The sequence below is a fragment of the Crocodylus siamensis genome, chromosome 6 (genome assembly GCF_052110815.1).
Source record: "Crocodylus siamensis isolate JL-2025a chromosome 6, ASM5211081v1, whole genome shotgun sequence".
In the NCBI taxonomy this organism is placed as follows: Eukaryota; Metazoa; Chordata; order Crocodylia; family Crocodylidae; genus Crocodylus; species Crocodylus siamensis.
The window spans coordinates 78,122,902-78,267,080 of record NC_143400.1 but is presented as its reverse complement, the minus strand read 5'-3'; the positions used below and the strand labels follow the sequence as shown (position 1 = coordinate 78,267,080).

General features: G+C 42.2%; 1 long non-coding RNA gene across 1 annotated transcript; it reads right to left on the bottom strand.

The window, feature by feature from the left end:
* Positions 1-59,848: 59,848 nt before the first annotated feature.
* Positions 59,849-109,080, bottom strand: LOC149863052 (uncharacterized). The gene is made up of 3 exons (XR_016443298.1): positions 109,037-109,080; positions 64,588-64,665; positions 59,849-59,876 (listed from the first exon to the last, which is right to left on the bottom strand). It is a non-coding gene; the product is annotated as an uncharacterized LOC149863052 (long non-coding RNA).
* Positions 109,081-144,179: the final 35,099 nt, after the last annotated feature.

The window sequence follows — 144,179 nt, the reverse complement described above, 5'->3', positions numbered from 1 at the left end:
GCCGAGTCCCCCAGGGCTCGGTCTTTGGGCCCGCGCTGTTCAATCTCTTTATCAGCGATTTGGACGATGGGATGAAAAGCAACCTATTTAAATTCGCTGATGATACCAAAATTTGGGGTGAGGTGAGCATGCTAGTAGGGAGGGAAAGACTGCAGCAAGATCTGGATAGGTTGCAGGGGTGGGCTAACAAAAACAGGATACATTTCAGTACTGACAAGTGCAGGGTGCTGCACTTGGGCAGTAGTAACTAGCAGCACAGTTATAAGATGGGAAACTCCCTTCTTGAGAGCACACAGGCAGAAAGGGATCTTGGAGTCATTACTGACTCCAGGATGAACATGGGCCAACAATGCGAGGTCACGGTTGGCAGGGCTAACCAGACCTTGTCGTGCATCCACAGGTGCATCTCAAGTAGGGCCAAGGAGGTGATCCTGCCCCTCTATGCGACGCTGGTCAGGCCACAGCTGGAGTACTGTGTCCAGTTCTGTGCGCCCCACTTCAGGAGGGATGTGGACAACATGGAGAGGGTCCAGAGGAGGGCCACCCGCATGATCCAGGGACTACAGGACAGACCCTACAATGAGAGACTGCAGGAGCTGAACCTGTTCAGCCTTCACAAGAGAAGGCTGAGGGGGGACCTGGTGACCATCTATAAACCCACTAGGGGGGACCAGAAGGGTTTGGGAGAGACCTTGTTTCCCCTAGGGCCCCCTGGCATAACAAGGAATAGCAGCCATAAGTTGTTGGAGAGTAGGTTTAGATTAGACATCTGTAAGAACTACTTCACAGTCAGGGCAGCTAGGATCTGGAACCAACTTCCAAGGGAAGTGGTGATGGCTCCTACCCTGGGGGTCTTTAAGAAAAGGCTTGATGCCTACCTGGCTGGAGTCATTTGAGCCCAGTTTTTTTCTCCTGCCCAGGCAGGGGGTCAGACTTGAAGATCTACAAGGTCCCTTCTGACCCTACTTCTATGATTCTATGAAACAACATAGAGTTGAGAACAGCATTTTTCACCAGTAGTGGTGAATTCAGATTTGCTTTCAACCTTGTATCCTTTGTCACAAGAATGGGGATTGACCAAAAGCTGTATCTGAACTAAACAGACATTACAGCAACCAATTTTCCTAGGAGATAAAGGACAGTGCAGGATGATTAATATGATACCATGGAGGTCAGATTCTCTCCTAGTTGCACCAGTATAAGTTAGGGATGTTTCCATTGAGATAAATGGAGTTATACCTCTGAAGTCTTCTTCCCATTAAGTTTTAGATCAGGCTTACTCTTAAAAGGTATGGGCAAAAAACTGTGATACTTCCTTTGCTATTCTCCTCCCTTCCATTTTCTTGGCTTTTAAGACGTTACTGACAGTTACTTCACTCTAATAACAAAGGGTCCAAATTCCCCATCTGTTATCTTGAATAATTTTTACTTATGTAAGTAATCACATTTGAGAACAGGTTGCAGAATAGGCTGAAAATAATATGGTTTGCAACTGGTGGTGGTGATGATAGTGCATAATAATGCCTTTTGTTACTGAAGCAGTAATCCAAAGTCCATGCTGCATTTTGAGTTCTATTATTTCATTTCGATCTTCAAATGTCTGAACACCAGAATTATTCTGCTGAAGCTTTCATACTTTATAATAGTTCGTCATTATTTAAAACAGAGACTACATAATTAGTCATTATTCAGAATATTTAATGTTAAATATTCACATAAAAGCAGAATATTATATTGAGTGGTTAGTTTTGATGCCAGGCTTCTTTAAATACAGTTTTTAGCAATGCTGTACTTAAGATATTTTGTATTATGTGTCAACTTATTATGCAAGGCCTATTTTTCAAGGAACCTCCAAAAAAAGCTCATAATATTGCAAAAGCAAACAACCCAATTTCATCAACACAAACTCAATAGTTGTGCAGTCACATATAAAAAGAGATGTGTACTGACATGGGGTTTCTGTGCAAACACCATTAGTTATGATAGAAAAATTAATGGTGTCCTAAAACTTTCCCTGTAATTTCCTTTAGATAAGGGCACTGGCAGCTCATTGGCTGCTTCACTGGCCAGAGCATGAAATAAACTCCCAACCGAAGAAATCTATTCTCTTTCTAAAAAGCAGTAAAACATATATTATATCAGATGCATCTGATCCTGCTGTCTATCCCATTTGCAATTGATTTGCCTGAAGATCGGCCTAAAATCTCTAATTTTACTTCATGAAATAAACTGTTTGTTGGCCTTTTATCTGAAAACCAGTTGACCTTCTGTCAATTGCCTGATGACTGTCCATTCACCCAGGATATAGTTCCCAAAACATAGTTGACTGGTCATGTTTCATGGGTGGGGGCTGAGCCACCTCCTTTAGAAAACCCTTTAACCCCATGCTGCCATTCGTGCAAGTATAGTACTGCTAGTATCCTGTGTGGACTCCATAGCTATGTCTATATTTCTGCAGTGTTCTTGAAAACATCACCATGAAGCTTTCCATTCTTCCCGAGCCCTTGACTCCCTACCCAATGGCCCACACATTCCTGCTCTGAGTGTATCAAAAACAGAAATAAGGCAGTGAAGCCACCATGCCCCCAAGCTTGAGGGGAGACCAGCATCTCAAAAGTAGCATCAAGAGACAATCTAAGGACGGCTTTACCATCTCATTTCTGGAATGTGCAGAACAGGAATGGCTAGGCTGGATGTGCTTCCCAATTGCTTTCTCAAGCACACTGGAGTAGCAGTATAGACACATCCAAAGTAAGATGGCTGTCTCAGGAAGTCTGAGGTTTCAGACACGTACTCAGGACAGTTTGCTTATGTCTATGTTCAGTATCTCCTGCCTGACTGTATGGACCTTACTCATAACTTCTGTGCACTTGGAATGGTCTTACAACTTCAAATAAAAGAAAGTGTATTTGCATCTAGGAAACAACTCAGATTAATCTGATCAGTCTTCCCACTTGGGACAGGGCCTCAACTGGTATAATCAATATAGCTTTCCACAGTCCTCTGGGCCAATGCTGATTCATACCATTTGAGGAGTTAGCCCCCCAAAAGACCTTTTGGCTAGACCAGGAAACAGATATCCAGGTTTCAATATTTTAGAATATTTTAATGTTTCACCCTAAATTGAGATGATAAAAAAAATTAATTGAAATATAGACCTGAAACTATGCAATATTTTGTTTAAGGAGCATCAACAGGGTTCTGACACAGCAATATTTTGATGTTTGAGATTAAATAAATTGTTCAGAGTGCCTAGAAGACCTGAGTCCAGGGGTTCCCACCTCATTGGCTTAGGTGGCAGGCAGATGTGGACGGAGGAAGCTTAGCAGTTGCACAGCCTAGAAGTCCAGGACACCCTATCTTCCTGGCAACATGCCAGATGTAATTAAAGCTTTCAGTGGATTTGGCGATTCTTCAATTACTTTGTTTTCTGTATTTTTAGTATGTTAGCTAATTAAGATCTAATAAGTTTGGTGAAATTAGATATTTCAAAGCCGTATTTTAATTAAGCTGACTCATGAAAGAAGCCTTTTACTTGCATGTTTCACTCCATTTTTTTGCTGAGGGGCACCCTTCTCTCTGAATAACCTCATTACCTGCTTCTGTCATTAATCAGAAATTTGTCAAAAACACCAGTCTGGTTAGTTTCAGATCTTGGTGTTCAGTGGAGGGAAAAAGTGAAACTAACAGGAACCATTTCAGTTTCAAGCATCATCCTGGGTTCCCAGCTATCCTGTGCAATGGCCTGCTAAAGAGTCTAGATTTCTCAGTCAGCTGGAATGCCTGGGGACCCAAACTGCCAAGGAACTGGGGAAAACTTGCATATCTCAGTAAATTACCAGGTAAGCTGCTAACAAGCCAGTCATCTTAGAAACCCAAGGTCCCCGGGAGACTGCCAAGAGGTCTGTGAAAATGTTAGGAAGCCCAAGGCTCATTGCTATCCTACCAGATGGGCTGCCAAGGAGTCTATGTTCTGCAGTTGCCCAGGAAACAGACCACCGAGACATGGAGACAGGCAGGTAAACTGGCAGAAAACCAGACACATTTTCAAAGAAAATTTTCCCATCAAAATATTCATGAAGATCTCCATGTTCCTGCAGACAGTTTCAGCTTAAACAAATAAGTGTTTTCCAATAGAAAAAAATGTCCTGTCAAAACATCTCCCACTAGTACTGCTTTTAACGTGCTTAATGAAAGGGTCAAGATACAAGAGGTGCTCAGCCACATTTTCCCCACAGACTGAACAACAAAACTGCTTTCTAGTGTGTGACAGGAATGAGCTTTTCACATATAGGATTTTTTGTGCATCGCCGCAGCATAAAGGTTTGGAAGTTCAATATTCATTGACAAGAGAGTAAATTTTGTTTTTATGTATGCAACTTCATTATATCAGCCAAGATTCAAGTTTAAGCAGACAAGGTTCTTTGAGTAAAAGATTTAAGTTTAGGCACTTATGCAGGATATCAAGCCGTCTCAGCCTCAGAGTACTTGATTAATTGACACCATTTCCTTTGCTGAATTTTTTTTCCTTTTAGTAAAGGCCCTCAATTCTGTGGGGGTTTTTCTGTCTCTGCATAAACTATAAAGTTTCAGTTTGGATCTGGGAAAAACTGGGACAATTAACTTGCAGCATCACAAGCTTGTAAAATATTATTTTGTTAAGTGTCCATTTGAATAACATTTCACACATACATTAGCAAGAAGGTATTCTCTATCAGATAGTACAAAAGGAGCTAAACCTTTGCCCATATGTTTAGTCCTTGATTTTGCAAATTTTCTTTAAACAAGTTTGGGATCCAGAAGTCAACAGCTGTTTCAGCTAGAAAGGTATTTCACATATTGAGAATCTGCTTACACAAAGCTATTATTGTGTTTGTATAGACAAAAATCTGCTTGCTTAATTAGCACTGGGAGGCATGTACAGAAGGCTAGATGTTTCCTGGCTAGTTTTCAGAAGACTGCAGGTTTATAATGTTTAATTCCTAAGGAAAAGCTCTTTAAGAAAATGAATCCACATATATTAGAATAACTACTTTACATGTGGCTCATCAAAGCACCTCAACAGCGAAAAACTCCTTTTACCGTTCTGCTTAATTAAAATCCAGCTTTGAAATATCTAATTCAACAAAACTTACATTAGGTGTTAATTAGCTAACAGGAAAAAAAATAACCTACCTAGGAACTAAAGCAGGAAGGATCACTAATCTCCTGGGTTTTAGTAAACAGACCCACTGAAAACCTTAATTACATATTATTAGCAATCAGTATGGCTATGTTTTTTTTCCTATCAATATTAATTCCATTGCGAATACTTTATAAAAATAAAAATTTGATGGTGGCAATCAAAATGGATCATCATTCTTTCAGAAAAAGCTGGGAACTCCAATCATCTGAAAGTAAGGCATGGAAATAAACTGAAACACATAATCCCCAAAGGGCCAAATTTTGTGGGGCCATCAAATACCAGCAGCTACTACAGAGCCCCGTGATTTGCCATAGCAGATTAAAGCATTACTCCTCAGTATGAGTATTCTTTGTTCCTCTGTGATCAGCAGAGAAAGTTAAACCCCTGGAATTCAGTTGTGAATGGCTGTCAGGAAAATTCCTCCTTGACCCAGAACTCAGCTCAAAGACTGTGGGTTGGTTGATAAGTACCTGAACTAAGCTTAAATGAGTGTCTTGAGCTTCATTAAGTATCTCTCACACTGGCATTCAGCACTATTGCTGTTGCATAAAGGAAGGGGAAAGAAACACATGTGAAAGAGAGAGGAGTTCAATGGAGGGCAGTAATAGAAAAATCTCACACTTAATGGTGCTATAAGGCGATATAGCAAGCGATAATGGCAGTGTTCTTTCTTTATGAGATAATTCACCCAGTCATCTATACTGCCTTTAACTAGAGGAAATAAAGGCCATGGTAATTTTTGTGTTATTGAAATATGCAAGAATGTCAATTAATGGTCAGATTTAAGCAGCATACAAAGTTCACTATTGTCTCTAACAAGTGCTACTAGTCTTCACCGCACAACTTAAATGAAGTAAGTTACTGCACAATGCAAGTCTCTAAGGAGGCTTTTTGGCTGTAGCTGTGTTGGTCTAAGGACATAGACAGGCAAGGTTCTTAACACGCTTTAGGGCTCAATCCCCCTTCTTCGGGCATAGGAAGTCTCTGCTGTTCTGAGACTCCTTGGTCTCTTCCTATGCCTAAAGAGGGGCGATTGCACCCGAAAGCTTGCAAAGAACTTTTTTCCAACTGCTCAGTTGATCTAATAAAAGATCACATCTACTCAAAGTGTCTAAGCAGGGAGTTCATGCAGCAAATTCACGCAATCTCCAACTACCCCCTAACTTTCCTCAGTGAGTTCCCCCCAGTTTTGTTCCCAGTGGTTCAGATGGGAAGAGGAGATTCTATGTGGGTCTGTAAGCAAGCTGGTATGCCTGCTCCTATGCAGACAGGCTTGGTCCCCTTAGAAACCCCTTAGCAAGTCCATACAATAGTCCATAATACAAACAATAACCCTTGACCCAGACAAACAAACAAATGAGCAAAACAAAACCTTTAGCCTTTCCCCAGGTGGTTGGAGAGGGCCCTTCAGCTCTAGTCCTTCCTAGAAGAAAGCTTCTCAGGCCACAAATGGCTCCTTCCCCAGCTCAAGCCACTTGCTCTCTCTCTCTCCCATTGGGCTTTTAACTGCCAGCTAATTACTCCCAGACTGGGCTTATACCCCGGGGTATCTGCCCCACTTAAAAGGGCAGACTGCCTTGTGAGAGTGTTAGAAATGGAGTGTTGTTAGAAATGCACAGTTTGCATCTCGTACCTGATAAGGAAAACCCTGCCAAGGACTTTTTTCCTTGGCCAGCTTTGCTACAGTTTTTCTTAAATCACTCCCTCCCCCACACTCCCCCTGGTTTTCTCATGCAGATTACAGAAGCTGGAATTCAACTGACTGTGTCCTTGAAAGGGGGGGGGATTTCAACTCTTGGTGACCTAGAGAACTTTCTGAGCATGCGCAATTAGCTGATGCATATTTACTTATCCACCCTGCATACTTAAGTAGTTAATTATAATATACATGCGATGGATGAAGTGACATAGCCACATACATGTTTGTATGAAACGGAAATGAGCTGTAAGAGTTCCTGTTTCTGCACACGTGCCCAGGAGGGGAAGGATAAAAACCAGCTGAAAAAGTTCCTCAGGGGTTCGGAGTAATCTGAGTTTTTTAACTCTGCTCTGACCCTATTTGCAAATACACCTTTTGTGCTGCTAATAAGTGTGTGTCTGAGAATTTTTTGCGAGCCTCCAAAGAAACGAACCGCTTTTTGCATCAAGAGGATCCCAGAGCAGGCCCCTCTACAGCCTTGCACTGGGAAACCAACACATTTTCCACACACAACCAGTGCAGAAATTCATAGTTAAATATGTCCTTATTCCTCAAGATCTTCCTTCTTGAAACATGAAGTCTAACAGGCAAACAGACACATTTAGATATGTGGCACAGGAGCATACACCTCAAGTCTTCTGCCATATGAAACTAGCCTTTGTTTTCTGGAAATTTGCTTTCTGTTTCTATAAGATCATGGCAAACAACTGAAGGTACAGAGGTTCATTTTGCACAGTTGTAAGAATCAAGCATTGGATCATGTGCTTTAGACCAGTGGTGCACAAGTGGGGAAGAAAATATTAGGACTTCTATTTATAGTTATTTTTTATCTAAAAAAATAAGAAAGAAATTAAGCTTTACTAATATTTAATATACGGATTGACACTGGCGCCCTCACTCGGTCCATATGTCAGACAGTCACATCTCATGTGGTACACGAGGTATCCTGGGGGAGGAGTGGGAGTTTCACAACGCGGAGGGGTTGACAGTGGCACCCTCACTCATATATTGGGGATGCATGCTCAAAAAATTTTTACTGATAGAGGTGTGCTATCAAAAAAGTTTGGAGACCACTGCTTTAGACAACCCCTACGCAAAAGAGCACATAAGCAGAGGCTTAAGCCCTAATGGCTTCAATTAATTAAAATACACAGCCTAAGTAATATTTGTAACCCATTTATATTTGGGTAATGAGCACCAAAAATATGCCCAATGACTTGTTCCAGGGTTATCTCTAATACCTTTAAGAGGCATTCAGAAATAATGGTCTGGCCACAATAAATTTATCCAAATATAACACAAGAAAAAATTAGATGCTGATAATGACGGACAACCTACACTGTGCTTTAAGAAGAGCTCTAAAGACATTTTGCTTAATACTGAAAACACAAGACCTCACTTCAGGAAAACATTTAAAAGCTCTTTGCTCACTTGGAGCCTCACTCCCTAGGGATAATCTCTTAAATTGAAACCTGGAACAGATGGACCAGTAGTCTGAAGGAGAACCAAGACACACTTACTATGGCTTCATGTTAAATCTACATCTGTAGATTGTTCATAAACACACAGGGAGCACATTATAAGCATGGTTCTGTAATTCAAAATATAAGAACAGCTAGTGGACGGTCTCATACTATGGTGACTATATATGACTAACAACTTAAACTTGCCTTACAAACAAGATAATATATAATATATAAATAGATAATATATAAGTAGATATGCCAAAATTACTACGAACATAACCCAAATCCTGGTCATTCTTAGCCACATTGTATAAATAGTTTATATTGGGTTAATAACTTACTAATTTATGTACAAATTCTAACTGCATATTTAAACATCCTCTAATAACTTACTAACCCTTTTAAAACTATTTATAAATGTGGCTTTAATATAAGAGGTAGCCAAACACAGCATTAAAAAAATTATGGACATTTTTACACATTAGCAATTCATGCAAATTAAAAGCGCCCACACGTCACATGTATCAGCATCACGCGCATCCTTGTGCTGAAAAAAGTGGAGGTGGAGTGGTTTGAATTAAAGCTCACTGGACGTGTTTTGTTTTAAAATCACACCACCACCATTTTGTTAGCATGGAGATGCATGGCGATGCTGATACATTAACATTACTCAAGTCTGCTCCAACACGCTGGATTTCCAGTACGTTGGAGTCAGCTCCCCACATGTGTGTAGAAGCCCTGTGTTTCTACATAATCCATTTTTAGAGGTGCCCTACAAGACTTGACACATCTCTCACAAAGATTATTTTAGAATTAATTTTATTTGAATATTATCCTACCACATATAGTTATCTGCATTAGAAGTTTGAGTCATCTTTATTAATAAATTAGTCACCACTTTGCATATGAACTGATTCTACCGTATGAACACTTTCCTGCAAGCATCTTGGGTTTCAAATTGTAACCAAACTTCTGAGATCCCCAAACTGTAAGAGACTAAAAATCCTTTATCCCTGATTTTTTTTCAGTTTAATTAAGAGTTTAAAATTTTAAACAAAATATTAAAAATTAAATAACATTTTTTTTAAAAAATCACTGTTTATACAAAAATTGAATGAACATAAGAAAAATATTAATGACATAATGTTATCAAAGCTTGAAGTTAGAAATTAATATAAATGTGCTAACTGTCCTTCAAGTATTTAGGATGTGTTGATGTTAAGCATATGAGTAATCGATAAACTCCACAGAGTTTTAAAATAAAATCACCAGGAAGGACTTCTAAATTGTCTTCAGTCGATCAATCAATCAAAATAGCATCAGTCAATCAGGACTGAATCTCTTCATACTTTCACTCACCTGAACCAATATTTCCAACATTTTTTTAATCCTATTCTAGGTCATATCCAACACCATCTTCTTTCTCTCCTGCTCAGTGCTGTGTGGGTCTGTGACATAGTACTTGCTCCCTTACAAATGCAGTCTCTCCTCATTCAGTTCTGCTCTCCTCCTAGCTAAGCAACTTTATTTCTCAAGCTTAATTGAATCCCACACCTATATTCTGTGACACCTTTTCACTATCTTTGACTCACTCCTCAAATACTTCCCTCTAGTTCTCTTTCCTCACAAGTTGATTTCTGCATTCTTTCAAAATAAAATGATAAAATATCCCTCTCCCTTTGATTTGCCTTCTCTTCCCTCCTGTGTTGTTACAGCTCCAGAGGGTACAGACAAAAGTGACAATTTTCACCCAATCTGGCCACAGATAGCAGTCTACAGCTATGACCAAACACAAGTGCATAACTGAGTACTGCTTCAAAAATGGCTGATTAGATGACAATCTGAACTCTCATTGCATGAGGGGTTAATTGACATTTCAAAATACAGCACCTTCTGTAGCTTCTGCCTGCCTCCCACTGTGTGGTTGTTTTGAGAATGGGAGGGGGGAAAGGGAGTAAAGGGAGCTCAGTCTGGGGGGATTTCAGCCCCTGCCAGAAGGTAGGACAGGTGTATTGGAGCCCCCCCACCCAAGGTTGCGGGGGCTCCAACTCACCCACCCCACCCTTCAGCACTGCCTGGGGAAACCCTGGAATGAGCTCCCTCTGCTCCTTTTCCCCCCTCCCATTCTGAAAACAGCTCAAGGCTGGAAGAGAGGAGAGGCCATTGCTAGGGAAAACCGGATGCTGGCTGGCATCCAGCAACTAGATTCCCCTCCACCATGGAATCACCAATGAACTTCTGTTTGGTCCAGGGGATCAATGTAATTCTGAACACTTCCTGCAAAGCAGTCTCACTTACACTTCTGTCTGCACCCTTGTCTCCCATCGCAGATGTATAAGTTTCTTATCTGCTCTCCACCTCTAAACCCACCGATTTGCCCATTGTATCCAAGCCCATTCCAACTCCTGTCACTCTTCTCCTTAACTACTCACTCTTCTCTTTCACAAATATGCCTCTAGCACAAGTATGCTTTCACCTTCCATCTTAAGAAGGAAACCTACCACTGATCCCACAATCACACAGGCAGTGAAGCTGCAACTTGCCAGTGCCCCCATGCATCCTGTGTTCCCAGGTGCCTAGAAGCCTTGCTATGCCTCTGCTAATATTCATCTATAAAAACAAAAGGTTTAACAAACTTACATAGCAGTGAAGGTTCAAGAGTCACTAGGTGACATTAGTTCCTGCAGCATGAAGTGGGTTTCTCTTAGGGGCCTATTTATATCTAAAATTTGCTCCGAGGAAAAAGGACTTTGATGTGAAATAAAGAAATGAAAGATGACTTCATCATCTCTGATGGATTAGGTAAAAGGAGAAGTTTATCAGCAGTTCAGGAATACAAATGGCCATAGTTGAGGCTATAAAATAGGTTATAGTGGACACTGCTTAATGCTGACATTCAACACAGTGTGTGCTGAGCTAAGATGTCACCATACTCTGAGTGAATTATTAGGCACAAAGGCAAAGGCTGAATGCCACAGCTACACAGGAAATTGAGATATGTCCTAATCCAACTCACTCCACATCTTGTAGGTGTGGAATTCACCCCTAGGCAGAGACCATGAGACCTGTGCACCATTTCAATCTCATGTTGACTCTCCAAACAGGTCTGAAGTGTGATCTGAGTTATAGGTATTGGCCTCCTGTTGGCCCTCTCCACGGGAGTGAAGCTTACCATTTTGGAAAATATATTCCCAAAAACTATTATATTAAACTATATTAAATAATTTACATTAAAAATGTGACAAACACAGTCCTGTTGCCAAAGAGACTCAGCAACAATGACAGGTATAAAATGATAAACTAAAAGTAGTGAGCAGAACCTCTGCAAGGACTCACCCTCGGTGAAATCTGCCCCCTCAGGTTTCTTCAAGAGAGAAGAATGAAAAGGACCTCCTGCATCACTGTGTCTTTGTCCCTTCCTCTTACCAGCAACCACATCATCTAATCCCATTCACAAACTTGTCAAACTCCTTTTTAAAATGAGATAAGTACTTTCCTTCCTGGAATTAGTGGATTAAGAAAAAGATCCAGATTTACTCCAGCTTCAGTCCTGTTCCTGCACCACAAACATCTAAAATGCTCCATCCTCAGGCAGTGAGAGGAGAGCTGTTTATGACTCAATAAAGTAAACAGGTGAAAAACACCTTCACAGAATCCCCCATTCCTGAAGGAGGGCTTTCCATGCCATGAATATTGAGCACTCATTTGTCCATCTGTTCACACTGCACAGAGTTCATTGCAAACACAATAATGTGAAGTCAAATTTATGGGCAGAAATTATAGCCTGCTCTTATCTTGCTCCTGCTTTTGTTTAGACAGGTGCAAATTGTAAGGGGGAAAAGAAGCCAGGGTACATAAAACATGGAGAAGCAAAGTAGTATGGTGCTGTATGAAGGTTTTACTAACATGAATGCTACAGGCAAAAGTCTTGATGCACAAAGAACATGAAGGCACCACATAACAGAATCTTATAGGCACCTAAGTTCAAAATGTAAGTCTTCAGTCACCCATTTACATGACAACTAGTCTTGAAAGTGCCAATCAATAAAGTTGCCTATATGCCTGCTTTTGGGCAATCCTAGAACCTGCCTGCCCCTGACAATGCTGAGCCCCAAATGCCTCTCTCTAAATATAATTGAAACCGAGGCCTACTAGGCCCATTCCCTCTCTTACCTACAGGGCATGGTCTGGGAAGCATCTACCAAAACACACCCCAACCAAAACATAGGCCCCTTCTACCTAATAAACAACCATGTGGGAGGCTAAGGTTCAATGCTGTTCTCTACCTGAAAGGATCTGAAGCCACATTCCAGATGAATACCTCATCCAGAATAGGATACAAGATAAGATTTTCAAGTCTGGCTGCTCTTAATTCTGTCCCATTTTGCAAGGAATTATCAAATATCTATCAAAGAGAGTGAGTGTGAATGAGTGAGAATGCGAGTAGGGCACTTGGTAGGGAGACTTGCAGTCCAATAAATATTGAAGCATTCAGTATTGAGTATTCATTGGAACATACTCGGACCCAGAACGTCTCCATTCCCAGATGAGTGTTCTACTAATATAAAAGATTACTAAACATAAGTACCTGGATTTTCTTTCTTTGATTATGTAGTGGTCCAGCATATATACCCAACTTACTAAACATTAGAATATTGGGTTTTCTAATGTCAGTTTCTATCATGAAACACTACCAGATTATGCCTTTATGTGTTTGCTCGACCAACTGTCCAAAACATTTATATGTTTTGTAGGCTTACCAAATAGACTATGGGCTTTTTAAAACTAACAGAATTATAGAATATAAATGAAAGATGTGGTAAAGACTTGAGAAGTGAATGGCAGAATCAGCTACATAAGAAAAAAAACAATATATCAATTATAAAATAAAAGAAGGCATTGTGTGTGTGTGTGAACGCAGCGCGCGCACGTGGCGCGCGCCTTCTATTTGAAACAAATCTAGACAGATATGAAGTAAGGTAATGCAGTTAGTGTAGCAGTGTATAGCAGCTAGTGGCAAAGATCGGGACTTTCTAAAACAGAAAGGCAGGGCCCCATCTTTGTAACAAAACACGTATCCTTTAGCTCTAATAGTTGAGTCTTATTGGATTTCTCTAAATGCAAAACTTTATTTTACAGATATAATACTAAATCAATGAAAATATTCTGTCCATCACTTTGCTGTCCATCATTTGAATATATCTTGTACAAGAGAGAGCAGTTTAGTCATTGCATTTAATAATTGTTCCTTTCCAAAAGAGTCCACCAGTCTCAAAACTATTCATTATACTTGAAACAGGGAATACAGCTGGAATGGGTACTATCATGTATATGTAGTGTTGATTTATGACTACCAGTTTATTACATGATCTTCATCCACAAAAAATACCTATCGATTATACAAATGTATCCACACTAAATATGAGCATCAGCAATGGGTGCAGTGCAGAACATAGTTTAACTGCAAGCATAACCAAGAACAAATTGGCTAGGTACCAACATTCAAAAATCCCAAGGTAGATTCAAGCTACAATATTTAATCAAATAGAAGACAACCCTGATAAGACAACCCTCCAATAACTATATTCTATATATGGATGATTTATAAATTTGTTACAATTTTTCAGGTATAGGATCTAATTATTGAAAAATTGCTTTGAATTTGTCATCCTCCCACAGCTATATCAGGGAAAATAAATCTGGGGGATCAGGTAGCCCTTTGCTCCCCATTTTCCCCCAACTTTTCCCCTGGCAGCTGCTTCCCCTTCCCCTTACTATCAGACCCTGCTCATCCTAAGCATGTGGAAATGAAGAGCAAATCTGAAAACAGTAACCTTTAAATTAAACATGGCTGTAGCAATTTAGATATAATACCCATAGACTTAGTTTATCCAGAATTGATGCATGTTATTTTTTTTTTTTAACTGCTGCAAGTTAACCCAGGTACTCCATAAACACCCTTTTGAGCAGTACTTTGGTACTAGTAAAAAATCAAAAGACTCATGATTTACTATGTAGTTCACTGGGGTGGGCCCCCAGTATTACATACAGTTCACCCAGAATCCCTCTGTTGCACCCTATCTCAGCCTGCTGCATACGATTAGTATGGCCTGCCACCCACAGAGACATCACAGCTCAGTACAGCTCGGTGTGCATGTATACTCCAGATACCTCCCACAAAGGATCCATGTGCTAACTCCCACTCAAAACCAGGGATCTGGGGGAAACAGATCTGGGGGGAAACAGATTCAACCATGGATTTTACCTTTTACTGGTGGCAGAAACAGATTTCTCATTTTACCAGAGAAACCTGCAGATTTTGCAGTTTTGCAACAAGCCCATTGCAGACTGGCAGAGTTCCAGCCTGCAAGGTGCTGGGAGGGAATGGGAGGAGGGCAGTCAGGTAGGGGGCACCATGTACATGCACATGGGCACCAGGAGGAGCCTCCTGGAGAGCAGCTCCCTCAGGTAAGTGTAAGGTGGGGGGATGAGGCCCCCATAGGGAAGGAGTTGGGCAGGGCAGGGGCTGGGCCTGGAGCTGCTGCCCAGCTGGGGAGTGCCTGGTGCCACAATGCATGGCCACAGGTCCCCGGCAGGGAGCAGAACAGGGCCATGGGTAGCGTGTCTGGGGGCGGAGGTGCGTGGGTGGCTCCCTGTGGCCAGGTGGGGGTGAATAACGAAATCTCTCTCCCTGGGACTCACCTGCCATGCTTTGGAATGATGGAAGAATAAGTTAATTCCCCAAAGAGAGAGAGTGCAGTAAAGTCACCCCAGAAGCAGGATAAAAGAACACTGGTTTATTAGTAACCTCCCACAGGTCGTGGTCTCCCCTTTCTCCACCACTGTGCAGCCCACTCCCACAAGGCAGTCAGCTCCACTCCAGTCCCACTCTCTTTTCTCTTTCCTGCGGTACCGGCAGATCCTTTCTCCCCGGGACCTTCTCTCAACCAGTAAGTTTCTCCTCTCTTCTTCACCTCCTACTTCACCGGTCACTGTGGTTACCTACACCCAGTCAGCTAGTCTTATCCGCAAGCTGCTCCAGCGCTGGGTCTATCTCTCCTGGCACCCCTGCTGAATCTCTCCACTGCGCCCCAGGGGACAAAGGAAAACCCCTTGCTGTGGACTTAAGTAGCTGCTGGTTCCTAATCAGTTAATATTCATGCCAGGTTCAATCCCCTTCCCAGCTGTATTTATTAAGCAATTAAATTTGCCCTGTCCCTGACCTGACCACTTGCAATTTAGTAACATCAAAGGAACAGGGCTGTCTTTGCCCTGTTACACTCCCCACTTCTGCATGCACTCCCAGGGGCAGGAGGACCCGTACAGCTCCAGAGCTGTGCGTGGGGTGGGCACGGGCTGCCTCTTGTGAGCTCAGATGGGGGGAGGGGCTGCTCCCTGCTCCTGTGTGCATTCCTGGGGGACCCCCAGATCTGTGTGTGGGGTGCAGGTGCATTCTGCCCACTTCAGGCTCATTGTCCTGCCCTGCTGCCCTCCCCCAGGGCCTCTCTCTTGATGAGAAAAATAGAGGCCATAGAGGCATCGGGTCCCATATCAATAGAGAACAAAGGACAGAGAAGCAAAAAACGAATGTCCTCTATGATGGCCACCCTACCTACCCACCTTGTTTCCCTGGGATAGTGAGATAAGTAGTGGGGGAATCACCTGGGCAGGGGGGGAGCAGGGAGCAAGAAGCTTGCCCCCCTTACCCATACATATATACCCAAGAGCTTTCCATTGCCAGCCCTTTCCCCAGGAGACCCTGACTGGGCACAGCCCATGATGCCAGCAGCCAGGGAGGGAACCCAGCATCTCACTCTCCCTGCAGAGCAGCACTCGTGGCAACCATCACTCTTTGCTGGGGAACCCTGCTCTGCACCCCCCCACACACACACACACCCCTACCCCATTAAGCCCTGTGGTCTACCGAGAACCAGCAGCAGTGACAGTGGCACAGAGAGCTGGAGGCTGCAGCTCCACTCCCCGCCCTGCCACAACATAGTCTCACTGGGTCCCGTGCACAGATGGCACAGGTGCCCACAGTCACTGCTCACTTGCTCTCCCTGCCCTACCCTGCTGCTAACAGCTCAGAGCAACCAAACCAAGTCCCAGCATGCCTCCTTGTTGCGAGGGGAGGAGGGCAGGGGAAGCCACAAACACACCTGGGATGCCAGCAGACTGCAACCTAACTTGATTTGGGAGGGGATCCCATACTGAAGTTTTACAGGCTAACTAATTGATCTAATGAAACCTGATTAAGTCTGATATACTACATCCATCCAGGTCTACCTTAGACCAGGTTCTGCCATTTTTAAACCAGTCTATTTGCACTGAACTTCTGTTCTGTTACAGGTTTAGACCAGTTTCAGATCACTTCTACCAGTTTATGTGCAATGTCTCATTGTGTTAACTTCCATTTCAGTAACCATAGCAGTAGATGAAGCTTCTAACGCAGCAGGATTCCAAGGTCTGTAACAACTTCCATGAACTGAGAGCTAGTAATCAATTTGCTCTTTCTACCAGTAAAACCTTTCTAAGTGACACAACAAGAAGCTATCCACTAGGTTTGAAACTCACCATTTTAGCAAAACCAGGCATTTTAAAACAGCCCAGAGTTTGAAGCTGGGAGGAGGGTCTGTTTCTTCCCTCAAGTTCAGAACTTTACTTTGAAAGAGTAAAAGCTGCTTTATTTTGAATAATGGCTTGATAAAAGCTCATTTCTGTCTAAGTCCCGTCAGTTTCATATGCAGCAGGATGAGCTTCCCAGCATGTCAGTTACAAAGACTCTGCAGGCAGAGTAAAAAACTCCTTCAGCACAAACTGACACTTCTCCATAAAAGCAGCTACAGAAAATGCTCAGTCACATGGCATGATGCTGAAGCAGGGGACAAGCATGCAACATCAGATGGGCAAGAGAAAGAATAAAGAACTATGCTACAGTCTGGCATTGCTCTCACAAGTGCTGTTCCCTTACATTCAATTTTCTTTTTGCGGCTTTATAACTTGACATTTTAAATTACATCGAGCTCAAAGTTAACATATGGCTTTTCATATGGGCTGTACTTTGTTTTTCCTTTAAAAAATGACTTAACTCTGTAATTAAAGTACAGATTAAAAATTTAAATACTGAACAATAACTGTACCTTAGGAAACTTTATGGGTTTTGTTATCATTTGCATTTTCGCAGGTAGATGTTAGGAGGGAAGAAAAAGGAGAGCTGGTTGGATTTATTTTAAAAGGATGAGCTTTAACTGAAAAAAGGCTATTGCACATGAATATTAGGTATTTCTTAAGGTTTCAGTGAATGGCAAGTGTATGATTAGTGTCCCAATGTATGAGTAGGCTCACAGAATAAGTAGACCGCAGAAGGTATCAGTGGAAGTATGAGCAGTACTATCATTTTTGTATCCTGTTCTCAGAACCCAGAGAAGACTGGGAGTGTATTTCACTCTGTGCATTAATATGTAAATCTTTAACAGTTCTGTTGTGTCCAAAGTAGTTGTGCATCTATGCTGTTGTGAGTGGAAGAGCTTTATTTCACATGAGGAATAACATCTGTTCTCAACATTACAATGGCAATAACAACCAGGAATGTCAATCACAGGTTCTTTTACCAAATCTCCTTTTTTGATTTTTCCCTAGATCTCCTTTGCCCTTGTAGTAAATGGAAGCTAAATTTACTCCTCTTTCATTGATGTTAAGTCATCATTACTTAGATTCCATTTACTACTGGATAAGAGGATGTCTATTGGTAGTTGCATAGAGTGGGTGATATGTGAAATGCCTGAGCCCTTTTGACCTTGTTAGTATATGGCCAGCCCATGTCACTGGAGTGCTTCTGTTAATTTCTACTAAAATTAAAGTAAGAAATATTAAACTAAAAATGTGACTAACTTAAAGTTCTGCAGAAGAAGGCTGATATGAATTGTATAAGGCTTAGAAGCTTAAAAAGTTCACCTATCTAGAAGATTAAATTACATTCAATGATACTGAATTCCTATATTAAATTAGAGAGGGTGCTTCCTGTACAAACAGTGCAATTTTAGAGCTCCAGAATAATCTCTTTCCATGGTGTGCCTCTGAAGTCAGACATACTTGATAATGCTAAGAACCTCAAGAATACTTCTATGTGGATAAACTCTTATGGGTATTAACTAACTAATTGTCAGGACACTACTTCAGCAGAAATGGTCTATCACTGAAAGAAAAGAAAGTCATGAAACACAGGCATCTTGGAAGCTTCATCCGAGGCCAATATAGAGGTCCAGGTCAACGTTAGCTAATTAGATCACATTTTAGAATGTTATTTAACTCCTAGAATAATGAGAGGAGATGATGGAACAAGAATGATATCATAGCAGCGATGAATTAAGAAGAAACAACTTACCTGACTCTCGCTGAAGTCAGTGCGAGTTGCCCTGGGTCCTTGCAAAAGAGCAAGAGAACGATGGGCCAGATTTCACCTCTATTTCATCTGTTTGATGCATAAGCAGATTTAAATATCAACTTGCAATTCTACTGTGGGCGGGTTCACCTTCTCCTCATTGTCTTTTTATGATATAACCTCAAAGGTCAGATGATAATGTATTACAAAAGTAGATGCATTAATAGATTTTTAAGGGACTTGAACAAATAGAAACACATTTAGTGGTATAAATCCTCTTCGATGCCCAGTAAGTAGAATAGAACATAGCTGTGGAACAGGATGCAAAATGCAGGATTTCTTGTGTAATGTAACACGGGTACACCCATGGGTATGCCCTATTCTCAACTGGATGGGATGTGCTGTCAACAGCCCAAGCAGTCTCACACCACTCTCAAGGCTGCTCCTCCAGTGGTGGCTTCAGGAGCCTTGGGCCAGTGCCCACTGGGGGACAGCTCCCCAGCTTTTTGTGGCTCTACTCTTCTCAAGTCCCTCACCACATCTGCCCAGCGTGCTGAGCACACTGGGCTTTTATTCGCAGGCCCTGCAGGCCAAGTCTGCCAGACCTGCAAAGTGCAGTCTTCAATCCGGTCCACGGGGTCCCCGCATCCCCCCCACTCCAAGCAGGGATGGGGCAAGCCCCTCCCAGCTGTTGCCTGATTGGTGGAAACGTTCCACCAATCCAAAGCGTCCTTCTCCAAGCCAGGCTTGCCAGGCAAAAGCAGTGAGCCCACCACAGTAAGGGTTGTTTCCTCTCCACAGAGGTCCCTGCATCAAGTCTTTCAATAACCATATATGGGCCCCATGCTCCTACTGATTAGTACTTGCTATATATTAAAAAATAAGGCGGAGCAGTACAATGCACTGTATGGCTTTAAATTTAAATGACAAAATTCATACACTCTTTACTCAATGGTATCCAAATCTTTCACAGAAGTTATCCTGAAGGCCATTTCAGCCAGTTTTTCAACAATTCATCTGTGGCATTAAATCTTTCTTAAGATTAATTTTGCAGTGCATTCCGTTAAGATTTTGAGTGAACAATTAATCATAAGACTAAGAGACTCTTAACCAATTGATGGTTTTATGGTTATAGTTATTATTAATCACCAAGTTTTATTTTGCTTTATTCTTCATAATACTGCACTCTATTTTTTCTGCAAATGCTTCATACCTAGTTCATCATATTCCAAATTCGATTGCTCCTGTATTTAATACAAAACATAAAAAAAGAGATTCATATGTAGGTAATTGACAACTTTGAGGTTGATTTCTGATTTTAAACAGGAAAAATTTTGAACATAGGCAATAGATGGTTATTTGACAGCAGTAAGCTGATGTTCAAAATAAACCTAAGATCAAAAGGGAGCCCCTTCTCTGGAGAGTCATCACTTACTTAGTAAAAATATCCATGGGTGCTCTGATTGTGCTAAATCCTCATGCAATTCAAACACAAAACAATCAAGGAGATGTTATATCTCTTGTTTAATCTGTATTTTATCCTTTTGTGCTAGATTGTGCCTTTAGGCTCATCCCTAAGTGAACTTCACTACCTCAGGAGGTGCCTGTGTTTCAGGAGTGTACAAAATGTACTACCCTAAATAATTTGAAGTAGGCAGTGCCACAGCAAAGCTAGCCGAGTTCACAAGGGGCAATATTCTACATGCCAAAATGAAAATTCCTCCTTAACCTCCTCTTTGGCTGGTGTATCTCTGTGCCCTCTCCAATAAAAGAGCAAGCTGAAAATGACTACCAAGGTCAAGAGACAAAGAACAGAAGTCAGGGATCCTAAATTCCAACTCCAAGTCCTCTAACCTGACTACCAGAGATCCAAGCGTGTTACTATCTTCTAAGATATTAATACATTTCCAAGATATTCTTACATTCCCATATTGTTTTAACCATCTAACAGATAGGCTCCTGCACTCCTGCCTAGATGGTCCCATTGAATTTTTTCAATATCAATATACTTTTGATAGCAATTTTGCCAGCAAACAAAAGAAATCCATGCTATGATTACAGAAGGATATCTTATAATTCTGAGGATATGTATATAATTCATGCATATTAAACCCCCTTTTAAATGCATGAGAAACCATATAATTCTCTGAAAACATATGTTCCTTCTCCTTATTTGCAGTACGAGGCATTAGATTTGCTCCAAACAAAGTACATGTTCTGTACTTTAAGGAGACAGCAAATACATACCTATTAAGATCCTTAACTCTATGATCGTTAGTAATACTAAATAATTTAAGAATCTTATAGAAGTTATGGAAATGGCCTATTTATACGTGAGCTGACTCAGATTGGCAAGCTTTAGAGAGAAATTTTCCATTACATTTTCTGTTTAAAAATGTTCTTGTCTCATCGTCGCTTGCTTTTCTCCTTCCCTCAAAATTTAGTTAAGCAAATCTGTGAAGTGGGCCACATTGATCCCAAAGAGGAGTTATTTTTCTATTCCCATGCAGCAGGAGAAGTGTAGACAATGGCAATGTATGCCTTCCCATTTCCCACTACAGCTGAGGAGGCCACCTTTATGAGCATGAGGGGACAAGAGTCTTCATTTCTTGGTTTTCATATTGAACTTAAAGCCAAGATACCAGCTGATCACTGACAATGGATTAATGCTTATGACTTGGCCACCTGTCCACTAGAAATTAGGACTTGTTTTAAGCAAGTTAAACTAAATTGAAAAGCCATTCATTTCTCTGTATCCACAAAATCAAACACTTCAGCCTGAAAACAGCTGACTTTTCTCCAATAAAATTATCGGGGGGAAAACTGAAGTTATCTTCTCCAGGCAAAGATCACCAGAATTGAAATCAATCACTGTGCATGGGACTGACCTCTCTGGGTGCGTCTACATGGGCATTTAATTTGAAGCAATAAAGTCTGGAGCAATTTGAGCTGGAGTAAACTATTCCCGGGTACAGTTCCCAACAGTACTATCTTTCGGCAGTATTAATTAATTTACTGTGGCTTAATCCCATTGCACATGTAGACGGTGACATTTTACTCTTCATCTAATTTGTCTACTCCATAGTGAAGTGCACATGTAGACATGGCCTCTTACTAGTTTTCACAGGTGTAGTGCTACAGCGGTTGGAGGCCAGCAGTAGGCCACGATAGCCAGCAGAGCAGGACTCGCACACTGAAGTATAAGTTAGCCAGGTAAAGTGTCAAAAACCTGGTTCTGTAAAGCAGTGCATATACCTAAATTGCTGATGTTGCTCAGAAGGAAAAGTAGATTGCCTCTTGGGACAAAAGCTTGCTACAGCACTAGCAGCTACAGATCAGTTAAGGTTTGAAGAGGAGGCAGACCCCAGACAAGTCTTTAAAATTGTGATCTTTTTAGCGACCCCAGTGAAAGAAAACTGAGATGTTACATTCTTTCCCTCTTCTTTCTCACCTCCCATGAATTGATATTTCTGCTCTCCTGACTCACTTTTTGGGGGTTTTTTGTTTTGTTTTACTCTTATTTTGGAGGTGGGGAGGGCAGAAAAGTTCAATAAACTATAAATTAAAGAGTACACTTGGATATAAACTCTCCCTGTACTCTGGGAAGCCCTCAAAGCAGCTGTGTGCCTACAAGGCACAATCCAACCCTGTCTGATTATGACATTTTCAATAAATCACTGGAGATTTTTTTTAATACTTTGTTTGACAAGTTGCAGTTTGTACCTAGTTAATTCACTTCCTAAAGCATTTTTTAATATATCACATTTCAAAAATTGCAGAAGTTCAGAAGCTCCTTGCAGGGTATGGCTAGAGTTTTTATTCCTTTTATAAACAGTTACACTGCAATCACCATCTAAACTGATTATGAATGCAAATCTAGATATGCAGCAAATGTTTGAAGTTTATGCTAAAATTAATCCTGGTCAGTTCTGCCCTTTGCATCTTGGAACATATACTTGTAGAGTGTCTAGACTAGTGTTTAGGCATGGTGGCTATCAATTAGCTTAGGAAGCAAGTGCTCTAGTCTAGATGTACCTGTAGTTATACCCTGATTCACTGTAGAACTGCATTTTGTGCAGTCATTAATACCTGTATAGAGCAAATGTAAAATGCTACCAAGTCAGAATCATATAAATAACTGCAGGAGGCCCACAGCAGTGATCCTAAGGAGATCAAATTATTCTCTCCTTTAATTCAAGGTAAACACGTCTGATTTCAGCAGTGTTATTCTGGATCTACCTTTGCACAGGTCACATTAGAACTGACCACTACTATTTCTCTAGCCCACTGTGCTTATGTGATTGGAATATTGCTCCAGTGAATTCAAACCATTCATTGTGCTGAAACATCAGTTGCTTTTGTGCAGATGACTTTAAAATGTTACTCACAAAGGTTTTATTGTCAGGATGAAGTACTCTGCTGCAGTGCTGGAACCACGACATGTACTTAATACCTGTGTTCACAATTGGTTCATGTCGTGTGTCTGCAACTGCGTATGATCTGTGCCTATGTACAGTCCCATAACACTGCACCAGCCCTCTGCAGCACTATTCTCTATGCTACCTCCATACTTTTCAGACTAGGTTTGCATACCAAAAAAACTGACAAGGCAATTTTTTTTTCCCAGCTGCAATCTATGAGAATTAGGACATATATGTTCTCCTGCTGTTTTACAAAAAGTGGCTTAGCTTCCAGATCAGTACTTTTAATATAGCTCAAATTAGTTTAGCCATAGCTCAAAAAACACTTCATTGTTTCAGGTTGTTAACCACAGTGTCTTATAAAATGAAGCATGTTTACTGTCATTTTGAAAAAGTCATTCTTCCTTTATGAATTTGGCAATGAAGAATTTAAAAGATACCAGTGTGGGATTGTTATCATGCACAAGCCAAAGCTGTCAGGCCTCATTACTTCCAAGACAAAAATTACAGAATAATGTATTAAATGCTTGAATAGAACCACGCAGTGCACCATCTCTATAACGTGGTAATGGGATGACACCATCAGCCTGTGCTATGTACTGCATTGCTTTCCCCTCCCCCTTCTACTGCAGTAAACAGAAGTCTGCAGATGATAAACATTTAAGTCAAAATCGAACGGCTGTATTTATTACACACAGCAACACCCAGCAGTGCTCCTATTGTTATGATCTTATTATAGCCATTATAATAACCCTTCTTTGCGAAGAGGGAAGGAGGAGGTTATAACTTGGCAGTTTTACTTCTTATCTGCTTGACAATTAGCAGGCGGATTTGGAGGCCAATATAATTTCTTTCTGATTTTTTTAAAATAAATAAATATATAAATGCCTTCTTTTGTCCTTTGGTGTAAAAAAAATCTGCTTTCAAGAGGTTTATTGTGACACTGAAGCTTAAAAAATGACTTGATTTTTCAAAACACTATTTGGCAGCGACTTCATCCTTGTTAGAGTTTGGTGCCTGCCTCTTTATTTGAAGTTTGTTTGGGGTTTTTTCCTCTCTCCTAAATGGGTGAGTTATTGGACTTTGATGAGCAGCTGGTGCATCTGTGGAGCAGCTGCACTCCATAAAGTGATTCATCTCGGGACGTCCCCACTCCTGTTCATTGCAGCTACTGTCAGGAAGTAAAATGGCTGCAGCCCAGACCTGCCCCCACAGACACAGTAAAACTTCAGAGGACAGTGTATATGTCACATGCATAAAAACTGCATAGCATACCAAAATTACAAGATCCAAAAAACTGCTAGCCTCCCTTCCCAATTCCATTGATTTTCCCATTCCAGTTCTCCTCTGTGCTCACCCATCCTATGGCCATTAATTCCCCTTTCCTACACTCAGTTATTCCCCTCCAAGGTTAATAGCATCACACCTCTAAGATTGTCAGATTGTTTCCCTTCTCAACTGCTACTGCTGCTGCTTCTTCCCTTTCTCACACCAGCTGCACGGTGCTCCCTGGGCTCTCTCACTGGAAGAGGATGACAGGGGATAGCTGACCAGATATCGATTGACCATCAGAGTCAGACAGGAAGTCTTAACCACCGGCCCAACTGACTCTGACAGCTGCCAAAATCCTGCTGAGAGGCTGTAAAGATGGATTTGGGTCCTGAATTAAATGCCATTACAACATACACCTATTTTTATTGGTGGGGAGGGGCTCTCAAGTTTTATGTTAAAAATTATCATGTTGCTTGCTAAGTGTTTTTTTCCCCCCAAAATAATCATCTAGAGTGAAATTTATCCATTCGCAGAAAACCCACACAAAGCTTCTCCACCAACTTCAGTGTAAGCCAAACTTTCATGGTTTAAGTTTATATGGTAACCGGGAATTTATATGGTGCACAGAATTTGTGTGGGCTTCCTGCCCAGAGATGAATTTCACTCTCTTTGCACTTCAAAGTCTTTAGTTTCCCATAAAGATTTTCTTAGTGTGCCTATCTTTGTTTTCTTAACACATTTCATTTTTTTTTGCATTATATCCTGGTACCTAGCAGAACAGACCAGCCAACATCAGTCAAGTGGGAAACTGAGCATGTACATGAACAGACCTCTTCCACTTGGCTATAAGGTACGATACCACATGAACAACAGAATCCAGGCAACAGTACCATTGTGGAAGAGTATCTTAAATCATAAAATAGTCATGAAGAATCTTACACTCACTTTGGGGTAGTTCATTTTAAATTATTCAAAAACTGCCATACACTGAGGAGCAGGTTTTCAGAAATGGCCAGGACTACTGTTGCACCAAATTAATGGCCAGTTTTTCAAGATAACATTGCAAAACTATGCTTTATTAGAAAAGTGATCTCTTACTTGGAGACTGGATCCACAAAAAAGGCTTGGATGTTGAAACGTTCAAAGTCCCTAGCTTTTAGTTGCCAGCTGCCTCATGGAATTCTAGACTCCCTGTATAATGAGAGAGCTGCCCAAGAAGAGCGTCCACAAAAGCCAGCACTCTAAGGAAGGAACCAAAATTTCATAGATTTTATAGACATTAGGGCTGAAAGGGACCTTGCAAGATCATTGGGTTCAGCCCCCTGCCCAAAGGGCAGGCAGTCAGCAAAAGTCAAATGATCCCAGCAAGATAGGCATCCAAGTGTTTCTTAAAAGGAAACCAGAGTAGGTACATGCACCACCTCTTGGGGGGAGCCTGTTCCAGGCCCTGGGGCCTCAGAGAGTAAAGAAGTTTTTCCTTATGTCCAGTTTACAACAGTCTTCTAAGAGGTTGTGACCATTGGACCTAGTCTTCACGTGGGGTGCTCTGGTAAACAGATGTTCTCCCAGTTCCTGGTACACAACCCTTATATACATATAGGCTGCCACCAAGTCATCCCTGAGCCTATGCTATTCCAAGCTGAAGAGTCCCACGTCTCTCAGCCTCTCCTCATAAGGCCTGCTCTCTTGTCCTCTAATCATTCTCATAGCTCTCCCCTGGACTCTCTTGAGCTTCTCTACATCCTTTCTGAATTGTGGGGCCCAGAACTGGACACAGTATTCCAGCTGTGATCTCACCAAGGCTGAGTAAAGTGGGAGGATGACTTCCTGGGTCTTATTTGAGATGCATCAGAAGATGCAGGCCAGAGTCTTGTTTGCTTTGCCAGCTGTGGTGTCACACTGGTGACTCATGTTCATTTTGTGGTCAATCATGACCCCCAAGTGTCTTTCAGACATGGTGCTAGCTAGCATAGCACTGCCAAGCCTATAAATGTGGTGTGGGTTCTTTCTCCCAAGGTGGAACACCTTGCATTTCTCAGCATTGAATGCCATCAGGTTTTGATCTGCCCGCCTTGTAAGCCTGTCAAGGTCAGCCTGGATTACCGACCTATTCTCTATGGTTGACTGCTGTGCCCGCCTTGCTTCAAGTACCCATTCATGTGCTGCCTTGGTGCGGGCACCTGGTGATGGGCACAAGGAGGCTTCATACAACCTCTGACAGGGACCCCGATCATCCCACAGAGGACCCCAGAACCTTCCTGCCATGACTTTGAGCATTTCTTCAGTGGTGGGGTCCCCCGTTGGTGGCCTTTTGAGGTTGGTTGTTCCTCCCAGTGGATATTTGTGGGACTCTACCTCCTTTACACCCCTTCCATATGCCAGCCTCTGGTGGGCCACCTAATCTTGTTCAACGTGTTGTTCAACATATTGACCCATATTGTTCAATAGCTTCATTAATGATGTGGACATGGGAGTAAGAAGTGGATTGGCCAAGTTTGCTGATGACACCAAACTTTGGGCCAAAGCATCCACATCTGAAGACAGGAGGGCTATCCAGGCTGACCTGTACAGGCTCAGCAAATGGGCGGACAAGAATCTGATGGTGTTTAACACTGAAAAATACAAGGTTCTCCACCATGGGAGGAAAAACCTGCAGCATTCTTATAGGCTCAGCAGTGCTATGCTGGCAGTGCTACGCTGGCTAGCACTATGGAAGAAAGAGACTTGAGGGTCATCATTGACCACAAGATGAACATGAGCCTTCAGTGCGAAGCTGCAGCTACTAAAGCAACCAAAACGCTGGTTTGCATCCATAGATGCTTCTCATGCAAATCCCAGGACGTCATTCTCCCCTTGTACTTGGCCTTGGTGAGGCCGCAGCTGGAGTACTGCATCCAGTTTTGGGCTCCACAATTCAAAAAGGATGTGGAGAAGCTTGAGAGAGTCCGGAGAAGAGCCACATGCATGATCAGAGGTCAGGAAAACAGACCTTACAATGACAGGCTGAGAGCCATGGGGCTCTTTAGCCTGGAAAAGCGCAGGCTCAGGGGTGATCTGATGGCCACCTACAAGTTTATCAGGGGTGATCAACAGGATCTGGGGGAACATTTGTTCACCAGAGCACCCCAAAGGATGATGATGTTGAATGGTTATACAGTATTGCAAGACCATTTCAGGCTGGACATAAGGAAGAATTTCTTTACTGTCCGAGTCCCCAAGGTCTGGAATAGCCTGCCACTGGAGGTGGTTCAAGCACCTACATTGAACACCTTCAAGATAAAATTGGATGCTTATCTTGCTGGGATCCTATGACCACAACTATGACCCTTTGGGCAGGGGGCTGGACTCAATGATCTTCCGAGGTCCCTTCCAGCCCTAATGTCTATGAAATCTTGAGGTGGCCGGCCCTCCAGTCTTGATGGCTGTCATCTGTCTCACGTCCCAAGTATTGGTTCTTCTTCTTCTTTCCCTGATGGACTATGAGTCCATTGGATATTTTCCTCTCCTGCGGGTCACTCTTGTGTTCTGCCAGGTGACTGCCGTTTCTCATGGTCAGTCCTTGGTACCCAGCTGCCACCCAGGCCCCTCACTAAAGAGTTGTCAACCAAATAAAAAGTATGAAGAAGACAAAGACAACTGAGGAGTAGGCACAGGTTAGTAGGAAACAAAAAGGGAAAACCACCCAGGAAAGAAAACAAGGCAGGTGCAAAAAAAGACAACTTAAGGTCAGGCTGGAAAGCCTTCCTAAACACGGTCTGCCCTAAAGCCTGTGTCTAGCACTGTTCTTTGATGCTGTTCTGCTCTGTGCCCTAACTGAGAGCTTCCTGTGCTTTTACAGATATTAGGGCTGGAGGGGACCTTGGAAGATCTTCAAATCCATAGAATCATCGAATCAATGAGTCGGAATGGTCCTAGATAGATCATCGAGTCTGACCCCCTGCCATGGGCAGAAATGGGCATGGGGGGGTGGAAGGGGTCATAAGACCCCAGCCAGGTGCCTATCCAGTCTCCAAGGGGCAGGAAGGTGCCTATCCAGTCTCCCAGGGGAGGGAAGTCAGCAGGGATCACAGAAACCCAAGTGTCCTACCCCACATCTCAGATGAGTGTTCTAGCTACTAAATAAAAGAGGACTGTCACCACCATCTCCTCCTACTTTTGTCATGTTTTCAGAGGTACTAGGTGCACTGTGAAAACAGTCACAGAATCAAGCATGTCAGGCAAGACAGCTGGAGAAATGCCAAGTTAATTAAGAGATAAACCACTGGGCACTGCCAAGACTGACATGCTTCTGGACATATCATCTGTGTCTACATGAGCAGCAGACTGCACAGTAACTGGATTACTGTGCCATGCTGTTGCCGCATAGTGTTTTTCTAGCACTGCTGCACAGTAGCAACGACCTACTCAGCAGTAGCTTATTACTACTGAACAGTACCATCACCACACAATTAGTACCTGCCAATGCTACTGTACTGCAGAATCTTGTGTAGATGCACCCATCCAGAAGGAAACATATAGGTGCCCTGAGAGCTTTAATACTAGGAACTTAAGCACATATGTACTTGGGAACTGAACTGGCATCACCAAACACATTTCACCCAGGCCATAAGAGTCAGAGGATGGTTACAACTTCCAGTCACTAGCGACCCAGGCTAGGGAGTTTGCATGTAAGCAGAACTACTGAAAGAAAATAATTCAAAAGGTTGCAACTGACAAACATTACACAAAGAGTAATATTTTCCAAACACCATTAGGTACATTACTACAAAACTGGAGCAGGCCAGTATAAATGTGCGTGTGGCCTTAAGTACTTGCAAGATTTCATTCTTATCAATTCAAAGTATATATTGTTCAAGGATCATTCTGCTTAATGTTTGTTAATTGAAAGCTTTCTTGCTAGTTGTAGTCTTGCACTGATTGCATCCACTAAATGCAACAATGCAAATCTGGTTCATTTAACAGTCCTATACTGGCATCCAGATTATCTCAACCACACTGTCTTTTCTAAAAGCCATACCTCTCCTCCATCACCAGGAGCCATAATAATAATCCATAAATATTGACATCCACTACCTAATGGAAACAAACACAAATACTGGTAGCTACAAAAAAAACCCCTCATAGATTCATAGATTGAGGAGTCAGATGAGACCACAAAAGATCATTGTGTCCGACCCCCTGCCCCTGGCAGGAAAGAGGACTGAGGTCAGATGACCCCAGCCAGGTGACTATCAAGTCTCCTCTTGAAGACCTCCAAGTTAAGTGATAGTAGTACCTCTTTTGGAAGCCCATTCCAGATTCTGGCCACCCTTACTGTAAAAAAATTTGTCCTAATGTGTAACCTAAATCTACTCTCCACTAGTTTGTACCATTATTCCTAGTTACTCCTAGGGGTGCTCTGCTAAATAGCGCTTCTCCAATTCCCTGTTGTCCCCCCTTGATAAACTGATAGGCAGCTATAAAGTCTCCCCTCAGATGTCTCTTGTAAAGGCTGAAGAGATCCAGATCCCTCAACCTCCCCTCATAGGGTCTTTCATGGAGGTCACTTATCATGCAAGTGGCAGTCCTCTGAACCCTCTCCAGATTCTCCGTGTCCCTCTTGAAGTGCAGCGCCCAGAACTGGACACAGTACTCCAACAGCGGCCTAACCAGTGCCACATAGAGGGGAAGCATCACCTCCCTTGATCTTTTGGTCATGCATCTGCTAATGCATGACAAGGTGCAATTGGCCTTGTTGATGGGCTTGTTACACTGCTGCCTCATAGTCATCTTGAAGTCAACTATGACTTCAAGATCCCTTGCAGCTGCTGAGCTTGTCTTCCCCCAACCTATAGGTGTGCTGGAGCACCTTACCTTTATATTTGTTGAATTGCATCCTATTTCATTCTGCCCATTGATCCAACCTGTCCAGATCATCCTGTATCTGCTCCCTGCCCTTCAGTGTGTTAACTCTGCCCCAAAACTTGGTACCATCTGCAAACTTTGAGAAGATAATCTCCATACCCTCATCCAAATCACTGAAGAATATATTAAATAACACCAGTCCAAGGACTGAACCCTGTGAGACCCCACTACCCACCTCCTTCCAGGTTGAGAACGACCCGTCCACCCCCACTGTCTGGGTGCGGTCCCTAAGCCAGTTGGCCACCCACCTGACTGTGTAAGCATCCACTCCACAGCCTGCTAGCTTTTCTATGAGAACAGGATGCAAAAATGTGTTGAAGGCCTTCTTAAAATCCAGGTAGATGACATCAGCTTCAGCTCCTGTGTCAAGGCAGTGTGTAACCTGGTCATAAAAGGCTATAAGGTATGTCAGGCAGGATCTACCTGTGATAAACCCATGCTGTTTTCCTTTCAGCATCGTTTCCTAATGTGGAAAATGAAAGGAAAGGGAAACTGTTAAGGGAGAAAAGAACATTCAGAAGGAGGGTGGGATCAGAAAAGACCGAACAAACACAAGAAACTAGATTCTCCAAAGTGCTTGACTCTCACAGTCTGATATTCATGACACAGCCTGATGAAAAAGCCAGATTTCCAAAAGCTCTCAGGAAGTAGAAACTCTTATTTTCCTCAGATTAGAAACTTGTCCCAAAACAGGACCTGACCAGCTTGTACCACATTCCCATTTATGTACTTTCCTTCTTAACTGGCATTGTGATGGTCCAACTGCATGGACTCAATTCTCATTTCACTGTGAACCTTGAGTCCAACCATCTTTGTCCAAACATTAGTACTTAAGAAGAGAAGTTGTAGAAGCTTTGTGTTGGTCATTTAATGAAGGCTGAATTTCACCTCCTCAGGATTCTGCACTTTTTTAATGCAATAGACATTTGTCCATTTCTTTTCTTCTCAGTTTTTCAAGTGTGCAAGGGGATGACTGGAACCAAATATGGCACCAAATCAGCAAGCTACTTGAAGTTTCTTGAGACCTGGCTGAACTCCAGACCTCTGTCAGTAAGACATAATGAATGTCTTTCTCTAGACCTGGATATTAGAAGTGCCCCTGGGAACATATAGCTAATTTGCTATCTGTTCAAGCAATATTTTAGTGTCTGTTCCACATGACCATTCTGCTGATGCAGATCATATAATTTATCTGAGCAGTATTGCACTGGATTATTTTTTTATTGTTTTATATTTGAAATATAGGGGAAATAAAAAGATTAAATTTCTTCCTAGTTGAGCATTTTAAAAGGTGCCCAGCATGTTGCAAGTTCTCTTTAGCAATACACACCAAATGTCAGCTTTTTACAAGAATGGTTACAGGCAACCAGAAACAAAAGGAGTCGAGTAGCTCATGGCATGAAACTAACTTAATTGCTTTCTACATTTTTATAGCACCAGAAAAGACTTGACCCTACCAAGCAAACTGGCAGGAAAATATAATGTCTCCTTAAAGCAGTCTGACCTTCAAGAACTCCCCCTTATAGCAACTTTCTCTAATCTTAGACAGATACACTTATCAATCACTCTGGGTAAAAGAAAATGAATTTGTCAGGAAAAGTGACATTGCTGAATTTATAGCCAGCAGAATCATTTGTTAATTTGTCCAGTGTCTCTGATTTCAGTTTTTGAGAATTTATCATAGTTTCATAGTTTCTAGGGTCATAAGAGACCTGAGCAGATCATCTCGTGTGACCCCCTACCATGGCAGGAAAGAATACTGGGGTACACCTTGCTGGGGTCATTTGACATCTAGCCTCCTCTTAAAGACCCCCAGGGTAGGAGCCAGCACCACTTCTCTTGGAAGTTGTTTCCAGATCCTAGCTGCCCTGACCATGAAGTAGCGCCTCCTGATGATTAGCCTAAATCTACCCTCTGCCAGCTTGTGACCATTATTCCTGGTCACTCCTGGTAGTGCTCAGAGGAACAGGGATTTCCCCAGTGCCTGCTGGTCCCCCCTGACTAGTTTGTAACAGACCACTAGAAGACCTCAGCCTTCTCTTGTGGAGGCTGAACAGGTTCAGGTCCCGTAGCCTCTCCTCATAGGGCCTGCCCTGCTGCCCCCGATCATGTGAGTGGCCCTCCTCTGGACCCTCTCCATGCTGTCAACATCCCCCTTGAAGAGCGGCGCCCAGAACTGGACGCAGTACTCCAGCTGCGGCCTGACCAGTGCTGCATAGAGGGGGAGGATCACCTCCTTGGACCTCCTTGAGATGCACCTGTGGATGTATGACAAGGTACGGTTGGCCTTCCTGACTGCCTCCCCACACTGCCAGCCCATGTTCATCTTGGAGTCAGCAATGACTCCAAGATCCTTTTCTCCCTCTGTACTGACAAGAAGGGAGTTTCCCAACCTGTAGGTATGGTGCTGGTTGTTCCTCCCCAGGTGCATCACTTTGCACTTGTCAGTGTTGAATACCATCCTATTCTCATCCACCCACCCCTGAAACCTGTCTAGGTCTGATTGCAGCCTATTGCTCCCTTCTAGCATGCCCACATCCCCCACATCTTAGTGCTATCAGCAAATTTGAACAGGGTGCTTTTTACCCCTCGTCCAAGTCACTGAATGAATATTTGACACTGGGGATTAGATATTTAATCCTTGTGCAGTACACTTATATTTTCTTGATAGCAACTCAAGATAAAATCTACTACTAGTTATAGTACAGGCATAAAAGCCTATAATGCAGACTGTAATTCAGTATGATCTCAGGCAAACAACATGAACCTCACTGAACCTCAATTTACCTCACTACAAAAGTTCTCAAATCTTAAAGGGTGTTGTAAGGCTGGCTTAATATTTGAAAGAAAAATATTGTGTCAGAGCAAGGTATCTTTTTACTATGTGGTTTCCATCCTGCCTGCATGGCTAAACTTGATTTAATAATAGTTTCACTAAATTTAAAACAAAAAGCAGAAATGGAGAAGAAGCCATATTATGAGCATAAAATCTCTTGTCATTGTACTGTTCTGCCGCATCCAGACAAGCACAGCCTTTTTTTCCCCCTGGGAGAAATAGAAGTGGTTACACTTTGTGCCGCTGCTACTGGTCTCCAGAGAACAAACATGCCATGCATGCTCTGACACATGGCAGGTTATCCCAGGTGGAGTAGGAGAGGCTTGGACCAGCAACTGTGCTGGCCCCAGCAGCCTTACCTGGGAGCCTGGAGGCCTCAGGGAGCTGCAGCTGTAGTGCTCCTACAGCTAGGAGCCTGGCCAGCAGCCATAGTGCAGCCCCAGCCAGCCAAGCTCCAGTTTTAGGCAGCATGTGCTGCCACCACATACGCCACCCCACCCTACTTTTTTTTTTTTTGCCATGTGTTATTTTGACCCTGGGAGATCCCAGAGTCAAGCTCCCCACCAACCCCCACCCCAGCCCACATGCTGCAAGGTAGCAGTGTGGGGCACACTTGCATATACAGTGTTTGGCACCATAGACAGATCTGCAGCGCTACGTACTGCACACATCTGCGCTCATCTGAATGCAGCCCATCAGGCCAAAAGAATTACGGTGACTTTGAAGCAGAAAGGTCTCAAAGTTACAACAGAAATCATAACATATGGTTCAATTAGAACTAAGCATTCAGGGCTAAATTCTGCTGTCATATATATAGGCAGTTCCCACTGAATATAATAGGTACCATGCACAAGAATCTGAGGGTGCAATCAAGTACTCAGTGGCTGCATCTACATGAAATGTTTACTGCACAGTTGCCTAATTAGCTGCACAATAAATATCTTGGCATCTACATGTGCATTCCTATCAGGCTGGAGTAAAATAATTTACTCTGCAGTAGGATAGTATTGGTAAATACAAGTAAATACTATCCTGCTCTGAAGTAAAAAACTCTGCAGCAGCACACACGTAGACACTGGAGGGGCTGGCTGGGGCATGAGAGTACTTCAGTGTGGGGTCTGCCTGCTTGCTAGCTCCCTCATGGCCCAGCAGGATGAGCCAGGGGGAACAGCCCTGGACTGGTAGGCTCACCTCCAGGGCACCCTGCCAGCCCTGGAGGCTGCTCCAGCCCAGCTCCAAGTTCTGTGCATGAATGAACTATGGAACTTATTGCTCCAGAGTCAATTATTCCCAGGTACATGCTCAAATAGCATGATTAACTCTGGAACAATAAGCTCTAGAGTTTATTCATTCACGGTAATTGCACATGTAGATATACCCAGTGACTGTGTCTACACATAAGCTTTACTGTGGAGTATACTAATCTCCTGTGGGGCAAAGTGTCATTGTCTACATGTACAATGGTATTAGGCCACAGTAAAGTACTTAATGCAACAATAAGATAGCTGTCCAGGACAGTACTGTCTTACACTGGAGTAATTTACTGTGACTACATGCATGTGTAGACACTGACCACAGACGTAAATTGCACCTGGTCAGATGAGCCTTTTGGAAGTCAGACTCCTGCCTGCCACCTAGCTACATAGCTCCACACTTTTAGCGCCCTCATGCCTCAGCCAGCCCCTCCACTGCCTGATGCCGCCACCCAGAGCTGATTCCCCATGCCCTCTGTCAGCCCAGAAAAATGTATAGCTTACTCCAGCTCAAATTGCAGCTATCCTGGGCACACATGTTGTTTACTCCAGCTCAAACCCCTCCAGAATTTATTGCTTTGCATTAACTGCATGTGTAGATGCACCTAGTGGGCACAAATACATATGCAATTAATGGGAATGAATAAACTCCAGCGCAGTTCACACCAGAGTTTATTGCTCCTGGGCACCACTTTTATATGTGCACTCAGGACCACAGCATGTTGAGCTGAGTTGGAGCAGCCCCAGCTGGCAGAGGCTGCTTGAGCCTGCCAGCCCAGGGCTGCTCCAACCTGGCTCAAAGTGCTATGGAGGGGCTGTCTGGGTGCCCCACTGTGGGGCTATCTGGCAGGCAGCCCCCCTCCTGAGTACCTCTGTGCCCCAGCCAGCCCCATCTACACATATGTTGGAGTGTCCTAAATAACACCACCACAGAATAGTACTTGTCTTTATAAGTAGTAACCTATGGTGGAGTTAATTAGTTTACTGCAGCCTAGTAGGGCTGCATGTGAAGATGCAGGGACCAAATTGGGCTGATTCTTACATTAATGTGATTTCAGAAAGGATCTTTAAGGATGCATTGTTTGAAACTTGCTAGCTGGCTGTTTTAGAGAAGTACAGCTGTGATACACTGGGAAATGGAGTAAAGGCTGCTGCTGCTGCTGCTGCTGCTGCTTCTGCTTCTCTATTAATAGAAATTAATGAAATGTATAATCTAAATACAGTACCAGTTCCAGGATCTCACAGGCCCCAATTGCTTGTAATGTGTGTCATGTATTGGCAGTTTTTAAAACAAGCCTCCCAGATGCTTTGTTGAAATCCAATTAAATTGCTCAATGAATGATCAAACACTGAATATTGTTAAATTGTTCAGAAGTATTAGTTAAACAAATAAAATAAAGATATGAAAAGCTTATTTGCACTCTTCAAAATAAGTCTGTTTTCATGGGAAGTCTTTTAAGCAAATCTGGACTGATTTTCTAGTTAGAATGGGATCCATTTCCATACAAAATGGGCCAATTTGTGAGTGAAAAGGGATCAATTTTTCAAGCAAAGATGGCTCTTACAGCATCGACATACAAAAACAATGCATTTTAAATCACATTTTGAAAACTTCTGATTTTCTAATATACTGATAAACCAAACAAAATTGGTGGGTGTGAAGTTGTCTTAAACAAAACAATAAAAATGAAAGTTTTTGGAAGAAAAATCTGAATTTTATTTACTTTGTTTTTTACTAACGTTTGCTTTATTATCCTGTGCTAAATGAGCTCAGGGCCTCAACCCATTTCCTAGCAGTTAACGTGTCCACAGTTCCAACCTCAAAGCAAATGTGCAATGTGGCAGGCCACCCTTAGGAGAGAGACTGAATAGCCAAAAACAATTGATTCTTCAAAGCCACTCCTGTGCCTCAGTGAGAGGATATTGTCCCATTGCTGTCTTCACTATACCTGTTCTGTGGATAAACAGAGAAATAGATTTATTCCTAGGGCTGTCAGTCTAACACATTTCACTAGCTCTAAAGTTACTCAAAGAAGAATAAAATTGACCATACTTGCAACTATCCAGAAGAAGTACTGTTAACAATATATCACCGTGACCAAGCGGTTTATTAATGAAGGTATACATTTAACATAGTTTGTTAATCTGACGCAGGAAACCATTACACTGAACTCAAGACTATCCTGTGTTTATTTGAACAAGGTCCATGGCATGACTGGAGGAAAGCTGTGCTTAAGTTTCTGTGAGGAGATACCTGTAGCTTGTGTTTCATCTTCAGCTTCAGAATTTTCTTATTGGTAGAAAAGCCCAATCTGACATTAAAAAATGGAGAAGGCTTCTTTTGTCAGGCACTCTTTTGCTCAGAGTTCAGTATCAGCAAAATTTTCACCAGCGCAAAAGAGCAAAAATTATGGTACATAAAATTAGGAAATAAAGAAATAGGGTCAGCTGTGTCTGATCTGATTTTAAATAATTTTATTGATTTCATAGACATAGACATTTGGGCTGGAAGGGACCCCGGAGGATCATTGGGTGCAGCCCCCTACCCCAGGGGCAGAAAGTAAGCAGGGATCATAGGAACCCCGCAAGAAAAGCATCCAAATGTGTTTTGAAGGCGTTCAAACTGGATGCTCGAACCGCCTCACGTGGCAGTCTGTTCCAAACTTTGGGTGCTCGGACAGTGAAGAAGTTCTTTCTTATGTCCAGCCTGAACCAGTCACAGTGGAGTTTGTGACCGTTCCATCTTGTCATCCCTTGGGGGCTCAGGTGAACAGTCATTCCCCCAGATCCTGCTGAGCACCCCTGGTAAGCTTATAGGTGGCCACCAGATCACCCCTAAGTCTGTGCTTTTCCAGGCTGAATAGCCCCATTACTCTCAGCCTCTCATCATAAGGTCTATTTTCCTGCCCTCTGATCATGCACGTGGCTCTCCTCTACACCCTCTCAAGCTTCTCCACATCCTTTTTCAATTGTGGAGCCCAAACCTGGACGCAGTACTCCAGCTGCGGCCTCACCAAGGCTCAGTACAGCAGAAGAATGACGTCCCAGGATCTGCTTGAGATGTCATTCTCCCACTGAACCCAAAAGTTACACCCATCCCTTCAAATTCATGGTATCTGGAATAGTCATATCATCATGTATAACTCAAGTCAGTAGACATATGAATAGAATGGTTCAAATCATATTTTTGTAATGGTGTTGTTAGAGAGTGTCAGAGCCATGTGAGTTTTTATCATGATTTTACTAGATGCCAATTCCCCTTTCTGTTTTACTTTAGTAAGTATACTAATGAACTCTTGGCTTCACAGCCTATCAAAATAGTAGGTTTGATTCATTCTTGCTGATATAAAGGGACGCAAATGTTATATTTACCCACTGTGAAGTAAGCATATGAAGTAAGCATGCACATGCTTACTTCACAGTAAATCTCCTTAATCCTGAGTAAGTTTACTACCTGCAAAAGCAAGTAGCAAATTTACTCCGCATTAGTAACAGTGCCATACCACTTGTGTAGATGCCCAACCAGAAGCCAAATAAACCTAGGCTTCTAGGGGGCACAAAACTGAATGCCCCTCATGTTTGACAGTGAACCATTAATAACTCTTCTTCTAGAGTGATATCTACAAGTATAATTACTATGGAAAGTAAAGTTCTACCACAACCCTCCTTCACATGCATATTCCTTAACCAGATGTGTTGTGATCTCCCTTCCCCCCTCCCCATACACCAGCACCTGTTAACTTTACTACCAATATTTTACCCAATATTTGTAAGCAAGCTTACAAATTATGAACAGTGGTAAATAGTTTCAGTAATACCCATTCACCAGGCTCCAGATTGAGACCTATTTCATGCAGGGTATTAAGTAACCATCAAATTTGTTCTTTGTCCCTGCAGATCATGATTAAAACTAGTCTGAAGTTAGATATTGCTCCTATACCAACTATGAATTTAGGTACATACTGATAAAGTCTCTGCTTTGGCATTTGAGAGAAGTCAACCTTGTATTTCAGTAGCAAGTGTGTATACCTGCAATAGTCAAATAGGCTAGGGACAGACACTACACATAAACCAGTTTAAGTGATCAGGGACTGGTTTAAACCTGTAACAGAACAGATGTTCAGTGCACATAAACCAATTTGAAAATGTCTGAAACTGGTTTGAGATAAACCTGGTGAATACAGACTTTATTGGTTTGGCTCAAACCAGCTTATGCAATGTCTGTCCCAGACCCCTTGCTGGTTTAAGATAAATCAGACTCCCCCAGCATCCCAGCATGCTCTCTGGGCTGGGCAGGGCTCTCTGCTCCACAGCAAGGCTGGCCCCTCCCCTCTGCTCCCTGGCTGCAGCTCCAGAGACAGTGGGCTACTTCCCCTCTCCCCACACCACTCCCTGCCAGCAGGAATTCCCCTCTCCCCTCTGCCTTGCTGAGGAGGTGTCTGTGTATTAGGTAGCAGGCCACGTGCTGACTATGATCCATGCTGAATCAACAGGCAGAATCATGTTCCTGTATTTCTGGGATGTCTATGTAGTTACAAAGTGATTTAGCCTAGTCAAGTTAGACTAACCTGCAAAGTGTTTAGACATGGAGCCCTTTTATTAATGCAACAATGATGCTAAAACTTTGATACTAACGATGTTATTATAACTAAATGTGGTTTTCATCCAGATGACTCCAAGAAACTCTTCACAACAACCAAAGTTTTCCCTCTACATTTATCTTACAGGAATACTGTGTTTTCATGACTACCTGTTGTACCAGTGCTACCTCTTGTTCCCATGTCCCTAGGTTAAGAGTAACCTCAACACACCTCCACTTCTCCAAGGCTTAGTTACTGTCAGGAGAGTGCTCTTGTGGACTTCCAGGTCACCCAAGGTGAATCCCAAGTGAGGAGGCAAATGATAGGCTCAAATGCCCAGACAATACACTTTATGCTCAGGGCCAAATCAAAAGATTCCTGGCAAAATCTAAAGAAATATTAATAGAGTTAATATTTTAACCCCAAATATTATATTTGGGACCCCTGCTGTATACTGTGGGCACATCTACACAAGACATTTACTGAGGAGTTTCCTAATTAGCTTTGCAGTAAATGTCTCTGTGTCTATACATGCACCCCTCTTACGGTGCAATAAACTAAAACTACACTACAGGTTAGTTGCTGTAAATACAAGTAATATCCTGTGGTGGAGTTTTTTTAGCATGCTGCAATGCACATATAGACACTGACAGGGGTCACAAGGGGCTTCAGTGCAGGGGTTGCCTGCTGGCTAGCCCCACATCAGAGCACTCCTGTGCCCCAGCCAGGCCGTCCACAGCACAATGAGACAGGCTGGAGCAGCCCCAGGCTGACCCCCCAAATCCCCTGCCAGCCAAGGCTGCTCCAACCCAGCTCAATGTGCTGCAGTCCCAGGAGCATATGTAAACTCAGTGCCCAGAAACAATAAACTCCGGTGTGAATTATACTGAAGTTCATTCATTCCCATTAACTGCATGTGTAAATACGCCCTGTTAGTTGTACTTCACTCCAGCAACAGAAAGAACAATTAGTGAAAATAAACGGTCACATTGTTTACATTCTTAACATATGCATTTCTTCCCATCTTTTCTGAAGGTAAATCTAAAAGCACTAAAAGCCCGTCTTCCTGAATTTTTGTAAGTGAGAAAACAGTTTTTCCTTTTTGTTGCCTCTTCTCCTTTCCCTTTCCACTTGTCAATTTTTATTTTTACCTCATATGACATTCTTATCATATTCAACTGAGTCAGGGAAAATGCAGAAGAAAAAGCTAATGGAATGAAAATATATGCATATTCATACGGAAACTATTAAGTGAGAGGGAAATAAGACCCTTAATATTCACATCTACTGAGTTACAGCAAGGATGACTATACTCCATGTTTTTTACAAACATATGAGGAGGAAGCTGAACAAAGGAAGTGATAAATTGTATTATTATAACATATGATTGTCAAGTAATACTGTTCCCTAGATTACAAAAATGATATTCTAAGTTTCATAAAATCAAAGTACAGCATAATGGAAGCTCTTCTATGTTTATGTTTACAACCTACCAGTTAGCAGATAGCTATGGTAGATATCTGAAGTACAGCTGGGTTGGGAAACAGTTTTACCATACCAGAAAATGTGTTATGATGTCAGAATTTTTCCCTAGTCCACATTAGAATGAACTAAGAGATATAAAAACTTTCTGGACAAAATAACAGTGGGATGACACCAATCCAAAATAGCTGTTCATGTGTAGTCTGTAAGAAGCTTAGCTATAATGTGGAAATTTCAGTACCATGCTCTGCCTAGTTCAGGCAAATGACTTGAACTGGTTCTCCCCCATCAAATGTAAATGTCCTAACCAACAGACTGTCAGAAATTCTGAATGAGGCTATTTCAGTCTTTGAAGCTATTTCAGTCTCTCCTGTCAGAGATATTCTATTTTGTACAAATAATGAAATAGTCATTAGGCCAGAGAGACTAAGTTTATACCTTAGTGATGAACTATAGAGATACGTGCAGACATTACATTTGAATCAACCTAGCTAGGGTTAAGTCTATCTAAAGTGCTGATCTGTGCAGACATTTGGGGAGGCAAGAAATGGCCAGCCCAATCTAATTAGTCCACCTGAGAAGGTGAAAGAAGTTAGATTGAGAATCTAACTAAACCTCTGCACACATTCAGAGTGCAGCCCCAGGACCGGGAAAACCCAGCCACTCTCCCCAGCCCCAAGAATGTGCTTTTCATACCCTCCTAACCCTGAGCTATTTTTAGCCTTCTGACCCCACAACACCCCCCCAACCTTCCCTGCCACAGACTTGTCAGTCCTCCCCATCATCCCAAACCCCCCTTTGATTCTGCCCACCCTTCCCCCCACCCTGAATTACCTGGGTCAGGTTCCCAACACAGTTCCCAGAAAATGTGTGAATAAGCCACTCCCAGTCTACAATCACATGGTTTAAAATACATTGGTCCACTGCACCCCAATTTCACAAACATTCCTGATGTATTTATTTTATTAAAAATAAGACATTGCCTCAAAAAAGTTTTGTTTTCAGCAAGTCGGCGTCTTCCTAAACCACTCTTATTTGGGGGACTTGCTTGAAGGAGTACATTTGTCAATGCATCTGTGCGTGGATACACTGAGGAGTGATACTGCAATGGCACAATGAATTAGCAAATGCCTCTCTTCTTAGTTTCTTTAATGAGGTTACTTCTATCTATGTTAGGAGTAGAATCTTTGTGATTCTATAATTGTACCAAAGGTAATAGAGTTACATTAGGAATTAATATTAACCATTATCATTTATATTTGAAAAAAGTAGTCGTTTCTTTCTAAAATAACGGTGTGAACCTTGAAACTCACTTTGGTAAATGGCTAATTAAGATAATCAAGTAGCAGCTTCTAAAATATTTAACAAATGAGACAGTAAAAGTAACATTTACTGGAAATTAAATAGACAGTAAGGTCAAATTTACTTATTTTGTGTTCACAGAAGTATCTTAATTGGCACTATGGCTCTATATCACAAAACCCAGAAGTAGAACAGGAAAATAATTGACTTCAGGCTACAAATAGATTTTGATATTCACATATTAAATAAAGAGTAGTGCTTGATTTAAATTAACTATTTAAATAGTGGTTTTTAATACAATATTATCCAAGCATTTTCCACATGTAATATGCAATCATAGTCCTCAGAATAACTGTACTGAAACAGTATTTTTTTTTCACAGTGGACACATCTACACGTGATGTGCCTGACAGTCCTGGCAGCACACAGATCATTTCCAACCATTCTGCACAATGGCATCAGCATCACGGTTTGTGGCTGCCAACACTACATCACCATAGCAACAAGCTATGTTACCATAGCTCATTGCTACAGCGAAATAGCATCTTGAGTAGATGCACCCAGTGTCAACAACTCTTGTGTCTGATTATGAGCATCCTGGCATCTTGCGTTTGTATGAAGCTCAACCTGTGGGAGTCATGGATTTATTTAACCTCGGCTTTTTTTTTTTTTCATTTTTAAAATAAGCTTCCAATTTTCATAGTTAAAGGCGAAAAAACTGGAAACAAAAATTCTAAAGGATAAAAAACCAAAAGAGGAGACTCCCATTTCTTTGCTTTTTAATCTCAGTATTTTACCCTAATTTTGTGATTTACAGGAACTAGTTGCATGATATTCAGACTTGGTGTTAGTGATGCATTCCAAAAGAGTTTCTTCCTCTACATAAAACATGAAATTGTCAAGTGTCGAGGCCTATGCAGTTCACTGAAGCCACCAGAAGCCATTGATTCCTTCATTTATTTCCTCTATATTTCAAAACGATTTCTCATAATCCTTGTCATATAGGGTTGACATGTGTCACAAGAGGCCATTATACACCATGGCAATACAGAAGCCATCAAGCATCATCTAAAAAGGAATAATATATTTAAAAGACTCTTATGTCTACTTGCTTGTTTTGTTTGATGCTGTTTCATAATTGCCAAGAGTCAACAGTTGTTGAAACAATTCATCAAAGAATGCAAAACTGCTACTCTATCAAAGTGCAAGAAAAATGAAAGAGGTAAAACATGCACCACAGGAATGATAAATCTTCTTAGCTCATTTTACACATCAGCCCTTTTAATGCATAATTTATATGTATTTACAGGCATTTATAAAAAAGACCCAAAAAGTTCCATTAGAAAGAAGGCAGTCAATAATAAATCACTGGCAGAAAGAGTTTTCTAAAATATGATTTAGTGTCATTTAATGATTAGCGCCCAGGACTGGGTGCTAGGACTCCTGGGCTCTGTTTTCAGCCTTGCACCAACTCACTACATGACCTTGAGCAAGTAATCCAACTATCTTTTGTCTGTTAGCCCATTTTTTAAAAAAGGAAATACAATTACTTATCTGGTGGGAGGCTTTTTTTGGCAATGTGCTTTGAGATCCTGAAGCAAATGTGCCATAAAACAACTTCACTCAGGCCATCCACCTTCATGTGGATGCCGAGACATTTTTTGACAGCCGGGAGCCTTTGTATCATACCAGCTGCTGACTGAATGGCACACTGAATACAAACAACAACATTCTGTTATATTTGGGCTTAGAGGACAGCATTTCCTGTTCAGTATGCTGGAGCATTGCTAAAATGGCTACATGCACTGGCAAGGTAAAGAAGCAAATTTATGCTCTAATTTTTATTTAATTTCTGCTGTTACAATTTTTTTTTAAACTCCAGAATCCTGCTAAATTCACTCATATTCCACTTATTCATGCTAAGGAATCCAATTCTCAAGAAAAGCAGACTGTCAGCATCTCTTACTCTAGCTTAGCCTTGAAATATACCTAAAGCTAAACGAAATTAGCTGGAGGAAAAAGAAGCATTTCTGCTATGTGTAGTTTGTGCATATTTGTAGAATTAAAATATTAAGTGGTGGATTAGTTGCCAAATGCTCTTATCCAATTAATATTCTGGTATTATAATACACATGCACAAAATACTGAGTAGAAGCAAAGTTCAGGGGATGAATGCTACATGCTGCAAATGCCAAACACATTTGAAAATAATGTCCTTCTATTGTTTTTATTACAGTAAACAATTTCCACAAAAGATCGAAGAAACAAGTTGATAAAAATGGCCTGGGACCTGAGTCTGCAATGATAACTTTCAAGGCCTTCTTCTTCATTAACTGCCAGGTGCCTTACAATCACTAGTGTAGTCCAGAGATATCAAACTCATCAGGCTCCAAGGCCAGATTGGACTCAGAGACCATGCCCACACATAATCCGCATGCAGCATGGGCACTGCATGCAGGGTGCACCCCAGACTGCTGCATGCACCCAGACAGCGTGCTCCATGGACTAGCATGTGCAACTTGCAGTGTGGATCGGATCAGCTCTACATCATACAGGATCAGGGTGGACACATACTGGGACCAATCCCAGAACCAATGAGCACATGCTACATGCAGTATGAGACTTACCAGTTTCATTAAAAACACAGACAGCACTGTGGGTTGAAGATAGGGCTCCGTGGGCTGGATCCAGCCTACAGGCCATATTTTTACTCTCCTGGAATACTTTATTTTCACCTTAACTCCTGTGGTGTAGGGAAGTATTAAGATAGTTTCCTGACTATTTCCAAGCTGGAATTGAACATATGTCTACCTGAATCTCAGATCTAGTGCCTTTGATTACCACATCTATCCTTCCACAGAGGCACAGACTACTGACAGATCAAAGATTTCATTCAGATGAGTCCTTCCATACAAAACCTGCAGTAGGAAGAAGTCCTCCACCGAGAAAGGAATAATACCGCAAAACAATGTTTAATGAACAAATCAAGTCAATTATTCTTTTCCTCCAATTTAACTCCTTTATCTGATCCTTTTTATCCCCCCTGTTCATGAGTCTAATGCAAATTATATTTTGGTGAATGAAGAAAAAGAAAGAGCTGTGTCATTGCAAATGTCAAAATCTAAAATCAGTGTCTGGACAATAAAACTGCAGTATAAAATCTAAGTATTGTTATCCATTCCCACACATTGTGGGTAGTGCCTGCTGGAGATGCTTCAACTACAGCCTTCCCCCACCCACTGAAGGATTCCTGAAGGTACATCTCACTACTGAATGTGGTCCCATGCTGTAAAAGAATATTCATAGATTCATAGTGTTGCACCACGTAACCGGCATACCCTTGACCTGCGAGCCTGGGTCGGCACGACCGGCTTGGTGCAGAAGGGATAGATGACCGGACAGGTGGGGAGTAGCGGCGAGTAGGAGTCAGGTGACTTGAAGTATATTGGTTGTATGAAAGGTTTATTGTACTTACGCTACCGATGGTCGCAGCGTAGGCAGGAGAGCTGACTTGTTCAGTTACAGTGCATAAAACAGAATGGTCTAAAGGAGTCTGTTGGTTCACGGGGTTCCTGAGCCGAGTCCTTGCTTTCTAACCCGGAGGCTAGGTGCAGCTGCCTGACTCGGTAGTCCCAGAACTGGTCAACAGCTCATACACAGGGAAAAATTATAATGCACTTTTGATCAGTAAACTTCCGAGAGCTCTTTGACGAGAAGGACAGACGAACCAGTGAGAAATGAATACGCCAAAATGAAGGTCGGTGGCAGGGAGATGTCTACAGGTGGCCAATCTGCTGACTGTGTCTCCTTGGTGTGCTCAGAGTTCTCTGCTTAATGGCGGGAATCTGCTCTTAGTTATAGTCAGCAGTGACCAATCACTTCATGCCAATTGTGAATATTTACTGACCGCCAATTACGTTCTTACACAGTGACCTAGATACATATTCATCTGACCTAGATACCTATTCATTTGACCTAGATACATTATTCATCTGGCTGCCCTCAGTGGGTTCAAAACGTCAACCTTATGATTGGCACCTGCAATACTTATCATTGCAGACAACAAGCTCCTTAAGTGTGGAGAACAAACTTTTAACAAACTCCAACTGCAATGCTTCTTTTAGCAAAGAAATAAAGGCTACTAGTGCTGAGGGGTCTTTATGGCCTGCATCCTTACTAAGTTATTATGGTCTTTTGCTTTGCTGGCATCGGCACTCTAACCAACAGGTAAAACTCAGACATGACATGCCCCCTTGGCGATGGCAGCAAAACAAAACTGCTAAATCTTGTCTTCCTTCTCGTCAAAGTCATAAACAATTGGCAAGCTTGTATATACAAAAGCAAAAAGCGTGGTTTAACCGACAGGTAAAACTCAGACATGACACATAGATGTTAGGGACTGGACGGGACCTCTCAAGATCATCAGGTGCAGCCCCCCTATGCTTGGGCAGGAAAAACTGCTGGGGTCAGATGGCCCCAGCAAGGTAAATGTCCAGGCATTTTTTGAAGATACCCAGAGTAGGTGATTTTACCACTTCCAGGGGGAGTCTATTCCGGACCCCGGACAACCAAGTTGTAAAGAAGTTTTTCCTTATGTAGTCTTCTGGAAATTTATGACCATCAGTCCTAGTCTTCCCCTAGGCAACCCTGGTGAACAGACATTCTCCCAGTCCCTGATATACACCCTTTATATATTGATAGCCTGCCACCAAGTCCCCTCTGAGTCTTCTCTTCTCCAGGCTGAACAGACCCAAGCCTCTCAGCGTCCCATCATACGCCTGCTCTCCATACCTCTAACCATGCACATAGCCCTCCTTTGGACTCTCTGAAGCTTCTCCACATCCTTCCTGAAGTGTGGTGCCCAGAACTGGATGCAGTACTCCAGCTGCAGCCTCACCAAAGCCAAGTAAAGCAGAAGGATGTCATGTTTAGTCTTGTTTAATGCATTGGTAAAACTGAGCACCTTACACTTTTCAGTGTTGAACATCATCAGGTTTTGATCCACCCACCTTGTGAGCCTGTCCAGGTCAGCTTGTATTCCCAGCCTGTCCTCCAGCATGATCACATTCCCCCATAATTTGGTGTCATCTGCTAAATTTCCCAATTAGCTTTTAACACCCGAGTACTTATGTTAATAAGTACTGGTCCGAGTACTAAACCCCGAGGGATGCCATGTTGACTAAGTTCTCTCTATTATTGCTCTTTGGTTCCTACCTTAAAGCCAGTTTCGTAGCTACCAGACCATTAGGTTATTGAGGCTGCAGTTCTCCAATTTTACCATAAGCATATTGTGGGAGACCACGTCAAAGGCTTTTTTGAAATCCAAGTATATGAAGTCAACCTCATCAGCCTTATCCAGGCAGTGTGTTACCTGATCATAGAAGGAAATGATGTTGGTCAGGCATGACCTGCCAGCAATGAAGCCATGTTGGCTATCTATTAGAATGTTGCTTTCTGTTAGCCTATTGTTAATGGATTATTTGATCATTTTTTCCAGGGTTTTTCAAAGGATTGAGGTCAAACTGATTGGCCTGTAATTCCCTGGATTCTCCTTCCTTCCCTTCTTGTATATTGGCATCACCATTGGGCCTCTTCCAGTATTATGGAACCTCTCCCATGCACCACCAATTCTCATATAGTTTTGCCATGGGTAGTGTGATGATGTCAGCCAATTTTTGCAGCACACTCAGATGCAGTTTATCCAGGCCTGCTGACTTGTAGATGTCCAGCCTCTCAAGATATTCCCTCAAGAGATCTTCACCAACTGTTGGTGGGTGATCACCCCCACCTTGATTATCCTGTATCCTGTCAAGCAGGGCAGCACCCTTGGACTGGTGGAAAACTGACACGAAGTAATTATTTTTGGAGTTTGGATTTCTCCTTTGACAGCTGTCCCATTTTGTTCAGCAGGGGGCCAATGTTTCCCTTATTTCTTCTCCAACTTCCTATCCATATGAAGAAGGACTTTTTATTTTTCTTGACTTCCATTGCCAATTTGAATTCAGTTTCTGTCTTTGCTTTTCTAATCCTTTCCCTACAGGTGTGGGCTATTGCTGTGTACTCTTATTTGGTGGTATTTCCTGACTTCCATCCCTTGTAAATTTCTCTTTTCAATTTCAGGAAGTCCAGGACTTCCCTTTTGAGTCAAGGGGGTCTCCCAGCCCTTTTGCTACCTTTCCTGTGGGTTGGAATGGACTTCTTTTGTGCTCCAAGGATTGCATCCCTGAGGAACGACCACTCTTCTTGGATTCCCCCCCACACACCCTATTAGACTATGGTCCCTCACAGCCTTGCCAACTAAACTCCTAAGCTTGTGGAAGTCAGCTTTCCTAAAATGAAGGATTTAAGCTCTGCTGACTGATGTCCCTGCCTTGCAATTGATGGAGAAAGTAATTATCTCATGGTCACTGTCGCCTAGCTTCCCTTCATTCATCAGGTTGCTCACTAGATCATCTCCTTTTGCCAGTACCAAATCCAGTAGTGCCTTACCCCTTGTCAGCCCAAAGCCTTCTTGAGTCAGATAGAGCTCATCAGTGCAAGGGAAGAAGCTTTATGACCAATCAGGTCTTGCTGAGTGCTCTTCCCTCAAGATGTCTGAAGTCACCCATGACAACCAAGCTCCAAGAGCATGCAGGACCTGATAGTTCTCTAGAAAAGACCTAATAAAGTTCTTCTTCTTGGTTCAGTGCTCTGTAATAAACTCCTACAGTTATATCCTCTTCACCATGTTCGCTGTGCAATTTAAGCCAGAGGGTTAAACTGGGAGAAAAGACACACGGAAGTACCAATGACTGCTATATCTGAAAAGAAATATATTTGCATAATACTGCATGGACAACAGCAGTGCAGATTTCCTCTATATCATCCCCTGACTGAGCCTAATCCTGCCCTATCACTGCTTCTAGGGTAAAAGTGTAAATTAAAGCTTTATACCCATTCAGTATACATAAAGGGTTATAGAGTATAACCACCACTGAATGCAGTACTAAAGGAGCAAGTACTATAAAGGTTATCAAGTTAAGGTGGACAAAATAAAAGAAAATAATTAAAGAACCAGAAATCCCAACCCTTCACTCCCATCACCCCTGCAATCTTCAAGTTTCAAGATTCATGCTATATTATTCAGAAAAATTCCATACAAATTCCAATTCTGTTTCTAAAAATCTCTAAAGGAGTCAGTGGGGGTTCCTGAAAGTAGTAAGTGGGTCAGACCATGAATGTGATATCCCTTTAGACTGTCTTATAATCTAAAGTTATTCATTTTTATAAAGCAAAATCCAACAGAGAACCAAAAAGCTTTAAAAGTTGCAATCCTTTAAAAACAATGTCTTTCATAATGACCTCACCACAAAAGGGCTGGGGACATCTTGAGCTCTGTTGTCATCTTGGTAATATTTCTGTCAAATAAAGGTCATCTACTTAATTGTTTCTAAAACTAATAGCAAAAATAACTAAGTACACTGCAAGAATACAAGTGCACCATGGAGCGAGTGTATTATTATAGACATAGACCTGTCAGCATGTTCCTTGCTGTATTACTTTTCCACTTGCTTGTGTGCTCTGGTTTGGGTACAGCAGCCCTTGCACCAGTGGGAGAGCCATATTTTTAAATGCCTCTATTCTCCCTGACAGTTACAACTTCATGAGCTGTTGGCCTCTTCTTTAACCCTAACAGCATGAAGAGCTCTCTCCTCAGCATTTCAAAGCATTTAATGATAATGGAAAACCCAGAAAAGTTTTTGACCAGTTTATTGGATCATCCTTCAAAACTGGAAAAGATTTCTAGAAGGAATTTTAAATTCTGAGTTGCCAAAGCAGTTGACTTCTTGAGCTCCAAAACCCACCTTACATCTCAGAGCACAGAATGAATATTCCTGCAGAGAAAAGGAGTCTGCAAGCTCCGTATAGTTTCTTAGCATCCTACATTTCTTTCGAACAGCGGAAACACACTGGAACCACTTTGGCCAGCGTACCATGTAGCTGGGGATTCATGTGACAGCAGTAATTGCTTTTAAGTTCAGGGTAAATCTTCTACCTTGATTATTTTAAATCTTACTCATTCATACTGAAGTATGCTGTTCTCAGTGCAGCTCTAACAAGACCCAATCCTCTTCACTCATGCCTAGGAATGGAAAAGACAGCAACCTTCAAGTAATCACAGTGAAGCATAGATACCCAAGTTCTACTAATGTTTCACTGGTAAGTATCTTTGGAGGCTTAGCTAATATAATCTGATACACTTACAGCTGGAAACACTTTCTAATCACCTAGTAGCAAATATTTCAAAGCGTTTCACTGCACCAGCTTCTGTTGTAAAGAGTAGGAAAATGACACTTGAATTCCACAGAAATGCGATTGGAGTTAAGGCTGCCCTCAGGCATCTTTAACTTGCATGACCAGTACTTATGCAGCCAATAAGCCAAGGTGACACTGACCCTGATAAGATTATGGTGGAAATCTTTACATAATGCTGAGTTGGTTCCCAAACATTATTTCCAATGCATTAGAATCAAACAGCCTTTTCCTCAGCACTGGGTCTGTATGCCTGGTTTCATCCATTACCTATTTTTTAATCACAGATAGGGAGGTATGCAGTGCTGATATTTTCACAGGTGATTTTAAAGGGAATTCTGTAACAGAATCTGTTGGGCTACTTTGCAAATCAGTGTTACAGACTAAGGGCCCAATCCTGTCCAAAATGGCAGTGTGAAAACTCCCATTGACAGAAAGTGGTACTATGAATAGAACAAGATGAGAAATTCAGGGAAGCATGTAAGTCATGTAGGTTTTGTTCATCTCTCTCTTTCTCTTTAAAGATACTGAGTGCTCTTAATTACCTATCAATAAATGTCATAAGAGGGAAATTAATGGGGCAATCTGCTAATCATTCAAGATGCCTGTAGTGGTAGGGGGAGTAAGGAGGAAGCATTGGAAACCCGAGAATATAGCCACACTTAAGAGTTGATTGTAATAACAGACTTGGTGGGATAGCTTACCTGACTGGAATACTGGTATGGATAGAAGGATAAAAAAAAGAGGCGGTTTTGCCTTTTATATTGAGCAGATATAAATTTGTGCTGAGATCCCCAACAAATTGGGAGATAGATCAGTTGAAAGCATCTGGTAAAAACAGAAAGGGTGATATCCTAGTAGGCTTTTCCTATAGACTACCAAACCAGGAGGGAGGTGTGGATGAGGATTTTTTAAACAACTCTCTCAAACATTCAAATCATAGGACCTGAAGTTCATGGGGGATTTTATGTATCCTGATATCTGCTAGTAATGTAGCCGTGCACAGAGAGTCTTACAAATCTTTATATTGTATTGGGAACAACTTAAGAGAGCAGGTGGAGGAATCAATTCAGAAAAGGTTCTTTTGGATTTGTTTCTTATAACAGGAAGCAGCTGGTAGAGACTCTGAAGGTGGAAGTAACCTGGGTGGCAGTGAACATGAAACTACAGAGTTTATAACCCTAAGAAAATGATGAAAGGAGAAGAGCAGAATAAAAGTATTAACTTCAGAAAGGGCAGACTTGAAAAAATTCAGAGAACTAGTAGGCAGAATCTCATGGGATGCAAGTCAAAGGGAAAAGGGAGTATGGGAGAGCTGGTTGTTCCATAAAGAGATAATCTTAAGGGCACAAGAGCAGGCTTTCTCAATATAGAAAGAGACAGGAAGCATAGCAAGAGACTTAGTTGGCTAAAAAAGGAACTCTTAAATTAACTTGAAACTTAAAAAAGAATCTCACAAAACATGGAAATTTAACTCTATTACTAAGGATGAGTATAACAGTGTAGTATGGGCATGCAGAGACAAAATCAGAAAGTCCAACACATGAACTGAGATACAGCTAGCAAGAAACATAAAAGGTAACAAAAAAATCCTATTGGTACACTAGAAGAGAAAGATCAAGGAAAGTGTAGGTCCCTTACTTAATCATGGACAACGCAAAAAAGGCTGAAGTGTTTAATGCATTTTTATGTCAGTCTTCACAAAACTGAATTCTACCTGTCAGTTAGAGTGCCGATGCCAGCAAAGCAAAAGACCATAATAACTTAGTAAGGACGCAGGCCATACAGACCCCTCAGCACTAGTAGCCTTTATTTCTTTGGTGAGGGAAGCATTGCAGTTGGAGTTTGTTAAAAGTTTGTTCTCCATACTTAAGAAGCTTGTTGTCTGCAATGGTAAGAATTGCAGGTGCCAATTACATGTTTGACCTTTTGAACCCGCTGAGGCCAGTAAAGTAGGTCAAATGAATAGGTATCTAGGTCAGATGAATATGTATCTAGGTCACTGTGTAAGAACGTAATTGGTGGTCAGTAAATATTCACAATTGGCATGTAGCAATTGGTCACTGCTGACTATAACTAAGAGCAGACTCCCGCCAAAAGCCGGAGAACTCCGAGCAGACCAAGGAGACACAGTCAGCAGATTGGCCACCTGCAGACATCTCCCCGCCACCGACCTTCATTTTGGCGTATTCGTTTCTCACTGGTTCGTCTGTCCTTCTCGTCAAAGAGCTCTCAGAAGTTTGCTGATCAAAAGTGCATTATAGTTTCTCCCTGTGTATGAGCTGTTGACCAGTTCTGGGACTATTGAGTCGGGCAGCCGCACCTAGCCTCCAGGTTAGAAAGTAAGGGCTCAGCTCAGGATCCCCGTGAACCAACAGACTCCTTTAGACCGTTCTGTTTTATGCACTGTAACTGAACAAGCCAGCTCTCCTGCCTACGCTGCGACCATCGGTAGCGTAAGTACAATAAACCTTTTATACAACCAATACGCTTCAAGCCACCTGACTCCTACTCGCTGCTACTCCCCACCTGTCCGGTCATCTATCCCTTCTGCGCCAAGCCGGTTGTGCTGGCCCAGGCTCGCAGGTCAAGGGTACACCGGTTATGAGGTGCAACAAAAACAAGGTTCAACAGTTAGATCACAGTTGGCCTCAAGGACAATTGACATTCAGCCCAGCACAGGGGAAAAACAAGTTAGAGATTACTCATATAAACGAGATATTTTTTCAAATCAAGAAGACTTGGTGAGATTCATTTTACAGTACTTAACAATTTGACTATTGTCCCTGAGAAATTATGGACATCAGATGGGGTCTCAGAACAGGTGGAAAGGGGAAAATATGCATCTGAAAAAAAAGAGGAAAAGAAGAACCCAACATGGACTTATCCAGAGCAAACTATGCATAGCCAACCTTATTTCTTCTATGATTAGGTGTTTGGCCCTGTGGATAGGTGTGGGAAGGAAACAGTGGGTGTGATAGATCACAATTCTTAGTAAAGCTTCAACCCCATTTCCAATGACACTGTCATACTCTACTCAGCACTGGTGAGACTGCCGCTGGAGTACTGCATCCAGTTCTGGGCACCACACTTTAACAAGGTGTGGACAAGCTTGAGAGAGTCCAAAAAAGAGCCACTCAAATGATCAGTCTTACACAGTAAGCCATACGAGGATAGACTGCGGGATCTGGGACTCTTCAGCCTGAGGAAAAGAAGGCTGAGGAGGGACCTGGTAGCAGCTGACTGCTATACTAGGGGAGTACATCAAGTGCTCAGTGAGCAACTGTTCACCAGGGCACCTGAAGTGACAACTAGGAGTAATGGCCACAAACTCCTGGAGGACTGATTATGCTCAACATTAGGAAAAACTTCTTCACAGTCAGGGTGTCCAGACTGTGGAATAAATTCCCTCCAGAGGTGGTACAATCGCCTGTGCTAGAAATCTTCAAGAGGAGACTAGACGGTTACCTTGCTGGGGTCACCTGACCCCAGTTATCTTTCCTGCTTGGTGTAGTGGACTGGACCCAATGATATTCCAAGGCCCCTTCTGGCCTTACAATCTATGAATCTATGAATAAGCAAGTTACAAAAATGCAGTCTAAGTGAAGCAGCTGTTAGGTGGGCACAAAAGTGACTGGGAAATTCGCTCAAAGGGTAGCCACACCTACAGGTTGATGTCAACACCAAAGGAAGTATTCAAGTAGGATTCCCCAGGAATCTGTTCTAGATTCATTTCTGATGACTTCATTAATTACAATGGTGGAGTTGAGTGAATACGTACTAAATTTGCAAATGAAGCCAAATTGGGAGAGGTAGTAGGCACTTTAGAGAATAAGATTAGGATTTAAAAATAGATTTTGATAAATTGGAGAAACACTCTGATATCAACAGGGTGAAATGAGATAAGAACAGCTTGTAAAGCACTGCGTACTGCACCTTAGATGTACACATACAAAATGAGGAATAACTAGCTAGGTGAGAATACTACAGAGAAGCGTCTGCAGTATAGTATGTGTGAACAACATATATACAACTATATATGTGTGAACAACTATATATGTGCAAACAACATTATATTATTACAGAAAGACCAATATCATTCTGCAGAGCATGAACAGGAGTGTCATATGCAACTCACAAAAAGGGATTCTTTACTCTTTTCAGCACTGGTGAGGCCTCACCTTGAACCGTGGGTCCAGTTCTTGCCACCTCAAGACAACTCTAGACAAACTGAAGAGAATCCAGTAAACAATTATAAACATTTTTAGAGGTCTTAAAACATGGCATATGAGGAAGAGTTGCAAGAATTGAGATTATTCACTCCAGAGAAAAGACAGCTGAGGGAGAATTTAATTCGAGTCTTCATAGGCAAAAAAAAAAAAAAAAGATTGTTATAAGGAACATAGTGATCAATTGTTCTGTGCCCAGAAGGCACAAGACAAGTAGCAACAGGTTTAATTTCAACAAGGGAGGTTTATGTTAGATATTAGGAAGAACTTTCTATATATGAGGGTAGTTACGCACGAAACATTACCTAGAAAGACTGTTGGATGTCTGTCACTGGAAACTTTTAAGTGAAGATTTGACAACTATTTGCCTGAGATGCTTTATACACAGAGACCACTGTAATTCAGGCTTCAGGGGATTCCAGGGAAAAGTCCAAAATTTAGTGTTTCCCCCAGAGCCCCAGAAAACTGTGATTTGACCAGGAATGGCCTGAAACCACAGGGCAGAGGGAGGATGGGGAAAATAATAAAACCTTACCTGAAGGTTTACTTGAATACTTACCTGAAGCATGGAAAAGAAAAGCAGCAGAGTCCTGGAAACACTGTGACAGTCCCATGCGTTTCCAGGGGCACCCTGCCAGGCTTCAGCCAATCACATTTTTCTATTTCCCACTTTGGCAGGAAGTCTAAAAGCCCTGCCCAGACTACAGCAGGTAAGTACCCCATGCCCTAGGGGCTGTAGGCATAGGCATGCAAGGTGCCTGCCCCCACAGCTGGGGCATGGGGTGCAAGGTGCCCGTGCCGCAGGGATTTCTTCCCACCTGGCTCAGGGATTTCTCCCGAGTCCTGCTTTGTTTTGTTGCCACATGGCAGAGGAAGGGAATCTCCCCCTCCCCTTCTCTAAGCAGAGGGGCAAAGCGGGGCTTGGGCAGAGGGAAGGCCTTGTGGTAGGGGCAGGCACTTGGCATGGTTCTCCCGACCCCCGCTCAGCCTAACCGTGCAGAGAAGGGGAGGGGGAAATACCCCTCCTCTGTCTCATGGCAGAAGAGCAAAGCAGGGCTCAGGAGTTGTTGGTTAATAAAGTTTAGTTATTACAGTTCCATTAAGAATTCTAAGTGGTGAGCTTTACTTAAAAGTTGTTGCTTAATAAGTGATGAGTTTTATTGGCTTAAAACAACTGAAGAACAGCCTGTGTGCTGACATTCGATGGTAATCAGTCCCACGGCAGGCTCCCTATGCCAATCAAAGGCGTGGGAGAGCAAGTCCTGAAAAATGCCGGAAAATGGCTCCAGTGAGCCTGCAGGGAGCCTACTTTTCCCCCTGCCAGAGCCTGAATTACAGTGCTCCCTTTATACAAGAATGATCCTGCCTTGAGGGAGCTGAAATAGGAATTCCAGATGTATTTTTCTATGATCCTAAGTGTAATAATATCAGTCTTACCTTTGGGGGGGGGGTTGGAGTGGAGGGGAGGGAATTTGAAACATATGTACTTACAAATAGAATATACACAATATAAAGATTGATGTTTGAGCCTAAGTGAGGGTATTTTTCCTTCCCCTGCTGAGGTTTCAGGATATATGTTACTGTCTGTACGCCATGGGTTTCTCTCTCCAAAACACATTTAGGATTTGGCCATAGGAGGGAAAATAAATAAAAGATCCTAGATAGACAACATAGATTGCATTTTTTCTCAAAAGCTTCGCATTTCTGTTTTTAAATCGTTTTATTTAAATTGAATTGAATAAAATCTAGGATCTTACCAGTATTTCAAACAAAATGTTCCATCATTGTGCAACTTGTCATGTGGTGAATACCTCTTGGTTTCCATCATTAAAATATCACCATACAGCTCAGAGGAATTGTACACATTAAGCTAAATAAACCATAATTATTGTGCAATGAGAAGTGCTGTTCCACACAATTGTTGTACACCATATACAACCAAGATGTCAGATTCTATAAATATTGTATTTACTGATGTTGATACCATTTAGGGCAGGCCTTTTTTAAATACTGGAGAAGCTCATAATGACATATCACTAAAAACCAAGCAACATGATACATTACCAATGGTGTTAACCACTTTTACATGGGTAAAAACTAGTGGTGTGCAAAGAAGATATTACAGCTGCACACACAGACAGATACATTTTCCAACACAGGAAAGATTAATATGAAGCCTGCTGGAAAGGCAGGTATCAGGTCTTCTGACAGGGGAGAGAGAGGAATGAGAGGGGGTAGGGAGAGAGCTGCAGGTCCTGTCCCCTCCCCCCCCAACATAGACACATCCTATTTCCTGACAGCGATGAGTCTTCTGCTGCCAGTGGGAGCAGTACCTGTCCCTGCACCTGCACCACCTCCCCTAACCCCAGAAATAGCCACCAGCACCAGAATGACAGTCTCCTGCACCCCAATTTCATCTCCCAGCATAAGCCTTCCAGTGCCAGAGGAGGAGCTGGATCTGGAAGCCAGGGACCTGAGCACCCTAGCAAAGGAAATTCTGGGGAATGAGGGAGAGTCTGAGTTTGTGCTCCACACCCCGCAAAGTTCCTCTAGAGCCAGGTCTCCTTCTCTGAAAAGCACCTTGGAGGAGGCTGAGGTTGTGGAGGCAAGTAGCTCAGCTGAGCCAGCTCCTCCTGTTGTTGTGCCTCTGCCTGCTGAGGAGGGGGTAAGGCAGAAACCCCACCCTCAACCCAGAAGCTGAGGCATAGTGTAGTGTGGGATCATTTTGAGGTGGCAGATGATCCCAAGTATGCTACCTGCTAGCACTACCAAAGGTAGATCAGCCAGGGCAAGGAAGTGAAACACTTCACCACCACAGCAATGCTGCTGCATCTCAGGAGGCAGCACCCCCTTGCCCTTGTTCTTCTTCAGCCTGGTACCAGTGGGAGTGTGCCCAAAGGGAAGTCCCCCTCTCGCTCCAAAGCCCCCGTCCCCACAAAGCAGAGGCAGGCCACCCTGGAGCATTGGGAAAAGCTGCAGACAAAAGGGAGCACGTTCTGAAAGCAAGTGAGGTCACCCAGAGCACTGGGGAGATGCTTGCTCTGGATGGCCAGCCCTGCTCCTTAGTTGAGTGGCCAGGTTTCAGGTGGGTGAATCCAAATCAAATACTTCCCTATTCACACAGACCTAGTAAAAACAAGCAGCGTATACATGATGTAAACCAGTACACCAATGTAGACTATTAGAATCCACGGTTACCACATGAAGAAACAGAAGTAAAAATACTCCAAAATAAGTTAGGCAAGGTTTTTTGAGTAGATGTGATATCTTTTATTAGACCAACTGGATAGTTGGAAAAAAGTTGCTAAGAACTTTTTTCCAACTATTTAGTCAGTCTAATAAAATATCTCACATCTACTCAAAGAACCTTGCCTGCCTAAATCCTTAGACCAACACAGCTACAACCAATAACCCAGGATAAGTTATACTAGTATAGGTCTTGTTTGCCTGCAATTATCCCAGGGCAGTAGTTTGTTCAAAGCAAATAGGCTATTCCATGATCCCCTTCCACTTTGGATTCTAGTAGGTATACAAGGATAGCTGGTTATTATTCTAGTAGGTATACAAGGATAGCTGGTTATTTCTCTGCTTTGGACAAAATCAATTTTAGGAAAAAAACCCACACAGTTAAACATTTCATGTGTTTATGCCCTAGGTTCATACAGTAATGAACACAAAGACTCCCACCAGACTCAAAAGGGAACTGCTGGCATTCCATGGCTAATGCATGCTGTGCTATGTTTTGTAGGCATTAGCAACTCCCTGCTAGTTCCCATGTAAAATGCAACTGTAGAATGCTCTGAGTTCTATAAATCCACAAGTTTTGCAATGCACTTACTTGAAAACCTGACTCCCTCTATATGATGAAGCCACAATTGTGATCAGATACTATCCTCAATATAAAGCCCTCCCTACACTGTCACGGCTGCTGTATATCAGCTATTCTCTTCCCCTCTCACCCAATCTCTATGGACAGGTGTACAAGTAGACCTAACAGAATGATATCCTAGTTTTGAGAGGAGTGTCAGTGTGAATAAGAAAATCTCATTTTCTCAGTTTTCATCCATGACAAACAAAGCTTGCAGCATGCTCAGCATGCTGATAAGTCAACCTATTTTATTCAGACTGTGGAGATGGCACAAGTAGAAGAGTATAGCCAAGGTGGGGACTGAAAACAGTTAGGAATCTAGTGCTCCAGATCATTAATGACTTAATTATTATGGGGGAGCAGAGTTCTAGCCAGGTTATTCATAATAGGCAGATCTAGTGAAATTCAATTAACTTCAACTGCACAAGGATTTCACTTTGTATTTCCCTCCATTGCAAATATTTTTAATATTGTAACAGTATATAGAAAAATAGACTGAGTGCACTATAAATTGTAAATCCATTTGCACTCAGAGTTTCTGCTTTTTGGAAGAATAGCATCCTTTGCCATAATGGGGAATGCATATTCCAGGCTGCTGCTTTTTGCGGGGTTTTTTAAATCATTCACCTAATTGAAAAGTTTCCCACTTTTCAGCAAGTGCTGCAAGGTCCTTTCCCTTCTCATGAACAGCTTCCATTCAATTCCATGCTCCCTACTGGAGTTCTGAAAGAGTAAAATAAGAGTAAGTCTACTTTATGTTAATATTTTTAATATGCAAGAAAAATCTATTTAGAGTGGAAGTCAAGGAATCCTTCTACTTATTTCAGGGGGCCATGGATCAAACCCTTGCCCCTAAATGATTATTAACTATAGGGTACTATCTCTGTCTGAGATGAGAATGACTACAGACTGTAATGTATGAATGAATCTAAAGTCTATTAGTGAATACCACAAATCTATATGATACCTGTAAGTCCTGGTCTTTGCATCTGAATATCTGAAAAATATATATATTCTTGTGGCGCAGACAGCAGACAGCTCACTGTTGAGTATTCATCAAAGCAAACTCATGTGCAAATTATTCCAGTATGTGTTTGGAATACTTCATGTACCTGATAAACTAGTTACAGGGTTATGTGGCTAACAGGTGAAGGGAATGAAAACTTCCTTCCTGTACTTAAACCTAGATCTTTGAACACAAAGGTGACATGCGTATGCTACTGTGGGGAAGGACAGCAGTGACACTGCACAAACAGTTACCAGCAGTGACTAAGTCTATAACATGAGTTACCAGCCTCACTGATGTTATACACATTCAAATCTGTGATTAAAATTGAGGCTTAAAAGGTACTACACTTCTTGTCTTTGTTCCCTCCTCCCCATAAGTCCCGCTCACTAGTCTTTTCTGCACTCCCTGATATTCCCAGACCAAAATATAACTGACCGAGGCAACGTGGAGAAAGACACTAGCTTATAAACCAGAGATAGTTATTGAAAACACACTTCAAGTAATGTGGATCTGCATTAGGCAAAATTGAGACATTTATGCATTAAGTGATACTGTTTTGAATGTATGTTACTCTTACACCCCACTTCCATCCCCAACTCTTCAGGCTTGATAGAGTCCGTGTGCTCTGCCCCAAAGACGAAGTGGTGCATAGAAGCACTGCTCAGAGAAGGAACGATAGCTTCGAGTGTGCCTTGTGCTTCATTAGTCAAGGTGTCTGGATGGGACTAGTTGGCTGATCTTTGATAAATAAGTTCAACTTTCTGTGCTTCTCTTTTCCCCCCTTACACATCTTTTGCCCTTTAAGTTGACAATGACCAATACTGGCTGCTTGTTTCCTCATATTCCTTCTCTGTCTCTATGTTTTTCTCATCTTACCTTATAACTAGATGATAAGCCCTTTCAGGTGAAGGCCATTTTATTTATTTGATTTGATTTGATTTTTATATAGTGTCCAATGCAAGGAGGTGCTTTGCCATGACAAGAACTCTATGGTAGTCTTGGGAGGTGCTATGGTATGGTATGCTATGGTAATGTATATTATTACTATGAATATTATTGTCTATTCAGATTGAAAGCCCTTTCAGGCAACGGCAATCTCTTACAATGTGCTTGTAAAATACCAGGCAAAAACAAGAGGACCAGATCCTAGCTGGGGCTCTATTGTAACATTAATAATAGCAGCATCCTAGAAGATGTAAAAATGTTTCAAAATACCAAGAGATTCAAATAATCTCTTTCAAGGTTTGTTCCTCTCATTTTATATGCTTGGGGCAGCATTGCATGAAACAAAAAGTGTCAGTGCTGAGCTATAGTACACTACAGCTGACTTGCTTGTCGCCAACAGCCATATGGAGGACAAATATGTATGAGAAACTTTTGCTTTTACAAATAAATGGGAAGTGATGCTAGAATAGAATTTTAAATACTCTATATTGTCAAAAAGAATACCAGTAAGAGAATGTGCAATGGACTCTATACAGCTACGTTACAGACACTCACAATTTCTTCCCTTTATGGAAGTTTTACTCATGGAGCTAAATGACAGATTTGTATGCATCCAGCTTTTCCAAGGAGTCCTGAACAGGATGTGTGAGTGTCACAAGTTTTTTAACTCGAGTTCTCCTCTGGGGGAATCCAGTTGAGCTGTGAACTTGGAGCCAAGTCAAACCCTTTTCTCTGGGGCCTGACATCTTCCAGATAGTGGAGCTGGCAAGTGGAGGTGACTGTGTGTAGAGATTGACAGGGGATAGGGACAGAGTCCTGTTTTTCATAAGTATTGTAGAAAAAGTGGGGTGGCAGGTTTAGAGGAAAAGGGCATTGCTGCATTAGGGAACTTGGGAAGATTGCACCTATCTTTCTCCTTCTTGTCCTCCCCATATTAAACAGGTATTGTAAAAGTGGGGAAATAATATTTACAGAATGGCACCACTCCTCATAAATATTTTGTGGGGTGGGGAAATCTTTTCTGTCTTTCAGAGAAGGATTTTGTTCTGTGCTGTGGGAGTGTGGCAAGCATACAAGTATATACTAATATGCAAGTGAATCATGTAAATTTACCACATTTTTATGAATGACAGACCACTGCATAATAAGTAATGCTATGTACAAGTGTGGGTTGAGGGTACCTCCAAAGAGCTGGGAGTATCTCATCAAGAGGCTAATCTTGTTACCTGTGAACCATACCAAGGCTGATTTGGGGGATCAGAAAGCAATGTCAGGAGTTGAGACTGCATGCAAAAACACTAACATAATTTTGTACAAAACGGAAAATTTCTTAGCCCAGGGGTAACCAACCTAGGGCATGGATGCTGCCAGGGACATGGAAAACCTCTGTGTGAGGCACATGGAAAATCAGGGAAGGGGCAAATTCTAGCTTTGGCTTCTGCCCTCAGTGGAGCAGAAACTATTCCATTGCTGTTTATCCATTTTATCCAATGAACGGCAGAGAAAGTATTCAAGAGAAGAGCTGCAGAGGTATCTAGCTTATTCTAACTCAGTGCCCTGGTGGTTAGAAAACTTCACTGGGAAGCAGGAGACAGGTTCAGGACCCTTCTGGATGTTGGAGATCTGGAACCTGGGTCTTCTGCTTCTTGGGCAAGTGATCACTAAGGACATCTATACACATGCAGAGAGGCTGCTTTGATGTGCTGCTGGAGTGTGCTAATTACCACACTGTAGCAGACTCCAGCATCACATGTATCAGTGCCCCCATGCTGAAAAATGGTGGCAGGGGGACTCCAGCTGAAGCATGGGGATGCTGATACACATGATACTTTAGGAGCTTTACTCTCAGAGCCACTCTAATTAAAGCACACTCCTCCCTCCCCCTACTCCCGCAGCACATGTATAAATGCCCTAAGTTTTCAGGCTTAGAGGTCACAGTGTTGCCCTTCTCCTATGACATGTAGTATTTGCTGGTCATTGGTTTTCTGTGACTAACAGGTGTTACCCAGAGTTGCATACATGTCTGGGTGATTCTGTTTTGTCTTGGCAGCCATATTGCAGCCTACTGTGCAAAAGGAACAAAAACGGCAGTTACATGATTATGTAAGCATCACTCAGAAACATGAAGGCGATGGGGATTTGGCTGCGGTTGAATAAATGTCAAAGATAAGTGTGTAAAGGGTCCTTAGTGACTCTAGTGCGTCAATATGTTTTCAATGAAGCAGAAAAAAAGGGAAGGAAATGTTTCCCAGGAACTGAAATCACAGATAGAATATAACGTTTTCTTAGCCAGAGTTATGGAACTGATCCAGAGCTTCAGTAATGTTGGTGGCTATGGTTGCCACTAACATTACTGGCTATGGGGAGAAATATAGGTGCAATCTTCCCAAGTTCCCTAATGCAGCAATACCCTTTTCCTCTAAGCCTGCCACCCCACTTTTTCTACTATACTTATGAAAAACAGGACTCTGTCCCTATCCCCTGTCAATCTCTACACACAGTCACCTCCACTTGCCAGCTCCACTATCTGGAAGATATCAGGCCCCAGAGAAAAGGGTTTGACTTGGCTCCAAGTTCACAGCTCAACTGGATTCCCCCAGAGGAGAACTCGAGTTAAAAAACTTGTGACACTCACACATCCTGTTAAGGACTCCTTGGAAAAGCTGGATGCATACAAGTCCTTGGGTTGGACACAAAGCACCCAAGGGTGCTGAGGAAGTTGGCCAATGAGATTGCAGACCCCCTAGCCTTTATCTTTGAAAACCCATGGCAATCAGGAGAGGTCCTGGACAATTGGAAAAGGACAGATATAGTGCCCATATTTAAGAAAAGGAAGAAGGAGGATCCAGGAAATTAAAGACTGGTCATCCTCAAATTCGATGACTGGGCCACAAGAAATCTCATGAAGTGCAATAAGGACAAGGGCAGTTCTGGACTCAGGACAGAACAAATCCTATGCACTGGTACAGACTGAGGACTGACTGGCAAAGCAGCAGATCCTCAGTAAAGAACCTGATGGTCACAGTGGGCAATAAACTGAGTATGAGCCAACAGTGTGCCCTTGTTGTCAAGGAGGCTAATAGACTACTAGACTGCATTAGTAGAAGTCTTGCCAGAAAACAAAGGGAACTGATTATTCTCCTCTATTTGGCAGTGGTTTGGCCACATCTAGAGTACTGTGTCCTCCCACTACACAAAGGGTGTGGATAAATTAGAGAAAGTTGAGTAGAGGGCAACAAAAATAATTAGAGGGCTGGGGCACATGATTTCTGCGGAGACACTGGGGGAACTGGACTTATTTAGTCTGGGCAAGAGAAGACTTGGAGGGAGGATTTAATAACAACCTTCAGGGTGGTTCCAAAGAGGACGGAGTTAAACTGTTGTCAGTGGTGGCAGATGACAGAACAGGTTTTGGTTAGCTATTAGGAAAAACATTTCCATGAGGAGGGTAGTAAAGAACTGGAACAGGCTACCTAGAGAAGTTGTGGCATCTCCAGTCCCCAGCCTGTATCAGTGCATGGGATTATTCTGCCCTAAGTGCAGACTACACTTGTCCTTATTGAACCCTATGAGATTTCTTTTGGCCCAATCTTCCGATTCATCTAGATCTCTGTAAATCCTAGCCCTAACCTCCAGCATATCTACTACTCCCTCCACCTTGGTGTCATCTGCAAACTTGCTGAGGGTGCACTCTGTCCCACATTCCAGGTTGCTGATGAAGAAATTGAACAAAACCAGCCCCAGGACTGACCCCTGAGGCTCTTCAGTTGGTACTGGCTGCCAACTAGACATCAAGCCATTGATTACTACCCAACCATCCAGACATTTTTCTATTTACCTTACTATCCATTCATCCAATCCATACTTCCTTAACTTGCTTGCAGAACTGTTGTGGGAGATTGTATCAAAAGTCTTGCTAAATTCAAGGTATATCATGTCCATTGCTGTCCCCACAACCACAAAAGCAATCAGGCATGACTTGCCCTCGGTGAATTCGTGCTGACTGTTCCCAATCACCTTCTCCTCCAAAAGCTTAGAAATGGAGCTTAGAGCCTGCTCCATGATTTTTCCAGGGACTAAGGTAAGGTTGACTCATCTGTAGTTCCTCTGATCCTCCTTCTTCCCTTTCTTAAAGATAGGAACAGTTTTTGCCCTTTTCTAATCATCTAGGACCTTTCCTGACTGCTATGAGTTTTCAGAAATAATGGCCATGGCTCTGAAATCACATTGGCCAATTCCCTTAGTGCCCTCGGGTGCATCGCATCCAGTGAAATTAAATCAATTAAATGGTTACAAGGAATCAATTATATGGTTACAAGGAAAATGCAGTTTACATATTTGTCATGCTTATGCTCTGCAGATATGTCAGCATTGTGCATTGTGCACCTTGTATGCAATGCATGCATGGGGGAAGGGAGGTTCATAAATTAATATATCCTGTATGCAGCATAGAAAAAGGATACTGGTTCTGCAGTCACCTCAGAATGCTAAAGTGCTGGACAAGGATGCCATCTGCAGGCTACCGTTACAATTCTTCCCATCTAAATATGAACAGTTAGTAGAAACAAAGCATAAAATGAGTACTCAGCATAGTATATGTTAATATGACTTTCATATGCTAATAGAAAGTTCATTAAAAATAAACAAATACAAAAGTAAAATACTTGGAACTCCTTTCAAAAGGAATCAAAGACTACAGACCCTAATATATTAAATCTTTCAGTAGAGTAACCTAGAGAGGATCATTATCATTACAGCACTGTTCTGCATACATATTTTATGAAGTAACTTTTTGCACATACTTTAGAGGTTAGCAGTGCATTTCATTTTGTCTGGTGCTTGATTTAACTGAATGCAATGCCCTGAGGCATTTATTAAAATCAGAAAAGGGAAAAGAAAATGCTATTACTATTAACCTCTGACTGTAACATATACAGCCTTTTCTAATGAGTCACTACCATGCTTTTCAATCATAACAGAAATATGGCCCTACTTGCCATTTAGTATTTAAATACTAATAGCAAAATAGTTTCAATAGTGAAACCTGCCTCATGCCTTTAGACAGAATTTCTGTATTGATACCTCTAGACAAAATGACATTTTAAATTCCAATACAGTCTTCTTTTCTTATATGCTTCATTTCCCCTCTACACATCATCAGTATGGCAGAACCACACAACTTCTCTATTGTTGATGCTTGCCAGGTACTCATCCTGGGTACATGAGTGTGCTGCACACGTAAGGAGGTGGTCAACAGGGGTGTGCAAAATGGGCCATATTCGATTCAGGTTTGGATTCGGCCTGAATCGGGGACAGTGATTTGATTCGTTGATTTGGATCACTGTCCCCAATTCGATTCAGCCGAATCTGAACCTGAAGATTCGATGCCGATTCAGAGAATCAGGGATTCAGCCACAGACACAGCTTTAAATATTTTTCTGCATACTCAAGGTACCGGGTGTGGCTCGTCAACATTGCAATGCTGGGGCAGATCGAGTGTCCCACAGGAGTAGGGCACCCTGCCCCCGCATGCTCAGTGGCAAATCCAAAAGTGAACCAGAGGTACCTTCCAGACCCAGGACGCACTTGTCGCCAAGCTGGGGGCTCCAGGGGGAGGAGGGAAACAGTGCATTCCCCAGCGGACTCAGAAGTGAATCAGAAGTGATTCTGGTCCACTTCCAGGTCTGCTGCCAACCGCACTGGGGAGACCCCCGCGCTCCTGTGGGATGCTCCGTCTGTCCCAGCATCGCAGCACTCGTAAGCCACCTTCTACCTGGAGGTATATAGAAAAAGCATTTAAAGCTGTGTCTAGGTCTGAATTTCCAAATCTTTCCAAATCTCTCCAGATCAATTCAGAGGGTTCCAATTTGATTCCAAGAGATTAAAGTGCCTCCTAATTCAATTCGGATTAGGAGACTTGGCCACTGAATTGGGCCGAATCTCCCCTGAATCAAATCAGGGACTGAAGCTTTGCGCAGCCCTAGTGGTCAGCAGTCAGTGGTGCACCACCACGCTCCTATATTGGACTGTCCTATAAGCTAATTTTATCAAGTGTGGCATTAAAGCATCCAGCTCCAGAGCAAATCCTGTTTAGTTTAATCCACAAGTTGTTAGGGAGCTTTGTGCCCAGGTGATAGCGTGTTGGGTTGCTTATGAAGAGCTTGAGAAGAGAATCAGTTTGCCTACCTAACACATTAAAAATCAGCTAGAGCTGATTTCAGACACAGGCTGCAGTAGTACAGAAAAAAATGTTATGATAACATAGATAGGATAACTATATCATGCATAGAATTAAACATGCAAAAACAGATGAAGGAGGAAAGAAGTGACCCGCTTTTAATCAAGGATCTTTAAAACAGGAAAAATGTAAAATACATCCTGTTACCTCTAAGCGACAATAATCCTGACCCACAAAAGCAGTAGTCCAATCAATTTTAATGAGCTCCTATTTAGTAGGGCTGTGTGAAATTTTGCTGACAGTTTCATTTCAATGCTGTTTCAACTTGTTTCGAGCTTGAAACAGCAAAATCAAAACAAAACAGAGAGCTTCAAAATAGCCTCAAAACAAAACAAGGCAAGTCAAAATGTTTCAAAATTTTCTAAACATTTCAAGTTTCAAAGCTCAAGCTGGGCTTGCCTTCAGGAAACAGAAACTAAACTGTCCTCCTTCCCTGAGGTCTCTTCCAATCCCAGTGCTCTGGAGGAGGGATAGAAAAACAGCATAAAAGGCAGTATTGTTTGCCCTGCCCTGCTTTCTGCCTTGGTGTCAGTTGAGTGAGGGTGCACCTTAACACACACACAGTGTCACCCATCCATGTCATGAGTTTCGCCTATCAGCAGCTAGAGGTGCAGGGCCCCAGAACCCAGAAGCCCCTACACCTATCTCCTTGACAGCTGGCAGGCTTCATGGCCTCAGCAGGGGTAGCATCCCTGCAGCTTTCACCCTGCTGCACCTTAACACACAGTGTCACCCACATTATGAGTTTTGCTTGTCTGCAGCTTGAAGTGCAGTTTCCCCCAGCCCCTTGCACCTGTCTCATTGAAGCTTGGCAGTCTTTGTGCCCTCAGAAGTGACTAGAATGCCTGCAAGTTTCATCCAAATCATGCCAGAAATGACAAAAGTTACCAGCTGTTTCGCACTTCCCCATTATAGCTGTGGGTGAAACATTGAAACAGTGTCAAAACAGCTAAACTGTTTCAATGAAATGAAATGGAACAGCAGTTTCAAATTGAAACAAAATTTGAAACAAAACACTTTTCCAACAAAATGTTGAAACACAAGTTGAAATGGAACAGTGCCATTTCGCACAGCCCTACTATTTAGTACATGTGGACATTATCTCAAACATTCTCCTGTAAACCTGCTGAGAAGTACCTCACAAAGAGCTGCACATATAAGTAGTTATTTAAGGAGAGTCCATGGTTACTAAGGGAACTGTTAATATACCATAGATTCATACATATGAATGAACCACAGCATATAACCACAGATGAGAAGTCAAGATTTTGATACCTTGTATATCTCATGGGGATTTCAAGAAACCAAGTCTTTCCATTGACTTCACTGGGCTCTTAATCAAGCTAGTGATTAATACCCTCTTGATGAATGACATCCCAGCCATAAGAACATAAGTGCCATACTAGGTCAGACCAATGGTCCATCCAGCCCCTGTCTCTGACTGTGACAGGGGTGGATGCTTTAGAGGGAGAGCATTGAACTGGATATATCTAGAGCAATCAATCCCCTATTTATTCCTGTCCCTAGCATCCACCACTATTGGTTTAGAGGTGCCAGAGGAGACATCTCCAATCATTCTGTTCAATGGCTATTAATAGATCTGTTATCCATTAATTTATCTGGTCCCTTTTTGAACCTGGATATGCTATCTGCCTCTACCATCTCATGCAACAATAAATTCCACAAGTTAACTATGCATTGAATAAAAAATTACTTTCTCTTGATAGTTTTAAACCCATTTCCTACTAATTTCAATGGGTGCCCCCTAGCTCTAGTATTCTGGGATTTGGTGAACAACAGTTCCCTACTCATTTGTTCATGATTTTATAGATCTCTATAATATTCCCCGCTTCCCCAAGTCACCCTCATCAGCCTTCTCCTTTCCAAATGGATGATTCCTAGCTCTTTAGCCTGGTATAGTAACTGTTCCATATCCCTGATCATTTTGGTTGCCCTTCTCTGTACCTTTTCTAATTTTACTACATCCTTTTGGAGCTGCAGAAACCAGAACTGCACACAGTATTCAAGATGTGAACACACAATGGATTGGTAAAATGGCTTGATGTTCTTAGTTGGTTTTCAATTCCCTTCATAATGACGCCTAACATTTTATTGGGTTTTTTTAGTCCCTACTGCACACTGACCTGACCTTTTTTGAGAACTGTCTATATACATCTTGTTCCTGAGTCATAACAACCAATTCAGTACTCAGCATTGTGTATAGTTAAAGTTATTTTGCCCCAAGTGCATTGCCTTGCACTTGTCAACACTGAAGTTTATCTGCCATTCTTTTGCCCATTCGTTCAACTTGATGGGATCTTTCTTCATTTCCTGTCCATTAGCTTGGAATTTCACTACATAGAATCATTTGGCATCATCTGTAAACTTGGAGATTTAAGCCCAGTTTCACTTCAGTCATTGAAGTCAATGGGAATTTTTTCATGGACTTAAATGAGTGTAAGATTTCATACTTTGTATGTACCTATTGAGATATTTTATTAGTGGAGGTTCTAATAAACTAATATAGTTAAGGGTTAACAAGCACAACACTATGACCCATTAGAGAAAGGATTACTCAAATAAGCAGAAGTTTGCTAGTCAGGCTTCACAGTGTCAAAATTAGCTTATTTTAGTTTGTTGCTGTCAGAAAAGTGTTTCTTTTTCCAATTCTGTGACCCTTTGGCCCACTCTACACACATTTAAGGTGTGATTAACCAGGTAATCATGCCTTAAATTGTGACCCAGCTACATGTTTAACCAATTAAAAGCATAATAAAACAAGCAATAAGCTAACAAAGTTATTCCATAAAAAACATGTAATAACTTTGTAGCTTGTTTTAATCACATCATTAACTGAAGGAGTGTCCGATGCTCTTCTGTGGCTGGGAGCCCCATCAACTGAGCGGCTCCCAGGCACAAAGGTGCACCACCTGCTGTCAGTCCACAGTTGACAAGGCTTGAGTGGAGGCAACATTATCAGGTGCAGAGCTTGCAGCAATGAGAACCCTGCCTCCCCTGCAAGCCTTCTCAGTGCTGTAGCTCAGCAGTGGCAGCAGTAAGAGCACTGCCACCACTGTGAGCCTCATGAGGTGCAGGACTCACAGGAGCACCAGTGTTCCCTATGCTGTGCCTCCTGCAAGCCTCACCGCTGATATGGGCAACAGGGGTTGCAGTGGGAGCAGGACAGGGGAACACTGTGCCATAGCAAGGCGGGGGCTGGCAAGCGGGGCAACCGTCCAAAGTGCTGAAGCGAAGGGGTGCCAACAGATGCTGCCCAGGCTAGGGTGGGGCATGGGATGGAGCTGTGAGCAGCTTGCTTTGGTGGGCATAGAGACAGGGGAAGGGTGGCTCCCACTCTGCATGTACTCCTGGGCAAACATGGGGTGGGGGGAAGGTGCCCCCTGGATCTGTGCTTGAGGCAAGGGTGGGCTGCCATTGCAGGCTTTGCCCCAGGCATCAAACTTGATTACTACGGCACTGGGAACACTGCTGCTGCTATGAGCCCCACACCTCACAAGGCTCACAGCAGGGGCAGCACTCTCCCCACTGCGAGCCCTACAGCTGACAGAGCTTGCAGCAGGGGCATTGTTCCTGGCACTGCTCTGCTGTGAGCCTTGCAGCCCACATCAGCTGTGGGGCTTGCCATGGGGGCAATGCAGGGAATGCTGCTCCTGGTGCCAGCTGTGCTGAACCCTATCCACTGCAGGGCTCAGCCTCAGGAGCTGGTGCAGAAGGAGCCGAGGATCATGATCTTCTGCCTTGGCACCAGTGATAGGGCATGATGGGATCTAATGTACGAGCCCACAGTCACAACTTCTGTCACGTCTGTGTGGCTTGGCAAGAGATATGACTAGGTGGATCACACATTAGATCCTATTGTGCCTTTACATGCACATTTGGAGTGGGTTACTCACATGAGTGAGAGGTACAGGCTAGAGCACAGCAGATATTTAATTTATGTTTGGTGCAACTGACAAAAAGACATCTACCATTAAGAAGTATTTCAACTGCAGTAAAAAACACAAACCCTCAAAACCCACCGTCTGACTATTTTATTCTCACTGCACTGAACACTTTTGATTGGGCTTTCAAAAGTAGATAACATGCTATGTGTCTGCTGATTTTATAGAAAGTTAAGTTGCTACTATACCATTTCAAACTATAATCGTTAGTACAAAATAAAAAAATTGAAATTTAAATGCTTTCTCTAACCTGGATTAAACTGAAGGAACTGCAAGGTGCCCTGGAAATTCAAAGTTAAATGTTTTAAACCAGTATTATTGACATTTTCACTGAATAGGTAATACTTCTTAAAACTGAAGGCTAGAAAAGAAGAATATTTCACATCCTCAGCTGAATGCATTATGCCAGTTCCTTACAATACTGGCTTTCTTTGGTTCTTATATCTCCTCTGCTGAATGAAAAGAAAAATAAATAAAAATCAACCACCAAGTTGTCATGTGGGGATTGGCTTCAAGCTAACTTCCTTTTAAAATGATATTATCATCCCTGTCCTAGACTAAGGTCAAATTACTTCAAACACATATTTGTCCATTTTATTATTCAGTTTGTATGGCTGTCAAACAAATGAATTCTATTCCTTTTATTTGGTTTTTGGAGTTTGCAGACATTTAAATTCCTAGAATTGCATGCAGAGTTGTTTGTTTAATTTTGTAAATAGTATTCAGTGATTATTCTTTACTGCCATTTTGCAAATAGAACTGAGTAGCAAATATATTACTGAAACATAATTTTCATATTTTTATCCACAGGATTTTGGACTTGACTGTGGCCTACATAACAGCAAGACTATTTTATCACATGCAACATATGTATATATTATTTTCATTACATAACACATGGCATAAGAGATATTCAGTTATGTACTGTAATGTGCTATACTGGCTTAAGAGATTCATCTCCACTCTGAAAAGTGGGAAAGAATTTCTACTACATTTGGCTAATCTGGAACTTTGCTCATTTCTCTCAGATGAAAATTTAGCAACCAAGATTTGGATGCTTGGTGAGAGACCCTTTTCCACACCAGTAGTACACATCAGGCTGCTGCCTGCACTGGCTCTTCCACTGCATATGACGTCCATTCCTATTTTCATGGGTACTTCTCCATGCAATTCTATGGCATCCTTGGCTGAAGTTTCCATAGCTATTTCAAACTCAACAGCACTTTTAAAGGTGAGGTCTTCCTCTGCTAAGAGCTTCCTTTATATGGCTTCATTAAGAAGCCCAAATACAAATCTGTCTCCAAGGGCCTCATTAAGTTGCATCCTTAAAATTGCAATGTTCTAGCAACTTCCACAACTGTTGCAAAAGAAAAAAAAAGATTCATCTTCAGGTTGATTTTGCTGATGAAACTTGACACTTTTTGCAGTAATCAATGGCTTGGGGGGTCAGATGCCCTTAGACAATTTTCACTAATTCTTTAAAGATTTTGCTTTCAGGCTTCATTGCAGTGAGCAAGCTGCACAGTAAACTATATGTCTTTTCTCCCATCAAACTCAGTATTGCAGCTACATGTTTCCATGGGGGAATGTCATTTACTTAAAAAAACTGTTCCAGCTGCTCTATATATGTAGGCCAGTCTTCCAGGGTACTATCATAAGCTCCAGTTGTTCCGATATAAGTAGCCATTTGGGGTTCAAGCAGATTTCAAGAACTCACAATTAAAGTGAATGCCTCAGGTTGATTTAATGTATGCCCCACTCATGGGATCCCATCCTTGTTGCCAGTTATGTTTGTCCCAGGGCCATCATAAAGAAATGACTCCCACCACAGGTGTGGAAAAGAGTGCTACCAGTCTGACAGGTACAAAATATATTGTAAGCAAGCATTCACTGCACCTAGTTTAGGTTTAGGCAACTTGCTTTAATCTACCTAAACCTAACCCAGGCGTGGTATGTGCAGGTATTCACTGCCATTGGGAGCAACACAGGCAGTCCAAGGTAAGTAACTGCGTGGACAGGGGGAGGGGGAGAAGCTGGTGGGATAGATGGGGCTGGCAGGTCCAGGGGAGTTGGTGGGTCTGCTGGGGGAATGGGATTAGTGTGTCCATGTAGGGATAGTCAGGGGGCTAAAAATGGAAATTTAGATAAACCTAACCCTGGTTAGGTCAATCTAAAATGAAATGCTTGTATGTACCAATGAATGCACCATATTACTTTTCAGGCTTTGCCATATACCCACAATACATGTATAAATTATTGCATAATTGATTTTGAATAATATTCATAGCTTTTTACCATTTTCCTGGCATAATTACACAAAGAACCAATTTCCCTTCCCCCTTTTTGATGCATTCTTCTTGTTGACAAATGCAATGTTCATAAGGTTGCTAAATCCATACCCACTTAAAAAAAAAAAATCAATGTCTTTGTCAAGGTTAGGAAAATGCTAAAGAAAACAAAACATCAAAACTTCAGGTGAAATGGGAGGTTCCAAATCACTGGAGCTCTACTTAGTACATAGTCTTGTAACTCCTGAAACAGCAAGATATTGAGAATGAATTTAGATAAGACTGACTGTCCTGAACTCCACACATGGAGTCTGATAATAAGGGTTGTTCTTTTTAACAGTCTTCTCAAAATTAGGGGCAGCTTGTGTTTGAAAGATAGAATTGCAAATTAACTCTATATTGAAATAAAAGTAACGCCTGTGCCTGTGCTGTACACTAGATAAAAGATCCAGCTAGGACATCCCTCTTGTGAGCAGAGTTCTCAGAACAGGTGATCTACATATATTTATAGGACACAGCCTCATTGTTGCTAATTCCATTAGTTATTAACAGTACCCTACCATGAAGCCTTCAAAGACACCACCAGCACCACCACTTTTCCCTGTCTCCACCTTACACAAACATATCTCTATTTAGTCCTTGCTAAATACTTCCCTGGGTTTATACAAGACGTTCTCATGCGACAGGCTTTGAAGCTTTGTTGGGTGCAAAGCATATTTTCTCTTCCCTGAGCCTTGTCAGTGGAGCTCCATGGAGCTACCAAGTAGGGAAGATCTCTATTCTCTTTCCTTTATTCTGGGATGCTGGATCCCCTAGAATCATTTCATTAGCACTCGCTCATTTGAAAGGCCCATCCTGAATTAAAAAGGACATCAACTCTTACTCCTTGAAATTTGACTTGAGCTCCTGGATCTTAATAATTTCTGCTCATTCTTCCTCTGTATATATTCCACAGCCCAGAATGCTCTTCAGTCTCTGGCCTCCCTCCAGATATAAACACTCATTCCCTGTATGTCTTTTTTAGTGCCGTCTTGAGATAATGCAACACATGGAGGCATGGGGCCCACCAGTATGCCTCACCCATTCCTAAGAGCAGTTTGATGCAAGATTGGGTTCTTACTTTTTGCTAACAAAGAAGAAAAGAAATTGAAATGCTGTTCATGAATGTTTGCCCATCATTATTAGCACTTTATTGTGCCTGTCCATAAATTCCATGAGTATCATAGAAAATATTTGTGTTTTAGTAATGAAGCTCATTAATTAATCCTCATGCTAATCAATTATGAATGCTTATGTGTTTCTATTGAACTATTACAGGAAACCAAATTGAGGTTGGTCACATTAAACCAACTTCATTGAAAGTTCAAGTTAAGTACATAGTATAGATGAAAGAATGACTGAACCTACAATTTGCACCAGTTTAGTGACATTCACTCTTCTGCATGGAGGCAATTTCAAGTTTTCACATCCTAAAGTGTTATTTTCATAGGTTTTCTTTTTTCATTAATCAAAGTTTTAAAATAGCAGAACTGTTTGCCTACTTGGCATAGGGCTTACACATCACAGTCAAATCTGTAAAACAGGGAAACATAAAAAATCACCTTTCCAGTGGTCCATCCAATCCAGTCCTATCTTTAGCAAATGGCCAGTGAATAGATTCTGAAATGCCTTCTTGAGATGTAACCCTGAAGTGAACAGTTGGGGGGAAAGCATTCCTAAAGAAAGCTTCCTCCTAACCTCCAATAACTAGATGGCAGCTTAAAGCGGGGAGGGGGGGAAGGGAAGTGGAGTGGGGGGCGGGCACTGGTGTACTTGCATCCCACTTTAATTCCTGGTCCCCTCAAATTTTAAAACCAACTGCTTAGCAGTGATAGCAGCATTTCCTGTCAGGCACTGTTGAGAGAGTCAACTAACTTCATGGCTCATTATAATCCACCTGATCCCATCTAAATTCTTCATTCCAGAGGTGTTAATGATCCTTTCTTCTTTTTAATAGTCCTGACATTTCACCAATTAAGTCAGTCTTTCTTTTGCAATTCTGCTTTTTGTCAGCAGCTCCTGGTAATGAAGCTCCTATTTCACAGCCCTGCAGATTGTTTTAATTCATTCCTATTAAGTTATACTTGTTATTGCTTCTGTCTTAAACTGAATAATACATCCTGAAATCCCTAGCATATAAGTAAAGTTTCTAGCTTCTTTTAAACTAGAGAAAAATAGGAGTCATTTCATAAGTGATGATTCATCTCACCATCTGCACCTCCCTTTTCAAAAGTCTAGATCCACCCATGCTTAAAGCTCGTATTTTTAGAATTGGTCAGCCTTCCAAAACATGCTTTTTTATTTGGTCTTTTAGAATACTTGATAGGCCTTCTGGCACATTTTTAAAAGATACTTCAGCATCTATGGCTTTAGTCCCCTAAGTACTTTTAAAATCTACTGTTAGACTCATGAATATTTAATCCCATTTTAATTCCACACATCTCCTAGTCTCCTTGTCTATACCTACACTGTGTCCACACACTTCCATGAGTTCCCACTCTCAAGCACAAACTAAATCAAGTATAGTAGAAATGAAGTTACTAAGAGTGACTCTATGATGGCCTTCTAGCAATGAGACCACAAGTTAATTTTGTACTTTGTGATGAAGTATTATCTTTTATCAGTTTGAACTTCCAGTATCATGCTATTATGAGGCAAGTGGAAGAAAAATTCCTGGTCTACCAATTTCAATCATTTATTTTATGTCCATCCTATATCATGCCATCACCAAAAAAAAAGCTTTCATTTTATTTCTAATATTTTCTGCTATCCATGTATGTGTTACATAGCATTTCAATTATATGTTTGTATTCACATCTGTTTTAACAGGATACACTCACCTGTTATTTTTATGAGTCAGCAAAATATTTCTAAATATTTGTGAACCATTTTAACTCAATTGCTGAGATTTGCATTGCAAAAGAGCAACTTTATGACTAGTTAAAAACTGGCAGTTGTGCATGGAAACATAAAAATAGAAACACTGCTTAGAAAAAAAATTGATCAAAACAAGGGTATGGAAAACATTTTCTTATGACATACTGCATTGTGCTTTTTTCTTGATGCAATATAGGCACTTTCATCTCTCTCCAAAGCATCTGACATTAGACTTTGTAAAACATGTGACGCATTGAACTGCAAAACCCCATGTTCCGATTCAGATCATAGTGGATCTTACTTTATTTACTAGCATTAGCTATATCACATTATACTAGGCCATCTCTAGACCAACCCAACATTTTGCAATTAAACTAAGATGACAAGGGTCAGATGAAGGATATAATACTCTGAGTCTGACCCAATGTCCATTATAATCAACAGGGAGAGCCTGCTCTAATTTTTTATTATTATTATCGTCATCATCACCATTATCATTATTATTATTATTAAATGTCAGCTATCCTCAACTACCCCTCTGGATGGTCAAGATTAAGTGGCTAATTTATTGTAAACTATACAGTAAGGTCTAGACTATTAATCTGAAGGAAGAGAGGGCAGTGATTTTTCAGATACATATAGAGATATTATTTCATACTGGTTTTCATGAAAGAAAGTGGTTGGGGAAAAGTAATGAGTAATGATAGAGGGGGTATAATAGGAGATTCATCACAGAAGCAAATACAAAGCCCTGCAACTGCCCCTCCCATAGATAGCCATGAACATACATGGTGAGAAAAGCCAAAGAAACAACAAGAGAGGGAATGAGCCATAAAAGCCAAGGAATGGCAAGATTTCTAAAAGGAGGTTGTGGTCAACAGTAGTAATAGCAGAAGAATGAAGTAGCAGCAGCACTGACTCATCTAAAACATCAAAGAGGTAAGGACTGTTTGGTGATATCTTTTATGGGATCAACTGTATAGTTGGGAGAAATATTAGACTATATTTATATTCATGTACTACACAGTTGGTCCCATAAAAGATATCACCAATAAATAAATAAAACCTGCCTCTCACTGACTTCCAGGACCATCATGAAAATCACTAAACCTTAATACACCAACTTATTTCACTTGTAAATGAGGAGACAAACATTTTCTGCCACGCACTGTGTATACCAAAAGATAGGTTGAATTGCAAATAGCAGTGCTAAAAAAAGTCACCTTGCCAGTAGAGCAAATGCAGCTGAGCATCCAGTGAAGTCTTACAAGTTCTTAATGGGTTCTTCTACATGTTGATTAATGCACTGTAACTACTGCACATTAAGTTTAGTACTTGGATAACCAAGTACTAAATCAATGCGCATTAATTTCACTGCTGTGCAGTAGCACCAGCACATGGGTTTTTAATGACTTCTACTGCACAGAAGCCTAATATTACTATGCAGTAGTGCACTAACACAGTTTTTGCCAAGAACACTGCTTTGCAGTGTTATTAGGCTACTATGCAGTGAGCATCTTGTGTATACATGCCCAATGGGTGGTAACATTTGTCTGTGTTTTTAGTACCTATGGCCAGTTTGGAGAAACAAAAGGATAATGAGCTTTTATGGAAGATCATTCATCTTCAACCTTTATACAAACAGGTATCAAAAGAAATGCCAATATAGTTTTGTTACCAACCTTCTGCTCACTAGCACTTCTTCATCAAAACCTGCAGTAATACTTGGAGAAATTGATGTCATCATTAGAAAACACATCAAAGAGAAAATAATAACAATAATTTGTGCCCTTTATCAACAGAAAGTAATAGTGACAATAATAGAATTTCACTCCTACACTCATAACATTATTTGTAACCTGATATAACCTAACTTGCATTTTTTCTATCAAAGAAAAGTGTAGCAACCAGAATACATGATTGGCACCAATCATAGAGAACAATTGCTGTCATGATTTAAATAGCTTATGTCCCAGGAGACACAAGCAGGGGGTCCAAATCCCCCTCCCATGGTGGGACCTGAGGCAGGGCCAACCTGCCTTGGGAAGAGAAAAAAAAGCCCTGAAGACAGGGCAAACTTACCATTTTTAGAAGAAACGGAGCCAGACAGACCATGCCGGGACCGCCCACATGGTTCGTCAGCCATTTTTATTGCCTGCTGGGAACGGCGCGGGCAGATGACGTCATCAAAAACCACTGCCCAGCTGATTCAAAAGCTAGCGGCAGGGAAATGGCAAAGACAATCTGACATCCCGTGGTCATCTCACACAGAAAGAGGCTGGGAGATAAGCAAGGAGAAGAGGAAGCAGGTGAAGACATCAGAAGGGTGAGCCAGTGATCCAAGATCTGGCCATCCTGAGGGCTGGTGCTTGGCAAGGGTGTAGGGGAAGTGAAGCCCCAAGAATGCCCACTAAGGGCAGCACCCAGTCCACAAGGAGCTACAAGAAGGAGCCCCAACACTGAAGAAAAAGACCAAGTCATGACAGGAGAGTATCAGGGCCTCCTTCAGGGTGAACATGACCCAACATCAAAGCTGCTGAAACACACCCTGTGGCTGGCACTGGGTGCACACTCCAAAGCGGCAAGGGAGTGCCTCCACAAGGCCAGATGAGTGCACCTTAAAACAAAGATAATGACTAATTCAGCAAATCAGCATTTTTTCCAATTCAAATATAGTAGTTCTATTGTAAGCATTTTTCCAAAATAGAGTTAATTTCACATGACTATCTTGCTTAGGCACATACATGCATAGGATAGAAAAAATAGGCATTCCCATAGCAGATCATACCAGTGTCAAGTCTTATGTCCTCTATAGGCCAGTTATTCTATTTCCAACAGTAGACAGTATGCCCTACTTCAGAGGCAGGTGCAAGGAAAACTTCATTTGATCAGAACGAAATATGCTACCTATCGGGAAATGTCTACCCAATATCTATCAGTTAAAGGTTGTCTTGACCTGGAACCATAGTTTCACCCTGAAGTAGTTTCAGTTGGCCTACACTAAGGATCCTATCCTAGTACTATTGATATCAAAATGAAATGGATGTATTGGGATCAAATACACAAATAATATATCCTAAATGGAAAAGATCCAAAATTTGGTCAAGCAATTAAGGTGGAAGCAAAATATGTCCCCCTCTCCTCTTAACAAAAGTGTACAAGCAAACTACATCTTCAAACTAATGGTAAACAAAATGAAGTGATTGAAACTGAACACCTCCTGGAATACAAAGGACTTTTGCCAAGTACATAATTATGTAAGTGCTGAGTTAGACTGCACTCTTATCAAACTATTATCTCTCTCCCCCTTCCCTGCTGGAATAAAGATGATCAATCTATTATCTCTTTAAAAAAGACTTTTATTTTTTGGAATACCTCCCAAGGTTACAGCTTAAAATCAGGAGGATGTTCTCATCCTTAGACTTGCAATACTACTGTCATCTTTAGAAAATTTATAAATTTCTGATCGTACCAAATAAGATATAAAAAAGACAAGGTTATACTGAGGAATCTATAACTCTAGTGTAGATATAAAATTCTTGAGTTCTCCTCAAGTGTAAGTGAGTATCCTATGTGGCCACATCCAGATGAGCTCAAATGTTCAGTTCCCCCGGGAAAACTAGCAGCTGTGTCACTGCTGGTTGTCCCCCAGGGAACACCCATGCCACGCACCCTCTGGTGTATGGCACGTATACCCAGTTGGAAGCCCCAGCAGCCTTACCTGGGGTCCTGGGGGCCAGGGAAATTACAGCCTCATCACTCTTGCAGCTTGGAGCCTACAGTTTTGGGCAGAGCACGGTATCGCTGGATCTCCAAGGGTCAAAAAAATACCCCCAAAAAACCCGCTCTGCAAGGTAGTAGCATGGGAAATGCCTGAAAGTGTGGTGCCGCAGATGGGTCTGTGGTGCCACATACCACTGCCCATGCTTCTCTGGATGCAGCCAATGAGTCTAAGTTATACAGCCACTTTATGGAGTCAATAACATGGAATACAATGTTAGAGCCAGCAATGCTTTTCCTCTTTCCTGCAGGTTCAGAAACAAAACTTCTATTACTACTATTAAGTTGACATCTATTTGGAATACACTCCAAAGACGATTTATATTTGGTTTACATGAATACTAGCAAAGGAAATATTCTTTACTTAACTGCTGCAACCCTTGAGAACATTTCTGCAAAGTGATCTGAGCTCCAGTAGCTGAAGAATGGTTTTGGACAATTCAATTCTAGGTCATATATACGTTCTTCCATATCTGTGTTGGCTGCTTTTGTGCAATAAACATTTCCATGTTTGGACATAGACCGATATTAGATATTTAAATACACTTACTATTTTCAGTCTACTTTAGGTCCTAAGCACAATAATCAATATATAATATTATTTCTGGTCTACAGGTATCCAGTCCAAGAACCTTCTACTTTCCCTCCTCCATGTGAATGTTACAATTTTTTCCATTGTCTTTTGCGTCCAAGACGAAAAAGGTTGTCTTCTTCAAAATCTTTGCAGTATTTCTGTTTTCTTGCAAAGCTCATAACCATCTATACTAAGTCACACAAGATTCCTGTAACTAAGATATGTCTGTATGCACTGTCAATAAAGTTATTTTAATAGGACTGGTGCCCAAAATTACATTCATCCTGAACACACCCCAATGGTGGTGACTTATCTGTACACGAAATACAATCAGGACTTCGTTGTTACATGGCAAATATATGAATTAAGAGAGTAATATCTCCACTGGTCTGCTCAAAAGTCATTACGAGTCAATCAGCATGTCTACATGAGGTGCTTACTGTGGATCTAATTAGGCAGCTCTGCAGTAAACATCTCAGCATCTATTAAATATTGCATTAAATACAAGTACAACCCTGCTCTGGAGTTTTTTAGTGCACAGCAAAGCACATATAGACACTGATTTGGCCGGCTGGGACACAAAGGTATTTCAGTGCAGGGGCCCCATGCCAGCTGGGGCTGCTCTGACCTGGCTCAGTGTGTTGTGGTCCTGGGTACACATTCAAAAGAAATGCCTAGGAGCAATAAACTCTGGCACAAGAAGCACCAGAGTTTATTGCTGCGCCTTAATTGCACATGCAGACATGCCCAGCTATGATCTGAAGTGCCTCAAAACAAAAAAGGTGAAATTAAACAAGCTGAATGTTTAAATACTAAACACCAATACAGGCAACCCCCGCTTAATGCTGTTTTGTTTAGCACAATTTCGCTATAATGCTCATTTTAAATTGACACCTGATTTCACTTAGCGCTCAGCAAGTTTCACTATAACACTCATGGACGCCATCTTGGGTCATTAAAAAATTGTGGTCACCATCTTAGGATGTCAAATACTTTCAGTTTCACTTAACACTAGTTTTGCTTAATGCTTAGTTTTTCAGGACCAATTAAGAGCACTAAGCAGGACTTGCCTGTACAGAAATCAAGCCCTATTAATAAAATCTGTTTGAGATACAAAGTTTTGTTTTATAGGGATTAGGTGGTTTTGCCACAGGTACATTTTATGTTACCTCTACTACCTAGACTCAGGGACCCCTGGCACAACTGCAGTGAGGTCCCCAAGAAGCCTCAGCTCCTTTCACATCTGCATAAGATTCTCTTCACATTACCAGTCCCCTCTATGGTAATATAGGGATTACTTGTTCCTGCTGCACCAGGGCAAGTAAAAGGTTGAAAAGAGAATGAAATAGACAGTCTTATGACATACCTGACTGGCAACCAGCAACCCAAACAAACCCTGAGAGAACATCTTCTTTCATCTCTAGTAGGTGGACCATATTGCTTACCATTTGTGGATTAGGAGTCACACTTACAGAGACTATGTTTATGTCACAGTTTCATCAATGTCTTATACCACCCAGAGCTGTGAGTCAATGTCTGAAGTAAAACCTATCACCATGAAACAAACTGGGGAAAATACTGGGAAAAAACAGTAAAAAGCAGGTAGTATTTATTAAATGTTATCAGTTTTATTATTTGCTATACACTGAAGACCCAACTCTGCATGCAACACATCAAAGGTCCTTGTATCTGTGGCAGACCAGTAAGGAGCACTCCTGTTCTGGGCCACCCACCTCATTGCTCCTGTCCACCTACCAAGCTCTGACTGCCTCCCCAGGGCACCTCATGTCTGGCCGACCCCCTTCCTGGAGCACACATGCAAGCCTGGGGGTACCACTCCCACCATCCAGGGGGCTGGACTATGTCTTGCCCTGTGCCCTCTGGGGTACATAGGCCTTGTAGTCCTTGAGGGTGCTTGACCCACAGCAAGAACCTGGGGTGCTTCCTTTAATCTGAAACACAAATAGTAGCCTCCCTCAGTCATCCACACCAAGGGAATAGAAAAGGCATACCTGAATCCTCTCCCAGCAAGTCCACCACACTTGGTACAGTGGAGAACTTTATTGATACAGAGGGTTGGCTTGGGAAAGGGTACAGGATAGAGCTCTACCACAGAATAACCTTAGAGCAAACAGTGTGGCTAGGTAGCCTTTTATCACCCATTTCAGTTACAGGCTATATATCTAGACAGGTTCCCAGTAGTTTACTCAATTCAGCATCTTGAGAGAGAGAGAGAGATGCAGTTGTTCAACTGCTGTGTGTGTCTTCATCATGGCTGCTCTCCTCCTCCTGGGCAGTCTTGGTTTATATAGGCCTTTTGACATCATTTACCTGGCCCGATCCCAGCCAGGTGTAGTGGGACAACCAACCAACCAATTTAAAAAGCATCACCAGTCAACTCCTATAGTGACATGGTTTGAGCCCCTTCCTCCATGCCATGAGGTCAATGCTAACACAATAGCGAGCTTGGTCCACACCCCACCCCGGTCACCTGGCCAAGGTCACATAGGCAGAGATGGTTGATTAGTAACTCGTTGACAGACAGGTGAGAAGACAATGGCAAGGAAAACAAAAACAAAAAGAAGAGAGTAAGAAACTAGTATGAAATGTTTCCACAGTATCAACAGCTGGGGCAGATCCAGGAGGCACACTGAGGTACCAGAGCATCCCCAGTTCACCACTGCCACCCCTGTCCTCACCTGATCCAGATTCCAGGGGAGCCCCAGAGCTGGTTCTGCCCTCTTCCAGCCATGGGCTGATGCTGTTTATGGCGCCAGACTCATCAAGGGACAATGGGGACAGCTCACAGGTTTCTCCTTCAACAGCCTGCTTGCAACCAGAGGGAGATACTGTGGTGTGGAGAGGAAGGGTTGTGGTCAGGGAGCAGCTGCTGGAAGGAGGGACCTGTGCTCCATTGCTGTGTTGCATCTCTGTACACCTGCTCCCTGCCCAGTCCTACACTGTCCTGCACAGACCTGAGGTCTCCAGCCATGCCTTGCCCCCATCCCCTCATAGTCTGAGGCAGTGTGGCAGACCCCACTTTAGCTAATCCACCCATGTCAACATCATACAGATTCCTTTAATGGATTCATTCCATTAAAATAGACCTAGCATTCATTTTTCCAGCAAAATGTTACAAAATTAAATAGCATCCAGTATAGGAAATGGCTTTTCAGTCTGTACAGTATTACTTAACTCAAACAGGTAAATAATTTTTTAACACAAAGTTACTGCCTGGGTATGTCATCATCGCTTATCTCCAAAAATAATTAGTACAAAGGTTCTTTTTCCTTATTGGCCCTCTTTCAGGCCCTAGAAGACCATCCCCTTTTGCTCAGGAAATTTCAGTACAGTTTTCAGCCAAGTTACAACTTGTAAGCAGGTATAACAACGGGACTTTGGAGCAGACATATGGTCTGTTTCCAGCTAACAGCAGCAGTTGTCTTCACAGTGTAGTTTGCTGTTGGATGTGGACTTGAACTTAGATACTGGTGCAAACAGATGCCTGTGAGGAAGGTGGAAGACGACAAAAGAAGTACTACAAGCAATTAAATGACTTATTGTACCTACTAACTGTAATTGAAAGGATCTAGGAAAAAATACATTAATTCTAGTTATATTTCTAACTTCTAAAATCTGCTCTTAATTGACATTCTTGTGATCTAGGCCTGCATGCTCTTGCCTGTTGAACTATAATGATTTCTATTAAAAATTATGTAATACTCTTTATTAGGAATCACATAATAGCTGTTATTATCTAAATGGTGAGGACAGGAGCAATTTATTGATTTTTGTAATAGTTCTTTCACTAAAATAATGTATGAGCTAAGAAATCTCTGACCGACAATCAACCACTAAATTATACAGAAAGATATAATTATACATATACATACATGTTTTGCATTTGTAACATATATTATTGTTAACTATTGTCAATCCATCATGGTTGAGGATGATCACTCCCACAGGTCAAGTAAAGGGTTATAAATCAATTCATTGATGTGACTATTGTAACATTTATATGAACTGACTTTATAGTTAAAAACAAAATCAAAAATGTTTTTTCTCCTAAAAACAAAATTTATCGTGACTGAGAACTAGTAGAGAGAGGTAGATAGTTGTGTTAGTCTAAACTCAGGCAGAAGCCAAGGCAAGGTGGCACCTTAGAAACTAAATAATTTAGAGGTATAAGGTATAATAGGTGACAATCCATTTCATCAGATACTGTGAATGTCGTATTCATGTGTCATATATATGTCAAAGCATCTAACAAAATAGGCTCTTGCCTACAAAAGTTTATGCCTTTGTGAACAGTCTCTAATGGTGTGTTCAGACCTTACATTTATATGCAGACCTTATATGTGCAGACTTTAACAAGAATTAAATTGATCAAAATGCCAATCTTTGCAGATGTTCCTGGAGATTAAATCAGGCAAAAAATGGCCAGCCCAATCTAAATAAGTTCACCTGAGAAGGTGAACTAAATTAAATCAGGAATGGATTAGCCCAGTCTACCAAACGCCTGCATGGGTTCAGAGTGCAGCCTGGGAGCTTGGAAAGCCCAGCCACCTACCCCGGCCCCAGAGCTGTATTCTTCCTACCCTCCTCCAACTCTGAGGTTATTTTTAGCCCCGCAAACCCCCAGCCCCAGATGGACAAATGTCTGCATATATCCTCTGACAGTGGTTTCCAACCTTTTTGGATTCAAGGTATCCCTCACTGGACTCGAAGTTATGGGTGCCCTCTGTAACTTCTGTACGGGGTCAGGCAGTGGGGGTGGGGAAACAGACAAGCATCAGCCTGCCCATATCTGTTTATTTCTTCATACTTTATCTCCGCAACATGCTTCAAAGATGTGGCAGCACCCCAGGTTTCCATGACACACTGGTTGAGAATCACTGCTCTAAGTTGCCACCCTGTCCTGCTTTATGCCTCAATGTTGTAGGGTGCGTGTAGATGAAACAGGGGCCCTAAATTAAAGCGGTGGGTTTTAAAAAACTCAAAGTTTTATTTTGCTGCACCTCAAGTCATTTAAGGCACATTAGGCTGCTGAATTTCCTACAGTGGCTGGAATTGATGCACAATATACCGCCGAGGTGTGCAACCACTGACACTATTAAAGCAATGCAAAAGCATTTAGCCTGCTTTAAAGTGTTGTGCATGCACGCCTCTCATTTTGTCTACACATGGCCCAAGTTCTGGTCTCTCTGGAATTAGTGCAAAATTTACCCTGGAATAAGTGCTGATTTCATTTACACCAAAGTAATACAGAAGAATTTGAATCACTGCCTGCATCACTTATATCATTACACTGACGCCAAGATTTTCAAAGCTTCCTATAGGATTTGGATGCACAGCTGGAATTTGTTTCCATTTGAATTCGATTTCCATGTAAGTAAGGGCATACCATGTTTTGAAAACAGGGTCCAAAAAAATAAAAGCAGTGGTTGTGCTAAGGGAGAGAGCACAGAAGGGTGTACCAGAGACCTCCATTACTTATGGCAAGTCACTTCTCACTGACATACAGGCCAAGCCACCTCCAGGCTGTTGACACGCTGACATCTGATACCTAAGAGAGAGCCTTCAGAGTGAAGCCTGCATCCTGGCCAGACTTTTCTTGACTCTGATGACAGCCCTGGGATTGGTAGATATACATAGAATTGGTTGTATTATTTCTTTTCTTTTATTACTGGGTATCAATAAATTTGCCTATTATTGAATGGAAAGGCCATGGTCAGTCTGAGAGTGTGTCCCCTCCCCAGAACAAGACTGGGTCCTACACTGTCATCTGGATACCTAGGGCTTCAGTTCGCTTTAGAATTCACACTATTAACTTGAAGCAGGAGGCAGAGGCCACTAGACTAATGCTAATTCAATTCCTTCTTAATTTAAATGCTTAATTTAGCTGCTCATTTGGAAGTTTCCTTATATAAAATTAATAGACATAACTATTTACTAAAACTTGGAATATTTGTACTTGTCATGGGAATACACAGTTAGTGTGTGCTAATAGTGATATCTTGGAAGATTTCCCATAAGATCTCTTCTCTTTGGGCAGGGATACAAAAGCCATTATATCCATAAAACACAATAGCTTGCAGCTGTGTTCTTCCACTTAGGAATACCTTAATGGTGCCACATTATTAAGTGATCTCAAAGTATGGGTAAACTATTACAAAAAAAATAGAAGTAGTCCAAACCTTTTCCCATTCCTCAACCCAAACTGCTCCTCAGTTTCATAGCAGAAATCTTGCTTTCTGCTAACATGCAGCATTGCCAGATAGCTTCTCTGCCTCACTGTATTTTTTCAATATGTTTTACAACTAAAACTTTCTGATAATCCCTCCTCTTTGGGAAAGTCTCATTAAAGTTAATAGAAAAACAGCTGGGTTTACACAGAAATTATTCCTAAGCATATGCAATTTAATAGAGAAACTATCCTTTTAATAGTTTATTTGAAGCAACTTAATTCCATGGCTGTAATCAATTTCATAGGATTTTTTTAAAGAGTGTATTATTTTATTAAAAGCCATAGACTATTGTGCCTAAAGGGCTCTCACATAAGAACATAGGGCTAAAATGGGCCTCATGGGGCATTAAATACAGTCTCCAGTATTTGCAGGCATCCATTTCCCCAAGGATTCCCCAATATTGCCACTTTAAATCCTCACACACAATTGCAAGGCACCACAATGGAAACATCAAGTAGATCTTACAAGCCATAGGAAAGAGCAGAGGAGATGAGGATACTGCCAATGCAATGACAAGGCAGACATTGGTTACCATATGCTCAGAAGATACTAGGAAAATGACCATACTCTGCAACAAAGGCAGGTAAAACTCCCCAGCCTTGCCAATCTAACCAAGGAGAAAAAGGCTAACCAACAAGAGCCCTGAAGCACAGGATAATCTGTGATCCTCTGAAAATCCCATCATGGAGTTAGCTCTACAATTCCAGTCATAGCTCTACAATTCCAGTCATCTCACAGCCAAACCCGTGGATGCATCTACACGTGAAATTAATTCAACACAAACTCTGGTGCAGCTTTTGCTTCAGTTTATTGTTCCTGGGCACAGCATTTACATGTGCGCATGGGACTGCAACATGTTGAGCCGAGGTAGCACAGCCCTGGCTGGCAGGAAGCCCAGGGAGTCAGTCTGCCTGCCCAGGGCTGCTCTTGCCCAGCTCAGCATGCTGCAGAGGGACTGGCTGGGGCACTGGGGTGCTACAGTGTGAGGCTAGCCAGCAGGCAGTCCCATACTGTAGCACCCTCATGCCCCAGCTAGCCCCATTCACCATCTACATGTACATTATAGTGGAAAGTACGTGTGTTGGGCAGTACTCTCCTATGACAGAGTTAATTAATGTACTCTAACCTAATAGCATTGCTCGGGTAGAGGGTGACACTTTACCACAGAGCTAATTAGGCGACTCCACAGTCTCATGTAGATGCACCAAGTGTCACTCAATTCTACTCTTGCAGAGTTTGGGCCTGGACCATTTCCACAGTTTGCAAAATTGCATTCAGCATTAGATAAAGTCCTGTAGAGGGAGTGGATGCTGGGCAGCACAAAGACAGAGAGACACTGGAGGGAAAAAAGGACAGAGTCAAATGACTCATCCCGACAAGGTGGTAAGGAGAGGAGCTTATTGAAGAGATATTGAAAGATAGGGAGAAAAAACCTACTAGTGATGATGTCAAAGAAAATTAAAGCATTCTTGGAGAACGCTGGAGAATAAAGGGGCTGGACTTTTGGCAGATCATAAATAGAAATAAGTGCTGCAGAAATAATATAAGTTTGGGCATGGTAGTGAAAGAGAAACCGTAAAGAGTTCAGACCACTTTAGTTAAGATTCATACAGTGAGAAAATGTGACTTGGCTCTCAAGTAGTTTCTAGCTTTCCTGACTCAAATCTACACCTTTGAAATTGATCCTATAAAATGAAGAACAAAGTCCAAAGAAGCCAGTGGGAACTGAGGGCACGTTTTATGTTCTCTCAGCAGCAAAAGGCTAACCAGGACTTCAGGGGGAATGACCTCTTATTGCCCAACACAAAGAGGTCTCCATTCAGTCATTCCAGTATCTTATAATTGAAGCACATAGCTCAGTCACCACATCACATGTTTTTACTGAACTATCCAAGAATGAAAACAACATTGCTTAAAAGTCACCAAACTAGACATTCCCCCTGAAGCTATTCATAATAAAACTGTGCGTGAGAAGTGGGACCCCATCAGTTTCACCACTATCTGCAGTAAAAATTCCATTTCCCTTAATGTAGGGAAAGCAGAGTACATTTGGTGACAGACGGTCACCAAGAGTGCTTGTACACATAACGAGGTCTAATTCTCATTAAATTAAACAGACTTAAGTTTAAAATGGTTTATTTTAAAACTTCATGGCAATGTTTGCACATGGTAGTCTTTACAACAAATTAAGCCCGGTGTGCAATTCTCAGCAAGTTCCAGCAGGGGGAAGCATATAAGAATCCATCTCTTTGGCACTCAATTACAGCCCGGGGAGCACCAGCAAACCAGTAATCCCCTCACTCCTAAAACACCCCCATCTGCAAGCCATAGCTACCCTGTGCCAAGCTGCAGTGGCCTGCATGATCATCCACACCATCTCTCCCACATGGCCCTGGCAAGGGTGCTCCCCTGTGCCTTCCTGCCCATGGCTACCCAAAGGGTGCGCTTCCTGAGAGTGGTACAGTCACCCCATAATCCACCCCTGGTTCCATCAAAGATTTAATAACTTCTTGGGTGCCTAAACAATGCACCTGGAGTGCTTTCATTACTCTTCAGAGCAAATGAACCCCTTCCGCTCACAGGACTCCCCAGGTCCAAACAGGCTAGATGCAAAAGACTCCCCAGATCCAAAGTGAGAGGCATCATATTAAATTAATTTATTTTTTAGTGTACCCCACCACCACCACCAGCCAACCTGCAGTTACTACCAGAATTACTGGTTCTACCAGTCCCCCCCCACCCCCACTGGTCCCTCTGCCAGCTACTGTTAATTTCCTGCTAACTGACCATATTCTGCTTTCAGCAGACTCCTTTGGCCAGCTGCCTTGCCTCCAGGCCACACATCAGGATGGGGCAAAGCCAGATTTTGATCAAGGCAAATTACAGATGGGGAGTAGGACGGTTGGTATCAATTTGCTTGTGAAACTTAAAGGCTGTGTGGGCATTCTTTTTATGGTTATAGCCACCTATATTTCTAGTTATGAGGGTCTTCATGGTCTCAGGAGACTTTAGGGTCTCAGGGGGCAACATGAATGGGGATATTAATTACAAAAACCATCCACTGATGACTTTTCATCAGGCACAGCTGGATGGTGGGAAGGGGGAAAGACACCCAGGGCCTGAGAAAGCTTCCAGAGGGGCTGGGGTAAGATTTTTAAAGCTCCCAGGTGGCAAGGACCTAGAAGCTTAAATACATGTCACACTGCAGCTTAAAAAGTTGGCCTTGAAGCCTACCAACACCTACCCTGCCACCCCAAGGGTGATTGCTTGGCGAATGAGAGGGAACACTCCTAGAACAATGCATTGCCCATCACACATGGCCATGGCCTGTGTTTTATCTGCAGAGCAATCAGCTGAGGTCAGGCCATGGACCCCTCAGCAAAGCATCCCTGAAGGAAGATTATTTAAACACCAGAATAATAAAAAAAAAAAAAAGAATTAGGCAAGTTTTACTGATACTCTGAGTGATAAACTGTGACAGGAACTTTCCTGAGGGCTACGCTCAGATCCTGCCCACAGCACTTTGCTAGGCAGAGCAAGGAAAGGAAGGTATTTCCTTTACCACCCCCACCCACCCCGGGCTGCATGGCCGTACCTGCCTGGCATTGCTGACCCTCCCTATGCTTTGCTTTGCTGCCTGGGGCTCGCCAACGCTCATGCTTTCTGCCACTGACACCCCTACACCTGAATCTGCCCTTGGCTCCAGCGAGGACTCTTCAGCCGGGAGTAAGCCTATGTGGGAGGGCAGGACTGCTTACATTTGCCCTCAGAGCAATCAGCCCCACTCATAGGACCCCCCAGTTCCAAACAGGCTATGTCCAATAGACTCCCCAGGTCCATAATGAGCAGCATCTTATTAAATTATTTTTCCTTTTCAGTGCAACATCACAGGCAACATCAACCCCTCTCCACAAGCCAGCGAGGCAGCTTTTTTACTTGAATAACTAGTTCTCCCAGTTTACCCACCCCTTACTGGTGATATGCTGCTAATTGCCTATATTCTACCTTCCAGCTGGATGTTTCTGCAAGCTGTCTCATCACTGGCAGGGGGAGAGGCTGTGGGTCAAGGCAGGGGTGTGAGCCCGGGCCATGTGTCATTTACCTGCTATTCATAAAGCAGCAGTCCTGTAGTTTTGTGATGAGGTTCTCAGAACCCCACTAGTTACTTTTGCATAAAAGCAGCCAGAGATTTAATGGGGCTCTGGAAGCAGAGGCCATTCAAGCCACAGCCAGCCGAATTGTTCTTGGAGTGACCTGGCCAAGGGAACTACCCCCTCCCCGGCCCTATAGTTTAGTTGCTTGCAAACGCTGACACAGCAAACAGAGGCTTCTGAACCTCTACAAGCCTCCTGAGCTGTGTAAGAATCGAATTATAAATAGCAGAGTAGTTATAATGCTAACAGATTCTATTCAACAGGCGTAACTACTCAACCCCTGCTGGTGGAAGAGGTGGTCTGTGATATTTCCACTCCTCCCCACCCCACCCTACCCCCACCCCCTCAGGCCCAAAGAACAATTTGTATCAGTTTGCTTCTGGAAATTAAAGGCTGTGTGGGCATTCTTATTTTGGCTATAGCAGCCTGTATTTCTAGTCATCATAAAGGTAAAATTATAGTGGGTTCGCATAAGGACAAATTTAATAGGGCATACTGCATAGGACCAAAAAATCCCCTAAGAGCAGAAGTGGAAACTGCCCAGAATTTCCCCTTTCCCAGAAGGGCCAGCCCTAGGATTACTGTATTTCCAGTATCAAACAAGAGGACACCTGTGGGGGGGGAGCGGAGGGAGGGGCATATGATTGGGTGGTAGAGGGCAGTGACATTCCCGCGCCCTGCCTCTGCCCCTCATTCCTAAGCCCTGTTGGTGTCCCTCACTTCTGAACCACAGTCCCCTGCTCCTGGTTTTTTTGCTATGCCTCTGGCTTTTCCCTGGGCACCAGAGCTTAGCTGGTTGGGGCTAAGGGTAGTGAAACAAGGTGATTGGCTGTTGGAGAATCCCATGCTCTGTGCATGGGCCCTGGCAAGTAAGAGAAAGACAGAGAGAGTGCACGTGCATGGGCGCGTGTGAGTTGCATGGACAAAACAGCTGGTGGGGGGGGCCAAGGAGCTACAGTTTGGGGGTGAGGTGCACTGGCAGGGCTAGGGGCAGGGTACAGTTGGTCAGGAGTGAGAGCCAACAGTAGGCCTGGGGGGCTGTGAGGGGCAGAGATAGGTCACAGGCATATCACTGCCCCCCCAATTATCATATAACCCTTCCCTCTCTCTTCTCCCTGCCCCCCACCCCCTCCTCCTCCTCCTCCCCTCCTCTCCCACAGGTGTCCTCTTTTTTGATACTGGAAATATGGTAACTCGTGTGTGTGTGTGTGTGTGTGTGCGCGCGCGCGCACGTGTGTGTGCGCGCACGCGCGCGTGTGTGTGTGAGAGCACAGTTCATGTGAGCAAAAGGCTCTGTCCATGTAAATATAATTACAGGTTTGGGCCAGGGAGGTGAATGGTGGGGAGGCATGAGTCTCTGCACAGGTAGGTGAGCAGAAGACTGATTCATGTTGGGCTGAACTGCTACACCCAGCATCTGAAAATAAACATTACACAGAAATACCGGAGAATTTCAGGTAGCCCCTTTATCCTCTCTGCGAAATCAAAGCAACACCTGGTGGCCAAAGGGGTGAACTACACGAAGTTGCAGAGCCGTCTGATGGCCAAAGGGACTCATTACACACCTTTGGGCGCATTTCTGTTTGCTCATAACAAATCCATGGATGCAAAGTTTTAATTTGTGGTGACCCAAACTAAAATATGTCAGGATGAGTTTTACTTTAAAATGCCAGGAAGACTTTTAAAATGTCAGGAAAACCTGCATGTGCAAACAATAATACCACTGGAATGCAAGAAAGAGCGAATTTCGTTACATGTACAAGCACCCCATAAGTACTATGGTTTGCCTCAATATGTTATGAAAAAGTTGTAAACTTCTGTTTCACAGTAGAGGAAAGAGGTTGAAACACCTGTTTCTAATTATTATGATACTATAAACATTGTTGGAATTGGAAAGCCCTACATTTTTTAAAAGTGAGTGGTGCCACTGGCATCTAAACAAAATTACGTAGGTGTGGGTCCAGTAAGCAGTGAAATAAAGAACTATACTACAGCTGTTGATAAGAAAAGTGAGTGGGCATGAAGTTAAACCCAAGCACTGTAGAAATCCTGTCATATTATGAAGTACGTACATAAATTAGTGCTGCAAATTCAAATTCTAAATGTACTTCCAATGTTTTTATTTCAGGGTTGTCATCTCTATAATCCCCTCATTGCAAAAAGGGATCATTTGAAAACTTCAACACTAGGTAGTTTTGGCAAGTAATATTCATTTTACTATCTATCAAATGATTGATTACGAAATGTATTGTATATTCTGGGATCTAATTACTAGCATTTCATCACTTATTCCCAATCCATCTCAACAATGGATCCAAATTCATGTCAGTATACAATGAAGTTGTCAGTACTCAACTGATTCCTTCAGGAAAGCATCTGCTTCTGATGCTCTCACAATGAAATGCTGACAAATTACTGAGGGACTACACATCATCCAATAATTAACCTGAAAGGATACTTGCCAATGGAAACAAGCCATGACAAACAGATGCTGTCCTGGGAATCTAACATAGCAGGTCAGCTGTCCTGAAACAGATATGTTTTTGTCTTTTGTCACATACGTCTGTGTCATGTATTATATGAAAATGAGAATTTGTTTCTGGTTTATTGATTGAGTGATTATAACACTAAGAAGTAGAATACCTTTCAAGCAATTCTGCAACTGCATTTAACTTCAAAATTAGAGCATTACAAATAGCTTATCTGAATCCAGTTTGCATAATACATTGACACAGCCTTTTGTATTCATGATAGCATATGGGCAGTGTAATCAGAGACGCAGCAAAGTGCACACTAAAGAATTAGAGAAATAGTATTAAATGATCACACAAAATTCTCCATCCATGTTCCTATTACTACATTAACAGATATATATGCTTCCTTCAAGATGGGGGATTACTGTCAGACAGAAGTTACCCAGTGCAAAACCTAGTGGCATCTCCCTTAAAAAATACTTTTGCATCTTTTATTAAAACTGTCTACAAAAGTATAGGGTAATACAATACTTGCTACACCATATAATGCAACAAATTGTGGCTGATTTTGTGGCTGTCTACAAACTCATCAGGGGTTCAGCAGAGAATAGGGGATACTCTGTTTACCAGGGCACCCCTTGGGGTTAATAGAAACAGTGGTCATAACCTGAAGAAGAGTAGATTTAAACTGGACATCAGGAAGAAATTCTTTACAGTGAGGGTTGCCAAAATATGAAACAGACTTCCAAGGAAGGTGTTGCTTTCTCCTACCTTGGATGCGTTCAAGAGGAGGTTAGATAGGCACCTGGCTGGGGTTACTTGACCCAAGTGCTCTTTCCTGCCTGGAGCAGGGGGTTGGACTCAATTATCTAATACAGGGGTGGGCAAAATGCTGCCCATGAGCTGCACGTGGCCCGCCAGGCCATTCCATCCGGCTCGCGGGACCCCAAAAAAAATTTAGAAAATTAATATTTATCTGCCCCGGCTGCCTTTCATACAGCACTTGAAGGCTTGCCGAAACTCAGTAAGCAGCCCTCCACACAAAATAATTGCCCACCGCTGATCTAATAGGTCCGTTCCAACCCCAGAAATCTATGAAAACTATTAAATTAATAGAGTGCTACAAGGTAAGGATTTTTAAAGTTCTCTCTCCTTCATTTGTATCAACATAAGGCATACGTGTGTGTGTACACACACACACACACACACACACGGATTTTTAAACAAAACTTCATATAAAAGCTCTTGCCTCAGATTAAAAACTTGTTCAGTGGGCAATGTATTTTTACAAAAATGAAAGTTGCATTCAGAATATAAGAAAAATCTGCAATCTTCAAGGAAGCTGGGGCAATTTTGTTTTTCCATTGTATAAAGCACACAGAACCCTGCACTAGACCACATGTAGGCTAGACAATAGTGGGCATGGTTATTAGAGGGAAGAGAGAAACTCGTTGTAAACTACTAATCAGATTTGGTGTCAGAATCTATAGCAGCTATCACAGGCAGAAAGATGCCATTAAATGATGATCATTTTGTCCTTAATATTTTGTTGGTTGGTTTAATTGATGGAAAGAGTAATCGACATTCCATATTGGCTCAAAGTGCATTACTGGCAAACTGGAAGAGTAATGGAAAGATGACTGTTTAATTGATGGACAACTGTTTCTGTCTAAACAAGCCATAATATCTAGCTCTGGAAAAGATTATGAGTCATGATCAGTATGTTTCATTGTCTTTTAAATAGGCTACTTCCTCGAGAAACTAATAGTCACTGTTTTGTAGGCTATGGTGATAGCAACATAGGACATCTTATTTTTTCCATTGTAATTTAATCTAGGAACCACTGACAGTAAAGCAAAAGCTTGAAGACCAGGAGTCTATGCACTTCTTTAGCAATTTATGATCCATTCACATATATTAAAATAATAGATGACTATTTCAGATAAACATCCCAATCATCTTCTTGCCAGCAGATATTGCTCCCTTGAATTATAGAGTTGGTAGCAAGTCTACTGTCCCAGTTCTAAAAAAAAGTCTCAAACAACTTCTACATTTTTTCTTAAAACACATTTTGCCATGTAGAAAATGTTAACTGTATAATAATTAAGAAAGAAGCTCCATGCAGAAAAATTTACCTTCAAAAAAAGTGAAAAGAAAAAAAGAGACTATGCAAAAAGACTGAGAACTGAGACAAGGAAAACTAAATAATTGCCAAAAGTCATGCAGGAAGTTTCTTGGTGGTGCTGGGAACTGAATCTAGATTACCTTAAATTCCAGTGTAATGCCTTAACCACAGAGCCATGTTTACTAGGGCTGTGTGAAACTTCATTGCCAGTTTTGTTCAGATGCTGTTTCGACTCGTTTTGAGGTCGAAACAGCAAAATCAAAATGAAAAAAGATATCATCAAAACAGTCTAGAAACAAAATGAGGTAAGTCAAAACATTTCACCGTTTTGATGTCATTTTGACGCTCTTTTGACGTTTCACCCATAGGCTATAATGGGGAAGGTTGAAACAGCCTATAACTTTGTCATTGGGGTCAAAACTGCAGGTGTGCTAGCCCCTGCTGAAGCCACAAAGCTTGCCAGGTTTCAAGGAGATAGGTGCAGGGGTCTGGGGGAAATTGTATCTCAAGCTGCAGACAAGCACAACTCGTGACGTGGGTGACACTGTGTGTGTTAAGGCGCAGCAGGGTGAAAGCTGCAGGCATGCTAGTCTCTGCTGAGATCATGATGCCTGACAACTGTCGAGGAGATCGGTGCAGGGGGGTTCTGGGACCCTGCACCCCTAGCTGCTGACAGGCAAAACTTGTGACAGACAGTTGCACAAGCACCCATGTCACAGGTGCACTCCTCTGCATGCTCTCTTCTTCTGGCTCCACCCTCATGCTTCCTCTTCCTTTTCCCTTTGAACCCCAGTCCCTGGGGGTCCCTGGGAGTTGTTTTCCACACTGACATTCTGTACAGCTCTGCCAACTGCCCTCCTGGCTCCACCTGCTGTTACTCACATTACATTCACATATATTACACCATCTAGTAACAATTAAACCAAGTCAATGTGCCTGTTCAGCTATTTGCAAAATAGTTTTGTGTCTTGCACTGGGCCAAATATTTTCACTAATAATAATAGCCAATTAAAATCTCCAGCACAGTGGAGCTGGAGATCTCACTCGGTCAGCCAGGGCTGTAGACCGAAGGACCTGGGCTTAGACTTGGGGGAAGCTGCAAGCTGCTGCTTGAGGACTCTGGGGGTGAAAGGCTTGTTTAGAGACACCTCTGGAGGTGTAGAGGGAAAATTAAGGTACTGAGTTTATGTTCCCATGGTATTGAATGTCTTTACCTTTAAACCTGTTTCCTCCCTTTGGCCCGTTGGCTTGTGACCCTAACCACTATGATTTTCTCTATATAAGTGGGAATTCCCCTTGCTTCTTGTGCCAGTTTCTACAGGGTTGGCACAATGGGCTCATTTAAATGACTGTTAACTGACTTTTTTTCTATTATTTGAACTACATATGCCACATAAAATTATTGCTATTCAATATTCAAACAGCTGTTTTTACTTGAATAGCAAAATGCTTTTTAAAATGGTCTTTCAGAGCCAGATGTTGGGATTATTAGATTGACATTTACCGCACCTTCATTTAAGATTAAATTCGGAGTCTAAATTTTAAAGCTTGAAGAAGCACTAACTGTTCAAACTTGGCAAATATAATAATAAATATGAAAAAACCAGTATGCACGTAGTCTCAAAATACATTGCATCCGTCAAATCTTTAAGTTCAAGTTTAATCTCTTAAGGTTAACAGACAGCTTGTGCTTTTTGTTTTGTGTTAGGTTTTGTTTTGGTTTGTTCTCCAGAGCAACCAATAAAGACCTAGGAGTACTACAGATACTATGAATCTCCACCTGATGTGAGGCTCATACTAGCTTCAAAGATTATCATGTAACCTGCAGAATGAACTCATGCACATTACATGGACACAAGTATAGCATTAATGAAACTAGGGAGATGGGAGGGGTGAGGGAAGCACATTTGGGGGGACTACTGACCCTGCCCAGAGAAGGAATACCCAGCTCATGGGGACCCGATCCAGCTCCCTACCTTACCCGCCCCCCAGACCCCACTCCTGGACCTGCCTGTACCCTGTGACCTGACTAGCTGGCATGTGCTCTGCAAGCTGTTTGCATGGGGGTCACACCCCCAGAGGTGAAAGGTCACCCCCCATTCAGAGCAGAAGGGGGAGATGACTTGGTGGCAGAACCACCCCCTGGACAGTAGAGTTCAGGAGGTGGAAAATTTGTCCGCACAGAACAGGAGGGTGGGAGAGGGCACACTCTAGGATGCTGGAGGACTGCAACATGGGCAATTCATCCACGAGGAGTGGCCACACATTAATGGAATGTGAGCTGGGTAACATGGGTCAAAAAGAAACCTGCCTGAGAGCTGAATCACATTAAGCTGCCTGAAGTGTGCTTAAAACTAATTTCAGGTGTTAATGTGTTAACAATCCAGGGCTTAAAAGTTCTAGGAGCTGCCTAAAATTAATGTACAACAAGGCCCTATTTTAGAAAATTTAAACATCACCTATCCTTGTCTTAGATACACAGACATACTGGCTGTTCTCAAGTGAACAACGTGCAGCTGGTGGCCAGAGAGAGGCATATTTACTGTTCAAGGACTGTGGAATGAAGTCCCTATTCTGTCAGTTTTGCCTCAAAATTTTCAGTTGTCACCAGCTTCAAGACCAAATATCTAAACCAAATCAATGGATACATTTGAAACAAGATGGAAATTGACCTATTTGGCCAAATTCCCAAGCCTGCTTTTTAAAAAATTTAAGCTTTGCTGAGCTTCCATTTCATTTAGAAGAAATAAGCTGCAAGACCTACTTCTGCAGAAATTACATCAATATTTTATATTCATTCTCATGCTATAAAGAAACCTGCTTGGTTTACATGTTATGCAAAAAAGATAGCAAACATACCATATTATGTCATATAAAAGACCACTTTTGTCTCTAAATGAACACAGTGTTTTAATTCACTGCTACAAAACTACAACAAGAATCTAGGGGTTAAGTCTCTGATAAAGCCCACATTGTTCAAAAAGTCATGATAATTTCCTTTATCTTATTCTTTTATAAATGTTCTTGTTTTGCCTTGCATTTTACCCAAGGAGACTCATAAAGTATGATTTTCTTTTTTCCCCTGCTATCTGACTATATTTGCCACCTCTGCATGGCAAGAAGCATATTTAGAAGGACCACAAAATATCACAGATCATCTATTTTAAAGGCCTGGATACACCGGCATTAATATGACAACATGCGCACAGTAACTCAACTCTGCCAGTTTGAAAGATTTTGTTAAAGGTTTTGTCTTGTGTTTTTTTTCCCCTTACTTTACTTCCAGTTATCCATTTGTAGCCTGCCCCAATTATTAATACAAAAATATCTTAGCTTCCTGTGGTAGACAAATACACACTAATTTGCATGCATAAATCTCCACGTGACCAGTCAGATACCAGTCAATTTTTCATGCAAGCTAGGCCTGTGCAAAGCTTTGGGTGGTGATTCGATTCGGCGGATTTTTGGTGGCCGAATCTCCAAATCCAAATCAAATCAGGGGAGCAGTTTAAAGGTCTGAATTGATTCAAAGCTCTCCGAATCTTCGTGGCTTTTTTTTTTTTTTTTTAACAAGTGCCGGGAGCTGGGGCAGCCATTGCCGGGCTGGGGGGTGGGGGATGGGCCTGGCTGATTCACCCGAATTGAATTGGGACAGTGATTTGAATCACCAAATCAAATCACCATTCCCTGAATCAACTGACTCTGAATTTGAAGCAAATACTAGCCTCTTCACACAGGCCTACAAGGTACCTGTTGTTGTATACAGTCAAGGTAACTGTTCATCCAAAGCATGTGCACCATTGCACATGAAGGGAAGGATTTTACAGTAGTTTTAGGTGTGTAATTGTCAATGAACTGTTGTAAGAAATTTCCCACTAACATATTCAAAATAGTGTATGTGGATTATCTTTCTTGCTGTTTATGTTATTAGCTTTTACAACATCTACTAAAACAGGGTACGTATACGTACTCTGAAAATTACAGAGAAAACATTAAAAGAGCAATCCCTTCCACTCATAATAATGCTGTTCGTCTCTTCTCAAGTATTTGTTTCTTCTTTTTTAAATCTGTTTGCAAAACTATTAACTAATGTAAATATATTCCAATAGAATAAATATCTGAACATCAGTATGCCCAGTCTACCAAAAGGGAAACCTGGGAAGATGGTTAACTTTAAAGGCCCTAAATTAACAGGCCCAGAACACACCAAATGGATTCAGGCCATGCCATGACAAGAAATGCAAAACCTGTCAACACATCTCCACCACCCCCACAATCACTACAGCCCACAACAGAGCCATCAGCATTCCCAGATCTTACAGCTGCACCTCCAGAAATGTAATCTCTCTCATCCAATGCACCAAATGCCCTGATGGAAAATACGTAAGACAGGCCAAACAACAACTGCGCACCAGAATGAACACCTGTCAGAGCCAAGAATACCCAACTACCTGTGGGAACACGTTTCTTGCATGAAAACCACTCTCTCTCCAATCCTCAAAGGAAACTTACAAAACACTTCCCAGAAACGAGCCTATGAACTGCACTTCATCCACCTCCTGGACACTAAAAATCATGGACTAAATATAGACATTGGATTTATGACACATTATAACCTGTCTGACATCTGATTCCCCAGGTACACGGCTTCTGCAGGTGCTCCCCCAGATTCAAGAGGCACCAGTTACTCATGCCCCAGCCTCTGGCTTCTTTACTTCCATCCAGGAAGAGCACACACCAACTGCAGACACTTCCTCAGCCTGATGAAGGGTTTTTAAACCTGAAAGCTTGCTTAACATTTTTTTTTCCAACTATTTAGGTTGGTCTAATAAAAGATATCAAACTCACCCAAAGAACTTTGTCTGCCTAAATTAACAAACGATGTACAGGTTTTAAATTTTAAGCACATGCTTGGGTGTCACTGCAGTCAAATCAAGTCAAGTATGTGTTTACACGCTTCTTGAAATGAAGCCTAGCTTCTTGGAGGAAAGAATAGACTTAATTTAATATTTTGCATCTTCAGGACCTCAATGCAATTCATACTTAAGTCACTGTAGTTTAAAAGTGATGTTGTAGCTGTGACGGTCCAGGCATTATACAAGAAGCAAGACTATCTTAGAGTGATATCTTTTATTGGACCAACTGCATAGTTAGGATAAAGTTGGATAGCTTTTGAATGCATGACATTCTTTGTCAGATCTCTAATGAGAGGAAGCCAGGTACAGATGCTTCCATGCGTGACTGCACCCACATATGGGCAAAATAGATATCTGATATCTGAGTTAAAGGCTAATACCTGTGCCTGGCTTCCTGTGATCAGAGACCTGATGAAAAATGATTTGTATTTGAAAGCTTGTCTAACTTACCCCGACTAAATAGTTGGTCCAATAAAAGGTATTCCCCAGCCCTCTCACTTACATTTAACAAACAGTTACAAAAATGATGCAGTGTTCTCGAGGCAAGACAACAAGTCAGCGGCAGAGTTAGAATTCAGAACTTTCTGGCACTCGTGCTGTATTTGTTCGGTCCTGTTGACCCCGTGGTAGTTTTACCATCCTAGAGAATTTCCTGTGGTTCTTTTGACCAGCCCCACCAGCCAAATTCCAACATGCGACTGCTTCCCAGGCAGTAATGTACCTTAAGGTCCAAATATTGTTTCTCCCTAAAACAAAAGGAAACATGGAAAACTCAAAAGGCTGTTGGCCTTCTTCCTTGAGTAACTCTTCCAGCATCTCAGTAGCATCTCAGACTGTAAATGTTCCTGGACCTCTCTCACCCCTGTTAGCTGTGAGATTTTAGCTCCTCCTCTTTCTACCACCACCACCATTTCATTCTCTTTTTATGATATAGCCTTTCCTTCCCCCGCTTCTCCCACCCCTTCCTGTCTCCTGGATCTCCTCCCTTTGGCTGCCTTCCATTCACATTTTGAGTCCCACCTTCAATACAGGATGGTTCCAACCCCAGAAAAGCTAAATAGCTATTTGGCTCCTTCTAACTCTTTCTGTGCCAGTGAGGTTGATACATTTCAATCACAACTGCTAATATTTCCATCATTATTATGCATATATAATGGGTAGAGTCACCCTGTAGTGGCTGGCCCATACAAATAGCCACACATTTCACCATAGATATTAGTCTTTAATTCAAGTGTCAGATATCTGTTTTGCACATACATGTATGCAAGCATGCATGCGACCATCAGGTGGGGAGAGAAAAAGCATTGGTGTCTGTTGTCTGAAATGCTATCGTTTGAATCAGGTTTGGGAATTATTTATGAACAGCATTAATGGCCAAATAAAGATGCTTACTTCATAGTTTCTGTGAAGGGGGGATTTTATTTCCTGGCCTTCTCAATATTTTCAGTCATCTTCAAGTGAACAGGAGAACTATTCTTGACATTTTACCTGTTACAGTATTATATATCCCTGTATTATATATCCCTACCTTGTTCTGTTTTAAGTTTTATTTAACACCAAACAGTTTGTCTCCTTAACAGTAAAGAGCAAAATGACAGAAAACAAATTGGTTTCTAAATTTAAAACTGCATTATGTTGCCCAGGCAACTAAAGATCTGCAATTATATAAAGCAAATAATACCTACTCCCAAGAACAGAACTAAAACAAATTCTGGAAAAGTGGGGCATAATTACATTGAAATTAACCAGTATTTTACAAGATGACTTATCTAAACCATAGCTACAACTGGCTAATGCGGAGCAGATGAGACTGTCAAAATCTGCTTGCAGGAATCAACCTGAGAAAGGCAGGAAATTATATCAAATATGCAAAAGGTTTACACACATCATTGACACAGATTTAACTGTCCAAAATTACTGTATGCAAATACATCATAAGGATGTAAGAAGCCAATTTTTGCCATTTTTCAATTACATGGGATAGTAGTATAAACACAAAGTTATATTCTTATGAGAAGTGCTTTATAAATTCTCCCTATGCCAAAATGAAAATCAAATATTGCTGGGAGTCGGGTTTTATCCCAGAAGCAGCTGCAGTTTTACTTCAAGCTGAAATCATTAAAAAAAAAAACACAATTCTGTCATGGATGCTGCTTTTAAAAAGATGATTAAGATAGATGGGCTCCCATATGGGAGATCTGCATCTTGGATTAACCATACACATCATGTGACAAGTTGCCACAGTAACGATGTTTTAGTGCCACCAACTGACCCTGGTGTCCTCATTTTATTATAAATACTAGGCATAAACTGTGCAAAATACCTTATCCTGTTTAAAGTCTCTCAGAACCAAATCCTGGCCACAGGAAATGCAGTGTGAACTCTTAAAGGAAGCAATTGTTCCTCAATTATTATGTTATTCATCCTCTGCAAGCAACGATGACTGCATCCAGCACAGAGGGGAAGGGGGAGAGAGAGAAAAAGAGAAAGGAAGCAGGAAAGAAAAAGGGAGGGAGAAAAAAGAAATGGAGAAAGAGAGGAAAAAGGAGAAAAAAAAGAGGCAGGAGAGAGAAAGGGGTGGAGGCTAGGTCATGTGGGTACGTGGGTGATTTATAAGCCCAATCCTTGCCCTGAACAATCTGCTGCAGGAGGGGCAGGAGTGATGAGGACTGGACATGTGAGGCCCTCATTTTCCTGGCCATGCACTTCCTCACTGCCTCTGCCGTGTACTGCTGCTCAAAGGCCAGTGCTCCACTCTGGGCTGATGACCTCCAGTATGGATGGTCACAAGCAATTTGCTCCCATGACTCTGGGTCAATGCCGAAACTCTTTAGGGACATCTTTAGGGTGTCCTTGTACCACTTCTTTGGTATGCTGCAACAGCGTACTCCATTTGACAGTTCGCTGTAGAAGATTTTCTTCAGCAGGTGAGTGTCAGGCATTCTTGAAAGGTGGCCGGCCCATCTTAGCTGCGCCAGTTTCTGGATACTGGGAAAAGCTGATCTTCTGAGCATCTCAGTGTCTGGAAACTTGTCCTGCCACTTGATCTTTAGTATCTTTTGCAGGCAGCACAGGTGGAAGTGATTTCGTTTCTTGGCATGATGCTGGTAGACAGTCCAGGTTTTGCAGGCAAAGGAGGGTCGGGAGAACGATGGCTTTGTAAAACTTCAGCCTTGTCAGCATTCTGATGCCTCTACAATCCAAACCAACTTACCGAGTCTGCCGAAGGCCACGCTGGCTTTACTAGCCTCGTGTTGACTTTGTCATCAATGTGGACAGCACAGGAGAGTGTGCTGCCTAGACAGGCAAACTTGTTGCCCATCAACAGCTGCTGGCCTTTACCTGAGATGTGTGGTTCCTGGGGTGTTGTGCCAGGCGCAGGTTGAAACATCACTTCGGTCTTCTTCATGTTGATAGTGAGGAGTTAATATAAACATCAGAACTATGACACAGTGCTAAAGCCATCGATACAATTCAAGACTAATATGGTTGCTTCACCTTAACATGCCCTTTACTTTATTGCATCAGGATAAAATCAGGATGTAAATGCAAAAGCTGAAGTTTAGTATCACCTCTCATTGCACTCCCTTTATCCTTACTTTGTTTTTCTTCAAGTAATGTGGCTGATTCTTTGGGGAAATTAAAAGTATCTGTATAATGAATTGCACCAAATTGCAGTTATACTAGGAAAATCTGGTGTTTGCAAACCGGCTATGAAGGCTTACAAAGAAACGTGCCTGTACATGGAGCACAACTTGTTAGAGAGGACAACAACAACAACCTTAAACTTTATACTTCCTCATCTCTTCTCCTCGTTGTTTCCATCACTATTCTTCTTTGCAGCTGGGCTATGCACTAAACAAAAATGTTTAGCCTTATTATACACCATAAAAATTAGGTGCATTTAACAAAAGGGTAGCACTTTAAAACTGTAAAAAAAATGGATCCGTCCAACAGGCAATCCATGGCTGGATGCAAAAAAACAGAAAATTGCTTTCCTTGAGGTGCTCTGCTAACATTTACCGTTACCTCAACAGCCAAAAAAGAAAAGGAACTGATACTTAGAATGGAATATTCCTTGTCTCAATGAATCCCAGATTTGTATTACACATACCACAAGCAATCATGGAAATGAGACTATACAAGTGATAACTGAATTAACATTTGACATTTTAGAGCAAACTTCTGTCCTGAAAGATCTCCCTTGGCACTTGATCACATCACCAAAAAGTAAATTCTTTACTCATTCTGGTGGATAGTTATTTGTGTGAAGTCATGTAGCACTGCTCATATGAATAATGGTTTGCTATTCAAAACAGAAGTTTAATAACCTGGTCCTAAATCAGTAAAGGAACATAGCAAGAATCATCTGCCAAACTTGGAAGTAACAGACATTTTTGAGTGGCTTCAGTAGCTAGAAAGAAACTAATTAAAAGAAAATATTAGCAGAAAATAGATAATCATATGATAGCTCATGAATACTCTTCTCTTCTTGAGAATCAGAGAAATACATGGAAAAATCAAAGGAAGATGTACACCACCATTACCCTTTCTATCAATATCAGAGTACTTCCTTGGGACTAGTTTACATCGTTACTCTATGTTGTTCTGCTACAGATGCAACTGAACAACATAGGAGTAGTTCAGCCACTGAAAATGAGATAATTGTTACCTTTTTAAAAAAGTGTCAATCCATTGCTATACTTTATATCATTCTTGCACTAAATGCATCCCACCTCTCTCAACTCCTTCTTATCTCCCCCTTACTGAGTAAACCTACAAAGCATCATACAGAGATTAAAAATAAACTGAGTTTTCTAAGTGTTAACGAATCTTGCTAAAACGGTCACTTTCTTTTCACAGAGGACAAGGAGACAGGTGAAGCATTATGTAACATACGGAGTAACTAGCCCATGCTGTTGTGCCTGTGTAACCATAGCAAGTCAGTTATTTTTAACAGCTATCCAACACAACACAAAGTTGTTTCACAAAGAAGGATTTATAAGCATGTGTTTCTAAAAAGCTTGCTTCTCTACTTTCATAGCTGATTGTTGTTAAAACAGACGAATAGGGACAAAAAATGCAAGAGAAAGAAATCATCAGAAGGGAAGGCCCAGGCAGGACAGATGGTCTAGGCAGGACAAGTGGCCTGGGCAGGAGTAGAGGCATCTTGCAGATCAATACATGGCTGCACAGGTGGTGTTGCTAAGCAGGGCTTTGGGTTCTTTGACCATGGGATATTATAGCAAGAAGAATGATTGCTAGGAGGAATCAGGATCCAACTGACAAAGAGAGGAAAGACCATCTTCAGAGACAGACTCACTAACCTATTGAGGAGGCTTTAAATCAGGTTGACTGGTGGATGGAAATCAAAGCCCTGAGGTAAGTAGGGAAGCAGGCAACGTGGAGGAAGCACAAGCAGGAAGGGGCAACAGCAAAAGCCTTCTTTTTCTTTCTGAGACAGTATGGCAATCAGCTACTTACCTCAGATGTCCATACACAAATGCACAGAGCCTGGGAAACAAGCAGGAAGAATTGGAAGGCCTTGCACAAGTCATGGAACTATGATGTCGGTGAAATAACAGAGATGTGGTGGGAGCTCGCATGACTGGAGCACTGTCATGGATGGATATAAACTGTTTGGGAAGGACAGGCAGCTGAGAAAAGGAGGAGGAGTTGCTGTTTAAGTGAAAGCACTGTATGATTGTTCAGAGGTACAGTATGAAACTGCAGACAGGCCTGTTGAAAGCATCTTGGTTAGGGTCATAGGGGAGAGCAACAAGGATGATGTCATGGTGGGTGTCTGCTGTAGACCACCAGACCAGGAGGATGAGGTGGATTAAGCTTTCTTCAAACAGCTAGTGACAGTTTCCCAATCACAGGCCTGCTTCTCATGGGGGACTTGCCCTCCCAGCAGATGTCAGGGTGATTCAATAGAGCAGTGCACAGGCAATCCAGGAAGTTTTTGGAGAGTGCTGGGGACAACTTCCTACTGCAAGTGTTGGAGAGGACAACTAGAGGCAGCGCTCTTCTTGACCTGCTGCTCACAAACAGGGAAGACTTGGTGGGGAATGTAGAAGTGGCAACTTGGGCAGCACCAACTGCAAGATGATTGAATTCAGGATCTGGAGGAACAGAAGAAAGGAGATTAGCAGAGTAAGAACCCTGGACTTAAGAAAAGCAGACTCCGACTCAGGGAAATGCTGAGTAGGATCACCTGGGAGAGCAGTCTGAAGGGAAGAGGATTCCAGGACAGCTGGTTGTATTTTAAAGAAACCTCACTCAGGGTGCAGGAATGAATCATTCCAACGTGTAGGAAGACTAGCAAGTACGGCAAAAGACCAGCTTGGCTTAGCAGGGAATTCTTCAATGAGCTAAAACACAAAGAAGAAGTTTGCAAGAAGTGGAAATGTAGACAAACTACTAAGAAGTAATAGAAGAATATTGCTCAGGCATGCAAGGATGAAATCAGGAAGGCTAAAGCTCAATTGTAGTTGCAGTGAGCAAGGGACGTGAAAAGTAACAAGAAGGGTTTCTATAAGTATGTCAGCAACCAGAAGAAGATCAAGGAAAGTTTGGTTCCCTGAACGGGGGAAGCAACGTAGTGACAGATGATGCAGAAAGGGCTGAAGTAATGCCTTTTTAAATCTCGGTTTTCACAGTCAAGGTCAGCTACTAGACTACTGCAACTAGCATCACATCTTGGGAGGAGGTGAGCAACAGACAGTGGTGAAAGAACAGGTAGGAACTATTTAGAAAAGCTGGACGTATAAAGGGTCACGGGGCCAAACAGAATGCAACTGAAGGTGCTGAGGGAGTTGGCCAATGTGACTGCAAAGCCATGGCCATTATCTTTGAAAACTCATGATGATCATCCAGGGCAGGTCCTAGATGATTAGAAAGGGGCATATATAGTGCTCATATTTAAGGAATATAAGAGGGAGGATCGCAGAAACTACAGATCAGTCAGCCTTACCTCAGTCCTTGGAAAAATCATGGAGCAGGGCCTAAAAAACAACCTTTTAAAGCACATGGAGGAGGAGAAGATGATTGGGAACAGTCACCATTGATTCACCAAGGGCAAGTTATGACTGACCAACTAGATCACCTTCTGTAACAGGGTGACTAGCTCTGTGGATGGGGGGAGAGCAATGGATGTGATATACCTTGAATTTTACAAGATTCTTGACAAATTGAAGAATTGGACCAAAAGAAATCTCATGAGGTTCAATGAGCAGAAGTGCAAAGTTCTGCATTTAGGACAGAATAATCCATGCATCAGTACAGACTGGGAACTGACTGGCAAAGCAGCAGCTCTGCAGAAAAGGACCTGGGGGTACCAGTAAACAAGCTGAATATGAGCCAGCAGTGTGTCCTTGTTACCAAGAAGGCTAATGGCATACTGGGCTGCATTAGCAGGAGTAATGCCAGCAGATTGAGGGAAGTGATCCTTCCCCTCTATTCAGCACTCTTAAGGCCACATCTGGAGTACTGTGTCTAGTTTTGGGCCCCCCATACAAAAAGGATGTAGACAAATTGGAGCGAGTCCAGCAGAGGGCAATGAAACCTAGGTGAGAGGGCAGGGGAACATGACATGAGGAGAGGCTGAGGGAACTGAGTTCATTTAGTCTAAAGAAGTGAAGACTGGGGGGGCGGGGGGTGGTTAATAGCCTTCAACTACCTGAAGAGTGGTTACAAAGTAGATGGAGCTAGACTGTTCTCAGTGGTGGCAGATGACAGAACAATGAACAAGGGTCTCAAGTTGCCACAAGGGAAGTTGAAGTTAGATATTAGAAAAAACTCTCTCACTATGAGGGTAGTAAAGCACTGAAACAAGCTACCCAGAAAGAGTGTGGAAATCTCCTTCCTTAGATGTTTTTAAGACCCAGGTAAAAAAAGCCTTGGCTCATATGATACAGTTGGAGACGGTCCTGCCTTGAGCAAGGATTTGGACTGCATGACCCCCTGAGATCCCTTCTAACCCTAATTTTCTATGATTTGCTGCTACAAAATATCTGCTAAGAAAATTAGGTTACCCTACAAGGGGTATTAAACTGGTTGTCTCCAGCCATTCTAACCTGGGAAAGGAAAACCCTTGAAGATGCAAGGACAGTCACTGAGAATCATGGATTGGACACTGAGTTACCTCTGACATTCACTCTGCCCCACATGAATGACTGCACTTGTCAAATGAAGACAGTGAAGTACTATTTACCTCCTGATATGTCCAAGTATCTTTAGCATTTCTTTGTAAAATGTCATAACTGTGCAGCATGATTGATTAGCTGGATGGTGTTTCACAAAACCATCTGCCAGTTGTCTTATTTTTGAGACATAACCATAACAAATAAGATATCATCTACCTCAACAAAAGAAACACTGGACTCAAGATGAACCTTATTTTTTCTAAACCTCTGTTTTATATACAATGTACTGTGGAAAAGATTCTACAATAAGTGCTTTGCCAAGAACCTCAGGGAAAAAAAATCTCCCTGCTGATGTGTGCTGCAGATTGCAATGGTCTAGTCTACACTTGTTCAAACAAAATGAACATGTTGGGTCCTATTTTGGTTCTAGCAGGAAAATGCAAACTATTTTGGTTCTAGCAGGAAAATGCAAACTATGCTATTAAATATAGAAAGAGACGCATAAAAAGATTAATCCTTTTCTCTCTCACCTGTTGAGACTTCTTGAAATATTTGCCTTGATGGCCATCTAGACAAATGTTAAAATTCTTGTTGTTTGTTTTTTTTTATGAGAGGAAACACCTGGAAAAGTAAGTGCAGGCATGGAAGTCCAGCAGTTTTAAGTTCTAAATCTTGGGTGGAACATCAAGCTGAAACGTCAGGCCTGCTATCACAGGCAACTACATAATTATAATTATAATTATAATTACATAAACTGATATAGTTCCATTTTACAAAGTTCTTTGCCTCCACTTCTCACTAGAAAAAGTCCTCTTTCTATTGTAACCTAATGTATAGCTCAAGTAAGTCCAGTCAGTTCTCTGACTCAGTTTCCCTCTCTGAAAATTAAGAATTAGCAACAGTTACGAAGCCTAATCCATATTTGTACAGCACTGTGGAATATAAATTGGAAATAAATCAAATGCACTAAATACACTTTCTTGAATATTTGTGAAATAAGATTAAAATACTCGTTCTGCAGAAACGGATTCAAGGGCATAACTTTATTCATAAGAGTAGTCCTAATGAAGTAGATAGGGCTACTCACCTGAGCCAAGTTTCATGGTGCCATTAGGAGTTTGGAGATGAAGGATGTAAACTAGTCTCAGTGCATATCAAAGGAGGGACAGAATATCAAGTCTTTGACATGCTGTAGCTCCTTAGAAATAAGTCTCACTCATACATAGCATGTACAAAATCCTGAAAGCTCTCATCTACAATTCACAAAGGGAACTTTGTATTAATGTCACATGAGATATGAATGATAGTTCTTCAGGCAGTTGCCATCTGACTTCAGACACAGTTGGGGGCGGGGGTTACATATCCTCTATGTAAAAATACATTGATAACATATTGTTTTCTCACATTCTTCATCAAACAATATAGATTATATGTGCTTAAACTGAATCCATCTTTGTTAAAAATTAACCTTTTAAAACACCAAGCAGGAATCTTTTTCAATAATTTGATTAGGTATTCACAGCTTGAGATCCAAGAAAGACTGATTTCCTTGGAGTGTATCACAGACAATGGACAAAATTAATCTCTGGTGTAAATTCAGTGAAGACAGCACCACTTATGAATTAAGCACAGATTGAATATTTCCCCATAGCTACATACATACTGCCTATAGCACCACCGCAGAACGATACCTCCAATTCTAATTAGTTTTTAATAATGCAAAGGTTGAAACTTTATTAAATGAATGAAAGAATATCAACAAGCAATGAGGAAGGAAACCAGTTTTTTGCAAGAAAGGGTGGCTGCAGCTGATGCCCTGGCACTACCCCTACCTTAGTTCATAGAACCTGAGATCTAGGCACTCACCTTTGATAATTTAACCATCTGGACTATCCAGGTGAGACTGCCAAGCTAGGACCAGGCCACCCCAGTAAGTCACAGACCTAAATCCAGACTGCCCTGATCATCAGAATGCAAAAGGCAATTTTCCCAAAAAACCTGGGGGAAACATACACCTCTTACTCCATAGACAAGCAAATGAAATGTAACCTCTAAAGACAGGTTAGGGCAGAAACTGCAGCTCAGTTTTTTTCTTGTGGAAAGGCAACTGGGAGAGGAGTCACCCACTTCTACAGACAGGGTTAGAGAAATCACAAGGATGTAGGAGCACTGGGTTCAATATCCTCTCTTGCCCAAGGGAAGTAATGTTTTTCATGCGGTTAGATTAAGCAGACTTTGGTTTAGACACAAAGGATGTCTTTACACATGCTCTGTGAGTGGGGGTGCTTTAATTAGAGCAACTGTAATTAGCACGCTTCAGCAGCCTCTGTCTTGCATATTCAGCATCCTGCATTTCAGAATGGTGGCAGGGGTGCTTTAACTAAAGCTTCTTCAGTGAGCTAAAGTTAAAGTGCCCCCACTGCCATTTTGAAGCATGGGGACACTGAATACGCGAGACAGAGAGGCTGCTGGAGCGTAGTAATTAGCATGCTCCAGCAGACTCAATTAATCAAGTCTGCTCTGGCATACTGTAATTACAGCTCATCGGAGCAGCATTCCCACATATCTACAGGCACCAGAGAGGCAGCCAGCACACAGCGGACACCCCCAAGGCCCCGCTCCCAGAAAGGGGCAAGGATCAGAACCCCAGCCCCACATGGGCTCTGCTGCAGCCAGAGAAGAAGACAGGTGGCCAGCACAGGAAGTGCCACCTAGGGCCTGGAAATGATAGGTGCAGGGGAGAATGATTTCCTCTGGGGCTCTCAGCACTTGTCAGCAGCAGCAGGGCATGTAGAGGCAAGCAAGGATCTGGATTGGCTCAGACTAATCTGGAACCCCTTACATAAGGCTGCACTGACCCTAGGGTGGGAGGGAACACAAGCTCATGCACTCCCCCATGGAAACAGAAGACCAGGAGCCAAGGACCTGGATCACTCCATCTCTCTGGATGGATTCCTGACTGCTACTCTACTGTAAGAGGCCAGGCAGGCCATACACCACAGATCTCAGAACTGCAGCAGAGACTGGAGGGTCCCGCTGAAACATACTGACTCAGGGCAATGCAGTGTCTTTCCATCATTGGAGTCTTCTGCCTAAACAATGAGGACAGATGCCCAGTATGGCCAGGCATCTTCACCAAGCACCAACAGGAACACCAGAGTGGAAAGGGGTAGGATGTAGGGGAGGAGGAGTCCCATGGAAGACCCACAGACATTGTGACCCATGCTGGGCTCAGCCAGTTCTCTCCAATCAGGTACCACCTACCGATCTCCATTTTCAGTTACATCAAATTGTGGTGGGTGAGATTTGAAAATAAGAGAGCGAGACACTTGCTGAGCGTGCAGCATGCAGGCCCCATCCTAGTTTCATAGTTTCATAGTTTGTAGGGTCGGAAGGGACCTGAGCAGATCATCTAGTCCGACCCCCCACCATGGCAGGAAAGAATACTGGGCTCAAATGACCCCAGCAAGATGTTCATCTAACCTCCTCTTAAACACCCCCAGGGTAGGAGCCTGCACCACTTCTCTTGGAAGTTGGTTCCAGACCCTAGCCGCCCTGACCGTGAAGTAGCGCCTCCTGATATCTAACCTAAACCTACCTTCTGCCAGCTTGTGACCTTTATTCCTGGTCACTCCTGGCGGTGCTCGGGGAAACAGTGACTTCCCCAATGCCTGCTGATCCCCCCAACTAGTTTATAACAGGCCACAAGATCCCCGCTCAGCCTTCTCTTTTGGAGGCTGAACAGGTTCAGGTCCCACAGCCTCTCCTCATAGGGCCTGCCCTGTTGTCCTCTGATCATACGAGTGGCCCTCCTCTGGACCCTCTCCATGCTGTTGACATCCCTCTTGAAGTGTGGCACCCAGAACTGGATGCAATACTCCAGCTGCAGCCTGACCAGTGCTGCATAGAGGGGAAGGATCACCTCCTTGGACCTGCTCGAGAGGCATCTGTGGATGCATGCCAAGGTGCGGTTGGCCTTCCCTACTGCCTCTCCACACTGCCGGCCCATGTTCATCTTGGAGTCAATGATGACCCCCAGAACCCTTTCCGCCTCCATGCTGACAAGAGGGGAGTTCTCCAACCTGTAGGTATGGTGCCGGTTGTTCCTCTCGAGGTGCATCACCTTGCACTTGTCTGTGTTGAAACCTATCCTATTCTCATCTGCTCACCCTTGTAACCTGTCTAGGTCTGATTGTAGTCTGTTGCATCCTTCCAATGTTCCCATGTCCCCCCACATCTTAGTGTCATCAGCAAATTTGAACAGTGTGCTTTTTACCCCCTCATCCAAATCGCTGATGAAGATGTTGAACAGTGCGGGCCCAAGGACCAAGCCCTGCAGAACTCCACTGCCCACGTCCTTCCAGGTTGAGAAGGAAGGTGTAGACAAACCCCTAGGTTAGGGATACTGATGAGACTCAGGCATGATGTAGGTGCCAAGCTGCTCAGCCCTGTCAAAACTGCGCTATTTCAAAACATAAGTGAAAATAGAATTCTGTGTTACTGGACATTTGATATAAAAACTGGGGTGTCCTTAGACTGTAGGTATCACTTATCAGAGACACTAAGTCTGAGTTTGAATTGCAATTTAGATTCAGTATTTCTGACATCCACTTTGGGAACTGGCCCTTCTCACTACAGAACTAACAGATAAGGAATGAAGTTCTCTAAAGGTCCAAATCTGCATATCACATATACATTCATAAACCTAGTGATTTCAATAACACTACTTAGCAATATGATTCAGAGAGCTACAATCTGACCTATAGTAAAGATTTTTTAACATAAGGTCAAATCATTGGCAGAGGCATCTAGTTCTAGGAGTTTTCCATTAGCAAACTCATACATTGGAAGATTCATGGACAATGCATGGATGGTTCATTAATAGCTACTAAACAGAACAATCAATATCCTCTGGCATCCCTAAACCAGTGATGATGGATTCCATGGGTAAGGCAGTGTATCCACTGCCACTCTAGATATGCCCTGTTCATATGCTCCCTCTCTAAAATATCCACAACCATCACTAACAGACAGGCCTATTTACACGAAGGGTAAGGATGGGCCTAGGCCCACTGAGAGCTACATTGTCAGAGACTGGACTAGATGGACCAATGAGCTGATCCAGTACGGCACTTAAGTTCTTATGGCAACAGCGCAGCAAAAGCAGGCCTATGCCCTACTGGGTGGTGATGAAAATAAGCTGAAGTATAGGTTTCCTTTGGAAAATTCTGAGTTCAGTGAATTTGAGATTTCCCAGAATTGTCATTTCCCAACATTGAGACTAGATAGCTTGATATAACAGCTATCACATTAATACTGCTTTGTTCTAATCAGTTTTTAAAAATATATATTATTTAAGTCCGTGTTGTTTATCTAGCATGGTTGGGGGTTTTTCCACTCTTACCCTCCCTCCTTCCTATATTTTACCACCATCTTCAAGGACTCTGTGAAGCTGATGGTTCAGATTTCAAATCAAAAAAGCATCTTGTGCAAATTGTGACTCTCTGGGATTAAAAATAGCCTTCAAGACTGCAAGATTCAACAGGGAGTACTATGGCCCCAGTCAAACCACTTCCTCTCTGCAGACAAATCCCTGTCTGTGTAAAGTGCCTTGCAAGATGGTTTTTGATCTTAAAAACAAAAAGAAATAACATTTTCAATAGTGAAAATGAAACCTAAACTCTGACCCTGTAATTCACGTTTGACTAACATCAGTGCCACAGAACTAGTAAATTAGGGTTTGTTTCATTTATCATAAATAAGAACTTTGCATTCACTTACCCTTACCCTAATGACTTATAATCAGTATCTTGTTCTTGAATTTTGTTTCAAAGGGTTTGCAGCTGTGAAATAAACAAGACTCATCTCTCACTTTTCCAGCCTGAGATGTTTTTTATCCAATTCCAATAGTGGTGAAATTCTGGGAATCTCAAACAGTTACGGGCTCATTTCTTCTAAATGGGAGTTAGACCTCAGGAGATGAGAATTTGATTTCCCACTTGGCTTACAGGAAAAAAAAGAAAGACAAAGAGATAGATAAATGCTCTATATTTAAATCAACCCTTCTTAGAAGCTAATTTTATGCCACAAAAAGAACAACTAGAAAATGGAGAAACCTTAGCAGAAAGTGAATTACATTAACATATTTGACTTTAAGATCAAACAGAAACACTTAAAATGGCTAAAAACTGATAGATCCAAGAAGTGTGCATATGTGTTCTCGAACAGAGGTGGCAAGATTAACTGAACAGCAAAAAATAGGTTAGTATATATTTAATATTACTAAACAAAATTTACGAGACATCAGACAGTTTGTAAAGTCAATTATTGTCACCACTAAAAATAATCTAATAAAGGCAGCACAGTGACATTTGCCAAATATTGAATGTGTGTGTGTTGTGTGCATGTGCGCCACATGCCTGTGTTATGAGCCTAATCAAAAAATTATTTCATTCTTTTTCTGTTAAAGCAATAAAATATATGAATTCAATTTGTAAGAAAAGCTGAGTAGCAGGAATACCACCTGTTTCCTTTTTATTTATTAGATGAAGTAATGCTATGTAATTCGAAAAGGCCAGATCATCCACTTTGCTTCTTTAGGCAGAGGGAATATGAGATACAGAAGGGACAGAATCCATGAAAAGAAAGAGTACTATCCCTGTTGAATCAGTCCTTGAAGTGATGGATATTATCTTATGCCAAAAGCCTCTCTTGAGCCATGGAAGATTCAGCTTCTGGCAGCATTGTTTGCATTAAGCTACTAGGGGAATACGTATTCTGTACTTTAGTATTGCTGGTGCCCTCTCCTTGACCAATGGGGCTGGCAGGCTATTTTCACACTTCCTATTTCCTACCTGTAAGGATATGTGCCAGCTATAAGTCTAAGATTAAGGAAGTAACACTCTGCACATATATAGTGCTATGCAAACCAATTATTTGAAGCTGAAATAAAATAATGTAATTAAATAAATGAAATTTTGAAGACTTTTTTCCTAAAGGTATTAGAACAATATGCCAGGCTCTCAATCCCTAAGCCCATTTGAGTTTCAGTACTGTCTACACTAAGAATTTAAAAATCATGACTCCAGTTCCTGCAGGCCATGAGATCAGTTTTAAAAGTCATGCCATTAAAAGAAAAAAAGAAGGACATAAATTGGGGGCCCCTTTTATTTACTTTATAGACTTTGAAGTTTTCTTCTTGGATCCATGATGGCTTGAAACATACTTAAAAAGTTAAAGCTGGATTTTCTCATAGTTACATTAGTCCAGAAGTAGAAAGAATGAAAAGTTCCAAATATTGCAATAATCATGATGAAATCATAAAAACACAGCAACGCTGAATTGCCCTACTTCTGAAATATTCTACCTTAGACTTAATCAAGGAACAAGGAAAAAGTAAATTATTATGTACCTCATCCTGCACTCAATAAGTACACACACTTACCAAAAAAAAGAGAGTTCACTGGTGGACTACAGCCCAAGATGTTTATATACCAGAATGAGTAATAATGGCCTAGCTCTGAAACTTGACTCAAGTAACTTGACTCAGACAACTATCCTACTTTATCTCAAGTAAGTTGAACATGTAAGTGTTAGCAAAATCAACCCATAACTGGCTGTATAAGGTTATGGGCACACATAACACTTAGACCAATTTAAATACAGTTTAAGCCTGAACTGTACAGGCAAATGTATGAATCCGTTGAACTAGTGTAAAGGCTCCTGGAATGGTTCAGAAACGTACCTAGAAAATCAGTTATCTTTTGAACCAGTGCACTGTGAACTTGGTCAGTGCTATGTGTGGACAGCGAGCATTTTGTGTTGGTCAGTTCTCCAGACATCCTACACAGCATTACTCCACTCCAAACCCACCCTCACTATGGTAGGTGGCCACACTTCTATGCCCCCACCTTTTGTGTTTTCCTTTTGTTGGCACATTTTATCAGTGAGCTCCCTCACGCTGCTTGTTCAGCAAAAGCTATCTTTCCAACATCCTCACTTTGTTTTTGACCATGGCCCCTCATCATGCCTTCCAAACTCCTGGAAACTCCAAAGCACGGGTGCAAGCACTTCCCTCCACTTCCATGCCAAGTTGCACATACACACTGCAGAGCTCAGTCAAGTGCAGGTGACTAAAATTTACTGAACTAATGTTTAGAAGAGAAGGGACAGTAGAAATGTGAAAACGCCTGCCAGCCATGGGTCATCTACCATATTGGACCTCGAAGTGTGCATGCAAGTACTCTTTTTCAGCAACTCATTGCAGGCATGCTGGCTGGGTGCTCATTCCTCTGCCCCGGTGTTGGAGTAATAGTGCTTAAAAGGTTACTGTTCTCCCTGGAATGCTAGGGCACTGTGTGTGTGGCTACCTCTGACCTGTAAACCAGTGACATTTGGGAACCGTTCAGTTGTCGTGCGTGTACACACCTTCAGGGAAACAGGTGATGCAGGCTGTTGAAGGATAATGGCTCTCAACCTTTTTCAAGCCAGGACAGGCCTCCACAACTCTTCTGAATTTGGTGGGTCCCCTGGTTGAGAACCAAAGTCTGCTGTACCAAAACTGCTTGCTTTGTAGCATCTCAGCTAGGGTGCTGCTCCATACCCCTGCCCATATTAGTAGTAAATCCAAAAGCAGACAGGAGCTTCGTGCCCCATGTAAAACTTCCCTGTGTCTATGAGAGTATGGGGGAGGCAGGTGGAGAAAAGGAGGGTGGTCTTACCTGCCCCTACACCTCATTCCTCCAGCAAGGCAGTACAAAGGGCTGCTTCAGCTCACCCTGACTCCTCTGGCTTAGCAGCCTAAGGGCCTGGTACAGTCCTGTCAGGGTCCCTGCATGGGCAGTGTGAAGGGCTCTTGCAGCCAGCCAGACCTTTCCAGCTTGGTAGTTCAAATGATTACTCCACAGCCCCGCCTGACTCCCCAGAAGGAAGTGCAAAGGGCTGCCTTGAGAACACACAATCTTGCCGCAGCTCTTCCAGGTCTGGCCCCACATGCCCATCCTGGAAATGGGGGGGCCCAGAACAGTGCCCCCAGCCCAGGGCACCTCTTTTTCAAGAAGAAGCATGTGGTTTCAGACTAGGGAGGGCTGCAAGAATATGGGCTCCAACCACAGATGCTGCCTGCTCTCCCTATGCAGATCAGTTCAGCCTGTGTTGTAGCATCCATGTTACAGCACCTCTAGAAGAGGGTCATGGCACCTCAGGGTGTGAGGGAACCCCAGCTGAGAACCATTACTGTAGGATATTGTTGAAGTCATAATATATGAAACATTGTCTAAAAAATTCTTCCAATTTTGCATGGCATAGTAATGCAAACACTCTGGACTTCAGTGTGATTTTTCAGTTGATAGTGTCCTCTGAACTATGGTAATTAATTCTCTTAACATGTGGACAATGTGTGTCTTCTTATTTCCAGTTTGCTTATCTGGATAAGGCACAAAGTAAAGCAACTCACACAAGCTACACAGCTGTTTTGTGATTGAGTCTAGATACAAACCTGCAAACTAGAATGCAAAACCTTTCCTTCCACCAGTGTCTCATTCCCTTCCAGCAGAAGAGCTTCTCCTCAAATATTGCCTCATTTCAGCAATTTTCCTATTTACATTAGCAAAGATTTAAAATCCACTCGATTTCAATGAAACCTTAAAATATACTATATCTTGTAACCATGGCATTGCCTTATTGAGTTTGTGATTTGAAGAGGACCAGTTTACAAATTATAAAATGGCAAAAAAGAGGTCAGAAAATTGAAAGAGCTAGGAATTATACCTTTCATTTCATCTGTTTTTTGTGACTTTTCAAGCTGTGTGTAATTCAACAAAGAAATGTAAGCCAATGCATAAATGAGACAATCATGCAATTATATCTGAAAAATTCAGAAGTTAGAAAACTATATCTTATAGTCAAACACTGATTACAGCTAAATGGAGATAAAACATTATTTTTAAACTAGAACCTAATTTTTGTTTTGGTGAATTTCATCCTAAGGAGAAAGAGATTCCCTGCAAGTGGCAAACATTTTCATCTCCTGAGGTCTGATTTTTGCATGACAGATTAGGAGGTATTGTAGTGAAGTCAGTTCAATTGATTTGTTTCTTCTGGTGAGAGAATAGAGTCCCTAGGTGGCACTACATTTTATAAATAAAGATTAGCTCAGTAAGCAAAAAAATAAAAGGTTGCAATGTCATTAACAAAAACAGTTCCAGAGGAGGCAAATATTCAGTATCAAAGCAAAGCCAAAGCCTCCATACTCCTAATGTGTTCTGGTAATCAAAGCCCTAACACAGGAGCACACCCTGTGCTGGTTCTCTGGTGGCAAGGTCCAACACACAAACAGGTAAATAATACCACTCTTCCCCATATTATACAAACAGTGGCTGCATCTACACGAGACACTGACTGCACAGTTGTTACTGCACTGTCATTTAGTGCTTGCATACCCAAATACTAAATGACTGTGCAGTAACCAGTATTACAGCACAGTAGCATGACCACACAGTTTCCCAGTCATGCTGATTGCACAGTAGCTCATTACTATTGCACAGTAGTGTTGCATCACGGATGGTGCCATGCAACACTACTGCGCAGTAGTAATGAGCTACTGCGCAGTAAGCGTCTCGTGTAGACGTGGCCAGTCAGCATACAACACTTTTTCCAAAATTGATTGTAAAACAACTTAAATAGATTGGTTTCAAAATAATTACATTTTTAAAGCCATACTCTTTTTTTTCTAATTCTTCTAAAAATCTAAACCATTGAGGAAACAATTACCCCCTGTAAAGGTACTTGGTAATAAGAAACGACACTTTGAGACAGAAATCCTGATGCACTCATAACATCCTGTTGTCTGCAACTGTGCCTTCATAATTACAAAGACCTCTTGCCTTTAACAGGAGAAAAGATATATGATGGAAGAAACACTGTTAGGTCAAGATTAACGAGCAGAGATATAGAAAAACAGCCCTGCCAAAGGTGTTTGCAAAAACTGAATGTTCTCTTCATGCTGTATATTTCATTGCCAGGGATACCAAGGCTTCTTCTCATTTAACCTTTTGCAATTTCAGGAATTGAGAGGGGCACCACTTCTGCTGATCATCCACTAGTCTTACCACTGTTGCTGCACCAGCAAGGAATCTACTATTAGTAAGATGGATGATGAAGGAGAAAAAAACATCAGCAGTTCATCTGAGAAGGGTAAGTTTTACTCTTTTGATGATGGATGAAAGCTGTTTCTTTCTCTCTTCATCCTTCTTCATTTTCATGCAAGTACTGTTGGTGGAGCTAACCTCAATATTTTCCAAACTCCTCTCTTGCAGAGAGCTTGAGCTACAGACTTGCACATTGTACCACGGATAGGGTACTTCAGGGAATCTTCAGTTCCATTTAAAACTGTAGTTCTTTTCACTAAAAGAATTCCCAAATTATGCTCCAGACACCCCCAGCTCACTTGAGCCTGGGCCAAATATAACATAGGCCCAGCAGCAAAGAGCAAACTTGGAAACAAATTTTATACTATTCCACTTTATAGCTAGCTAAGCAAGGGCCCAATCCATGTTGATTTGTTTGAGATGTTAACTACAAATTGGCTTATAGCAATTAAGGTTTTGGCTGTTCCATTGACTTTTTTTCAGTCATGAATGGCTGCCCTTAACTGTTAAAATTAATTCTGGTTCCCGACCTCCTTGAAATTAACAGGAAGACCTGAAGAATGTCTGGAATTAACAGCTGATACAGGAATGACATGGTTTTTAATGGTCCCTAATAAAGATGGCACATTCTTGAACTCGAATCCAAAGTACTCCAAATGTTAAATGCATCTCAAAGGATTTGAAGATGTATCACAAATACTGTGACAATAATGTGAAATATAATGATGTCACCTTGTGACATTAATGGACTGGCAAACATCAAAAAGAACCACAGGTCTTTGAAGATAAATTGTATCACCACCATTGTAGAAACACCAGAATATTTCATATTTTGGATATAAACTGCAACCACTATAGTCATACTATAGCATTACTGAATAATATGTGGTTTTTTGTTTAACATACTTTCTTAGTAATACTGGTGTATTTCTCTGATTGACTACGTTATTTGGAAAGTAGAAAGTTCTTCAAGTTAAAAAGATTTGCACTCATGAGTGATACGGAAATAAAAATTCTTAATTCATCACAGATCAGAAAACTTGTGACTGCAGTCTATGAAATACTAAGAATCACTTATCTTAAATTTGGAGTAATGAAACACAGATGTCCCAGGAAATAATTGCAGATGTGCAAAAAATTTTTCAATTACTTTAGATTTTTCTGGATGAATGTTCTGTTCTGTTAAGCAGCTGCTGACATATGGAGGCAGCAGGTATTCGCTTTGGATTCGCATTCAGCCGATTTGGAGAGACAGCGATTTCATTCGGTGATTCGAATCACTGTCCCAATTCTATTTGGCTGATTCAGATCCAGGGAGTCAGTGCTGATTTGGAGATTCAGTCATAGGCTAAACAGGCAGCAGTCCTCAGCCATGCTGGACATGGCTGACTCCATGGTCACCATCTTTAAAAAAGGGAGGAGGGAGGACCCGGGCAACTATAGGCCCGTCAGTCTTACCTCAATCCTAGGGAAACTCTTTGAGAAGATCATTATGGAGCACATCTGTGATGGGCCAGCTTCAGGGATGATGCTTAAGGGCAACCAGCACGGTTTCATTAGGGGCAGGTCATGTCAGACCAACCTGATTGCCTTTTATGATCAGGTCACAAAAGCATTGAATGCAGGTGTTGCCGTGGATGTAGTCTTTCTGGACGTCAGCAAGGCCTTTGACACCATCTCCCACCCCATCCTCATTAAAAAATTGGGTGACTGCAGCATTGATGCCTACACAGTCAGATGGATTACAGATTGGCTGAAGGGTAGACTCAGAGAGTGGTGGTAAACGGTTCATATTCGACCTGGGGAGAAGTGGGCAGCGGAGTCCCCCAGGGCTCAGTACTTGGGCCCGCACTGTTCAATTTCTTTATGAGCAATTTGGACAATGGGGTGAAAAGCAACCTATTTAAATTCACTGATGATACCAAAATTTGGGGTGAGGTGAGCATGCTAATAGGGAGGGAAAGACTGCAGCAAGACCTGGATAGGTTACAGGAGTGGGCTAACAAAAACAGGATGTGTTTCAATACTGGCAAGTGCAGGGTGCTGCACTTGGGCAGTAGAAACCAGCAGCACGCTTATAAGATGGGAAACTCCCTTCTTGAGAGCATGGAGGCAGAAAGGGATCTTGGAGTCACAATGTGAGGTCACAGTTGGCAGAGCTAACCCAGACCTTGTCGTGCATCCACAGGTGAATCTCAAGCAGGGCCAAGGAGATGATCCTCCCCCTCTATGCCACACTGGTCAGGCCGCAGCTGGAGTACTGTGTCCAGTTCTGTGCACCTCACTTCAGGAGGGATGTGAACAGCATTGAGAGGGTCCAGAGGAGGGCCACCCGAATGATCCGGGGACAGCAGGGCAGACCCTACAATGAGAGACTGCAGGACCTGAACCTGTTCAGCCTCCACAAGAGAAGGCTGAGGGGGGACCTGGTGACCGTCTATAAACTCACTAGGGGGGACCAGAAGGGTTTGGGAGAGACCTTGTTTCCCCTAGCGCCCCCTGGCATAACAAGGGATAATGGCCATAAGTTGTAGGAGAGTAGGTTTAGATTAAACATCTGTAAGAACTACTTCACAGTCAGGGTGGCTAGGAGCTGGAACCAGCTTCCAAGGGAAGTGGTGCTGGCTCCTACCCTGGGGATCTTTAAGAGGAGGCTTGTTGCCTACCTGGCTGGAATTGTTTGAGCCCAGTTTTTTCTCCTGTCCAGGCAGGGGGTTGGACTTGAAGATCTGCAAGGTCCCTTCCAACCCTACTTCTAAGATTCTATGATTCTATGAAGTCTGTTGTGGGTGGGGGGAAAGGGAGGTGGGCAGAGGAGGGAGAGAAGGGGCATGGGTGGGGAGATCAATGCCACCACAGTGTGCTGTGTAGGGAAGAGCCAGGGCTGTGCTAGCCACCCAGAGCACAGCCCTGGCTCTATCTCCCCTGTTGAGCACAGTCAAAAGGTGGGCAGCTGGAGGTGGGCTCCTGGAGCTCAGCCCGGCCCAGCCAACCCCACACAGATCATGGGGCACCCACCTGTTCCCATGCCCCCCCAGACCAGTGGAGGAGCCACTGGAAGAGCAGCTGCCAGACAGGAGGTGCACAGTGACAGGAGCCCACTGCCCTGAGTCCCACACGCTCACCCCTCCTCCCTGGCTGGGCAGCTTGTCCCAGCACCTGCCCCAACCCCCGCCTTACTGTGGAGTCATTGATCTGCCCCCCTCACACACCTTTTCCCTCCCCCCTCTACCCACCACAACTGACTTACCTGCTGGAGGCACCTGTGTCCAGCATGGTCAAGGACTGCTGCCTCTTTAGTTTATGGCCAAATCTCCAAACTGGGGCCAAATCTCTCCAAATTGATTTGGAGGTTTCTGATTCAATTCAGACTTTTCATTGGTCTCCTGATTCAGTTCAGATTCAGAGATTCGACCACTGAATTCGACCAAATCTCCTCCAAATTGAATCGGCTACTGAAGCTTCGCAAAGCCCTAATGACTGAGATTATATAACATACTGAAATTAATTCAGACATCATTTTATGATTAGCTCTTTGTTGCTAACAATACTCACAATTCTTTTAGCTATGGCAATTTAGGGCACCTATACATTAGCAGCGAGGCTGCTCCGACGCACTGTAATTACAGCATATAGGAGCAGACTCCAATTAATTGATAGTCTGTTGGAGCATAGTACTTACTGCACTCCATCAGACTCCAGCATCTCATGTATTAGTGTCCCCTCACTGAAAAATGGTGGTGGGAGCACTTTAACTAAAGCTTCTCATACAAGCTTTAGTTAAGGTGCCCCCACTGCCATTTTTCTGCACAGCGCTCCAAGAGCTGCTCTAACTAAAGTGCCCCCGTACTTCCTACTCCCAGAGCACATGTAAAAATGCCCTGTGCTACTTGGGGGATGGGAGGGAATCAGTATGAATTACTCCGGGAAAGTTTAACATGGTTTCTCAAACTTGTACTTTTTGACATTGCTGAAGTTTTTAACACTTGAACCTAAAATAACTAGAAAATACTTCAAAAATGTAAACAAAGCTAATTTTTTCAAACTGATTTAATAGTTACATTTGGCTTGATACATTCCTTTGAAAGTCAAACTGTTCTTGGCAATACCATAGAAACCTAATGATAGATGGAATGATCAAAAACAACACCTTTCCAGCAGTCCCAAGAACAAAACATATCTGTATCAAATCTATTTCAAGATATATAGTTTTATATTACTCACATCTTTCTCTCCTTCCCTATACCTCTAAAAACTAACCAAGTGAGCTATCTATATCACCAGTATCCTTAGCTAAAATTCAGTCTCTTGTTCCCCTTCAGTCTGGCTTACAATCTCACCACTTCACAGAAGCAACTTTCACCCACTCAACTTAATGCTTACTAAATGCAGTTAAAACACAGACATGTACAAGCAGTTTAGCCCTTGTTTAATGCTCTTGTAGCACTGCAAAGTGGTTGCCTTTAAGGCGAGGGTTATATCCTAGTACATGCTAATTTTAATAGGCCACTATGTTCCAATGATTTACAACTGTTGCAAGTGAATGTGTGACATGGCCCTCAAAGTCTTGAAATAGCTCGTCTAATATAACCCTCAAGGAATCCAGTCTCATGCTTTTCCCCTCACATGCCTTTACCATTTGGACCATTTCCTCATGCAGAATAACTGATATATTGGCTTCATACATGACTATAAAAAAGTAAGTTCTTCTCAAATGCATTGAATAGGATCATTAGAAACAGGACAAGATAATCCCTGAAACAGCTAAAAGAACCTTACCAAGAAGTTACCAAAACGAAGCAATGTCCCCAATGTCATGTATTCTACAGCCCCTATGTCTCCATTTTCAAGTAACTCTAGCTTCCAAAATCTGTACTTCAAACTTTATGAGTCTTTCCTTTGAAAATACAACTCAGTAGCTTGCAGAGTCATATGAATAACTAGCACCTGGGATTGTATGCAACTAATTATAACAATTTGCAAACGTATCCAGTCTTCAAGGGGTCATATACAAAAAAGCCTTTTTTCTTCCTGAATAGGTTAATTGGTTCTGTTCTTTCATTGCACATATAGAGTCTATCAGTTATAATTAGTCTCATCTACTCTTTCAAAAGAAAATCATTTAGGAAAAAGCATGACATTTTGATTTTATTGCTTGTTGTAGTTTTCATTCTTCCTCTAAAAGTAATCACATCCTTTAAAAAAAAAATCAAAAAAAATCAGACATCACTATTTGTACCAAACTGTATGATGGATATGTTCTTTTGATTAAAGTAAGAGCCTGCTTCCTCTTCAGCTACCACCTCTGCTCCAGAGGTTTTTTTTTGGTTGGGGTTTTTTTTTTTTGGGGGGGGGGGGGTGTTTGGTTTTTTAATTATACTGGTGCAAAAGAATCAAGCACCATAACTGCACATATTTCAGAGGGGAGAATAAGACCTATATTGGATTCTAATACAGAGATGAAAGAGTTAAAGAAACAACAGAAAGTGATTTTCTTTGCCTGAGGTGCAGCATCAAGCTTTTAAAACAACCTGCAAAAGAGAGCTCCTTAAAAGCCTGCCTCCTCTGGACCAGGGTTCCCATGACCACCGCATGTATCAGGGAATGCTACACAAAACATGAATGAACATTTCATAAATATAAAGGGATAATTCAGACACTACTGTGCTAATTTGTTTGTTTTGTGATGTCATGATCAGGATTAAAAGAAGACTGACTGATATGCTCTGTTACTTCGAGTTCTTGTTATACACTGTTATAAATGAAATTTTTGACAATCCTTTACCTTAGGTCTTTATCACCATAATATCTGAATACCTTCAAGTTAATAGGAAGTCCCTAGCAGCATGTATCAAAACAGTCATAATTTGGATGGTAATAGTTATTAGTGTGTTGAATACCATTTGCATTTGGTATAGACTTATAAAATACAGGTTATTATAGTTTTCATTTTTTTTCCCCCTTCTGTTGCTAGAGATTATGACTTGATTACCAAATATTTTATTATTTCAGAGAGCATCTATAAGAGTTGATTACTCCAATTCTCTACCACATTTGGCCTGTGCTAAGATATAGTGAGCTTCTAGGGAACTGACTGCAGCTTTAATCTCTGATCACCCAGGGCACCTATACACATGCATCAAGGCTGCTCCAACACACTGTAATTACAGAGGGTCAGAGCAGGCTCAATGAAATGAGCATCATGTGTATCAGCATCGCCACACTGAAAAATGGCGGTGGGGGCGCTTTAACTAAAGTTTATTCGCCAAGCTTTAATTAAATCACCCCTACCACCATTTTTCAGCTCAGGGCCACTAATATATGTGATGCATCGAGTGCCTTAATTAAAGTCGCCCCGAGAGCTGCTCTAATTAAAGCACCCTCCCCCAACACTCCTGCAGCATATGTATAAACACTCCCAAATTCCAGTGTGTCCCGGGACAAGGGGGAGACTTGAACCCCGAAGGGTCAAAGAGGGACCCTGGGGGACAGCACACCCCAAGGAGAGGGAGGAGAAAGGAAGAATGAGCAAAAACAAGTCACCGGCAGCATGAGGCGTGGCAGGACTGGAAGCAGCAGCGGGAACCACGGCGCAGCCCGCACGACTCATTAGCTGCATTTTACTTAAAGGGGAAACAGCTGGGAGAGAGGGGGAGGGGAACCAACTCAGGAGTATAAGAAGGGGGAATAGGCAGACAGAGGAGGAGGAGAGGTGGCAAGAGAGTGGCGAGAGAAGAGCCCTGGGGGCCACTAAGGCAGTAGAGGGAACAGGGGATACTGCTCCGGGCTCACAAAAGGTATCCGAACCGTGCCCGGGGGAGACGCTGCTGGCGGACCCGAGAAGACGCAGGTGTCCCAACTATATATAACCCTTGGGCCACGAGAGGAGCCGACGGGAGAGACCTCGTCAACTGGGGCTCGAGGCCGGCAGAAGTACGAAGCAAGAGATATCTGTACAAGAGGGCCAACTGAGACTTTCACGCTTGCAACAGAGGACACAGACTGGAACCCCGTCGAGGGAGGGCTCCTTCATCAAGGAACGTAGAGGGCATACTTACGTGAGAAAAGCTCTCCCCGAGCTTACATAGTAGCCCTTAAGGGGAAGGGTAGTTGGGGTTTAAGGGGATAGCACCGTGCTAGGCACACCTGGGCAGAGATATAGGGAAGGTTGTGAAGGGGTGTTGAAGTAAAGTCACCGTAGCTTCTTGGTGGACCTATTATTGTTATTATTATTATCATTATTATCACTACCATTATTGCTCTTATTGTTGTTGTTGGTGAGCATCGCAGCCAGAGGGAGTTAGGGCCCCTAAGCTCACATGAGTCAGGAAAGGGTCTGGGTTTATTGGGCCCTCTTCCTGGACCTGACTAAAATCAGGAGGGACCCTACATCAAGTAAGGGTCGGTTGTCAGCAACCACAATAGCACACCGCTGAGGCTGGGATAGGGCGAGGTACGGAGGAGGTTGGAGCTTCGCGAAGAACATCACGCCTTGGCCGCGGGGAGGCAGCCAGGATCAGACAGTCGTACCCCTCCACCACTGAAATATTATCGAAGTCGTGGCAGGCACAATAAAGAGGGGGAAGACCGCCTGAACCAGGAGATCGGTGGCACCTCCCCTAAGGGACGGAGCAAAAGGTTACCACCAAGTCCATGGGCTGGGCGGCACAGGATCATATGATCGAGGCCTGGCGGGTGCACAGTGGAATGCAAAAGAGAGCCTGATACTCCTAGATCAAGTGTCATGGAGAAAAACCCCATCCTAGTCCCTTCTTTCTCATGTACCAAGACCATGCCATAGGGAAGGCTGAAGCAGAGCTTCACCAGCTTTATACCAGCAGAGTCATACTATGTAGGAGGGAGATTTCTGGATGTAGGAGAGAGATTTCTGTGTAGTAGGGAGTTAAACTTTAAATGAACTCTAGCTCTCTGATTGGAGAATCCATCCTAAACCTGTATTTTAAGAAAGAATTCCTTTATTTATTCTTAGATACTTGACCCCAGCCCAAAGGCCAAGACATCAACTGAGAGTTTCACATATGTAAAATCTGGAGAGTTAGACTCACTAAATCACCAGTTAAAGTGAATCAAGTCCACCAGCCTGAAAATTTGAAAGCTGTTTTAAGGCCTTTGTGGTGTGAATTGAAAGAGTCAATAAAAAAGTGCTCCTGCCAATTCATTTACCACCTGGGCATATTAATGTCAAAAGCCATGTGCCTGCAAACTAGCACCTAGATATCTTGCCAGACCCTATAAAAGCATACCTACCAGGAATTTATTGCCCAAGTAATTGAAAGAAGTGGCACAAAATAACTTATTTGAAAGTTTACTTAAGGGGAGTTGTAAGGATATTTTGAGTTTTAGTTTTGTTTCTTTTAACAGGTCATTTTTGGTAGCTGGTAGATGGGAGGGATGGGTGGAATTTCAACAATGGGTAACAGCAGGTACAAGAGACTGAGGATAGGGATTAGAATAATTGCATCACTAGCAGGTGAGAGGTAATATAAGGGTAGGGGCACAAAAATAAAACCAGATGGTATTGGTGCTCAACAAGTTTGAATACATTTGTGCAAATTTTATAACAACAATATTGTAAAGAAGCTAGTGAATTAATATTGAGGGGACACTGAAAGGGATGCTGTAAATTGAGTCAGTTGAGATTATTCCCCAGTGTTTTGTACTAAACACAAACACCTGATGCCAGTGGGCATGTGAATAAAATTTACTTTCCTGCACATCAAGATCTCAAAGTGGCTTGTTCCTTCATGGGGACAAAGTTCAGTAGGGGGAAGCCACCCTTTCCATGGGATAGTGTTTGGTCAAGGGAAGCCACAGCATTTCTTAGTGAAAGCTCCTCCACAGTCGAGTTCCTCAGTTGTGCTACAGGAGAATAAAAATGCAAGGTGCACAATGACAGTACAACTTGTTTTTACTTTTGTTTACAGTATATGAAGGGGTTTTATGCAGAGTATATGTGGGAAAGTTGTTATTAAGTCTCAGGAAAACTGGCGCTGTGGGTTATGCAAATTAACTGTAAAATTCTAGAGAAGTCAACGTTATGTCACCAACTTGATGGATAGAAATGTGTTTAGGGCTGACAGGCAATCTGAAAATTACTATTACATCCCATTTCCTCATCTGAGAGTTTTTGTTCTCGTAGAATGAGGAGGTTCCTGACTACCATGATGAAACAACAGAAATTGGCTGCCATCTTCTGACACTTCAGTGATAATGTACTGTAAATTTTGCTAAAGTAATTGTCCTGATTCTGTTATAAAAATTGGAAAGGGTTTTGCAACCAGAGAATGAGACATTAGTCAGAATATAGAATATGACTGGTAATGGCCATCAGAAAATTACAACATAAAATCATTCAGCACCTGCAAAATCACCAAAAGTTTTCAAAAAGAAAAGTCTCACTGAGAGCTAAATACATCATGCAAGAAAGACTTTGACATTGAAGTCTCAAGACTGCAAGGAGAATTGATTCATTTTGTAGCATTTCATGTTTTTATTGCAATTTTACTGTGAATAGATGATTTGCTAGATGTTCAATGCCCAATATAGGCCAAATGGATTGGTATGTTATGCTACTTTGACTTTCTGTAGAAATGTATAAAAAGTTTTGAAAATAATTTAAATTCTTCTCACCGTGAAGTTGCCCATCTAGCCACAATGATGAAGCGGCCCTATTGCCTACTCTGCATTTCTTTTCCCTGCTGTGAATGAGTTGTACATAATGCTGTGCTACATCAACATAATACATACTTATCTGAATTCTCCACATAAAGTAGAGAAAGGATAGAGAACGCAACAAGAGCAGTCAAGGTATAGCCAGAAGTAAGATAAACTTTAGCCTAGATTTTACTTTACTTAATACAGCTTCAGGAAAAAATTATAATCACAGTTTCTAATAGATTAGGTAATAGCCTCCCAAAGGAGGAAGTACAAGAGTCATTTAAACCTGAATTAAGTAGATAAACCTCCCTTTTACGTATTACAAGGACTAATCCTGCATTAGCAGAACGAGAGATGACTTAAACCAATACCTCTTTTCTATCTATGATTCTGTCATCAACCAAAGACATCGCATAACATTAAAAAATGCTTCCCTACAAATTTCATGATGGATAGATTACTTTTCACTAGCTGTGAGAAAGAAAAATATTACCTTAGGCATGCAGGAAAAATGAAACAAAAAAAATAGACAAACTATAAAACCATGTTTTACTTGGTGGCCAAGGCGCACCCAGTTGGATAAAGGTTGAAGCAACATCCCAAAAGGTTCCCATTTCATTCTATATATTTATCTTACACCAGCAAATTAATATGAGACTATTAATAGTAATATTTAATATAATCAGTCCTTACCAACCTCGCTTTTCCCAATGAAGACACTGGGATAAATTGTGCTCTCTTTTGCCTTTGAATTTTCGTTGTCTAACACCACACATGTTGCAGAGAGACTTAAAATAGTCTCTATTTTGCTTCATTATTGAAATGTGAAGTTAACTCTGCTTTGGAAATTATAAGGTGTCCTTGAGATTTCAGATAATCGTACAGATTTGAAAGTTTCATATTATTAAAAAATGGACACAAGTTACCCTTTTGTACATCACTTGACTGAAGTTAGGCCTGCTGATACCCACACTAAATTTGATCTAAAATTTGAAAATGACTTTCTTTTTTTGAACACCACAGTAATGCAAATGATAACAATAGATAACAGTATGTGTGGAAGATTAGTTGTGTCCTCCCAAAACAAAGCTATCATCTCATGCTGGACCAGATGGTCTCCTTGAACTCACCCGCTATGACTTTGGTGGAAAAAGATTAACATAGACCTATGAGACAAGTTTGATATTAACTCTGTGACTCAAGAAGTCGGCTCCTCTTCGCAGGGCTCCACCATGCCCATACCATGCCCTCACCACACCTGATGTTAAGAATTCATTTGCACTGTTCTCCTCTATGGGAGCCTCCACCCCCAAATTGTCTCGACTAGATTCTAGGTGCCTTGCTCCTTATTCCTAGTAGCTTGTCCCATTCTTCCCTGCATGGGTCCCAAGCTGACTATCCCACAGTTTATCCCAGCCCTTATCCTTCAGGAGTCATATAGGGGCAATGCCCCACACTCATGCCCACATCTCTTCTTTCTTCCAGATCCCCTGAATGACAGCTTGTGCCAACTGAAATTGGAGTCACCATCTTAGGCACTGCAGCCACCTCATCTCTCTACCTCCACAGGTAAGCAGAACTTCTGGACTCTTCCCTGAGTCCCCTCGGCCGCTCTTCTCACCACCACCATCTCCCTGCACTCTCTCAGGGTCCTCCTCATGGGATCTTCTCTCCCAGACCAATGCCGACCGGCTGGTCGGTGTCCTTTTAATTCCCCATGCCGATCAGCTGCATTTGCCGTGGCAGCATCCTATTCGCTGCCTTCCTGGATCTCGCAGCTGATCAGGCTAATTACCATCTGGGTCTTCCATGCAGCATCCTCCCAGCTCAGGTTTGCCATGTCTCCTCTCCCCACCTGGGCTCGCTCTGGTGAGTTGTTCTTTTCTCTTTGTTCCCTCAAGGTTTCATGACAGGACAGGTTTACTGCCATGTCACAGTATGATTAAATAAAAAAGGCATCAGTTCACTGTAGTGGTATTTCCTTTGCCACTACTGATAGCATGAATAGCTAAAGACATGTACAGTATTCAGAGAGGCACTGCCTTCATTATTTAGGTGCTAGTGATGTCATCTGTTCTAGAGGGACAAAACAGCACCGTTCCATTTCGACTTGAGTTTCAAGGTTTTGACAGGACAGCATTTCATTTTGGATTTCATTTTGATTTGAAAATGCTGTTGCATTTTGTTTCATCAAAACAGTGACACTGTTTCAACATTTCACCCATATGCTATAATGGGGAAACTCAGAACATCATCTCTCATCTGGCAGGCAGATAGGGGCCCACAACCCCGGAAGGGCTGCAGGGTCTGTGCCAGTCCTCCCAGGGCTGTGGGCCCTTGATCTGCCTGCCAAATGGGGGAGGGAAGCCGGGTGCACCACCTGGGACCAGGGAGCTGGGGAAGGAAACTGAGCCTGATCATGCAGTTTCCCTCCCCAGCACTAGGATCAGGCTGGGGAAAGAAAAGAGAAGTGGTGCTGGCTCCTACCCTGGGGGTCTTTAAAAGGAGGCTGGATGAACACCTTGCTGGGGTCATTTGACCCCAGTACTCCTTCCTGCCATGGAAGGACTTGATGATCTGCTCAGGTCCCTTCCGACCCTAGAAACTATGAAACTATGAAAGGAAGTCAGCCCAGATGAGCTGAGTTCCCCTCCCCAGTGCTAGATCGGGCCAGCTGGGCTGAGTTCCTTTACCCAGCCCGATCTAGCACTGGGGAGGGGAACTGAGCCCCAACTCAGTTCCCTTCCCCTGTGCTGTGATTGGCTTCCCACAGCCTGGCCATGGGAGGCAGGGAGAGCCACATGGGGCAGTGCAGCGGCTGGGAGCACAGCCCTGGTTCTCCCCTGTCTCCCACTACCCGGCTGCTTCGAAACTCGAAGCATTTCAAAACTTTCGAAACATTTCAACTAACCTTGTTTTGTTTCAAGGCTATTTCAAAGCCCTTCATTTCAATTCAATTTTGCTGTTTCAAACTCGAAATGAGTCGAAACAGTGTTGAATCAAAACAGCTGGTGAAATTTTGCACAGCTGTAATACTAGCCCCTTTGGCAACAAGGAAAAGGAAAGGGAGGCTGATAGATATAGGGAGATATAGGAAAACAAGAATGGTATACCTGGGGCACACAGTACCATGTGGTACATTTACTCTTATCCCAACAATAACTGGAAATTTAAAATGGAAAGAAAAGGACAGCAATGAAGAGAAAAGGCATAAAATACAGCAAAAGTACAGAATTAGTTTAGAATGATCTTTCAAAGCATTTACACTTGGGTCAGTCATTCTCAACCAGAGCACTATGAGATCCTTTTAAGGATGCCACACAATATTAGCACTGTTAGGTGTGCAAACACCTATGGGATAAACAATAAACTCAGAGATTTCAGACAGGAACCCACTGCATACAAAAACAATCAGACCTGTTGTGGTCCCTTCTGTGACAAGAACTGTTCTATCATTTTTCTGTGGTCAAAAACTAAGAGAAAGCTAGGAGCTGGGTTTTTCTTAAGGGCATCTTGAGTCTAGAAAGGTTAAGAACCACTGACTTAGATGCATATGCCTAACAACAAGAAATGACTGGAGCACCCCATCTACTATTCATTATGGCTAGGTAATACTGATTGATTATTTCTTCAGCTGTATAGAAAACTATGTAAGAAAAGCATTATTCAACAGTCTAGCTACCTCTGACAAAGTGACGTAGCTCTTAACCCACTTACAAAACCCAACACAATCCAGCCCAGCAAAGTAAACAAACTTAGACAAAATTAATTCCCACCAAGACTTTCCTTCCATAGAAAGCTCATGTAAATGTGTAAGCATTGCTGATGTCCTGACAGTCAACAGAGCTGAGCCATTACACATTTAAAATGGGGGAGCTGTTTTCCAAATGTAAGGACATTTCAGTGGAGAAGGAACAAGATGCCCAACTCCCAAACTTATTTATTTGCTATCACATAAGGATGTCCTGATAACCAGACAGGACAGGTTGTCAAGAGACTCCACCACAGCCCACCTGGGCTACACATGCAGTGACTTAAGATCCGGCAGGCTGAGAACCTCTCCCCAAATTGACTTCCCTGTTCTCGGGTTTTTCAACACCTGTGTGCAGCCCAGATCCTGGAGCCCCAAGTCCAGGAGCTATGCCATCACAACACCATCCCCTGCAAATGGGGGCTGAAAGGGGACCATTTTCCCCAGCAGCAACCCTCCTCTAAGAGGGTCCTTGCCACAGCAGAACGCCCCCATCACCACTTACAAACCCAAGTCAGAAGGCAGGGTCCTCGCACAGCTTGCTCCCAAGTGGACTAACAGGGAGTCAGTGCTTTCCCTTCTCAGGGAGTCGGTGCTGCTTGCTTGAAGGAGAGGGAGAGCAGAGGAATGTGGGATATCAGGTGTCTCTGTGTCCTGAGAGGAGTGCTGCCCAGCTGTTCACATTAGGTCATCAGAACGAAGAAGACTTTCTTGGTAAGTATCATATCTAATTTTCTTGCTGAAGAGTCTATTCTCTTCCACGAGAAATCCTTGAAATGGCTGTCCATTCTCTTTCTGTGCTGGGAGCAAGTTTTCTCCCAACACAAATGTAAGACCTGTCCAAGCCCATGTCTTTTATCAACTGCCTTTAACATGTGCTCAGAGCCCTCTGGAACAGCACAGCCCTTCTTCAAAGATTACAGTAAAGAAAGGTACATTAAAGACCATGCAGTGTTCTGACACCATTATAGTGCGGCCTATATAAAAAGGGGAGAGAGAGAGAGAGAGACAGAGATTACATTGATAAAGGAGGAAAGGGAAATATCTTGGAAATAGTAAACAAGTATACTAACTGGCAAGGCTATTTTGGGTAGATGTGATATCTTTTATTAGATCAAGCGGGTAGTTGGGGAAAAGTTCTTAGCAAGGTTTCAGGCACAGCTGCCCTTCATCAGGCGCAGGGAGTCACTGCTGGTCTGAGACTCCAAAGGAATCTTGAAGTCTCAGACCAGCAGAGACTCCCTGTGCCTGACGAAGGGCGACTGCGCCCAAAACCTTGCTAAGAACTTTTTCCCAACTACTCAGTTGGTCTAATAAAAGATATCACATCTACCCAAAATAGCCTTGCCTGCCTATGTTCCTACCCAACACGGCTACAACCAAAAACCCAGTACACTAACTGGAGTTTTCATTACCTTGTTCCAAAGAGAAGCTGCATAAGTAAAAAAACTGCAAAGCTATGTTTTATAAAAATAAATTTTAATTTTAATGACATTAGTTTCTGATGAGTATTGTAATACCACTGCACCCAATTCCTGGAGAGTCCACATCCATGTGTAACTAATTGGAATGAAAACAAAACACAATTTTTTTCATTAATATTTGTTGATTATTAAGAAATTTGTTCCTGTTCATGTTATGCAAAAGCGTTAAAGTAGAATTAAAAAAAAAGATTATATATTGTGTCAGATAGGAAAAAAAGCCCAACAATGCGTGTTCACCGAATGCCATATGTGTTCTTATATTTCCAGTTTGATTTACTGTATTATTAGGGAAGCTTATTGTCCTTCATGACAGAATATATATGGAAAAATATTTAAAAATATGCCTTTAATACACCTTGTGCTGACATGCTAGAGATCCAACACAGTTTAAATAAAATTAACCCAAAGACTTTTATGAGGCATTAACTCATAGCAGGAGGTCAACACACATACACAAAATAAGACAGACACCTTTATGGCATATTAAGCAACTCCAGGGATGTGTGAAATGAAGAGACTTACACAATGTGAAACCAAGAGACTTACATGATTAACCCACGTGGAGGAGGTCAAGAAAAGACAAACAAACTATAAAAGTTAAAAACTGGAGAGAGACAGAAGGGGACCGTTGAGGGTATTAACCCATACTGGGGAGGTCAAAAAGAGGGAGAATATATTTTTATGAGGCGTTGAGCCATGCCAGCGTGCTATGGGATTTGTTTTGTTGGTTTTGTTCTTTTAAATGAAAAACATGAAATGTTTTTCAGGTGCTGTTAACATAGGATAATCAAGCAACTATACAAGGAAATTAACTGACCTTAAAAAAATTGACGGGGAGTGACTGGCATAATTATTGCATGACTTAAATTAAAAGAATTACAATTTAAAAAGAAAATTTATTTCCGCCTGAAATATTTTTGCCTGATTTTCTTTTTCTTTTTTTTTTTTAACACCCTGGACATGGAACTGGATACCTCCACAAATAATTAGTGAAGTGAGATAAAGGTTCACCAGTTGTGAATTCAGCTGTGGCCTAAGGATGAAAGAGTGAAAGGGACAGGTAAAAATGTTCTTTCAAACTTTCTTTTGATGGGAAATAGTTATCATCTCAATACATTAAAGCATGTGCAATTGCTGTCCACTTTTCATGGAAGTTGTCAATTGTTCACTGAAAAATTAATACCTAAGAACATAAATGTATTGAATTAGACTTTGTTGAAACTGCATCATAGGAATCGTAGTTTAATGGCTTCATATCTGCTTTCTCCTCAACAGGTTGTCCTCCTCATGTAGCTTTAAGGAAAGCTACACATCTTATCTGCAGCACTGACAGGAATTCTCAAGATGTACCATCACCCCCTCCAAAATTAAAAAATATAATGCATAATAAATAGGGACGCACCGATAGAGATTTTTAGGGCCAATACTGATGTTCAATTTTTAAGAAGGCATCTCGGTGGATACCAATCCGATTTCTGATACAGCATGGAAAGCTGCCTCCAGCTGGTAAGTCTATTGTGGTGGAAAGGCAGGGGAGAGGGAAGGGGTATGGGGGGGTAGATCAACCACCCCCTATGGTGAGGGAGGGGACAGGGGAAGATGCTGCCAACCAGCATGAGGCAGGGTGGGGCGAAGCATGGAACAGACCCACAGCTCATCGGGAGGGGGCTGCTTCTACCTCTGCATGTGCACCAGGACGATCCAGGGGACATGGGCCCCAGGATCTATGTGGAGCAGGGTGGGGTGGGCTGCAGCCAGGACTGATGTCATTACAAAAGGATTCTTCTCGCCAGGGGCTGGGCTTGGGGGAGGAGCTAAGGAGAGGGCTGCAGCCACCGCAGAAATTTCACCATAGCTCCCTCCAGCACCACCACTGCCATGCACTGGCACAGCCCAGGCTCTTCTTGGCTTTTTTTCCCCAGTGTGGGGAAAGGTGGGGTTTGAGCTGGGAAGAGCTGAGGGTGCACTGCGAATGTGGTGGTGCTGGGAAGGAGCTATGGCAAAATTTGGGGTGTCTGCAGCCCTTTCGGTAGCCCCCTCCCCGAGCCCAGCCCCTGGCAAGAAAAGCCCAGCACAGCCCTGTCTCCAGCCCACCCACCCTGCCCCCACCCCACCCCACACAGATCTGGGGGGGAAATGCCCCCATGCCCTCCAGGGGTGCATGCAGCATCAGGAGCAGCCCCACCTCCGCAATGAGCCATGGGCCCATCCTGCACCCTGCCCCACCCCAGATGTGCAGAGCCTGCGTCTGCCCCGTCCCCTCCCCCATGGGGGGGTTGATCTGCCCCCCCACACCCCTTCCTTCCCTCCTCTCTCCCCTTCCACCACAACGGCCTTACCAGCTGGAGGCAGCTTCCATGCTGCCAGCCTGTGCTCCTCGCTACCCGAGTGCTATGCTGTCACTGCACGCACACGGACATTTATCGGCCTAATTATCGGCCCTCTATCACACCAATTTCCAGTACAGCCAATTTTCTTTATATTGGTACCAAACCGATATCAGACTGATGCATTGGTGCATCTCTAATAATAAAATATACAGTCCTGTCCATGCGCCAGACCTGAAGAGAAGAGTGGAACACGGGGCATATAGGCACTGTCACAACATTTCTGAAATGATACTTTGGAGTTTTAGACCATTTTTTCAGTGACTTGATAAAATAATGAGATTTTCCACAGGAAAAAATACAGAAAAAAATCTGGTCATTTTTCCACCTTATGTTGGCTCATGTGAAATGATCTTATAATTTGTGGATGTATATATTCTTTCTGCATAATCTCTACAGACATTCCTACCCAAATTTACAAGAATTTACCCTACTGTCTTTGCTGCAAGGATTAAACACAGGAGGTCTACACCAAGAGAACTAGAATTTGAGTTACCCGGAAGGGAAGGTTGAAAGTCCAGGTGACCTATGTGGCTGTCTACAATAGGTTTGCTAGGCCCCATTTGCCTGATCATAGTTATTTCATAGGATTGAATAAGCCTAAGAAATTCCGAATAAAGAAATGCAATGAGCAATAATATTGTGTCAGCACATGCAATATGACACGTGTTTTTTGGTTTGTAATTTGACATTAAAGTCATTCCAGGCCACAACTTAGCACAAATGCTTTTTGAATCCAATTGTTACTCTTTTTAGTCAAAGAAATAGCATTTTTCAGTTAACCAGCAGACTAAAACAATCTTAAATTTATTGACTTCAGCTAGAGTTTTGGTTCCTTAGGCTCAGTACTGTTACCAGATTTGCCCATCACTTTGGGGTGTACTTATTTATTAGGGATATGTTTCTAGGGTCTTTCTAATTCTATCAATGTGCTGCTTGTGTTTCTCCCTTCTGCAAGTTCTCACCCCCAGTGGAGCAATCTTGCAGAACTCGGGTTCAGAGGGGCCGGGTTCCTCCAGCCACCACATCAGTCAAATACACACACAGATACAAATTAATGTGACATGCTTGACCCGGCTGGGTTGGTCGACATGTACAGGCTGACACCCTCATATGCCAGGAATCAGTTCATTAAAGTAACAATAAAATGCAGTCAGACACAAGCGTACAGATGAATGGAATACTTCTGAATCCAGCTGGGTGTACAGCTGACACCCTCATGGGCCAACATTTAGTTCATTAAGGCATGTCTGAGCCAAACTGGGTCAATCAGCCTATACAAGCTGATCCCCTTATGTGTCTCAAACTCAGTACATCTCAATCTTTTGCCCTAACTGTTCTAGCAGTGGTTGCCTCTTGATGAGTGGACACCACAGTATTTCTGGGCTTCACAGGGATCTTTAGCTTAGGTAAAAGAAGTGTTGCTGCAGAGCAAGTGAGGAAGGGGACGTAGAGAAGGAAAAATACACCCAGTACCACCAGTTTGACTACAAAAGTTATTGATTGCTAAGTATATGAAATTTATAATGGTACTGGTAATAATAGACATGCAAGGGAAAACAAACAAAAACAATAACAATATAACCCTTGTTTAATTGAGTATTTGGGGGAACCTAGCTCAAGCTTAACTAATACAATTAGGTTCAGAAAGCTATGCCTAGAGAGAAAAAGAAAAAGAGAGAGAGTGAGAGCTGGGATCTCACTATTCCAAAGCACTCGGGTGATCTGTTGACAAGCAAAGGTCCCAGCATGATCCTTGAAGGGAGATGATCCATTTCTCCCAGCTTCTTGAGAACAACAGCAAATGGTGTCAGAGAGATTTCTCTCTTGCAGCACACTGTTCACTGCTTTACAACTTTCTTATACCCTTAGTCTAGCCTCTTCAAAGCATTCTTTTAATTGTGTAAATCAAGAGGGTCCCCAGCCATAATTGACAGGGAAAATCCTGTTATATAAACAGTTTAAATTTAAATGAATTACCTTTTTCAGTGACAAGGGGTTATCTGGTTTGGAACATCTCAAGAAACTGATTAACAACCAGGAAAAACATTAAGTTTTAAGAAGTAACTGGACACCTAGGAGTCAGCTTGAAATTATTATGAAAATACTGGAAGGAATCCTCTTAGATGGCCTAGCTATGCTTGCACTGTGAAGTCAGCATTAGTGTTTTGTATTTTACCTGTTGGCAATAAGCCTCAGCTTAGCATGGCTTTCAGATTTTACTGTAATCTTTTAACAGACTCAAGGGGATTACTTGGAGTGTTTATAAACTTTGTGGGGAGGGCTTCCACCAGTCATCCTGGGAAAAGTATGACAGCATATGTGGCCTGGGCTCCAACGGGCTGGACTCTGTGACAAATCTTAACCATTGTTCAAATGTCGCCCCTACTCCCTCTGACTCAGTCTCTTGCCTCAGCATTCCCTAACCCGGTGACTGAGTTTTAGTCAGTCAAGTTTAAATAGGCCTCCCATAGTGGGACCAGGGAATGTACAGCCCTAGATGCCTATTAAACTTTCTTCTGCTTAGTTCTGGTTAGGTGAGGTATTGGCAGGGGAATAGAAAAAGTCCTTTCTATGTCCAGCAAGCTGGGTGCCAGGCCTCCTTCAGGAACACATAGCTGACAGGTAACAGTACATCTTATTTCATATCACATAGATATTATAGTAAAACAAGCGAACAATGACCAGTCGACAAGTCTCATTTAAAAATGGTTACAAAGCAACTAGCTCAAACAATTGTTACTCATCTGGCTACAAGATCCAAATGGTTTTCAAAAAACCTATAAACCAATTACTGTACATACAAAGAATGCATAGATCGTATTTTGTTGAGAGAGAATAAGAGTGAAGTAAGTATTACCTTAACTTCCATGAGCAGTAGAACTAAACATAAATTAAAACAAGGAAAGTAATAACCAGAACCCTACCTTTAAATTAAAATGAAGTTATGGCAATCCATAAAAAGAAAAAAAACTTTACTGATTTTCATAACCTTTCTGGCTTCTCCACATGTCAAAAAATTAGGGCAAAATTCTTGTCCCTGATCAACACTACAGCTCACTAATGCGCATTCTGCATGTGGAACCTCTACCAATGTCAATGGAAACTCCACACATGGAATCAGGATGGAATACGTAATAGAGATCCACAGCGCAGATATGAGATCTGAGATGAGACAGAGAGGAATTTTTGATGCAAATATAAAATAGGATAGCTCAGAGAAACTTGGTCATTTCAGCTTGAACACTGAGAGTATGTATATTCCCTTTGTTTTGGGTCTACATGAATTTTAATCTAAAACAGAGTAAGGTGTATGTAGGAGGGCAGACAGGCCTATATCATAAACTGATAATCCTAACATACTCATTCTTTTCCTGCCCAAATTAAATGTTAAATTTTCTTCCAAATTCTATGTAAAAAATTCTGTTCATTGTCGAACAGGAACTATGCCTTTCTGAGCCTGGTACAGTGAACATGATTGGTCCGTTATTAAGAATTTGGTTCCAAATTTTTGCTAACAGAATTTTTTCAATTTATTTATGGGATAGTTGAGATACTATTAGTGGACTGCTCCCTCAGGTCTCAAAATAGTTACATGCTTCCTGAATATGTGACCAATTGGGTATCTATTTGGATTCACAGACTTTCCAGACCCAAAATTCCTAGCAAAGGGAAGCTTTTAGTTTATATCAAGATGATCTAACCAGGCACTTTTGGGCAATGCCAGTAACTTTAGGTATGCCCCATTTTCACTCACTAAAGGATTTCTGAGAAGCATAGGCAGAAGGATAAAAAATTATTTGGAGGGCTGAGCGTGTGTGCTTATGCACATGTGCACACATCCCTCCCCCAAGCCCAGCAGGTAAGTCTGTGGGGGAAGGAGTGGGGGGAGAGGGAAGGGCCATGGGGTGGCAGATCGAGGCCCCCCATGGTGAGGAAGAGAGAGGGGCAGATTTTCACCTGATTAACCATTTTTAAGCTGTTTACAGTCATGCATGTTTGGTCACAGCTATAAACTGCTGTCTGTAGCCAGATCATGAAAAATGTCATGGCTGTCTGCACCCATAGTCCCCCAGCATCCCAGGATGCTTTGCACCTCCCCCAAAACCCCTTCCTTGCTTGCAGGGTGGGTGGGCTAGACTTGAGCTAAGTTGTCTGGTCCAGCTGAGGAGGGAGGCATGCTGTAGTGCCCCCACCTTCTAGCTTGAGCCACTGCAGGCTTGGGGTTACATTTCCAGAATCACAAGTTAATGTCTGTTCACTTGCTTATTCGTTCAATTTACGCAGTTTAGAATAAGCTGCAAAGATTGAATCCATTCAGACTCAGGCTTTTTGACTGAGTATCCACTAGTATAAACAGGAGGCCACTCTGCAGACTACTGAAGGGCTATCCATAAAATTGCTCTACACTTCTTCCATAATTGAAGCCTTTGTGTGAATATTTTGGCTTTTGAGGGAAAGCTGGCACCAATATTCTTTTCTTTCAATAAGTAACATAGGATCCATAACCTTTGAGGGTTTGAGATGAAGGCTACAAATTGGTCAATCTGAACACTGCTTAATTCACTTCAAGTCCATACTTCTCATGCTGTCAAAACTAGGAAAGGTTTGCATGGTTTCCTTATGAAAAAAAAATAATATTTCACACAAAATCACATCCTTCAAAAATAACCATGAGCAACAGAAAAGCTTTTAGTAAACCAGGAAAAAGTTCACCATTTGTGACAAACTCTTTCAGGGATGGATTCAGGGGGATGCATAGTATGCTAGCACACCACTTTGAGTCCTGGTTCACCCAAGGTTTAAAACCGACTTCACGGCAGTTCATGCTATCTGCTCTTCTGCAATTCCGCTGTCTGTTAACTGCTCCTGGTAATGTAGTTCCTATTTCAGTCTAAGGAGATGTCTTTTTATCTCTAGTTAAAAACATTAACTCTGCTGTGGAAACATTAACTCAGGTGAACATTAATTCAGATATGGAAAAAATAGTGAAGCACTGGATTCACTGTCAAGATTTTGCTTTATGAATCTGAAGACGTACATTTAATTCCAATTGCTATAGGACTAATGAAACAACATATTTTGATTATTTTTGCCCAGTTTGCTGTGTTTTATACATAATATATGATATAGCAAAATAATGCACATTCTTATAAAGTTATATTTGCTTTTGTTTCACTTAAAAGCTGAATATATAGCCTTAGGCCCCTGGCTTATTACTAAAGGCCATTTGTAGGTGACACTGTTTAGCAGGTTTAAAGTGGGTTAAATGCCTTTTTCACTGTTTTAAAGGCTTTGCTGTTTGCACATTCGATAGCGTGTTGCGCATTAATTCCAGCCACCATAGCGCATTTAGCGGCATAATGCGCCTTAAATGACTTTGGGCCACAGTGAATGACTTTGGAGCACTGAAAAGTAAAACACCCCTGAGGACTTTTAGTTTCCTACCCTATAGCTGCTGAGGGAAACACCAAGCTCTGTGCAGCTTGGGGGCCATGCAGGCAGACCGTGCAGGCAGACCGGCAGCAGCCTGGGAAGGCAGGCTCCACAGAAGTGGGGGGGAAAAAAAAGCAGTGAGCCTGATCTTTTACCCCGCCCTCCCCCAAAGCCTGCTTGCACTGTACAGGGCCCGGTGCTTCCCTCCACAACTATGGTGCCCCTCAGGACTGCCCGAGACGGGTGTCTGTGGGCGGGTGCCACCTGAGGGGGGCCCACCACTGCACAGAGGGAAGCACCAGCCTCCCTCCCACCACAGCTCAGGGACTGCTCTGCCCCCCAGCAGCTCGCTCTTCCCTCCCTGCCACTGGAGAGCCAGGTAAGGATTGGGCTCCAACACAGGGGTTTACTTTGCCCTAAATTGATTTAGGGAGAATTAAAGTTTCATGTCATCTACAAATCCTCCAAGCTTCTAGTTTCTTTTTAACAGCAAAAAAATCCGTTCTGCTCTGTTGTGTGCTCTGCTCTGTTCTTTGTGGTGATGCACCTTTTAAGAATCCCACAAATCCATTATATCATTAAGGCCCTACTAAAACAGGAGTTTAGGAGCATAATCCCTCTCAAAGGTCCCTGGGATAAAGAAACAAGGGAAATCCTGTTCTCAAGGATGCTGCAGCGCATTCCTATAACTACAACAACAGCCAAATCACTCTACTGTTAGCTGAGGGGGAATTATGAACCCACCCCATCACTGCACCCCAAAAAAGATAAGTCTTCCCTTGATTTCAAGGAGGGATACTGAACTTGGGCACTATTTATGAACTTCAAAAAAGAGAAACACTCCTTTCTCCCTTCTGCTTCTGCATGTCCAAGCAAGGGCTGGCCCCTGAGCCTGTGACCTACAGTCATGTGGTCTTAATCTTTAGAGAAGTCATTGGTACATTTGCTTTTTGAAGCAGTGAAAGCACTATTTATACTAATGCCTTGAGTTAAATTCCATTCACCTTGCCCACATGAGTTAACCCAGAGTTATATGAATAGGATCAGAAGAAGCCTGTCCTTATTTCAGCTGAAGTCAGTTGTAAAATCTCCATTGACTTCAGTAGAAGCAAGACTGAACCCATGAACTACGAGGACTAGAGCAAATACTTGGATAACCATTACTATAGTTTCTGCCCATAAGTTTTATGCACATGAGAGTAATGTCTAAGTTAGTAAGGAAGGTCTGAGAGAATGAATTTTCAGAAGGAAGCAGATTTTTTTGTTTTTTTTACTAAAGAAATTCAGGTTACATTAATGGCACATGCAAATGTGCCAAACCTATACGCTCCTGCACCTGTCCTACTTCTGCAACTTATTTTAAGTAGCATCCAGTTTTACACAATCCATGACTCATGTCAGGTTTTTAAAAAGAGAAAGCTGGAGACAAAAGGAACTAGTAATGGTCCCTAAGTTCTGTTTTGCATTCAGTGAATTTTACTTTTGTTACATATTGAAAAAAAGCCCAAGAAAGAACCAATAGTAATAATTATGAATTTTCAAGGTTACTGAAAAGAAGACTGAGAATGATTCACACATTAGTTTTTATGCAAATTCAGCTAATTTAAATGTATGATGATTAAGACAGGATTTTTAATTTAATTCCCTACATGTGTGCATGTCCTTTCTCTTTATGCAAATTACCTGGATAGTCTGTTCTGTTCTTTTCTTAGATCATCACTTTTTTCCTAAAATAAAACTGTAAATAAGCACAATGAACTTCAACTCTTACCTACTACTTCACTTCAGACCAGAAAAACATTTGGAGATATCTCTATTCTACCTTTTTTTTTTCTTGCAATGGCATATTCTTTATATTAAAATGGTGATGAATAAAATAGGGAAGTGAGTATCTATGAAACCATCCTGGTCAATTTGTCAAGTCTGATAAATGTAGTGCCTGCATCTAAACTAAGTGCCTCACCGCTTTGTGCCCTTGCATCAATTAACATTTAATTTGACTTTTTACAACCTCACTTATCACCGTTTTTCATTCCTGTGAAGCTAACAAATGTTAGCTTTTCAAATCTGTCAGTTTATGATTACTTATAACCAACACAGTTTCAGGGGAATGTAAAAAGAGATTAATGTTCCACAAGTATGATGCTGCTACAGGATTGCTAAAATGAAAAAAAATATTAAAAATCTAGATGAACTTTATGCCACTGGCTCTCCCCTAACAAATAAATGAATGTGTGGACAAACTAAACAAAGCAAAACCACGTAGGAAACATTGTTTTGCTATCAGGTAAATTTTCTTATCTCAAAGACTGAAAAAATTGAAACCATTTGCAGAGAAGACAAAACA